The 142437-nt window shown below is 47.5% G+C and overlaps 2 protein-coding genes and 2 long non-coding RNA genes across 14 annotated transcripts in view; 1 reads left to right on the top strand and 3 right to left on the bottom strand.

The window, feature by feature from the left end:
* Window positions 1–7715: 7715 nt before the first annotated feature.
* LOC141569666 (uncharacterized) lies at window positions 7716–14951 on the bottom strand. Its single transcript, XR_012493401.2, has 2 exons — window positions 11230–14951; window positions 7716–7951 (listed from the first exon to the last, which is right to left on the bottom strand). It is a non-coding gene; the product is annotated as an uncharacterized LOC141569666 (long non-coding RNA).
* Window positions 14952–24911: 9960 nt separating this feature from the next.
* Window positions 24912–28738, bottom strand: LOC141569690 (uncharacterized). Its single transcript, XR_012493443.2, has 3 exons — window positions 28398–28738; window positions 26887–27012; window positions 24912–26776 (listed from the first exon to the last, which is right to left on the bottom strand). It is a non-coding gene; the product is annotated as an uncharacterized LOC141569690 (long non-coding RNA).
* Window positions 28739–29374: 636 nt separating this feature from the next.
* BCORL1 (BCL6 corepressor like 1) lies at window positions 29375–96344 on the top strand. 7 transcript variants are annotated; one of them, XM_088794970.1, is made up of 15 exons: window positions 29375–29516; window positions 30800–30911; window positions 48388–48517; window positions 53172–53262; window positions 53546–56815; window positions 61287–61452; window positions 62539–62619; window positions 65398–65787; window positions 76363–76586; window positions 80730–80951; window positions 83054–83220; window positions 84169–84314; window positions 91073–91150; window positions 92484–92637; window positions 95918–96344. In XM_088794970.1, exons 3-15 carry the CDS (start codon window positions 48432–48434, stop codon window positions 96195–96197), a joined length of 5355 nt encoding a protein of 1784 aa, XP_088651096.1. In that variant the 5' UTR covers window positions 29375–29516; window positions 30800–30911; window positions 48388–48431; the 3' UTR covers window positions 96198–96344. The 7 variants fall into 7 exon arrangements, with proteins under 7 accessions (XP_088651096.1, XP_088651093.1, XP_088651095.1 ...); XM_088794967.1 differs by having other exon boundaries at window positions 30800–30879; XM_088794969.1 differs by lacking the exon at window positions 29375–29516 and adding an exon at window positions 30088–30238.
* A 5522-nt stretch (window positions 96345–101866) lies between these two features.
* The window catches only part of ELF4 (E74 like ETS transcription factor 4), a 41329-nt gene continuing 758 nt past the window's right edge, over window positions 101867–142437 (bottom strand). For 2 of the 5 annotated variants that reach the window (XM_019716999.3, XM_074323926.2), the window contains 8 exons: window positions 116119–116388; window positions 111687–111858; window positions 111176–111268; window positions 109596–109787; window positions 108537–108620; window positions 108267–108459; window positions 107290–107667; window positions 101867–106412 (listed from right to left, as the gene is read on the bottom strand). In XM_019716999.3, coding sequence (XP_019572558.2) covers window positions 105608–106412; window positions 107290–107667; window positions 108267–108459; window positions 108537–108620; window positions 109596–109787; window positions 111176–111268; window positions 111687–111858; window positions 116119–116190 — 1989 coding nt within the window. In that variant the 5' untranslated portion in view covers window positions 116191–116388 and the 3' untranslated portion in view covers window positions 101867–105607. Of the gene's footprint in view, window positions 106413–107289; window positions 107668–108266; window positions 108460–108536; window positions 108621–109595; window positions 109788–111175; window positions 111269–111686; window positions 111859–116118; window positions 116389–123012; window positions 123168–142437 lie in introns of those variants that run through there. The other 3 variants (XM_088794972.1, XM_074323927.2, XM_074323928.2) reach the window with 3 other exon arrangements.

Raw genomic sequence — 142437 nt, forward strand, 5'->3', positions numbered from 1 at the left:
GCTGAGGCTGTGGGGGATGCAGGAGTTGAGGGAATTGAGGACACCTTCCCCATGGTCTCCTGAGGCCACATTATTCTCAAGGGGGAAACAAAGTCTCTTTCCTCACTCCCACCAGTACGGTACATTCTCTTCAGATCTCCACAATGACCTTGCAACCCGTACCCCTCTCTTCAGTAATGCTGCCTTCCTCAACAAACATTGCTCTTTGCAGCCTTTGTTCTTTCACATCACCCCCACCCCCCATGGATTCATGGGGTTCCTCTACCCTGGGATACCCTCCCTACCACACTCCATACCAAAGTTCTCCAAGTCAAGGTTCAAGACTCACCTCCCAGAAGCCTCATTTGATTCTGACCACCTCTCAATCTTTCCATCAGTTATGATTTTGTTTCTGTGTTTTACCTGCATCTTGATACTCTGCTCTCTTGCCTTGTTCTCTAGTTGCTTCTTGTACGCTGTTTCCTGGACAGCACTGTAAGCCCCTTGAGCTCAGTTCCAGCTACAGGAAAATGAAGTCTTTCAAGAAAGACATGTGGTCAGCTTCCTTTTTTCTTCCCATGTTCCTCTTGCTGCCTCCATGTTGTCACTTGGGTGTCTAGCTTTACTGCCACTGGCATTTTTTCTACAGAGATCATGAGGTAAAAAAGGAGATTCACATGTTTACCTTGACCTATCCCTTTTACTTTTTCATTCTTGTCTCTCATTTGCCCAAGTGGATAAGTGGGGTCTGAAAAACCTTAAAGAAAACTCACCCTGAAGTTATTCTCCCAGTCTTTGCAGGTCTTTTTGTCTAAGCATTTGTGGGAGGGGAAACAATCTATTGGGCACGTTAATGTCTGCAACACTACCTCCTACATCCCTCCCCTTTATCTACCTCACCCCTTCCCTTTTACTTCTCCCCAGCTCCGCAATAATAATAATAATAATAATAAGATAAAATAAAATAAACACCCCACACACACTCAATTACAGCTAGGAAGAGACAGCCCATTTTCCAGATTTCAAGTACAACAACCAGGGAAGTGTTGGACAACAGTGTTCCACAGACTCAGAGAGATGGGGCCACCTCATACCACCAAAGGAATTTTTTTCCAATTGCAAAATGCCCAGCCTTCCAGTCCTTGTCAGTAAAGGCACCAAAATTGATTGTTAACTCTGTCATGCAGGGTGACAGGTGGGGTCTCTGGTCCCACTCCCCACATTAGAATGCAGGATATGGTGAGGCCAAATAGAAACACCCACGGAGCCATAAGTAGGGGAGTCATACCACTATATTCTCGCTGGCGGCTGGGTTGGAGACACAGGAAGCAGGAGCCACACTATCTGCAACCTGCCATCCACTTCTCTGCCAACCAACCACACTTGCTAGCTGCAATCCGCCTCTCTGCAATTCGCAATCTACACTCCACCATGCCACAACTACACCACCTTGCTAGCTTAGCCGCGGCAGGTATATCAGTGGCTAATGGCTAACCGGTAACAGCCGATGGCCAACTAGTCACAGCCGATGGCCATGTACTACCAGAGCCAGCACCTTTCCATGTGAGGCCAAGAGCCTGGAAACTGCTCTCTGGGGCTGTCTCCACACTCTCTGTGTTCCATGTACCTCCTTCCCAGCTCACCCTGAAACTAGAGATGCTTCAAGAATATTGTACCTGATTCTGTCTTATGCATTCTCACATATTCTCCCCAAAGAGGTTGGACCAGGAAGGCTATTGCTGCCCCATTGTATAGATGGGAGTACTGAGGCACTGAGGGAGACATGACTGCCCAGCTATCTCTCAGGAAGAGAAATTCCTTTCCAGCTTTAGGGACCTCTGTATCTCTGGGGCAGTCCCACTCACTCCGCTGGGGTTCCCAGCACTGAGGAGTTCTGACAGAGCTTCTGGGAATGGAGGTGAAGAGGGGATGATCTGCTCCTTTCCGACTCTCCAGTTTCTTTTAACAGGCCTCGCGGGTGGCATCTTCTTCCCGCCCCCCCCCCCGCTCCCCCCCCCCCCCCGCGATCTTTTCTGGCGTTCCTCCAGCAGCTCGCAACACTCCCCGCCCCAGCGCTCCGCCCCTGTTTCCCAAAGACCTTTCAAGAACCGCCCACTGCCTGGCCACTCCCCCCACCCCCATCCCCAGCTAACTCGGGGATCGAGGTAAAGGCCTCTGGGCCTGGCCCTTCTGATCCAGCAGGTTGAGAGCCTCAAATAGCCACATGGACTAGTGAGAGAAATGTTCTGAAGAAAGCCAGGCTCTCTTCAATTTAGAACGCTGGTTCTGCGCATCCTCCTTTGTTGCTGTGGACTTGCCCTTGCCCTTCTACTTAAAAGGTGCCTCCCTGCCTGCCTTCCTGACTGCCTGTAAGAAAGTGCTGCCCTTGACCCTTGAGGGGAAGAGGTTGTGTGATTCACCCATACCCTACCCCTGTCCTTTCACCATACAGATTGGGAGGATGGAGGATGGGGGTGGAGGTGGAGAAAGGGCTCATTGTGCAACACAGATCAGAATTCAGACTCTGGCCAGAGGTTGAGGAGACTGGTCTGTGTGTGGAGTTGAGGGGTCCATTGCTGCCTGGATTAATAGAGTGGGGGTGGGGGGTCCAATCTGTGGCCAGGGTTAGAGCCAGGAGTAGAAGTCAGGGCAGTTGTCTCATCTTTGAGCCATCCTATTAAAGAATGTCTGGTCATGGTCCCTGTCAGGAACTGGGTTTAACTGGGATCCTTTGTTCTAAGAAGCAGTGAAAGGTCCCTAGAGTTGGCTTCAGGGGCCTTGAGCAGTCCTGGCCATGATACTCATTTTCTGTGTGTCTGGTGTTAAGCAAGTCACTTCCCTTCTCTGACTCTCAGTTTCTTCATCTAAACAGTGGGTAATCAGTCTTAATCTCTCAAGTTCCATCTAGCTCTGAGAATCTACTACTTTGGGTCTGTGGGAATACAAAAAAAAACCACCTCTTCTATTGATCTTCTAGGGTGAAAATATGTAAGGAGGAAGAATCTTTAAAAAGGGGCAAAGTACGAAAGAGAAATGAAATACTATTTTTCGTTCATTAAAAAAATACAAAAGTATCACATCTTAGCTATTATGAATAGTGCTGCAATAAACAGGGGTGCAATATTTTTTTGAATTAGTGTTTTGGATTTCTCTGGATATATAGCTAAGAGTGGAATTGCTGGGTCATTAGGTAGCTCCATTTCCAGTTTTTTGAGCCAAGACATGGAAACAACCGAGATGCCCATCGGTAGATGACTGGATTAAGAAACTGATACATTTATACAGTGGAGTATAACTCGGCCATAAAGAAGAATGAAATCTTACAATTTGCAATGATATGGATGGACCTAGAGAACATTATGCTAAGTGAAATAAGTCAGACAGAGAAAGACAAATACCATATGATCTCACTTATATGTGGAATCTAAAGAATAGCATAAATGAACAAACTAAACACAAATAGTCTCAGAGATATAGAGAAAAAAACTGAGGGTTGCTAGATGGGAGGGGGTGGGGATGAGAGAAGGTGAGGGGATTAGAAAGCACAAATTGGTAGCCACAATATTGCCACAGGGATACTAAAGACAGTTTGGGGAATATAATCAATAATGTTGTAAAAATTTTGTAGGGTGTCAGATGGGCACTGTCTTCTTAGGAAGATCACTTAATGGACAGTGTAGATGCCTGACCATTGCACTCTACACCTGAAGCTGAAGCTGAATAATATTGAATGTCAGCTATAATTTTATATATATATATATATATATATATATATATTCACAAGCTGTGGAGTGCAGCATAGGGAACAGAGTCAATGGAATTGAACAGCTATATATGATGTCAGAGGGGTAAGAGATTGGGGGAAGGGGGTTATCACTTTGTGAGGGGTGTAAATACCTAATTATTACATTGTTTTGTTCACCTGAAATTAAAAAAAAAACTCAAAAAAAGTATCACGTGCTTATTGTAGAAATTTTGAAAATACAGGAAACTATATACATCATAAAAATCATTTGTCATCCTACCACATAGTTTACTATTGTTAACATTCCAGTCTTTGATTTATATTTATTGTATATTCTAAATAAAAATGGAATCATGCTGTGTATAGCTGGTTTGTAACCATCATTTTCTCATAAAATATATATTGCATTTTTCAATGTCATTAAAAAGTCTTTGAAAACATGATTTTTGAAGACTCCATAGTATTCTATTCAATAAATGTGCCATAATTTATCCACCCAATCTTTTGTTGGGTATTTAGCTTGTTTACCCTTTTTTCGTTATTATAACTATAATTCCTTATGAACATCCTTTGTGCATATCTGATTTTAGGAACAACTGGATCGAGAGGTGTGTGTATTAAAATTTTATGATGGAAACTTTCAAATATATACTAAAGTAAAATAGTATAACAACCTCCCATGCACCTATATCCTAGTTTCAATAACTATCAACTGATGGTCAATCTTGTTTCCCCTACACCCTCACCTACTTCTTCCTGTCAATGGATTCTTTTTGAAGCAAATCCTGGACATCATGTAATTTTGGCAAGCATGTTTTTTTAATATTTTGACACACGGTACCAAACCAACGTAATTAAAAGATTTTACTGGTTTACGCTTCCACCAGAATGTTCACACCAGCTTTGTTCACAACATCCCACTTGGCACAAACTGGAAACAATCCAAATGACTATCACCAGCTGAATGAATTTAAAAATGGTACATTTATTACAGGGGAATACTACTCAGCAATACAAAAGAACAGACAACTGATACATGCAACAACATGGATGAATCTCAAAAACATGATGCTGAGTGAGAGAAACCAGACCAAAGTACTATATACTGTTTAATCCCATAGCATAAAATTCTAGAAAATACAAATGAAACTATAGTGACAGAAAGTAGATTGATTGGTTACCTCCTGGGGACAGAGGTGGAGGAAGAGATAGACTATAAGGGGGCATGAGCAAAGTCTTGGGGGTGACCGATATGTTCTGTATCTTGATTGTGGGAGTGGTTTCATGGGTGGATATATATGTCAAAATTCATTAAATTGTAAAATTTTAATGGCTGCCGGTAATCATAGCTAAATTATCCTTTAATAAAGCTGATTTTTAAAACATGCTTCCCCAAACTCTTATTGACAGAGTATTATATAAATAAATAAATAAATAATAAATAAATATTATTAAAATACGTAAAAATGTATACATATATTTGCCAATTTGATGGGTAAAAAGTTGTATGTTGATATGTCAATATTTGAATTTGTGCTTCTTTAGTAATACTGAAATTTTTTTTCTAGTTTACTGGTCATTAGTATTTCTTGTTTTGTGAATTGCCAATTCAGGTCCTTTGCCTAGTTTTCTAATGAAGTGTTTGTTTTTTATTGTGGATTTGTAAGATTTTTTTATATATCAGAGATACTAACACTTTGTCATATGTTACAAATACTCCTTGCCTGTAGGTCTTTTAATTTTGCTGTGGTGTTACCATTTTTAAAATACAGAAGTTACAAAGACAGACAAATACCATATTATCTCTCTTAAATGTGGAATTTTATTTATTTGTTTGTTTGTTTGTTTATTTATTTATTTATTTATTTATTTAAGGAGGGCGCAGTTCACAGTAGCCCATGCGGGGATCAAACCAGCAACCTTGGTGTTATTAGCACCACACTCTAACCAACTGAGCTAACCGGCCATCCTGGATTTTTTTTTTTTTTTTAAAGCTCATAGAGAACAGATTGGTGATTGCCAAAGGTTGGAGGATGAGAGAAATAGGTAAATGAGGTTAAAAATACAGAATTTTGACATTTTTATATGGCCGAATCTATATTTTCATGTCTTTTATTGTTTCTTCATTTACTTTTATGCCTAGAAAAACATTCCCTACTCTTAAGACAAGAGAAATACTCACCTGTTTTCTTCTAGGTTGCCTATGGCCTTACTGTTTGCCATTCTTGACCACTCTGAAGCGGAGTGGATAAGCTCAAGTTTCCAGTCTGGAGCCAGATGGAGCTGGGACCAAATCTCAGTTCCACCCCTTCCTTACCAACTGTGTGACCAAGGGCACCTTTTAGCTTCCTTCTCTGTAGGGTGGTGATAATAATAGTTTCCAACTTACAGGGTTGCTTGCAGGGTTAAATAAAATAATATATGTAAAGCAGTTGGCCTAGGACATAGTGAGTTCTCAAGAAACATCCACAACTGCAGTTGGACATTTTTGGTTTGGGTTGCTCAGTATCCAAATACCCTGATGATTTGAAGTGAATCCCGAGAGACTCAAAGGCAGATATTCTCTTTCCATATCAGCCTGCAGCTAGGTAGCAGAGATAGGCCCAGGGTTTGCCTGTCAACTACCTCTTTCTGGACTTTGGAACCTGAGCGTTACAGCACTGTAAGGAAGAGCAGCAATTATTCCTGGAGGTCTCGGCAGCCAGGTGTCCAGAAGGGCAGCTGCAAGTCTCTGAAGGGGGCCATGCAATCAAGGCATCCCAAGCAAGCCAGTCCTGTGGCCTGACCCTAACTGTGCCTTCTTCCCTTGGTTCCGACCCTTTTCCTGAAGCTACTTCTTGATGTTTCCAGTCACAGTGAGATCTCCACTAGCCTTCCAACAAACTCCTTTTCTGCTTCAGTTAATTAAAATCAGATTCTGTGGTTTGCAACCGAGAACCTGACTGATCAGGCTACAGTTTAATTCTGGAATTTACTTTGGTGGATGGCATGAGGTGCTAACTTGTTTTCCCCCCAAATAATCAGGTATCCCCAAACCATTTGTTAAACAATACATTATTTTCCCACTGATTTGAAATGAGTGACATTTTCCATTGAATGAGCTCTTGCCCTTGGGACTGTCCCATTGACTAGAATCCCATGCCTCTCCTAGAACCCCAGAGGGTTTTTTTATTCTCTTCTTCCCAAGGAAAGTCTCACGTTCTAGAACACCAGACTGCCTGCTTGATACCGAACCCTCCGGACATATAAGGATGTCCTTGTCTTGAAGCTGAAGGACTGTGTTCGAAAACATTCTGCTGACTTTAGGTTTCCCCATAGCAAACCATCTATTTGACAATTCCAGCCCCAATTTGGAGAATCTCAGGGGGATTAGAGGCATTTACCTAATGGAAAAAAAAAATGACCCAGGACACTCCCACTTCACCCCCCCTCACTGGCCCCTATTCTATAATTCTCATTCTCATCTATGGCAATACCCAGATGAGAAACAGACCTATTAACCTTCCTCCAGACACAAGAGCTTGATCTGGCCTTCCCAAGGCCTGCATATAGTGCTTACCTCCGGGTTTACTTTCTTGGTGACATCAAAACTGAGTTTGTAAAGCAATGGAGGTGCCATCTCTGGCTGGAAGGTTGGAAATGAGACTAGCATCCATAGAGTCCTAGAGGAACCCACAGCCCAGGCTTAGAGGGCAGACCAGGGAGTGGGTAGAGGCAAAAATGGCCAGGGAAAGTAAGAGAGGATCCTCCGAGGCAGGGGTTGTGTTGAGTTACAACATGGTACCGCAAGTTCTAAAACTACCTTGGCTGCCAATGAGTGTACAGAAGGGCAGACACTTGTGGAAATGGCTAATTGAAAGGACCAATGTCTTAGGAAATAACTGGATTTGAATGTGCGGGGTGGTACAAGTGGTTCCATAATTGTCTTCTGCAAAGACCTGGTATGGCTGGGGTGATCGTGGATAAAGGATAAAGGAAACAGTAGGCCTGGGAGCTTTTATTCTTTATTTATTTTCCAGCTTTATTGAGATATAATTGACATATAACCTGGGAGCTTTAAAAAGCAATGGGAGGGGCCACCCGGTGGCTCAGGCGGTTAGAGTTCCATGCTCCTAACTCCGAAGGCTGCCGGTTCGATTCCCACATGGGCCAGTGGGCTCTCAACCACAAGGTTGCCAGTTCAACTCCTCGAGTCCCGCAAGGGATGGTAGGCAGCGCCCCCTGCAACTAAAAATTGAACACGGCACCTTGAGCTGAGCTGCCGCTGAGCTCCCAGATGGCTCAGTTGGTTGGAGCGCGTCCTCTCAACCACAAGGTTGCTGGTTCGACTCCCGCAAGGGATGGTGGGCTGTGCCCCCTGCAACTAGCAACGGCAACTGGTCCTGGAGCTGAGCTGCTCCCTCCACAACTAAGACTGAAAGAACAACAACTTGAAGCTGAACAGCACCCTCCACAACTGAGATTGAAAGTACAACAACTTGACTTGGAAAAAAAAAAGGCCTGGCCTGGAAATACACAGTGTTCCCCAATAAAGTCCTGTTTCCCTTCCCCAATAAAATAAAATAAAATAAAATAAAATAAAATAAAATAAAATAAAATAAAATAAAATAAAATAAATAAAATAAAATAAAATAAAATAAAATAAAATAAAATAAAAAAGATTGCAAAAAAACAAACAAAAAAACACTCTTAAGTTCTTTAAAAAAAAAAGCAATGGGAATCTACACAATGGACTATTATGTGGCCATTAAAATGATGTTTACAAGGACATTTTTTTAATAACATAAGGAAATTCTTGTTGTAATTTTAAGTAAAAATTAAAAAGGCTAGCTATGGGGGCGTCCAGATGGCTCAGTTGGTTAGAGTGCGAGCTCTGAAGAACAGGGTTGCTGGTTCAATTCCCAGTGAGCTGCGCCCTCCACAATTAGATTGAAGACAATGAGCTGCCGCTGAGCTTCCGAAAAGGTGGCCAGATTCCCACATGGCATGGTGGGCTGCGCCCCCTGCACCTAAGATTGAAAACGGCAACTGGACTTGGAGCTGAGCTGCGCCCTCCACAACTAGACTGAAGGACAATGACTTGGAGTTGATGGGCCCTGGAAAAACACACTGTTCCCCAATATTCCCCAATTTTTAAAAATAAATTGTTAATGGTTAAAATGGCAAGTTTAAAAAGAAAAAGCCTAGCTATAAAATAGTATATTGAGTTGAATCACAAACTGTATGGAAAAAATATGCATTTTTTTAAAAGACTGGAAGGAAATGTACCAAAATGTTAACAGCAGGTGATTGGTTTGGATGGTAGTTATATAACAATACGAGGTACCTGAAAATAGGGCCTATTAGGTACCAGGTTCTGTGCTTGGCATTTTGCTTACATAAATTATCATATGTGTTTGCACAATGACCCTGTGAGGCAATTACTCCCACTTTACAGATGATAATACTGAGGCTCTCAGAGGCTAACTAAATAAAATCCACACAGCTCCGAAGTGGCTTGATTAAAAATTATATTTCTGCTTTTTTCTATTTTCCATATTTTTGGACAATGGACCTGGGCTTTCTGCCTTTACTCAACTCTCCCTTTCTTTGTCTAATTACTCCTTTTTCAATTAGGAACAAAGGAAAGCATTCTCTCCTGCTCCTTAGAATTTGTGATCACTTTCTCAGTAGAGCAGGAGCTTCTGGTGGGGAGAGACTCAGTCCCCAGTCCTGAACACAGAGGGGCAAACAGTAATGCTGAATAGATGTTTTTGGAATAAAGAACTGAACGAAGGAATACATGAGGAACAGTAACAAAAAATTAATTGTGATGATGTTGATGGCTTGTATCTACAAAGTGTTTGGGGAGGGGGACAGCCTTTTCACCAGGATGTTAAGAAGGGTGCCGTTAGGTCTATGACCTTCCTATGAGACTTGGGTCCCCTTGCCCTGAGTAACCCAGCCAGCCATATCTCAAGTGATATCCCTAGCCTTGGGGAATCTCTATACTGGGCCTGCCAACCAAAGCTTGTAGCTCCCATGTCCCGCCCTCCACTGAAATACCCCTGTGCTTGTCAGACCCCAACTCTTAGTGGCTGGAGGAGGGAGGGGTCTAAGATTAGGTTGATGCAGGAATCTCAGAGCACCTTGTAAGAACCTGTGGATAGCAGGGAGTTGACTATATTTTGTGAGCTAAAAAGGATAACAGATAAAGAAATTCACATGATTAAAAAAAAAACAATAAAAAGGGCCAGGATGGCCAAAGTACACCTGACCTGCTCACAGTGACCTAGAATCTGGATTTAGAATCCTTGCCCAGTGAAGCCCAGGGCGAGGCCATGCTTGTGATGAGAAGGGAGAGCAGGGCCAAGGCAAACTTCTTAGTACCCCTGGTCCATGCTCACTGAGTGGGTGGCCACCTCCTATCCCTGTGAGGCAGGGGGACAGGGGACAGAATATTGACTTCATTTCCTCTTGGCCCATGCTTCCCCAAAGGAAAAAGGGGGCTGAGGAAAATTTTCGTTGAACTGGTAGCACTTTGGACAAGTATAGCCAATTCCCAGTAATCAGCACCAACAAGGGGGCAGCAAGCAGTGCAGGTTCCTGCTAGAAGGAGCTGGCACGTGCTCCAGGCCTTGTGGTCAGAATAATCCCTCCACCTGCACTGAACCCCAGCCCTCAAGGCCCTGTTCAAATCCTTCTTCCTCCAAGAGGTCTTGTGGTTCCTCAGTCATTTCTCTTTCCTCCATGCTCCCTCTAGCACTTTCCTAGCACTGGGCAGAGACCCTTTCAAGGTCAGCTCCGTCTGTGCCTGTCTGTCTGTGACCTCTCCCTATAAAGTAGAAGATCCCAGAAGTGAGGTCACAGCCGGTGACCTGTGTTGTTCATCTCTGCAGCTGCATGAACCTAGCACAGTGCCTGGCACAGTGGACACTTCACCTGAGCCTCATTTGTTGTTGCCCAATGGAATGGACTCAAAGAGTCTGGACCCCAACTCCCAGCCAACTTGGGATGGGGACAGCTCTAAGATCTGGGAGATTCAGGATTCCCAGGACCCTAGGGAAGCCCCCTGTGGATAACAGGGAGTTGCCCTTACTTTGCAAGCTATAGAGGAGTATTTACCAGGCCCAATTACAGCTCACATTCTCGGTTCAGGACTGGGGAAGTGGCCAGCTTAGCTGCAGGGGCAAGTGAGCCAGCGAGGATAAGGGGCTGCTCCGGCTGGAGAATGGGGTCCCCAGGCCCCATTTGGTCACCGAGCCTCTCTAATGTGAGACCGGAGAGTTGAGGCTGGGGAGTATCTGGAAAGGGGGGGGCGCTGCCTTCCTCCCTCTCACCCCTCTTTTTCTTTCGCGGTCCCCGTCGCGGCCTCCCTGTTGTGCTCTTTGTTGGTCGTCTGTCTGTTGGCGTTCTGCTGGCTCTCCGGCTCTCTCTCTCTCTCTCTCTCTCTCTCTCTCTCTCTCTCTCTCTCTCCCCCCCCCCCTCGGCTCACGTGACCGCCTGCACTCAACGGCTCCGATCACCTCTTCCTGAGGCAGCACCTTCAGTTGGTAACAGGAGACATTCGGGTGTTGGGGGCAGGATGGGCTTCCTTCCTCCGCGTTTTCCTCCTCGCCTTCTCGGGCAGCTCTGGCAGCTCCTCGGGCTCGGCCTCGGCCCGCCACTCGTCTGGCCTCTCCCAGCCCCCACAGCGCTCGCTGCCCTCTCCTCCCTTTCCCTTCTTTCCCTCCCCTCCCCTCACCCCGCCCCGGTCTCCCTCCTCCCCTGCTGTCAGCCCTTTTTGGGGTGGGGGCTTCGGGGAGGGGGCAGACAAAAGGGCCTGGATGAACTCGGGGGCACCCTCTGAAGCGTCCCATCACGTGTCCCCTCCCTTCGCGGGAGGCGTGCAGCTGCCCCTCCCCAGCCTGAGGTCTGGGGAATTTGGGCCCCGAGGCCTCGACCTTTCCCGGCCTCGTTCGCGCCATTTGCTCAGCGGCGGGTGCTGAGCCTCCCGGTGCCTAGAACACCAAAGAATGCACCGGGAGCGGGTGGGGGAGATGCTCCAAGGACTGAGGCCGCTCTCTCGGTTCCCAGGCTGAACACCGGTCAGCCTAAGAGGGAGACTCGGGCCTCATGGTCAGAAAGCTCCCAGTACTGTGGGGTGACAAGGTCTCTAACCTCAAGGAGCCTGAGTCTGATGGGGGAGATTCAGTCACCTTCCCCTTTGCAGTACAAACTCAGTTAAAAAAAATAGATGAATCCAAAAGTGTGCTGAAAGTGCCCTGCCAAAGCAGGGTACATGTTTGTGAACTTCTGGCAGAACCAGATTGTTTCCCTGCCCATCTTGCCCAGCACTTAGCTTCTGCTCCCAAGCCTACCAACCCCAGACGCCAAATTTTGGAATTAGAAATGAACTCTCCTCTCATTCCATACCAGGGTAAATTTTTCAACAAAGGCCATTTAAGATAGAAGTTATCAAGTGAATCAGACAAAACATTTTCAAAGCTGCGGCACTGTAAATGCACACTTAGCGAGTGGCTATAGCCAGGGTACTAGCCTGGTCCTAGACACCATGGGTATGCATTTGAGAGCCTGTGGAGGGACAGCTTCCCTGAGTGCCCCCCCCCAGGTGAGCACTTAAAACCGTTTTTGGCAATAAAACTAAATTCCCTCGGGTGATATTGCCTGTGGCCAGAGCCACACTTGCTGTACCTTTGGCATACCCCAGGCCAATTCCGATTACAAATTACCCAAATGCTGGGAGGGGAGGGGTGCCAGAGGAATTTCATCTCTCCAGGATCTTAGGGAGGGACTTGGGCTGAGAAATGCTCCAGGCTTGACAGGTACCAGGCAGAACAAGACTTGTTTGCAACGAAACCTAAGAAGAATGGTTACTACAGCTATAATTTATTGAGCACTTACAAAGTGCCAAGGACATAGTACACATCATATTTAATCCCAATAAGTCTCATGTAGTAGGTACTATTATTATCCCCCTTTAACAGATAAGGAAACTAAGGCTCAGAGAAGGTAACTTGAAGAGATGGTGAAGCTAGTTAGTGGCAGAGCTGGGTTTGGAATCCAGGTCTGGCCACAGCCCAAGTCCAGGCCCTCAACTATTATGTTATCCCACCTCTTTCCCACAGGGAGTGATTCTAAAACTCTCCCAGAAGGAACAAGGATAATCATGGGTCAGGGCACAATCTTGCTGGAAATGAGCTATTTACCAAACTGTGGAGGGGTCAATAAGGTCCCATAGTCATCCTGCTGGCTTTGTGAATGCCACAGACTCCCAAATAAAAGGACAGACGCCTAGGTTCCTATCCTAGACTCCAAAGGACATGTCCTATCTGACCATCCCCACAGAAGTCATCCCACTTCCTGTTTCTGTTGTTTCTGGGTAGTGGCCAGATTTGCAGGATGCCAGGATATGAGTGAGTTTCTTGGAGCAATGTTATAGGGGGGTAGGGGTAGGCTTGATTACGGACCCCCACTACCCACCCCAGTCCTCCCTAGAGGGATGACAAATAGGCCTATTGATTCAAAAGTCTCCCAGAGGGCATTAGAGTAACGACTCTGGACTGTGTGATGCCTACACCACCTTTGACCTCCCGACTGACCCCTGCCCTGGGAGGTTCCAAAGGCCACAAATCTCTGTTGCTTGTAGGCCATGTGGTTTGTAGCTGGTTGTAGTTTTGGAAGGGAGGGGGAAACGATAGGGGTAGGGGACACTGCTTCTCCCTGTGTCAGGCTTCCCCAAGAGAACTAGGAAGAGACGGGCAGGGCTCCTTCCTAAGGCTGCCAAGACACACTACAACTACTGATATGGGCTCCATCATTTATTTTTGAAAGCAGCAGGGCTCTTGGCTCATTTGCATAAATGTTTGCACTGCTTGCTATATTATGGTTCCAGAGAAGGGCACCAGGGCACAGACCATACATAACAGATTTGTAACTGGGCAGCTCAAACCTGCCCCTGGATGGTGAGCTAACCAGCCAGCCAACGATGGCCCCTCACCCTCTATGTCTACTTTTGAAAGACCTTCTAAGTGCAGAGTCCAGTACCAGGATATGTGGCAATAGTAAGATCTTGCCCCTAAAGGGGTACTTCTAAGCCAGTTGTGTGGGTGAACGGGAAGATAAGGCAGCATTTTGACTTGAAAATGCCTGGGAGTCTAGACTTCTGATTTCTACTGTTCAATAAAGAAACATTTATTGACTGTCATCTATGTGTCAGGCATTTAACTAGGCTCTGAGATAACATAATAAATATCAAGACCCTGTCTCCATCATTGAGACACTCATAGTCTAGCATGGGTGACAGAAACATAATCAAATAACCCTAGTGCGGTGTGCCATCAGAGAGAGGGTAAGAGGATTGCTAAAGTAGCATTCACCTAGTTGGGGGCAGCACCTGGAGAGACTTGGTGGGCGATGCAGTTGCTCAATCTGAATCTTAAGCATTGCCTCCCCCGCCCCCCATCTCCAAGCTGCGTTTTAACCTCTAAAATAACTGACTCCCTGTGTGAGCTCAGCAAATGTTTAAGTTCTCTGAGATGCCTCAGTTTCTTCATCTTCAAAATGGGAGTAATAATCTGGGAAGTGCGCCCCTGTATGTCCTGTGTGCCCTACTTTCCATCTTGCCTGGTCCTATACGCAACACCGACCCCAGAGTAAAACTTCCAGTTTCTTCAAGATGCCATGCAAATCTGTGGCAGATGGGGAAAGTAGGGAATATTGAGAGGGACTGGGAATGGAAAGGAGATGCAGTTACGTGCAGGGGGTGGGGCCCCAAAGGAAGGTGCGGGTAGATGTGCAGGTTAACCTTCTACCGATATAACCATCTTTATGTACCTAAGTCGCAGCGTCAGTCGCTGGTTCTGCTGGGGAGAAGGCAGCACTTCAGCCACCCTCTCCTCCATGCAATCCATCTTGAGGACCGAGGAGGCACTGAGGGACGGGTTCTCCTTTCCGAATTCCACCCCTCAACGACTGCGATCCCCTTAGTTTCTCTCTGGAGTGGATCATTTGTCCGCACTTTTTAAAAATTCTAAATCTGGCCCACCTTTGGAGAGGGAGTCACCAGTTCCGTTACATTTTGCCCACGCTGAGTAAAGAAGGTCTTAGGGCTTCAGGGGGGCGCGAGAACTCAGGGCCCGGCCGGGGCCCAGCCGGCGGCGCTGCCCCACCAGGATTTCCTGCACTCGGCGCGCCGAGGTCTGCTCGAACTTCGGCCTTGCAAGAAGGCAACTGGGCTTCCTTTTAAACTGCATCAACTCCGGGCCCCCGCCCCCGCCCCTTGTTCCGCCTCCACCCCTCCCCCTCCGCCCCCGCCCCAGCGGAGGCTCCGCCCCAGCCCTCGGCGTGGGGGCCTCCCTGCCACCTGCCCGCTGCCCATCCGACATGCAAAGCGTGACCGCCTGGGAAGGCGGCCGCGCGCGCCCACATCGGTCCCGCGCCGCGGCGACCGCCAGCAGCTCGCCTACCTCGGCCGTCTGCGCTTACCCAGCATGCACTTGTAGGCCCAGAGCTATCTCGGAGCTGCAGCCCCGGGGTCAGAGCGGCCGAAAGAAACAGGAAGTTTGGGACGGTTCTAGTCGTGGGGCCGGGAGCACTAAACGGCAGGCCCTGCAATCGGCGCTGCCTCTCCCTCCCCCAACTCTGGCGGACTTCCCTGGGGGGCTGGCCTGAACTCCAAAAATCCAGATGTGCTTGAGGGTCATTCAAGGCACACTCCCAGGGTTCTCTTCGCCGTAGCATCTCCAGGCTTTCTGGATCGAGGGGTGGGAGTGGAGGAGTGCTCACGCCCTGGTGGGTTGGTAGGTGCCTGGGTAGTTTGTCTTCTACCCGCGGAGAGGGAGAAAGATGCTAGATGGGTGGAGGATGAGGGCTAGAGATTAGCCTCCCAGGGGCGCCTCTTGCGCAGGTAGGGTACGGGTTGGAACCGGGTGCTGAGTCCAGGGTTATTGTCTCCCCTCCTCTCTGCCAGTAAGCGGCTCTCATCTGCCCTCCACACTGATTAAGCCTGCCCCATTATCCTCGACAATCATCTCACTAACAGGCACTGCTGTTCACCAGGAGCACGGGGCAAGGGAGAGGGGATGACTAATGCTCACTTCTTGGGCAGAAAAAGGCAAAGGGCACACCCTGTTGAAGGTGTTCTCCATCCGCACATCCCTTTGGCTAGGCAGGAAGGACCGAAGTCTCAATTCCCTTGGCCTCCCTCTCAGTCTCCATCCCCACCCCAAGGTGAGCTAAACCAGTGCTGCGTGCAACTGCAACTATCCCCACTTGACCCTCTCCCTGGCCTGTAGCTAAGAGGGACATGGGTAACAGTGGATCCCAGTGGGCCATGTTGATCCTAGCATGCCGCTTGGCCAATCCTTTTCAGGTTGTGCAGACAGGCCCTTTGTGTGGAAATGATCATTCTCTTCATATTGTCTTACACTCCCAGCCAGGGACCTCTCACTTCCAGCTCACTAAGGGTTTCTAAGTTCTCCTGGTGTCCTTCACTCAGTGGGCAGCTTCCTAGATTTCCGAAGAGGAAGGGGTCGTGGTGGTGAGCAAAACAAGAATGAATATTTTGGAAGTAGGAAAGTGGAGGTAAAAACTCATTGGTTATAGAATGATTGTGAGACTCACAGATTTGGTTTCTGCCCCAGACATCCCCAGGCAGAATTAATTGGTCTTTCTTGTGTGCTCCCTTAGCATAGGATTTATACCTCTATTATCACATTATATTGTAATTGTTTGTTTACATCCTTCTCCCCCAATGCTAGACAGTGAGCTCCTGGAGGGCAGAAACTATGCCTTATTTATCTCTGCAGCTCCCTGCACAGATCCTGGATCACAAAAGGGCTGTATATGAAGTAGAAATAGAAGGGATTCAATTAGATAACCTACAGGATCTCATTCAGCTCCAATATTCTGTGATGCAATTTAAATATGTACCTATAGATGCACTCACATACATGTAAACACACAGAGCAAAAAGACAAACACCATCACGCCATAGTCCATAGTCCAAGTGTCAGTGTAAGACCACTCCTTGGAAAGTGAACAGATGTTACATGATGCCAAGTAACTGGCCTTTTGAAAGTTGAATCGCCAAACCTAAACATCTGAAGTGTTGACAGCCAACGTCACAACTGGTTTGGCTGATTTTTTCCCCTCTGCCCTGACTTTTAAAGCAGTCACAGCCATAGATGTAGAAACAGTGAACATTCGAGCTGAAAGGGCCCTTTGAGATGCTCTGGTGTCTTCATTTTACAAATGAGAAGGTCCAAAGTCAGACAGGAGCAGAGATGTCAGTCCTGCATTCTTGCCACTTGGAGCATGCACATGTATGACACATGTTTGTATGCAGACACCTGCCTGGATCTGCACACATGGCTGCTGACATGCTTAGCCATGGGTGCATCCCCAAAACATGTGCCACCATGGAACCTGGGCACACCCTCCCCCCAACAACCCCCTAGCAAATGAGGATGGCCCCACCCCCATGTGGCTGCTGATCAGGGAAGGGAAGGCAGGGGTCACCTGGGCCTGGGCAGCCCTTGCCAGAGTGTGAAGGGGACAGAGAAGCCTACAGGTTTGCAGCTGTCATTTAACATGCTCGGTTTGCCCAGCTCCCTTCAGCTTGCCTCTGTCTGTAGAAGGCGAGGAGAGGAGACATTCCGGGCTCATTCCAGCGAGCCTTGTGCACGCTGCAGGCATGGTATGCAAGTAAGCTGTGCGTTTCCAGCTGCTGCCTTACACTTCAAGGGCTGACAGGCAACCCCCTCCCCCCAAACAAAACTCCCTACCCACCGCTGGCCTCTCTTCACATGGGCATGATTAAGGCAACTAGGGCTGTTGCAAGCTCTTCTCAAAAGGAGAGAAATTATGGCTTTTTCTCCACTTCGCCTGCCGACTTTTCCTTGGGGATCTCCTCTCTCAGACCCACCTCTAACTGGAAGCTGAGGCCGATTTCACACCCCACCCCCCCCCACCCCCCCCACCCCCCCCACCCCCGGTCGCCCCATTACATCATGCTCCTTTAATGCTCCCGTGGCTAGTTTGCACACTAAACATTGGTGCCTAGTCATTCTTCCCCAGCAGGGTCCTCTCTCCCACCTCCACCCTGCTTAGCATGAGCATCCCATCCTTGCCTTTGCACAGTTCTATAGTTTTCAAAGCACTTTCCCACACGTGTCTCATTTCACCTTTACCACAACCTAGTGAGGCAAGTATCAGTAGCTTCATTTTACACACCAGGAGACTGAAGCTCAGAGAAGATAAGCCAGCTGCCCAAAGTCACACAGCTAATACATGGGGATGGGGCAGCCACACCTCCATCTTTTATTACAAAGTGCAGGCTTTGTCCACGCAGCCACCCTAATGTCCCGTTGATGTTCAGCTCCCCAAAGGGAGGGAGCTATCTTTCTGCTTCTTTGTACCTCCAGGGTACCTGATGTAGGACTGGCTCTGCACACAATGGGCATTCTGAAACCAGGGTAGACAGACAGACAGATGATACAACCAGCCAGCAAATCCTGAAAGCTCCAGGAAGGGAGAGGCACTTGCAGACTAACGCTGTGGTGTACCACCAGAGTCTTTCCAGCAGCCCCCACCCCTTATGTCTCTTCTCCGTCCTTACTGGCTCAGAGAAAGCGATTCCAAGGCCAGAGAGGAGAGCATTCCTACCGTGTAGACCCTGGCTCTCTCCTCTCCCTCTCCTTTGGGGCTTCGGAGTGTTCAGAGCTCATGAATAAAGCGAATATTGGAACTAGTCTTATACTAGTCAGAGAGGGGCTGTTGTCTGGATCCTTCTTTACAGGGACGGATTGTGCCAATAGAATGCCCCGAGGCTCCAGCCCTTTCGGGCTGCCTGGCTCGAACTGAGGGCGCCCCCCCCCCCTTTTATGAGTCTCAGCTGATTTCCCTTGAGGGCGGCCCCACTCAGCAGCTCCCCCCCACCTCCCCACACACCAATCGGACTCCCTCACGGTACCTGGGCCCCGCCCCGACTTTCCTCAGGGGCGGGGCCAGCCTTAGGGCAAGCTGGGGCAGGAAGTGGTTGCAATTACACACTCCCGCCCCGCACTGGCTGCCACTGCCAGAGCGACAATGCTAACTCGGCCGGCCCCAAACGCCAGGTTAGAGGCTAGAAGCTGACTCGGCCGCGTGCTCCTGGGCTGGAAGAAAGCTCCTTTTTCTGAAGGAAGGGAGTTTCCCAAGGCTGGGAGAGGCTGGAAGCCTCAGTTGACTGCTAGTTACATTCCCTGATGAAGAGAGGGGGTCGTGGGTCTCAGTCCTCACCCCAGCATGGCAGGCACTTAGCACCATCATCTCTTTTTAGCCTGGCCACTAGCTAAAAGCAGAGTTTCCTTGCTTTTTGGGCCCCCTGCTTTCAACTTCCAGGAGAGTGGGCCCTGACCCCTTCTACCTGGAGAGGACAGGCTTTAATCCTTTGCTACTCTAAACTACCAGGGCACAGTGGCTTTAAAACCCGCATTGCTCCCTAGTTTCTTGGGCATTCCCATGGAGGCTGACTCTGGGCCAGGTTGAGGGTGTGACTGGTGTGGCTACAGCCATGGGCTAAGTACCCTGTACAGAGAGGGATGGGGGAGTTTGAGAATGTTTGGCTGGAGTGGCTTCAGGACTCTGGAGTGGGCTTTCACTGAAAGCACCTTTAGCTCGGAACATTGGGGCTACTCTGGAAGAATGGAGGTAGAAGGGGGCTCAATGAAGAGAGTGGAGGAATGAAGACGATATGGGAGTACGGGAGGGAATGGGATAAGTGAAGTAGGAAGGTTAACAAAAAAGGCCTAGAACCCAGTGGGTACAATAGAGTTCCTCTTTGCCCTTCACCAGCATCTTCTCCTGCAAGCCCCAGGTTCCTTGGGGTGTCTTCACCCTACAAAGCCTGCACTCAGCAGTTGCCTCCCCAGCTTCAGAGTCCCATTTCATATCCTACCATAGAAGCTTCACATCACCCTACTTTCCTTCTCCTATTGACACTGCCTCCCTTCTCCTAAGCCAGGCCTGCCCAAACTGCTGAAGTGGGTTGGAGTTCACTTTAGGGCTTGCCCAAAGAGGAGGGTCTCCCCTCCCACCCACCCATCTAGACAGGAGCCAAAGGCTTTGTGACCCAGTTGGGGGGGTTACTAATCAGCAGCCCTTCTCCCTGGGGTTCCAGGCTCCTGGGAGACTGGGAAGCTGAGTCATGGCAACTTGGAGCTCCACAGACAGCATAGCAAGAGAAAGAGGGAAGAAAAACGAAAAAGGTGCAAAATGACAAACCCACCATGATGTCTGTTACCAGGGGGCTGGAGGGACTCTTAACCCTGCCTTAGTCTTGCTTCACTAAATGATGGAGATCACAATCAGAAGATTGTCTTTGAATATGAAAGATGATGACAGGACATAGGATTAAATAAAAGAATAGGCATGGAAGTGTTTTGCAAACTATTAAGTTCTGTACAGATGTGAGGGATTACTATTATTAATGTGCCTTACAAATTTTCATTTTGCTTCCATGGATCTGGTTTATTCAATACTCTCCTTAATAGAGGAGCATGACATAGCCAGGTTAGAGCTGGAATTTTAGAGGCCCTGAGTGAAGCATCCTGGGGGTGTGTGTGTGTGTGTGTGTGTGTGTGTGTGTGTGTGTGTGTGTGAGAGCGAGAGCGAGAGCGAGAGCGAGAGAGAGCGAGAGAGAGCGAGAGAGAGAGAGAGAGAGAGAGAGAGAGAGAGAGAGAGAGAGAGAAGGGAGGGATTGATTTGGTGGATCCCCTTCCCTCAACATTTGTCCCCTGGCAAAATGGGGTTATAATGAACAAGGAGAGACTTGAAAGGGAGAAGACCTAACAAATCACACGGTCAGTGAGGTCTAGGAGGCAAGTCTCATTCTCTCTGTACCCTCAATACACAGAACAAGCTGGGTTGGGTGGAGAGGAGCTGGAGCTCCTGATGTCTGTCTGCCCAATGAATGACTGATGGCACAAAATGAGGGAGGGCTGTTCCAACCCTACTGTCTCCACTGCTGCCACTACCGTGCTGATTATGTACAGATGAGTCTCAGCTCCTTGCAGCTGCAGGAGTCACGTCCTACCAGCCCAGTCCCCCAGGTGCTGGTGTGTCCCTGCAAGTCTGTGTTAGCAAGTCACTGTACCCCTGATGTCTCTACCACAACGAGAGGTCTGGTGTTCAGAGGCCCAGCACACAGACAAGGCCACTTGCACCACACATGTCACTGCTATTTGATTCTTCACAAGTCCCTCCAGGTTCTTGCAAAGCCTCTGGACAGCTCTGAACATCAATCTACAAACAAATGGGGTCACAGATGGGGAAGCACTTGGTGACCTGCAAAGCCCCACACAAACGCAAGGGATTATTGCATTGTATTACAAAAAGATTCAGATGCTTTGAGGGTTGTGGTTATTGGGATTTTGGCAAGCAGGAATTTACTGTGTTATAAAATCAGTATGTGTGGAAAGTATCTGCACACGTATGTGTTCAGTGATAAGACCCATAGATACTAGAAACCTACCCGGCCAAATGGCACAGACAAAGACTCATTTAGACCATGCAAAGCCAATATTGGTAAATGAACAAGAAGTCACTGGCCCTCTTTTTCAATGTTTTATATAGGTGCTCTCATCAGTCTCCCCACAACACTGTGTCACTGTTAAGCCACTCTGACGTGAGTTCAATGGAATAAAGCACACAGCCAGCTTGGAGTAATCTACTTTTGAGACTTGCAGGCTCTGAAAACTTTGTCTGGGAGAAATTTTCAGGCCAGAAAAACATGGTCCGTGTAGTTCCTGGCAGGGTGCTCCAGACTCATGCCAACTTCCCTCCATTCTCTGTCCCTACAGAGCAGCTCTACAATGCCTCCATAATGACCTCCAGAACAAGAAGGCTCCCTTTCAGTCAGTCATGCAATCAACAAACATATTTTGAGTGTTTTCCTATCAGTGGCAGACCTGCTAGGTGCCGGGGCTACAAAAATGAAGAAGCCTTCCTCACTCACCATTCACTTCTCACCTCTCAAGCAACATGTTTTGTGGCATCTCTTCCCCTTCAAGGCTATCCTTGATGTTCATTTCAGTCTGTGGTGAAGCCAGTGTGAATGATTTTGAATCCAGCCTGGTTGATCTCTGACAGGGCAACAAGAGACCCCTTTGGAGAGGGCAGTGCTCAGAACATCAAACGGGGCTCTCAAATATGGGGAGCAAGTATCACAAACCTCCAAGCAAGGAGGGATGCAAGCAAGCCTGTTTTTGTTTTGTTTTGTTTTTGTTTTTTGTTGTTGTTTTTGTCATCACCCTTGAAAAGTCAGGAGAAAAATCGTGTGATCAGCGTTGTGTTGGAACAATGTTCATACCTCAGGTTCTGTCAGAGCAGACATTTTGGGTCTGGAAGGCCTCTCTGGAAAGTCCAGCTTAGCCTGTCACCTTTGAGGGGACAGTTAAAGGGCTGTCATATTGGTTCCCAGTACATCACCATGTGCATCCTTGGGTGGGGGGAAACTCTAGTTTGTTAATTAGAACATTTCACAGAATGACTTCCTGGATTTTGGAATTTTCTAATTTATTGAAGGTTCACCTCCAACTCCTTTCTTGTTTAGCTGCTTGGTGTGGAAAATCTTTCTAACATGCGTGGACCCATTTTCTAGATTGTCAGTAGAGTCTGCTGAGCAACTTGATGGAACCTGTCTTTGTTGACTGGGTGTCTTGCAAGGATTTGCAATCAATGTATCCCAAACTGGGGTGCCTGAGCCCATAAAAGCCTGGGAGAGAGTCTATGAATTACGCCTGTATTTCATAAAGTCTAGTGAAATGTACCCTCATGAGGCTGCAGAGGTTAACTACAACATCAAATGTTTTTGGTTTTGGCTGGAATTAAATGACTTCTGTGTGGCTTTCTTGGGCTGATCTGAAGTTCTGGTGCAGTTTTATATGTATCTGACACATTTTTAAATGGCAAATTATTACTTGAAAATATATCCTGTTTAGGTAGATAAGTATTTTGAACACAGAAGGTTAAGAGCACATACTCTAGAACCAGACTGCCTGGATTCAGATACCGACTTGAAAATTTACTAGCTGGGAAGGGATAAGCAAATTGTGGTACATCCATATGATGGAATATTATTCAGCCATAAAAATGTATGAAGTACTGTTACATACTACAATGTGGATGATCCTTGAAAACATGCTAAGAAAAGAAGCCAGAAACAAAAAGACACATATTACATGATTTCACTTAAATGAAATGTTTGGAATAGGTAAATTCATAGAAACAGAAAGCAGATAAGTGGTTGCCAGAGTCTGGGGGTGGGGGGAAATTGGAGCAATTATTTAATGGGTATGGAGTTTCATTTTTGGGTGATGAAAATGTTTTGGAGCTAGGTAGAGGTAGTGGCTGTACAATGTTGTAAATGTACTACATGCCACTGAATTGTTCACTTTAATTTTACTCATAGACACGGACAATAGTTTAGTGGTTGCCAGAGGGTAAGGGGGGTGGGGGGGGGAGGTGAGGGTAAGGGGGATTGAATATATGGTGATGGAAGAACTGACTCTGGGTGATGAACACACAATGGGATTTATAGATGATGTAATACAGAATTGTACACCTGAAAAAAAAAATGGTTAATTTTATGCTACGGGAATTTTACTTCAATTGAAAAAACTTAGTAGCCGGGCGACTTTGAGCAAGTCACTGAAACACTCTATACCTCAATGTCTTAATCTGTAAAAGGGGAAAGTAATAGCACTTACCTTATAGGGTTGCTATGAGTATTAAATGAGTTACTATTTGTAAAATCCTTGGGACAGTGTCTGGCATATACTAAGCGACATATAACTGTGTATTAAATGGAGTCCATGAAGGAAAGAAATAATAAAACCCATGGTAATGAAAAGTTTTGGGACCTCTGGTGAATATTAAAATGGGAAAAGTACTAATGTCTTTCAAGGTGTAGTCCAAGAGTCCTCTGGTTCTGAATTCCTGGTAGAGATTGCTAGAAATTCAGAGGATGAGGTATCACACCCCAGAATTTATTCAATAAGACCCTAGGTGGGAGGGTGCCTTTGGCATCTGACTTTTAACAAGCTCCCCCTTCCCCACCCCTCAATGATTCTTATGTATATTAAGGTTTGAAAAAATTTAGTGTGAGAGTTTAGACTGAATGTATACTAAAGGCAGAATACTGGCTCCCTGAATTTTTTAAAAATCTAAACCTCAGGTTTTAACTTGCTTTTTAAATCATTTCGTGACTTTCTTCCCAAAATGGACAATTCTTCCTCTGGAGCCCCTTGCAGTTTAACGAACAAGAACAGACACTCAAGAACACATATAAACACACACGCCTGAAATAAGAATGGTATCTTCACCCAGTTATCTATAGCAGCAAAACTATGTGCTTCCTCTATTCTGTTCATGTTGGAAGCACTATGTTGGGCTGCATGGAGGACACAGTAAAAATGGCCCTCACCTCCAGATACTTACAGATTCTGAGACAAGATGGCTACTGAAAAGGCTGGTTAATTTGAGAAGTGTGGTATATGGGGGGACAGCAGGGTGGGCAGGACATGAGGAGTACCAGACCACTCACTGAATGCCTACTGTCAATCAATCCCAAAGTATTCATGGAGCTCTGTCTGCAGGAACTGCTGCCAGGCACTGTGGGGGATGCTGCCTTCTATGACAAGGTGCCTGTCCTCAGACGGGGAAGGAGAATTAAGGCACAGAACACAGAAAAGTATTAAGTGCTAAGTCGTGCAGTACTTATTCATAGGGCCAAAAGTTCAGAGGCAAAAGCATTCAGAGGAAGCTTCGCGGAGGTGGGGCTTGAAGGACTTGGCCAGGTGGAGGAGAGCTCAAGTATAGGCACACAGATAGGAGCGAGAATTGTATGCATGGGTTCAGGAGGGCACTTCAGTCCCGTGCCAACATCCCTAAGCCTACACAGAACCACCACCACAGCCAGAGGAATGTGGCCGCTCCAGGAATTGGAATTGAGTGAGCGCCCACTGAACTGGGTGTTATTCTCAATATTCTTTAGACTTTTTTGGGGGGTAAGAAGTAATAATTTTAATGAAAGATCTTGCTAAATATTATCCCATTCCCCTTGCCCAAAACACACCTTTCTGTTTCTTTATGTTCAGATGGTGGCTTTTATTCCCGGGCTTGAATTAAGCAGGTGCTTCCAAGTTCTGAACGCTTTAAAAACTCCTCAAGTTCTGTTTGTTTGTTTTTTAACGACTATGGGGCTTCTATTAGGTGTCAGTGCTTAACATACAAGAACTTATTTGATTCTCGTAACATTTACAGGGGGTGTTTATTAGTCACCATTCTATAAATGAAGAAACTGAGGCTCAGAGAGAAGTGTCTAAGGTGATATCTCTGGGAGTGGTGGAACCAGGATTCAAACCACCACGTCTGTCTAACTTCAGAGACTGTGTGTGTAACCACTAACTGGGAAGAAAAAGACAAAAAGAGACCAAGACTTAAAACAGTCTAACTGGCAAGAAGAGAAGCCAAGTGTGGGCCTCAGATTCCCCATTATAAAATAAGGGGGTTGATTAGATCATCCATTCATTCACTGATTTAACAAACACACGTGGGGGTGGGGGTGGGGGAGACATTGGAGGGAGAGGAAAGAGGCTGTGAGACACAAATGAGAAACACTGGGTCCCTTCAATACAAGGAAGTGAAAATCTAGTTAGAGAGACAGGCAGGGCGTAGAAGTGCTAAATAACGGGCCAAGCTCTGCATTGTGGGGTACCCTGAGGGGCAGTTCACTTCCTTGGGGAGGGAGCAGGGGTCAGGGAATGTGCCATGAAAGAGCTGGCTGGAGTAATGGTTGAGTAGGATTTAAACAAGCCCAGAAGGACATAGGAAAGGCTGAGAGAGCAGTCAAGAAAGCACTTGTCCAAGAAATGGCCAGAGGGCTGGTTGGGTGAGAACAGAGGCCTTGTAAGGGACACGAAAGGAAAGAAGATTGGAACCAGATCAGGGAGGGCCCTGAAAGCTAGGTGAAGGCTCGTGGACTTGATTTTGTCAGTGGGCAGCTACAGCAAGTTTTACAGGAGGGCAGATGATCTCTTCTAGTCCCTTCTACCTCTAACACTGTCTGTTTGATTAAGAACCTTGTTAAGTGCCTAGGAGTTTTAGGGAAGATGGACTTGACCTCTAGAGTAATTTTAGCCCCCTTTCTCATTTTCCCTCCTTTGCCTATAAAATCTAGAAAGGTTGTTGGTTGTTTACAGAGTTAAGTTTAACCAGACATACTGTCTCCCCATCTAGACCCAGGGCTCTGAGAATGCAGAGACCAGACCTTCCACGGCATGCAGTAGGCTGCTGGAATGCTTCTCCAGCAGCAACCTGCTGCAGTAGGGTCTGTGCATTTGAGATTTAGGAATAGCAAGTAGAGGCAATGAATTCTTCCCTTGGGCCTCTCCCAGGACATAAAGTGATACACTAGAGAGCATGTAGTGTCTATAACTCATGGTCAGCTTTGCTGACCTAGTTTCTTCCCAGAGTTTGCAAGGTTCTTTCTCTACCTCTCTCTCACTCTGGTCCCCTTTCAACTGGGGTGACATAGAATGAACTCTTTGGCAGTCCTGAGAACCTGAGTTCCAAAACTGACTTCATCTTCAACTGAGTGGGGTGCAGGCGATGAAGGGACAACCAGAAGCTTCAAATTTACTTCATTCTGACACTCTACAGATCTAAACCACAGGGATGTTGTTGTTGTTGTTGTGGTTGTTGTTGTTGTTTCTGTAGGGCTGGGCTGTTTTATCAGACAGACAAGGCCTCTGATTGCAGAACAAAGCAGAGAATTGAAGGAATTATCCTATGAATTTAGTCAGAGGTTGGTTTGAGGCCTAAATTACCCTTGGACCCCCAAGTGCCATTTTGTCTCTTAAGCTTCAGGAGGGCAGGGCCCAGGCAGGTGTCACTCATGGGTCTCTGTGCCGCACCAAGGGAGGCTGGTGATGCTGATGCTGATCATAATAACTTCTGCATGAGTCCAGTAGTTTACAGTGTACAAAATTCTTTCCCATCCATTATCTCATTTGATACCCAAGGGTGTTCCTGTGAGGGAGGTAGGACAGGTACATTGACTTCCATATTTTAGAGTTGGGGGAAGACCCAAAACACAGTACTTGGCATCAGGCTGGTGCTACTCAAATGTTAGGACTTACTTAACGGATGTCCTTCCGCTAGCTATCGATAAGACAGGACTGTGATCTGGTTCTTAGAACTCTCCAGACAGTCCACTTTCCATTACACCAAGCTGCCTCTCTGAGAGTCCAGGTCCAGGCCAGTAACTGTTATTGATGGGAGAAACAATTAGAAAAAAATCTGCCTGAAAAGGAATATTTTGGCATCAAATGGAGGTGTACCATATTGGAGTCAGGACTACTGTGTTTGAGTCCTAGCTCTGGAACTCACTAGCCACATGACCTTGACCAAGCCACTCATAGATGTTCATAGACTCAGTTTTTTTTATTACAAACTTGAGAGTTGTAATCAGAAAAAAAATGAAATAACACAAGTGAAAGGGCTTTGTAAACACTCTGATGGTATACAAAGGTAACTCATTATTATGATTCTGTTGTGCTTCTAGCCTCAAATAAAATAATTATTAATATCTACATTCTTTACAAGGTTTCCCACAGCTCTCCCAACCATGCTCCTTGGTTTTCCATCCTCTCCTGTAGGGCAGGAAGTGTGGCCCCCAACAGGAAAGGGCTCAGAGAAGCTGGAGCCTCAGCCAGGAAACAACCATCTTGCCCCAACTTTCATTTCACCAGGCAAATGATGCAGCCAAATGGTGAGACACAGATGAGTGGGAATGAAGGGGTCCAGAACCCATTTCAGCCTCAAACCAAGGAGCAAAGTAGCCCTAAGGCCCTAAGGGCCTTAAGAGAAATGGAGATTTAGTGATTACCAGATTAATTAAAATCAGTGACGACAGCCAACCCAAATCAAAGCAGAATTGGTGGGGCCTGCATTTCAGGCTCAATAGAGGCAACCCTCCCCTTAATAATGCAGTTTTGAGTTCATATGTTGATTAGTTTAAACAAATCCTTTCCAAATCTTCACTTTTCCTTGGTGCAACTTAGGCCAAAAACTTTTTAAGGTGTGTGTGTGTTGGGGGTGCATGGCAGTGTGAGAGTGGTCAAGTAAAACAGAGGTTCCCAAAACAAAGTAAAATGACAAGGGTTATATTCACACTTCTGGCAATATATCCAAGTTTGGTGAGGACAGCAAGAGGGCTCACAGAACATCAGATCTCAGACAACAGCAAAGCCACTGCAGCCTTAGTGGCTTGCCATACTCCGCAATACTCACACACATCTTTCAAACCAGGTGAGAAAGACATACCAGGCAAGTCTCAACTGCCATCTCTAAAGTCTTTCTAAAGGAGAGAAGACACCTCATAACTTAGAGGTGGAACCTCTTGGCCTAGGACAGAGGAGGGGGGCAGGGATGAGGAGGAAGACATTAATCCAGCAGGGCTTCCTTCTAGTCCAAATGACCTTCTGGCTTCCTTAGTATAGATAAGTATATAATAAATAATATGGATAATTCTGCACATAAATACTTTTTTCAAATTCCTGCTATTCATTTCACATTCCGTTTACAAAGCCCTGAACCTTCCAGGAACTGCTAGGCACCTCCCCTCATGCCCTCTAGGCTAAGGCAATACCTTTGAAGTCCCCACCACGGGCTCAGGGTTGGAGCTGCTAAGAACCACCCTAAGACTGAAAGCAAGTCTGCCAGCAGCTTCAGCTCCTTTCGTAAGCTGCTCTCCTTCGGGGCTAATGTAGAGTCATCTGAGTTTCAATGTGGACCACAGGCTTCTCAGCCCTTCAATCCAGGGGATGGCCTGGGATGTAAACATATACGAAGATTTATTCCTTTGGCTAGGCGGGGAGTCGTTAGGGTAAAGGGTAAGGGTCAAGGGGCTCGGTTTGATGACTGAGGAGCCCGGGAAACGCGGGTAGAAGCCCAGTCCTCTTCTGGTCAGGTTTTTGGCCCCGAGTCCTGCAGGCGTCCCCCTTTACAGACCTTTCGCCCCCCTCCTCCTCCTTCCTACCTCAGGCCTCTTGCTCCCGCCCCCTCCCCCAGATGCCTCTACGGCCCAGGCTGGGGGCTGCCCTTTGAGGGCCCAGGGATTTTGCAACCCTGGAGGTTGCCACGAAGGGTGGGCCGCCCGGCAGACGCGAGGCGAGGCAGCGAGCCCCGGCATTTTCCCTTCTCCAGCACCTGTCCCACTTCAGCGCTGGGGCTGGGGCTTCGCCCGCGGGCTGCCTCGGTGCCCGAGCGCCAGAGCCTTGCATCGTGGTCGCCGGGGTTAGGGAAGTGGGGACCCGGAGCGGGGCGGGGCCTCTGGCGGGGGCGCCCCCCGCACGCAAGACCCTACACCCCCGCATACATTAAGTCCAAACGGAGAGAGAGAATCACACATAAAGCATGAGCGAAAACGCTCGCTCTCCGACCCCGAGTGGCGTTGCTCGCACCCCCTTCCTGGAGCCGGGGGCTGTCCAGGGAAGGTGGGTCCGTTCTTCCCCTGTTGCCAGTGCGGGGTCTGAGGCTGCCTGGCGAGGTTCCGGCTTCCCTGGGGCTAGCAGGGGGAGCCCCGAGAACTGCAGGCCCGCCCCCCCTTCCTCCTCCTCCTCCTTCCCCTCCTCCCCCACGTGTCCTCCGGGAGCCCAGCGGCCTGATCCCAGCACCCCCGCCACCTCCCTCCTCCTCCCGCTTCGCCCGCTTCCCCGGCGGCGTGGAGAGGAGCAAAGTTGCGACACTGGCCGGGGGATCTGCCCAGGTGAAGGGGGCTCTGGGGAGGGTGGGGGGACGGTGCGGCCCTGCGGCGGGGGCGGGGGGAAGATAAAGAAACTTGCTTTTCGCGGCCCCCACCCCGCGCGGGTTCGGATCTTGCGTGGATCGAGCCCTCGTGGCGAGACGCGGCAACGCTGCCGGGACCGAGGCCGGCACCGGGACCCGGACCTGGACCGCGCTCCTGGGCCGGATCGGCGGGCGCAGGCAGCGGGCCAGGCCAGCACCCAGGCAAGGGCGGGGTGGGTGGCTGTACACCGGACCGAACCCGGGACTCCGGTGGCCTGGGCGCGGACCGAACCCGGACCGAGCTGAGTTGGGTGGCGAAGTAGGACGTGGATTCGGGGGCGGGGCGCGGCAGGAGGGGGAAACCAGGCCGGGCCCGACTGGCCTGGGCGTGGGGGCGGGGGGCGAGTTCGGGGCACTTGCTGGGCTCCGGACCGAGCTGTAGGGCGGGGCGGCGCTAGGGGTTGGGCTGGACCCGCGGAGAGAGGGTGAGGGGAGGGGGAGCCGGGGGTGGAGTAGGGGCGTGGAGTTACGAGCGGGGTCTGGCCTCGGCCGGGGGCGAAGGTAGATCGGCGGGGCCGCCAGCGGAGGGAGGGAGGCCCGCGGCAGCGCGGCGGAGGGAAAGGCCAGCTTCCGCGGAGTTTGTGCCCTGGCTTCCCGGGCTTCGGCCGCCTCCTGCGCACAAATGGGGTAGGGGATCGACTGGTAAGTAACTATGAGTGTTAGACGGTGTTCGGCAGCGATTCCTGGAAAAGCGAGGAAAGACACCATCTGCAATTATGCTGAACCCCCCACCCACTTCTTAGCATCTGGATTCTGCTCTCAGGGGGCCGCTGAACCTCCACGCCACAACCCTTTGACTCTCTAGCACTCTCACAGCCTACCCTTCCCTCGGCCATCTGACCCTTCTAGGGGTATGTGTTTGGGGTGGATGAAGGCAGGGGGGTATACTTTCCCTCCCGCCTCAGCAGCCTAGTTCGTATCTTATTCCTACATGTAGCGTCGCTTCGAGTCGTCTGGATATTGAGGTTTAGATAATCTACTACCCACTACTCACCCACCCAAAAAAAAAGCGATTTGATAGATTTTAAGGACAGGGACGAACCCCTGGATTTCCATACCTGGGATGAGGTTTGAGGATTGGGATTCACCCCCAGCTCACTTCCACTACCAACCCCTTTCCTTGTAAGCCATTTATTTCCACGGGAATCCGAACTTGGGTGGGGGGAAACGGGAGTATTAATGTGCTTCTCTATCTCTACACAGGGTCGGCGTGGCCAAGAACGGCTAGTCTCGGAAGGAAAGTAGCCACGGGTTCAACTCGGGTCGCCCCCTCTACTACCTCGGTGAGGGGGGCAACGCTAAGAAAGGGATACTGGTGGGTAGGAGCCCAGCATAAGGGAGATGGCTGGGTAGTCACCCCCGGAGGGATTCCGTTTCTTGGTGGGGAGGAAGACGTGAGCTTTGGCTTCAGGGAAGGGGTTCCAGGGAGGGGAATAGGGGATGGGGACGACGTGGGGGCTGGCAGGAAGAAAAGGGGAGTCACGCCCTGCCAACAAGGGGAGCCTCCCTCAGGCCCCTGAGAGAGGGGACTCAACGTGTCTGCTCTATGATGCCCAGCAGGGGAGATCTGGGGTCTCTGGATTTGCACACTGGATCAGGCACCAGTGGCCTGAGAAAGTCAGGTCGGGGCAAAAGGCGGAGAGCGTTGGAAAAAAGAGAGAACCCCCAGGCCTTGGCGCACTGATCTTTTCCCTTTCTCAACCTCCTCCTTGGAGGGGCGTCGAGGGGGGTTGCTGGGGATCTTGCAGCCCCTCAGATGGAGCGCCCCCGCCTCTCTTGGGAGTCTAGCTTTTTGCCCGGCTTGCTGCAGCCACCGCTGCCTCGCTCTCTGGAATCCGCTGGGTCCTCACAGCGATCCCCTCCTCCTCGGCTCCCCTCCCAGTGTCACCGGGGCTGCTTGGCTCTGCCCCCTTCGCTGCCGCTTGCTCCTTGCTTTCGTCCCTCCCTCTCTCACTCGCTCCCTCCCTTCGCCTCCTCCTCCCCATTCTCCCCCCGGACAGGCGGCATTCTGGGAGTTGTAGTCCCGTGGAACGGGGGCTGGCGCCGCCCGCGGACCCTGCCGGACTCCACTTCCCGTCGAGCCCTGCGACCGGCACCCACTCCACCAGGCTTCGCTCGCACACACAGACACACACACACACACACCGCTCTCCCCCTCACTCTTTCGCTCGCCGCGGCTGCTGCCAGTGTGTGGCTCTGTCTCTCCTCCGCTTTGCTGAGCCCTCCCTTCTTCCTCTCAGTTCCTAGAGTCCGACCGCCGCCGCCGCCGCCGCCGAGAGGAGAAGGAGGTCGGTGGCGATTAGGGGCGAAGGGGGGCATCAGATCCGGGCAGTATGAAGCGGGTGGCGGTACTGAGGGGGTAAGAGAGAGCCCGGGTGGCGGCCTGAGCCTCCCCGCGGAGCCGACCCGGGAACAGGTGCGTCTTTTTTTTCTCTCCCCCAACCCCTCCACCCCTTTTGACTCCCCGGCTTTCTCGTATCCTCCTACACCCCGCTCCTTTCTATGTTAAGCCTTTCCTCAACCCTGTCCCAGCTTCGCCCCGCGGCTGCTTTGCTTGCCCCCCGGGGCGCCGTCCTCTTCGTGTCGCCGGACGTAGCGCTCCCTGGAGCTCCCTCTGTTCTCGCCCCTCCCTTCGGGACAGCTCCCCTCCACTTCCCACCTTCGTACCCCATCCCTGCCCTACCTTACCCTCTCCTCACCCCCTTCTCCCTCAGCCAGGTGAGACTTGTTCGCCACAATTCGAGATAGTCTTCTTCCCGGCTGGGCGGGGGTCTCCATGGAAACGGGGGGTCTCGTTGATCCTGGGGGGGAAACCATTGGAATTACCCCACTCCTCGGGAAAGGAGGTGGAGGCTACAGTCTTGTTAACTACCTGGCCCCAATACCCCCATCCAGGAATCTGACGATCGGAAGGGATGCTGGCCAGCAGGGCAGGGCGAGAAAGGGCTTGTTTTTTTGGGGGGTGGGGTGAGGGGTTGCTGTCCGTGATGAAGTCTTGAAGAGACCGGGAGAAAATACCCTCCAACCTCAGAGGGGAGGTGCGACGGGTGCTTTTCAGGGCTGCGTTCTTCCCGGTGTTGGGGTGCAGGAACCTTAGGGTAAGGGGTACCCCTAGGTGGCGGTGGGGCCTGGGTTTGGGAGTGGGAGTGCTGTGATGGGGGCAGGGGCAATTATCCTAGTCCTTGGAAAAAAGGCGGGGGATGACTTCGGAGCGCCCTGGCTCCGCTGCCCTTGCTATGGGGCGGGGGCCGCCGGGCCGGGCACCGCGGGGAGGGGGCTTAAATTGAAGAAGGATGAGATCGGGGGCAATTCCTACTAGCCCTGGCAAGCCAGGGGGGAGATCGGGCGTGCAAGCTCTCCACACCAGGCCTGGAGGCAAGGGGTCTGAGAGCGAAGCCGAGGGCTGGAAGGAGCGAGGCTCCGGTTACGGGGCCGGGTTTCGGGATCAGGGGCAATCCCCCAGTCTCTGGAGAAGGAGGGCGAAGGACGGCCGCGAACCCCAGGGTTCCCCCACCTGGGTTCTAAGGGGCGTGAGGAACAGACAGCAGGCCCAGCGGAGCTGGATTCGAGCGGATCGCGGCTGGGGCGTGGGTGGGGGGGCTTAGTGGTGGGCTTCGGGGGGAGCAGTCCGGCGGCTGGGCGGGCGGGCGGGGCGTGGGGCTCCGGCGGGCGGCGGGGCGGGGCTGGGGCGGCGCTGCTGCCGCCGCCGCCGCCGCCGCCGCCGCTGCCGCCGCCGCTGCTCCTGCTGGGGCCGCCGCAGCCGTTGCCGCTGCCGCTGCCGCCGCCGCCGCCGTTTCTGGGCGGGGAACGGAGGCCAAAGGGAGTCCCGTGCCGGGGCAGAGGGCGCAGGCGGCGCGCGGTGGGGAGGGGGCCGTCCTGGGGGCGGGGGCAGGCCGGGGGTGGAGCCCCGACGGGGGCGGTACGAGCCCGGACAACGACGACGAAGAGCCCCGGGGGCCGGTGCATGGAGGACAAGGTGCTGGGAGAAGGAAGGGGGGGTGGGTCCCGCGACGGGCCTCGTGGGCTTGGCTTTTCGAGCTTCTGCTTCGGGACAGAGCCCTGCAGGGGCGCCCAGAAACCCGGGAAGGGACAGGTTGGTGAACTGGACGGTGGAGCGGGCCCTCCTTGCTAGGGTCCCGCCGAGAGGAAGGCTGGGCCAGAGGGACGTCCGGGGCAAGGCTGGGAGGAGCCGACCGCACCTCGGCTGGGGATTTCGCGTTATGGAGGTGCGGGAGATTGTTGTAGGGAAAGATGTGGTTGAGAAAGGCGGGAGGGAAGCACACTGCAAATCCTGGAGGCCAACAGCATAAGCCGGTGGGGGTGCCCTTCTATTCCGCCCGCACCTCCCCCTCCCCCAGTGGAAGCACTATGTTTTTGTTTTATTGTTTTGAAATTTTCAACGTTGGCTGTACGAAGCTGTCGATGTGATACTTGTTCATTCTTGGTGTCTACTAGAGTAGGCAAGTAAGGAAAGGCGGCCTTTGGAGAGGACGCATCTAGCACAGGGTTTAGGACCTCTTTAGGCGAGTATGGGAAGGGGGCCCAGTAACTTCGTGCGACAGCTGAATATTCTCAAGGCAATTTGGAGGTCGTCTCCGTGGCAGAGAGGTGGAGTACCTTTGCAAAAATCTTTGGTGACACTTCTGGGGGTGCAGTTGTAGGTTAGCATTGCCCTGGTAGCCCCATGGTTGTTTTAACTTACAAGACTATTGCTCAAAGTCACACTGCTGAAACGTGTTTTTTTGTTTTGTTTTGTTTTATTGTTTTTTGGGGTTTTTTTGGGAAATGAAGGGAGATGCGTTTGGGGCTGGGAGTGGATTAGGTTGATAATAAACCTCCAAGGTTGAAGGAACTTTAAAGGTCATCTAGTTCTCTGTTTGCCTGTCTTATTCTTGAATGTTGGGATAGAGGGAGGTTAATTTGGAGGGACATGGTAGGCAGGACAATGAAGGAGATTTTAGTTTAGTACCAGAGTACTTAAATTGGATGGTGCTATCACCATGTGGTACCAAAGAGGATAGTATGTAGGAAAGAAGTTTGGGGAATTCCACTGGAGAGTAAGTGGGATAACCCAATCCCAAGAATCACCCAGGGGCTCCAAATAGAAGTAAACATTTGGAGGAGGAGCCTGTAAAATTTTGATGAAGAAGCAAAGTTAGTAGGAAAGACTGGGGGAGCTAGGAGGAGCAGGGGGCTTGGTAACTCAAATTCAGAGAATTTGAAGGTTGATGGAGTATAGGAGGGACATGGCCATCTTGACTTAAGCCATGTGGATATTGATGGGCAGACTCATTTTTTGATAGGGCAACTGAGGCAACTGCCCTCGGGGGAGATATAGGGGACAAGAGGCACAGGTCGTCAGGCACAGAGCCTTACTTAAATTGACTTTTAAGAGGGCTGACCCTGTTACCAGCCTGCTTCAGCAAGGGTATGTAGGTTTCTTTCCATGCTGGCTCTGAGAAGTCATTGATAGAAGAAGGGGAGGGAGACTATGATGTCTGGGTTAAAGAAGACTAGTTCTTTAGAACAGGCCAAGAAGGAAAAGGGTGAATTGTTGGGATTAGGGCAGAGGAAAGCCAGGTACCTGGCAGGCTCTGCTGTTGGAGTCTGGATTGGGCAGAGTTGAGGTGAGTTCCAGGAGAAATGGTGGCTGCACCAAGAACACTTGTAGATCTGACTCTTTTGATTTACCAGGAGAGGGGAGGGAGGGAGGATCCCTTTCTTTCTTAGTGGTGTAGACTTTCTTGGGAAGCAAAGGGTGTCCCTCCAGGAGTCTCTTTGCTTTAATCATGGTGCAGTTCACTACATAGGAAAAAAGTGTTTTGTACAGGTGGCAGATGATCTCAGGACATGACGATTCTGGATGATGGGTTTGAGAGAGGTGCTCCTTTTGGGGGAACAGAATTATGGGAGAAAAGGACTTGAATACTGGAAAGAAGGAAAGTAAAAAGAGAAGTCAGGAGGGGGTTGGTTGGGCAGTAGAGGGGGAAGAAAGGTTATCATCACTGGTCCCGTGTTAGGACCAACTAACATGGGAAAAAGTAGAACCTTGAAATCTCCAGGATATTGTTTTCCATAGTAAAGTTTGAAGAACCTTTAAGGCTCTTTACACTTTCATGATAGAATCACTAAGGTTGGGGCAAGACAAAAGGATGATCTTGTGGAAAAATAGGGTTGGAGAAAAACTGGCATGTAGGAAGAAATATAAAAATATTTACCCATAAGGAAATAGAGAATCTAGAGATAGTGTACAGGCAGCATGTGAGAGAAAGAGTGTGGAATAACTAGCCAAAGGAGAAAGATGTGTAGTCAGGTGTCATCTGGAGCTGCTGTTGGAGAAGGTAAAAACTTGCCTCTCCCTGGGGAGATCCCAAGAAGCAGAGGTTAACTGAGATCCACGGCTTACAAGTCTAAGTAAGCATTAATTAGAAAGTCTATACGAAGTAAGGATAGTGAATGGGAGAAGGTATTCATGGTCCTAAATAGAATGGTCTTGAAAGAAGAAGAAAGTAAGAATACACCAATTTTTCCAGTGTGCAAGTGGGAAGAATTCTAGATATAGGGAGGTGAATGATGAAAATTCTAGAGTGAAACAGGATAAAGAACAGTGGCCTGAGAGCCTTGGACCAGAATTGGAGGGTGGGGTGGGAGCATAGAGGAGAGGTGCTATCCAAGGGTTGGGTATCTGGAGTGGTTCATTGATTCTAAGCTGAGCTAAGTTTGAGATGGAATAGAACAGCCACAGTGGGTAGGGAGCTGTTTTCCAGAGCCAACCAGCATCTGGGATTGTGAGAGGAGGCGTTCATGGTTGAGTTGGGTGGGAAAGTGAACACTAAAATGGAAGAGAGAGAAAGCTAGGGAAAGTGGAAATTGTTGATGGGATAAAATAGACCGGAAAGTGGAGAAGCCACTAATGATTATGTAGAAGGAAGGAAGACTCTAGACCTTTGAGTTTTTAAAAAGAAAGGAAATTTCTTAATGCTTGAGTTCCAGTTAGGTGTGAGTATGCTTGCCAGGTTTAACTTCAGTGCTGCCAAAGAGGAAGGTAATAAGAGGTAATCTATCTTTTGGCCACTAGGATTCTAGTACAGTATTGTATATAATCTCACATGCAAACTAGGCTTTATTCATGTCAGTTTTTTAATGGTCATCCCTAAAATAATGTAGACACTATTCTCTTTCTAAATCTATACTTTCCCATTATTTATAACTTAAAGGCAGTCTTTTATGATGAAAACTTTTTTTGGTGAACTGAAGTTGAATTCTGATAAAGAGTAAAATTTAACTCTGTTTCTATCCCCATAATTCAAACATGTTGTTCTGTTTCCCTCTTTTTTTTTTTTTAAGCAAAAGCCACCCTTTCCCCATAAAACATTTAAAAAGTGGCTGCTGGCTGCATGTCAAGGTCATATTTTCCCTGGTCAATGAATTGTGATGAATTTGAAGAGAGATGATTTATTATTTATTTGTGAAATGTGGTAATTTTCAGATTTATTTGTGAGAGTATGTGAGCCAGGATACGTCTTTATTTGGATTTTAAGAAAACCTTAAGCTAAGCATTGAGAGTACTGAGGAGCAGGCAAAGCTTTGTGTTTCGGGTTTCTTTACCGACTGTCTGCTAAGAAACAAAATTTGGTTACCTCATTGCTAAGGTATGCCTAGAAATCTTAGTGTTAGTGCCATTTAAGGGTACAGCTAACTTTTGTTATAATGCTGGTATCCAGGGACAAGGAGAACAAGCAGATTTTCATTTTTCCAAGTTCTATAGAGAAGTGTGCCATACGTGACTCTGATCCCCAGGAGGAGTCAGTGCGCTCTATACTTGGATCTATGAGGTGCTTAGGTATCTTATGAAGACAAGGCTTTACTCAGTTTAACTTGGTCACAGCACACTCAGGTTAGTATCTTGCGGTGGTTCTCAAACTTTAGCATGCATCAGAATTACCTCAGGCTTTGGCGACATACAGCCTCAGGTTAGAGTCCTTCCTCTTCTGCTTCCTAGCTGGGTGGTAGGAAGCAAGTCACTTAACTTTCTTCAGCCTCAGTTTGTTCAACTATAAAACGGAGATGATAATCCCAATCTCTCAGGACTGTGAGGCTTACGTGAGGTGATATATATGTAGCACGATGTTCATAGCCGGTGCCCAATAAATAGCATCTATTATTATATTATAATCTAGTTTTTTCTTATTCAGTTGTGTCCTATGACAGTACCTTTTATATTATACTGTGGTAAACTAGGTGGCAGAATGAAAACTGTTAATAGCTCCTGAGAACTCTCCTTGTATCTTGACTTCTGTGCTCTTTCTCCATATTCCTGTTGTATTAGTACGTATTTAGCATTTACAACGTGGTAGGAAGAAATAGCTTGGCTCATCACTGCATTATTGCTTCTACCTTTGAGGTCGAAGTGGCAGCTTCTTTAACAGCTGTGCTGTAATACTGCTCAATATTTCGGGGCAGGAACTGAAGAGTGTATATTTAGTTGAAACTTCAGGGGACATTTTGGCCCCATGCTTAAAAAATGACCCAAGCCTAGTTTCCTATGGTGACATTTAAAAAAAAAAACAACAATGACATTGCTTTCTGAAAAGGGGTGCTGTGTTTAATTATGACTGTTTGGACTTTCCAGCTGTCTCTAACATCTGGAAGTTCTACAAAAGCTGATATATAGAGCCCAGACTTAGTATGGCTCTATGACAAGGATGCTCATCAGCGATTGGATGGGAGAGAATAACACCTCAAACAGCTCAGGTATCATCAAACCAAACTTCTGAGAAGAGAAAAAAGATGGGCTGTAAGATAGAGACCCTCTCTGCAGCCAGAATGGACTTTGATGCCAACAGTCAGTTATGCCAGCATAGGGAGAGAGTGATAGCAGGCCAATTTAAAACAGTAGATCAGTTAAGAATTACAGTTGACCCTGGAACAACATGGAGGTTAAGGGCACTGACCCTCCACAGTTTAAAATTTGTGTATAACTTTTGACTCCCCAAAAACTGAACTGTAGTTATCCCTGGTTGTCCTCGGGGGGATTGATTCCAGGACCCTCACAGATACCAAAATCTGTGGATGATCAAGCCCCTTATATAAAATGGCTTAGAACAATGCATACAGTCGACCCTCTGCATCCGCAGATTCCCAACCTTGGATTGAAAATACTGTTTTCAATATACACTTGGTTGAATCCACAGATATGAAATCCAGGGATATGGCAGGCCAATGGTATATTTATTGGAAATAAAATCTGTGTGTAAGTGGACCTGTGCAGTTCAAACCTGAGTTGTTCAAGGGTCAACTATAATAATTTCTGTTTGACTTTGGAAATGTGTTATTATTCTCTACCTGCCCCCATCCCCATCCCCTATTTATATTCTGCTTAGGCAAATATTAAAATGACTTGTTCCTTGAGCACAAATCTACTGTGAGTGGTGGAAGGCAGTCCATAAGTAAGCTAGGTTTAAAAATTAGCTGTGGCTAAATCAAGCTCAGATAATTGGAAGTTGATTTTATTGTTTTGCCCCATCTAATTTTATTTTATTTCTATAATTGTCTTTATTGTGGAAGTAAGGAAAAGAAAGAAGAGAAAGTTTCTGAGAGAGCAAGGGAAGTAAAAGGAATCCATAGACCTAATGCTTTAGCTTGAAAGAAACCACAGGATCCTTGGTTTCTGTGTGATGTTGAGAGGATTTCAGTTTTTTTCCAGTAGTCTAGCAAGTATTTATTGAGTGTGTATTGTGTTCCTTGTGTCATGCTAGACACTATTGGGAGAGTGATTAAAAGAAGTATAAAATATTCTTTCTAGCCCTGATACACCTATATACTGGTAGCAGGTTGAGCTAATACTGAGAGTCTCAAATTCTGTGAACTACTTGTGTGTGTGTGTGTGTTTACCTTTGAATGAATGATGTGTGTGTGTGTGTGTGTGTGTGTGTGTGTGTGTGTGTGTGTATAATGAGCCTATAGTCTGGGGTGAGAAAATAGAAAAGATAGCCTGATAATGACCTTTTCAAATATTTGTGTAAGAGGTCCGGGAGACTTAAAAAAACGAAAGGCCAAAGTTTGGTGAGGAGGATTCCTCTTTAGATTAAAAAAAATCCATATCACAAATGCAGTATATGGAAATGGAGATAGCCGAGGGCCACTGTCACAATTCATGGCAGAGAGGACACAGAAGCATTGCAAAGGGGATTCAAGTTTCAGATTACAATGACACAACTTTGGAGTGTGAAAGACACGCCAAATATTCACATGGTCCTAGTGAAGACCGAGACTGAGGAAAGCCAAGTCTTATTTTTGATCTAGTAGAAATAAGAAGTGCTCAGAAGATGACTAGTTACTTAGGGTGACATTTTGAGGTGGCTTTGCATTTTGAAAAGGACTGATTTTGTGGTGATCACTTAGGTTTTCTTGATATCTATGACATCTAGAAGTTGTACAAAATCTTACAGGTAGATCCTAGGTCTAGTATAAAGATTTGATGAGGTGTTTTTCTTAAAGTGAGTAAAATAATTTCTTTACAGCAGGACATGAAAGTGAGTACTATTTGACTAATAGGAGAAAAGTATCATGGTCGTGGGTAGAAGAGCTAAACTGATCTGGTGGTGTGAAAGTGTAAATGAGAGATTAAAACTTTTGCTTTTGCCCATCTCATTATTGGAATTGATTACCTTTGGTCCTTTCAAGTGCTTTCATGTTATTCTTAGTTTTGAGTAGGGACTAGTTTTTTCCCATTTTGCAGATGACATAGTAAATGGACATAGTGAGGTATCTGAGATGGTTGAGAAGTAGGGGCTGAAGATACTCTCCAAGTTTTTCCCCCACAGTTTAGGCTGTGGGTAGTAGAGTGTATCACACTTCAAGGGTGTTGCTGCTGTGTGATTAGATGATCCCAAATGGATTTTGGCAGTTTTTAAACATCAAATTGAATGGATGGGGATCCCACACTAGTGAGGAGATTGAAAAGGGTGTGTTTTGGGTTGACAAGGGTTTGCTCTTGGTAATGCTCACCGAAGAAGTGCTCCAGGGAGGTCACAAGCCCCGGCCACACCGTTGAGGTGAATGTCTAGCCTCCCAAGGTGACTACTTTGGAGGTAACTGCATTCATTTGAATGAATATGCTGTCATGTGTTTAACAGATAGTCAAGATTCCTTTGTATCCAGTCTCATAAATGTTTATAAGCAAGATTAATAAACATTGCAGTACCCAAGGAGTCCATGAAGGTGTCCATGCTAGAGTTGTGTGCAGGCAATGATTTAGCCTTCTCAGTAAATTACTGGAATTAATGTATCTGGGAACAGGACGCAGTGCCCCTCATGAGACTGATTCCTTGGGGTAGAACCGGTAGGAATATTTAGATAGGAAAACAAAACAAAACAAAAGGGGAACTAGAAAGTGCTAGAATAGATTGTCAGGAAGAAGGTTGGGATGAACAGTGGAAAGGGTCCCTTTTGCCTTTCAATTACTCAGCAGATTGTTTATAGTTGATTTTGTATGTGTGTATGTTTGTGTGTGGTGGTAGGGGAACCTGTTTTGCATGAAAGGAAGCAAAGTAAAGTGATTGGGGCATGTATGGTAGGGAAAGATGAGGGGATATAGATACTGGGGTGGGGGGAGGATATTGAGGAAATTGTTAGAATAACCTTATATGGGAAATTAGTACATTAGAATAATTACTTTGGGAGATCTTCCTCAGTAGGAGATGAGGTTTGGCATATATAATTAAGTAGGGAAAACAGGAATGTTAGTCTGTTGAATACACATGGAAGAAGGCAGAGCGATAAGGAGGGTAAGATCTATGGTAGGGGTTCTATATCTAAAGCCAGGTAAAGTTATCCTTGTTGGGTATGTGTAGACTTTCCTATTGAAAGCAATGTTTTTGAGATGTTTAGACCTTTCTTTAAAGGCACTGTGGTGGCTGGGTGAAAGTCATGGCCTTTTCACTTTAGCCCTAGGATCTCAATGTCAATGGTGTCTTGGATCTTCTTGGGGGTGTCTTAGATGCTGCTTTTCCCAAAGTGGGGTAATGGGGTGGCCTCTTCTTTGCTTCTGTGAAGTTTTAATGTGAATGCCTCTGTCTTATTGGAGCTTTACCCAGAGCTCTGGATTTCTATTGGAGCAATAGGTCCCAAAGTTGGTTTTCTTTGCTCATTAGTCATCACTGACCCAACCCTCCTTCTTAAACTGTCTACTGGCCACACCTATCCTCTTGAGGACAGATTCAGGGTCAGGCTTCAAGATGAATATTTTCCAGCTCTTTCATTTTTTAAAGTCATAATTGCTTCCAGGTCACCAGGCAATGTGAACCAAAGAAGCTTGGGAGAGTACTACCAGATTTAGTTTAACTGAGACCTTCTTGATCTTGCGTTTCTAATTTACTGTCTCACTGGTAGAGTCCAATAGATGGTCAGGTTTCATGCTATGTTGTTCATGATTCTGGGGAACTTGTCCACTGGACAAGCACCCTCTCCGGTAATTTTCAAGGTTAACTTTTTAAACAATGCCTACCTTGATAAAAAGCATTTGTCAGATAGATGCTCTATTACCTCCTTTCCTGTGTTTCTCTTCCTCATATGCATGATGAGAATACTTTTGCTTGTAGTTGTTGTGAAATCTGCTTGTTTGGGCATCTTCATTTCAAAACAAAACCAAAAAATTCTACCGAGTTTGTAAAATCTTTGAGTTTTAGTGCTGCCTGTCCCCTATTATCAACTCCCCTCAACCCTGACTTGGGCTATAATTTGATGTTCTTCCCCTTTTGATAGCATATTCTCTCTAAACTTTTCTAAAATGCCTGTCTTCAGTGCTTCCCCATAGTGTTTCAGTTTGGCCCATGATGGTGAAATATTTCAGGTTCCCCTATTTCATTTTTTCCCCTTTTGGTTGCTATATCCTATGGGCTCCTGTTTTATGCCTTTCATGGCTGCCCTTGACTTCTAGGGGTTGTTTTTTTGAGTTTTTTTTTTTTTTGGGGGGGAGGGTTGAGGAAGATCTCTGCTTCATTATGGTTTCTCTTCTACTATCTGTTCTCCCTCAGCTTAGCTGCTATTTTCTCCATTTTAAAGTTATTGCTCTCCTATTAGTCCAATTTTGTTTGGGTTTCCCCTGTTTTGTAGTGTGGTGATTATGTCGAGCTACCTACACTGCTGCCGGCTTTTTGGATTCATTCCCTTGAATCTTTCTCAGTCCTTCTACTAATGTGTACGGGTGCCTCCTAAATCCAAAAGTTTTGTTTGTTTTTTCAGCCACATTTATCACTTTGCATTGGTGAGCATGTGCTCTCCTTTGTTCTCACCATGAATTGGATGTATCTTGAGTTTTCCTCCCCAAAGTGGGGATAGCTCACAGTGGTCCCATTACCTTCTAGGCAGTGACCAGCATTTGATTCTGGGGCTGTGCAGCTGTTCATTTCTTAACAATTACATGGCTGTGACATCTGGGAAAATCCTTTGAGGTATTTCATATCCTTGTGCCTATGTTTCCTGGGTCATATGGGATTACCAGGTTTCTTCCAAGTTACTTTTAGGAACTTTGCCTTTGATGTGATGGTTCCCATCAGAGAGGGAGCGAGAGTAAGAGATTGAGAACGCCCACCACACGTAAGTGTGGGTACTGCGAGTGAAAGCAAGTGGTATACAATTGTGTACACCAGCAGAACCTACCAAGTGTGGTGTGTCTGTAAAGTTTTTCTTTTTTGCTCACTTCTCCTGATAAGTAATGTACAGTTGAGTGGTTAATAATTTGATTGGACATGATAATAAAACCCTAGAGCTACTGGATCAGAATCTCCAGGGTTGGGACATATGACTCTGTATTTTAAACAAGCTCCTCAGTTATCCTGGCATGGGAAACATTGGTGTCTATTGGCCATCTTGAGTCCTCCTGTCCTATATGGGCATTGACACCATCAGTGCCTCCTTAGAAGTTCCTTTTGCTTACTCTGGCTCAGGAGGACACATCTTGCCTTTTTGTGTAGACCACTTATCTCGATGCTTTCCTGCCTGTGCTTTCTACCCCTCCCCTCCCCTCCGCAGCAAAGGCTGTTGTTAATTAGCAGCAGTGGGCTTCACACAGGAAGGGATGCTGCTCTGATAAAATCATAACTGAAGAGTAGGAAGCCCAGATTTAAGCAGATGATCCATCTTTGGGATCTTGTGAAAACGGAGTGCCCAGTATCAGTTTTTCTTTCTAGGTAGTCATCAAATGTGTATCGTGTGGTAATTATTTTGGTTTTCACTTGGTTTTATTTTTGTGGTTGTTATTATTTTGGGTTTTGGGGGGAGTGTAAAAACTCCTTTGTCTGGGTGATGATAATTTTATATGTTGTTCTGTTTCCAAATGCCAGGATCCCCCTCCTTTGATGTCTGTCCCAGGCCCTACAAACTACTAACCCCTCTAAACAGAACAAAAATAACCTAAGAGTGAAAAAGCCCATGGTGACTGACTTATATCTGCTGCCTACAAATATTCAGGTAGCCACTATAATTTGTACTAGATATTGAAATTCATCTTATGGCAAGAACGGCCCCTTCCATGGCCTAAGTCTTTTAATGCTTTATAGAGAGAAAAGTTGAAAAAATTACCTGGAGTATCAGCCAACAGGCAGATCCATTGTTTCTTAAGCTGAGATATTCCAAGATATTCTAAGAAATAGTCAAAACTTGGTTAATCAGGATGTTCAGGGAATGGGATCCTGCTGAAATGATGTGAAGCAGACAGTCAATCCATTTATCCATTTGTCATACCCCATGTTGAAATCTTTCTAAAATTATGTTAACCCACATAACTGTCTTAGTAATATTAAGGATAATTTTCAGAAAAAGGTAAAATCATGAGTTGTATGGACATAAAAATGAACATGTGCTAAAGATTTTATTTTACTCATGAATCAACAAGGGAACCAGACAGATGTTATAGCCGGTTGAAAGAAAAAGTCCAAAAGCACAAATTTATATGGAGCAAAGGAATTGAGTTGCAAATGGAGGCAAAACTGGTTTTTCTACAATGGGGAGGAAAGTCAGTCCAAACTCTATGGGACAAGACAGAGTTGGCATACCCATCAGTTACCTGTAGTTTATAGAGGTGCAAAATAGCTTAAAGACAATGTACCAGGCTAGGATCAGGCAACTCCAAAGGGTGTACTATAGACAATGTATACTTTTTTCAGTGAAGTACAACATTTCTTTTCCTGTAGTAAGTGTGCATGGTGGACACATTTGTTTTGGTTGATTTTACTTCTTGACAATTTCTCAGGGTCATCACCTCAATTCTCATCCAGGTTTCAGTTCCATACAACATGCAATTACTGAGTGCTTACTCTATGTAAGACATTGCAGAGGAACTAGAGACAAAAAAGACGGTGTTTCTTATCTTAAGTAGCTGATTGTCTGGTGGGAGAGACAGACATGTCACATCCCCAGGTAACCACACTGGAGGAGAATAAGAATCAGGGCTGTGATAGAGACAGGAATGAAATGTTTCAGAACCAGAGAGGGAGGAGGTAACTGACTATGGGCTGGGGCTGGGGAGAAAACATGATGACATTTAAGCTAGTCCTTGACGGTGACAGAGAGAGGAAGAGGGGGAACAGGAGAGAACATTTCAGGGAGAGGAAACATCAAAGTCATGAAACTGGATGGTCTGTTCAGGGAAGGGTCGGGATGGCAAGGGCAGCAGGGGAATGAAAGGATGTGGCAGAAAAAGAGACTAGAGAGGAGGTTTGAGGCCAGGTCATGGAGGGCCCCAAATGCTGTGCTAAGAAGCACAGGTTTGATTCTGAAGATGGAGAAAAACTATTGAAAGCTTTGAGGAGGGAGGGGATGATGGGATCAAACTGGTGCTTTAGAAGATGAATTGATTGTAGAATCAAGAGATTGGAGGCAGAGGAATCAGTTAAGAGGCTATTGTAATATTCTGGGTGAGAGATGATGAGGGCCTGTGTCAGGATGGAGGTAGAAGGAGAGGACGGAGATGGCATTATTAAGGATTGACTCCTGATTGGATACAGGCAGTGGGGTAGAGAAGGAGTTGGAGACAACGACAATGCTGAAATTTCCAGACTAGGGGATAGTGGTGCTATTAACTGAGATAGGTAACACACTGGGTGTGGGGGGTTTATGGAAAAAGATAAGGAGTTTAGTTTGAGACACATTGAGTTTAAGGGGCTCAGTGGACATCCAATTAAGAGTAAGTTGCTGGCAGTTGGAAATTCTGGTCTGGGTCTAAGGAGAGAGATCAGGGCTATACATACAAATTTGGGCATCATCAGTGCACAAAAGGGGTGTGTTGAAACTGGGATCTCATAAGCTGAAAGAGAAGGAGGGGCAGGGTTGACATACACAGAGAAGTGGGTAGTGGAGAACCAGCGAGAGCCACACTGACTAGTGAGACCGAAAGAGACAGAGAAGGAAGGCAAGAGACACAGAGGGAACCAGAAAGACAAAAGAGGGTGACAAGGCTGAGATGTGAGGAAGGAGAGTGGTGGGGGGAGGAGGAGGAGAGTGGAGCCTGAGGGGAAAAGGAGAAAGTGAGATAAAGGAGGGAAAGGATAACGGCAAGAGAGGTGAGAAAGGGGAGAAAGTTGGAGGCAAGGGAACTGTGCCAGAGAGAGATAGGAGATAAAGAGAAGAGAAGCAGGGGAGAGGGGAAGAGGGAGACAGCTGGGAGAATAATAGGGAGAAAAAGAGTAAGAAAAGGGGAAGAGATTGGAGAGGGTGTCAGAGACAAGGAGAGACTGAGTATGATGAGGGCCAGCTTTCTGGGGCAGGTGGAGGGAGAGAAGGACCCTAGAGAAGCCAGCAGGCACTGGATCAGGAGAGGGGCAAGTAATAAGGAAAGGGCGGGGCCAGAATCACCTATGCTGCAGAGATAGGGAGTAGGGTGAGAACTGAGGAGAGAATGGGGTTATGTGGCTCTGCTCACCCCTCACTGCCTCTCCCCCTTTGTTCACTCTCTCTGTGCCATGCTGACCTCCTGCCTCTTCCTTGATGTTAGCAGGCAGCCTCCTGCCTTAGGACCTTTGTATCGTAGATTGTTGCCTCTGCCTGGAATGCTCTTCACCCAAATATCTGCATAGCTTACCCCTTTGCTTCCTTACAAGATGTTGAAATGTGTCCTCAGCATGACCTACCCTGATCACCCCCTTTCAAACTGTAGCCCATTCTGCCCCCCTACCCATGACCATCACCGTGACCCTTAGCCTCTGTTTTATACCACCTTCTAACATACTGTAAACAGAATCATTTAATGTGTTTATTGTCTGTCTCATCCCACTAGAATATAAGCTCCATGAAGGTAGGGAGTTTTTCTTAATTGTTGAATCCCCAGTACCTAGAACAATGTTGGCACATAGTAGGAGCTCAATAAATATCGGTTGAATGAATAGTGATATTATGTTGCATATGGACAATCTCTGAAAATTGTTCAAAGAATAAAACAAATCCCTGACGTAACGATTTTATTGTGATTTGCTTCTTTGAAAACTGGAGAACAGCATTAGATTCTGATCAATGGAGGCTTCTGTTCAGTTGAGCCTTGATGATTGAGGCTTTTAGGTGATAAATGAACTCAAGAGTTAAAGGGTCTCAAGACAAGCTCATTGGAGAAATCTTTTTTTCTTGATGCCTCATTTTATCTAGAACGTGAATTGGCTGTGCAGTGGTTGTCAACAGCAAGAGCTGGACATTGGCTGGTGAAGGGGGTGGTAGGTCAGGGGGATGACAGGCAGATAGGAAGGGACAAGGACAGAAATATGTGGTTCTTGACGGAACATTGTTTTCTGCTTCTTTATGGTCAGAGTACAAAGAGTATTGCATGATTTGGAGGAAGCTTTAAAACAGGTTAGTTATAAGCATCATACCTATTTAACTCCCAACTTGAAACCAGAATAGAGTTATTTTTGAAGGGCTTATAAAGAAAGTGTGTGCTTCCTCTGGAGAGCTTAAATTGGCTACGTCACTTAAATACCTCAGTACCTGGGCAGCCGGATGGCTCAGTTGGTTAGAGTGTGAGCTCTGAACAACAGGGTTGCGGGTTTGATTCCCACATGGGCCAGTGAGCTGCGCCCTCCACAACTAGAAAGAAGTCAATGAGCTGCTGCTGGGCTCCTGGAGGGGCAGCCAGATGGCTCAGTTGGTTAGAGCTCAAGCTCTCAGCAACAAGGTTGCCGGTTCAATTCCCGCGTGGGATGGTGGGCTGCGCCCCCTGCAACTAAAGATTGAAAATGGTGACTGGTCTTGGAGCTGAGCTGCGCCCTCCACAATTAGATTGAAGGACAGCGACTTGGAGCTGATGGGCTCTGGAGAAACACACTGTTCCCCGATATTCCCCAATAAAAATAAAAATAAAATAACTTCAGTACCCGTGGACTAGAGTTGATGAGAAAAAGATCCCCAGTAGTCTTTCAATGCACTGTTCATGTAGGAGAACTACCCTATAATTATAGTTGGTTAGGCTAAATGTCTGTAGAAAAATATACTGTCATCTCATTTGTCTGAAATAGATTGAATTTCCTCGAACACTCAAGCATATCTGTCTTTACGATAATTTAAAAATCACTCTAGGTGATTAACAGCATCTTCATTTCCATCCTGAAACCTATGGATTCCTGGAAAGCTGGTGCTCCCTCATCCCAATTTGGCCCTTCATTTCCCATAGCAGTCTGGCTTGTGAGAGAGACTGCTTTAACATTTTGGTGCTATAACTACCTTTATTTAAGTGTTTCCTTGTTAAAGGTAGTTAAAGCAGCTGTCCCTGTTATGAGTTTTGATTTTTTTGGGTTCTATTTCCTCAGGGGGAGTGGCCACAGCAGGTCCTATCTGGTGGTGAGTGGCTGTCATGATCTCTACAGCACCGCTCTACAGCGGCGTGCACAACTGGACCAGTTCTGACCGGATTCGCATGTGTGGAATCAACGAGGAGAGGTGAGGAGGCTTCCAGTGAGTGGTACCTACTCACCAGAGAGATAGCCACAGCAGGGTCTGGGGAAGGGGTTGTTGGTCATTTCTAATTTTCTTGAGATGCGATGGGGCTAGGAATGTGTGAGTGGCCTGCTCTGCTTTGCCATCCGTGTTCAGATGAAGGTGAGGAGGCCAACAGATGACCTTTCACCAACCAGTATTTGTCTACTCATTAAAAACTGTCAGATGGTAGAGTAAGGGGAAGCTCAGGCAATTGCAGTTTTTATTTGCTACAACCATGTTTGGTGCCCACAGATATGCATACGATATTTTTGGCCTTGATCTTAGCCTGGAAGAAAGGTAATTCTATCATTCAGCTTTGTACTGGGTACTGTTAGTGGGTGTTCTGGTGATCAGTGCTTTCCTGCCTCATGAGGCTAATGGCGATTTGCAGTGAGACCCTTATGAAGTATCAAAGGTAGATCAAACTGCTTAATGTAGATTTCATACGAAATTGAGAGTTGGTGATGCCTGTTTGATCTCTGTGTGTTTTCAGTTCTCTGTTCTCCAAAATATTTGGTTGACCAAGCTATGCCATTTCCTGATCATGCCTCATATGAAAGGTACTCAAAATGGCCTTCAGATTTAATCTTTGATTTTCATAACCGTTGGCCAAAGAACTGTGTGTGATGGTTGCAATGCCTCTCCCATTTTTAGAGATGGCATGGCTCCCCCATGCTTTCTGGTATTTAGCTATTGTTTCAGTCCATCCATTGTTTGAGTTCAAATACATCTGATCAGTCACGTAGAACACAGAATGATATAGCTTTTCTTAGGATTCAAGAAATGTCATTTCCTTGGGTAAATCTTAGAAGTATGTGCATAGGTATGTGTGCATGTGGGGGAATGTTGGCAATTTTGAAGGGAAAAGGAGTGGACGTCTTTGTGTCTATCTACTTTCTTTTTCCCTTGTTAACTGGAGAAGTGCGTACTTGACTGAGGTTCAGGTTAGGAGAATAGACCTTTTTATTTTTTTAAAGCCATTTTTCACCTGATTGCTTAATGTTGTTTATACTGAGGGACAAGTTAGAGTGGACTTAAAAGGAATTTAATTTTAGAATATAAAAGTCAAGACCAAGGAAAATAAGACAAAATTCTTTCAGATCTTAATAAGAAAGGTATTTTCCTTTGCATGTGAGGTATGTCCTTAGATAATTACTAAGGGATGATCTGGGGGAAGGCAGGGTATTGGTATTGATTTGTGTAAGTATTCATTGGCAACTAGTTATAAGTGGTTGAGACTTTGATACAGAGATCTTGGACTAGAGACTTCAAAAAAATCAGTGCTCAAGTTACCTTGGTTCACTGTCCGTTCTAAATGCCTGCTCAGAAAGGAGCAGGGAGTGGGCCCAAAACTCGATTTTCCCTCTTTATGGACCTTTCTGCAGATGTTAAATTACCAAATATGCCTAGTGGTTAAGATGACCTTTTAAGTGTTGTCACTTCTGATCTTACCTACCCTTTATTGTCGCCTTCCTGCTACAGTCTAGGCCATGCTACAGCTGATTTCCAAAATGTGATCTTACCTTATTTAAAAACCATCTTTCTCAGTGTTTTACAACTTGTAGAACTTTGACATTTTGGGTATAAAGCTGTACCTGTGGCTTAACTCTTAAAGGTATGTTTGGGAAGCCTGCCCAGCTTCATCAGATGCAGTTGACTGCAGGGACCAGGGGCAGGGGCTTTCTGCTGGCCCCAGGTGGCTGACTCTAGTTAAACCTCCCGCAAAATCTCTACTTGCTTGCTTGCTTCCTTTCTTGTACCCATTCATTCCTTCGTTCAACAAACATTTATTAAACCCATTGAGAGCAAACCAATCGTCACTGGACATTGGTGGTTAGTGCTGTAGAGTGGCATGTACAGATCCTGTGGGAGTCTAGCTGCAAGAATGACAAACTTCCTGGGGGGAATAAGGGAAAGCTTCCCAGAGGCAGTGACACCGGAGTCAGGGCTTGGATGAGTAGGAGTTTGAGGTGAGGGTTGGCATTGCCCACATGGTGTGTTTGGAATGAAGGTGGTCTTGGTGTGTGGTGAGAAGGGGAAGTCTGCAAGGGCTGGGACATAAGGAACCTGGCATGTGACCTGTAAACAGGTCTCAACAGAAACTATAAAAGGTCTGGTCTGACAGTGGTGCTAGCCCTTAATAATTAGGAAAATGGCCTAGAAAGGTTATGGTCAGTTCTGGTTTAAGTTCAACAAAGCGTTGAGCATAGCAGCACAGGGTCACCTCTGTTGGGAAAAAATGGCAGGATTGATTTTCAGTCCTGATTGAAGCCTGGTTTGACCCCTGCTCCCTCCTTCCAGCCACCTGAACCCTCCTAACGTTGCCTGGTTGACCCAGCTCTCTGGGTGTACCCTCCCCTGCAAGTTGTTCCTGTCCCAGGTTTTTCCCTCAATGGAACAATTTAATGTTTTCTTAGTTGTGCACACCCCAATTCTCAGAGGACTTGAAATGTGGCCTCACGACATTTTCCCAAAGCCTCGGGGGCTGGCACTCAGGTGTGGGATGGCTGGAGTAGCCAGGACTACTGCTCCTGCTGCCACTGCTGCTGCCACCTCCAGAGTCTCTGGGTTGGTGGCTGGCTTTGCACTCTCTGGTGGCTTCCTTTTGGAGGGCAGGGTTTCTGCTTTCAAGATGATTTTATGCTAGGTGGAAGCAGAGCAAGGCGGGTGGTTGAGTATGCAGCCAGCTCCCCTTTGCATGGTCAGGAGGGGAGATAATGTAAATAAATAGCATCCTCCCTCTGCATTCTCTCATGTGGGGTTGGTGAAGAGGGGAGGCACTGCCGCTTGTTTCCCCTCACCACCATCCTTCCCCCCCCCCTCAAAAAAAGAGAAAACACCCAAAAAACATCCGTGACAAGTCTAGTTGGAACACTCTTCTCTCTGGCCCAAGACTGGGGATATGTCTTGCTTTTCTGGTCTCTCAGGAGTTGACGTCAAGGTATGTTTTCCCTTTAACCTCAGGTCCTGCTTTGTCCCCATCTTTGAGACCCATGACTGAATCTCCAGCTCTTGTCTCTCCTTACTATCATTTCTGTTTGTCACCAACAGTGAGTGCTAGCAGTAGAACCCTCCCACTTCTGTAAGCTTAGCTTCCTTTGAAAGAGAAGGAGCCTCCCCTCCCCCCTACTCCCCCTACTTAGGCCTGAAAAGATGGGGAGAGGCCCCTGGTGATCACCCTTGCCTTTTTCTCTTCTCTTGCCCCAGGTACCATTTTGGAGTCCATCAATGGGGCCTTGTTCCAGTGGGAGGGAGGGAGTTATCAGTGCTCTCCCCAGTCTTGTGGGGCTTGGCTTCGGGCACCTGGACTTCCCTCTGGCTAGGGTGGCTGGTGAGGTGGATGCTGTCTTCTTCAGGGGCTCAGGGCGAGGCTCCAAAGAAGGGAGGCAAAACTCAAGGCAGTCCACCTCCTGAGCGGCGCACAGAGCATTCCTGTGCTTTGCCCCCTTAGGAACTGCCATGTGGCACTTCTGCTGGAGCTTCATCCTGGCACCCAAACCTCCCAGTTGGCCAGTCACACCACTGTTGCTGCCCCACTGTGTCTTCCCCAGTGGTACACTCTTCCTTTATTCAAACTACCAAACTTCCAGGGGGTGTTATCCTCTCTTCAACTTCACCCTCCCAGTCTGACTTTCTTTTTTGTCCGGATGTACCATTTTCTAAGATTCTTGTCTGAAATTTAGAGAAGACTTTTTGAGTATGTGGGGGTACAGTTAAGTTTTCCTCCTTTGTAACTTAGCTCTCTGGTCTTGAGCCCTTCCCTCTGCGATACACCAACTTGAATTTAGGATCTGTGGCCTTTAAGGCCTCACTTTGGGATGGGAAAGAATGTGGTGGGACTAGGAGGCCAAGGGAAGAGTGGGGAGCTGGCAGGGGTTGGACACAGGCAGGGTATAAAGATTGGAGGGAAGGCGCTGGCTGGAGCTCGCTGGTATTCCAGAAAGAGGGAAGAGGTACGTACTCTGGAGGGAAAGAAGTCGTGCCCTTCAAATGCCCCTCAGCACCCAGTGACCTGGTGGCCTTGAATCAGTATCAACATGTGTGCTAATAAATGTATATGTGCTCTAGGCAAGCCCATCAGGTGAATAGGTGATGATTCACATTTAGAACATGGAACACAGTGGAGGTGGTTATTTGTTTTAGGAAGATTACTCTTATGGTACCTACAGCCCGCTTCCCTTATAGACTTAAGATGGCATTTAAGAGAAAAGCAGTTTGCATGCCTTTTGAGATCTTCTGTGATTCACCTCTCCCCTTTTGGCAATGCCCAGTACCCTGTAGATGGTCACTTTGACGGGTAAGCTCAGGGGACAAGGCAAAAGTGTTGGGGTGTCCTTCACACTCCTGGCAAGAGCACTAGAAAAAAGGATACACAGCCCAAAGAGGGTAGTCTAGTCAGACTGGGCTCTTTTGTGGGAACTTGCAAAGCTAGGCATGGAGGCTCTGGTTTGCAACTTGGACCCTCTAATTCCTTGTGGTTTCCCCCAAGCCACCAAGAGAAGCAAGACAGGAAAGTTTATGGGAACCCAGGCAGGCAGGGGGAATTCTGGGGAAGGTGGTGGTGGTCCCAAAACTAGGCCTCATGTCCCTTCTCTGGTTGTGTCTCCCATGCTAGAAGAGCACCTCTTTCTGATGAGGAGTCCACGACAGGTGACTGCCAGCGCTTTGGATCTCAGGAGTTTTGTGTCAGCAGCAGTTTTTCCAAGGTAAGGGGCTATGTGGAGCCACGTGCCACCTGCCAAAGGGTGGAGCTAAACTGCCTGGGTGACGTGCCCAGCCTGCTGTCCTCAGCAGGGGGACAGGAAGGGACAGGGTATTTCCCAGGAGTTGCTGTATTTGAGACAGAAATTGGCCAGCTGCTCTTTGCTTCTACTGAGACCTGGTTGGTTGAGATGCAAAGAGGACCAGCGGTCACCTCACCTGGGCCTTGGGACACTTGCACCATCCACAGAGAGCTACTAAGATGGGCACACTGCTCTGTTGTTGCAGGTGGAGCTCACAGCAGTTGGAAGTGGCAGCAATGCCCGGGGGACAGACCCAGATGGCAGTGCAACAGAAAAACTTGGGTACAAGTCAGAAGACAAGCCTGACAACCCCCAGCCGAAAATGGACTATGCTGGGAATATGGCAGAGGCCGAGGGTCTCTTGGTACCCCTGAGCAGCCCGGGAGAAGGGCTAAAGCTTCCGCTTCCTGAAAGCACCGAAGCAGGAAACAGCAGGCCGGACTGCTCCTGGACTCCCCTCAGCACCCAAATGAGCAAACAGGTGGACTGCTCACCTGCTGGGGTAAAGGCTTTGGACTCTGGGCATGGTGTTGGGGAGAAGAATACTTTCATTTTGGCAACTCTGGGAACTGGAGTTCCCGTGGAGGGAACCCTGCCTCTGGTTACCACTAACTTCAGTCCACTGCCAGCTCCCATCTGCCCCCCTGCTCCCAGTTCAGCCTCCGTCCCCCCGTCTGTTCCGGATCCATTCCAGGTTCCCCTCTCTGTCCCCGCCCCAGTGCCCCATTCGGGGCTAGTTCCTGTCCAGGTTGCCACTTCGGCTCCAGCTCCTTCCCCTCCCTTAGCACCAGTCCCGGCTCTGGCTCCTGCACCACCATCAGTGCCCACGCTCATCTCTGATTCGAACCCCCTCTCGGTTTCAGCCTCGGTCTTGGTGCCCATGCCAGCTTCTGCTCCGCCCTCGGGACCCGTTCCCCTGTCAGCTCCAGCCCCTACCCCCCTCTCAGTCCCAGTTTCAGCTCCTCCCTTGGCCTTGATCCAGGCTCCTGTGCCCCCTTCGGCTCCAACCCTTGTTTTGGCACCTGTCCCCACTCCAGTCCTGGCTCCCATGCCGGCATCCACGCCTCCAGCAGCTCCCGGCCCTCCGTCAGTGCCGATGGCCACTCCAACCCCATCCTCTGGCCCACCTTCCACTCCCACCCTCATCCCTGCCTTTGCTCCTACGCCGGTGCCTGCACCCACCCCAGCCCCAATCTTTACTCCAGCCCCCACGCCCATGCCGGCTGCCACTCCAACTGCCATTCCTACATCTGCACCCATCCCCGCCTCCTTTAGTTTGAGTCGAGTGTGTTTTCCTGCAGCTCAGGCACCAGCTATGCAAAAAGTCCCTCTGTCCTTTCAGCCAGGGACGGTACTGACCCCGAGCCAGCCACTGGTATATATCCCACCTCCGAGCTGTGGGCAGCCACTCAGTGTGGCCACACTGCCAACCACCCTGGGAGTTTCCTCCACTCTTACACTCCCTGTCCTGCCATCCTACTTGCAGGACAGGTGTCTCCCCGGTGTGCTGGCCTCCCCAGAGCTACGGTCTTACCCATATGCATTTTCTGTGGCCCGGCCTCTGACTTCAGATTCCAAGCTGGTCTCTCTGGAGGTGAACAGGCTCCCATGTGCTTCCCCATCTGGCAGCACCAGCACCCAGCCTGCGCCCGATGGGGTCCCTGGGTCTTTGGCAGATACTTCCCTCTCCACTGCTTCTGCCAAGGTGCTTCCAGCACCACAACCTTTGCTGCCAGCCCCCAGCGTAAGCTCAGCCCCACTCCATGCCACCAAGATGCCAGGTGGTGCCGAACAGCAAACAGAAGGGACTTCCGTCACCTTCTCTCCCCTCAAGTCACCTCCACAGCTGGAGCGAGAGATGGCCTCTCCACCGGAGTGCAGCGAGATGCCCCTTGACCTCTCCTCTAAGTCCAACCGCCAGAAGCTTCCATTGCCGAATCAACGCAAGACACCCCCCATGCCTGTGTTGACCCCTGTGCACACCAGCAGCAAGGCCCTCCTCTCCACGGTCCTGTCTAGGTCTCAGCGCACAACCCAGGCTGCCGGCAGCAATGTCACCTCATGCCTGGGCTCCACTGCCTCGCCCTTCGTCATCTTTCCTGAGATTGTGAGGAATGGGGACCCGAGCACCTGGGTGAAGAACTCAACTGCGCTGATCAGCACCATTCCTGGCACCTACGTGGGAGTGGCCAACCCAGTGCCTGCCTCCCTGCTGCTGAACAAAGAGCCCAGCCTGGGCCTCAACAGAGACCCCTGCCATCTCCCCAAGCAGGAACCCATCTCTATCATCGATCAAGGAGAGCCTAAGAGCACTGGTGCCCCTTGTGGCAAGAAGGGCAGCCAGGCTGGGACTGAGGGACAGCCAAGCACAGTCAAACGTTACACCCCAGCCCGCATCGCCCCGGGGCTGCCGGGCTGCCAAAGCAAGGAGCTCTCTCTATGGAAGCCCACGGGGCCAGCAAATATTTACCCACGGTGTTCAGTCAATGGGAAACCCACCAGCACCCAGGTCCTGCCTGTTGGCTGGTCACCATACCACCAAGCGTCTCTGCTTTCCATTGGCATTTCTAGTGCCGGGCAACTGACCCCCAGTCAGGGAGTGCCCATTAGGCCCACCAGCGTTGTTTCTGAGTTTTCTGGCGTGCCGTCTCTCGGCCCCACTGAAGCTGTGCATGGACTTCCCGAGGGGCAGCCACGGCCTGGGGGCCCCTTTCCTCCAGAGCAGGACACTGGCACAAAGAACAAAACTTGCCGCATTGCTGCCAAGCCTTATGAAGAACAAGTCAACCCTGTCCTCCTGACTCTCAGCCCTCAGACAGGGACCATAGCGCTGTCTGTTCAGCCTAGCAGTGGGGACCTAAGAGTGAGTCAGGGGCCTGAGGAATCAGAGAGCCACCTCTGCCCTGACAGCACTCCTAAGACAGAAGGCCCTAAGGGGACTTGTGGCGTGAAGCTGGCAGGAGACACAAAGCCTAAGAACCAAGTGCTGGCCACCTACATGTCCCACGAGCTGGTCCTGGCCACCCCCCAGAGCCTGCGCAAGATGCCCGAGCTGCCATTGCTACCTCATGACAGCCGCCCCAAGGAACTTACTTTGGACGTGGTCCCAAGCAGCAAGAGGGGCTCCAATACACAGCTTTCGCAGCTTGGAAGCCAGGTGGACCTGGGGCGGGTGAAAATGGAGAAGGTGGATGGTGATGTGGTCTTCAATTTAGCCACCTGCTTCCGGGCCGATGGCCTCCCAGCAGCTCCCCAGAGGGGCCAAGCTGAAGTTCGGAATAAGGCTGGGCAGGCCCGAGTGAAACAGGAAAGCGTGGGGGTCTTTGCTTGCAAGAACAAGTGGCAGCCAGATGGGGTGACCGATGGGGTGACTGAATCTCTGCCACTCAAGAAAATGAAGTGTGGCAAAGAGAAGGATGGTGAGGAGCAGCAGTCACAAGCCAAGGTCATAGGCCGGAGTTCCCATGGACCCAAGGTTAGTACTGGACTGAGGTTGAGGGCAGGGCCCAGACACCAGTGGTCTGCTTTGTCCTGCACATGTCAACCTTGTTTAACTGTGGCAGTGTTCTTGAGTAGCTCTGTGAACCGAACTGATTGGAAGGCATGTATAAAGTGAATAATGACCTGCTCTCCCCTTTCTAAGTCACATTCTCCATATGTGGTATTTCAGCATGTAGAGGGGCTGGTGTGCATTTTGTAGGATGTAGGAAATGGTTTGGTCCCTGAAGCAAGGGAAACCATTGTCCCAGATGAGGTTGGAAAGCGGAAGACGGTATTGGTGAGGGAAATCAATAACAGGCCCTTCCTTGCATAACCATTCTTCCTTTTCCTTTTCTAAGACAACCGCTGGCCTTGAGAACTTGGGGCCCAGGGAGGGAAGGGGCCTTTGACAGGGTTGTTCTTTGTACCACTGGGGGAGCCTGCTCAGGATTTGCTTGGAGTTTTGTGGGGCTAGAGCCAATTTGGCTTCTGGGCTTATCCACCAGTTTCCTACCCCGGTAATGCTTAAGGTGGCAGCTTTGGGGTTTCTGCCCATTGGGAATTTGGTATGCAAGGCAGGTAAGCATCTAGGTCTGGGTTCTTAATGGGCTAAGGATGGTGGCAGTGTTCTAAGCAGAAAGGTCGGTCACAAGGACTTGACTTGAATCCAGTGGTCCTCCAGAGGGGATCCGAAAAGACACTGGTGATCCAAGGAGATTCTTGAAGCAGTTGAGGATAGGGCTTATTCAAAATATGGAGGAATTTGAAGTTCTGTTAACAAGCCTTCAAATTGGATGTTGATATACACTGATGAATAGATTTCTAGCCAGAGTACCATGAATTTATTTGAGGCAGAAACTCTTAGTCTTTTTTGCGCTATAGAGTGCTTTGAGAAGTGATAAGAGCTACGGACCTCAGAATTTTGCCAATAATTTCAAGGGGTTCATGGACCCATCCCCTCCCCAAAGCCCACCCAGGGACTCCAGATTAAGAACCCCGGGGATAGAATTCAGATGGGGTTTACTCAATGACCTCACAACCACCTCTGTATGGCAGATATGTGCGAAGTAGGAACATAGGTCACAACATAGTAGAATATATATATATACTACAGCATTTGCTCAGGTAACTGCAATCTGCCCTTGATGGTAATAATAATAATAATAATTCATGTCATTATAGTTGTTCCCATTTGTTGAAGTACTATATACCAAGTGCTTCCTATATACATCTTCTAACTTAGTCCTCACAACAACCCTATGAGGTAAACACTACACCCAATTTGCAGATAAGAAAATAAAGGAAACAGACTGAGTGGGTAAGTTACCCAAAGTTACACAGCTACTAAATGGCAGAGCTGGAACTCATTGGCTCCAAAGTTCATGTTCATCTTCAGTTATACCATACTATCTTCCATTCTTCTCATTATGCATAGCTATTTTACTGACCACTTAGCAAGTGTTTGTTGAGAAGCTCGTACATGCCAGTCCTTCCCAGGCAGTGGGACTACATTGTTAGGAGGGTGGAATAGTGTTTTGGTGAGGAGTGTGCTCTCTGCAACCAGGCCCAGTGTCTGAGTTTGAATCTTGTTCCTACTTCTTACCTGAGTGATATCACTCAAATTACTTAATTTCTCTGGCCTTCAGTTTTCTCATCTGTACAATGAGACAATAATAGTACCTACTCATAGGGCTATGTAAAGACTAAATGTGATGATGATGTGAAATGTCCAGAATAGGCAAATCAATCGAGCTAGAACATAGATCAGTGGCTGCCTAAGGCTGGTGGGGATGGGGACTGGGGAGTGATGGCTTCATGGGGACGGGGTTTCTACATGGGGTGATGAAGAAGCTCTGGAACTAGATAGTGATGACGATTACACAACTTTGTGACTGTATTAAAAACAACTGAATTGTATACTTAAATGAATGAATTATATGGTGTATCTCAATAAATTATACATCAACAAAGCTATTGTTAAAAAAAGATTAAATGAGGTGATATACATAAATGCTGACAACAGTACCTGACACATAGTAAGTGCTCAGTAAGTGGTAGCAGCCGCTGTTATTATTGTTAGTATTGCCAGTTAGGCTGGTGCAAAAGTAATTGCGATTTAAAAGGTTAAAAATAATTGCAAAAACTGCAATTACTTTTGCACCAACCTAATAGATGTGGTCCTTGCTCTCACAGAGCTTACCAGTATGTCTTGCAGATGACTGGATGACAGGCAGGCACTGCCTCTTCCTATATTGGATGGACAGTTCACTGGGCCCACTGACACATGCAGAGGGCAGAGAATAACGTTACAGGATCAGGGGCCTTGAACCAGCAGCCCTTAGTGATGGCCTGTAATGATTTAATAAATGTCCTGTTTTTCAGGAGAGCAAATAACTTAGGTCTTTCTTTTCTTATGTTCCATTTTCCTGAGAAAGAAACCATTGATAAGCAAACTATGGTCAGGGGTTAATTCAACACAGCCCCTTTCAGGGCATGGCCAAGAATCAGAAGAGTCACCTGTCTCCAACCCTACCTGCCCCAAGGCCTCGCAGAATCCTGAAGGACCTTCTGAATCATCAGAGAAGAAAGAATTCTACTTCGTCTGGCACTGGGTGTATATTATTGTCTTTTCATCCTTTGGAAAACCTTTCATACTCTGTTCACTGCAACATTCATCTTACACGGTCTCCCCATCCTCCCAACTTTTTGCCTAAGTTGGAATATTTTTACTATCAGAGCTGCCTTTGCAGAAGATACAGACAGAAATCCCTTCTAGATATTGTACTTGTTTTTATCTGTCTTAGGAAGTAAAAGTTAATGATCTGTACTTGAAAGAGCCAGCTAAAATGATATTCAGAAATAAATAGGACATGTTCATGGAACTGAAGTCCCTCAGACTTAAAATAGTTTTTCTCTGGCCATACCTGAAGGTCTGATTTTAAGCAGCAGTTTCCCATCTTCCTATTTCCTCCCCAGTTCTTTCTTTCTCCTGACACTTTGGCTTATAGGAACTGGCAGCAAACAAAGGGGGGAATTGAACTTGAATTTTCAGCTCAAGCCTCTGCTGAATAAGGAGCATGAGGAATTCATGGGATAGTAGGAATCCCTGGAATTTGATGGGGAATGGTGACTTCCCTGGAGAATTCACACACACACACACACACACACACACACACACACACGCCCCCGGAAAATGTTCCATCAATATGATATCTACCATCCCCTTAGCTGGAGCTAGACAGTGATAACGTTCTAGAAGGTGGCATGTGAGTCTGCTTAGGAGGAAAACAACTCTTTCTTCCTAGAGCCTCCTTTTATCGGTGAGTCGTTTTGCCTATTCTGCAGTCCCTGGATACTAGAATACTGCAAATCCCTACCATTCCCTATTTCTTGTTTGGTGGCGTGGAGAGACCTCAAAGCTTATGAGAATATGTGACTGTTAGGTTGAGTGTCCTTGTGGTGTATAAACACAACCATTGTGCTTATCTGACGCACCAGGCAGTAGGCTTGAGTAGGGCTGAGCCAAACAGTCAAGGACACAAGTAGGGACATAGAGGAGTGAGAGATGATACGAAGATGCCCAGGCTACGAACAAGGAGCCCTGGTTCTTAGTCCCTGCTCTGCCAATTTGTCACCACAACAACCAATGAGCTGACTTGTAGGTTTGTCTAGGAAGCAGCAGCCTCTGAGTGAACAGATGCCACGGGTTGCACGTTGCCCTGGACAAATCATTTAACTTCTTGTCTTGGAGCTTTGGGTTCCTTGTCTGTTCAATGGGGATGATTTCAGCTTCTCCTCTCAGGATTTTTGGGAAGATCAAATCAAATAATAGAGTACATTGAAAAGTTTAAAGTACTGCAGAGTATAAAGTGGCATTATTAATAATGCCTGGGCCTTTTCTGTGTCTTTCATAAGTGTGGGGAGATTTGAATTGCTCCTGTGTCTTGCCTTTCTTCTTGCCTTAGTTGAATCTATTTTCTGGTATTAATTTACACTTGAAAATAGACAATTTTTCTTGAGTTGGCCAGTGCCCCACATTATTTTCAGTTGTTGGTGTCAATACCATTCACAGTGAAGTTATTTGAACAATGTAGTCACCCAACTTGCAGAAGAGGCATTTTTGTTTTCTGCCCATCTCTATTGCTCTTTGGGTATAGAGAGCATGGGTCCTGACTTTGCACCTTTTAAAATGGCTTTGGGTGTTTATTCAGCTTGTGAATGCAGACTCTGTAGACATGTTTAAAATGATGGGGTGTGGAGGTCTATGGGGATTAGCTAGCACATAGGATTTAGTCCAGAAAAGCCTCTGTAGCCTACTGTGGAAAGTAGCAAGTGGCCCTTTCCCCCGGCCCCCACCTGGGGAGCTTGTGTCCATGTATGAGAATCAGGACACAGGGCTCAGCATTAGGAGAGCTTTCTTAAGAAGAGAAACTGACCTCAGACCTACCCTCTCTACCTCTTCACAGTGCCGGAAGCCACCTAGTGACCCCCAGGAACCCACCAAGAAAAGCCCCAGGGGGGCTTCAGATTCAGGAAAAGAGCACAATGGAACCAGGGTAAAGCACAAGCACCGGAAGCCAACCAAACCAGAGTCTCAGTCTCCAGGAAAACGAGCTGATGGCCACGAGGAAGGTAGGCCCCCAGGTCCTGGCCCTCTGGGGTGGGCTGCAGAAGGATCCCTAGGGCAGGCTGGAGAGGAGGGGCTCTGAGACGGACAAAAAAGTGAGACTTCCTCACTCTGGAAGGAGGATATAATTGACACCTCTGAAATCAAAGGCAAGCGAAAAGAGAGACGTGGCTTATTGGGCTTGCCCTATTCGCTAGAATAAGGCACACTCTGAAGGTGGAAAGATGTGGTTTTCAGACAGACAGAAGTCCGTCCTACAGCGAGTAGCCAACCCATTATCCTGCAATGGGTCTAGGTTCAGAGAAGAAACAGGTTTAATGAGGACTGAGACTAAAACAGCAGAATGGGGGTTAGTTACATTCTTTTCTCTACCTTTGGTGTATTTGAAAACTTGCTTTATAAAAAGCTAAAAATTAATAGCTAGCTAGCTAGTTAGAGGGGTTTAGAGAAATCCTAAATGCTTATTATTTAGGGACACACAAGATGTTTGAGGTGGGAGGTGTGTACTTAACCTGTATGCTCTGCCGCTAATAGTTCCTTGGCGCCCTAATCAGAAAGAGAGAAGCCCAAGTATTTCTGCCCGCAGTAGCCTATGTTTATGGCCTTGTCCATCTGACATGACCTGCCTCTTTCTAGTCTGTTCTTATATAGCAGTTTCCCTCTGTTCACTGATTCCTGCTCCCGTCTTCCTGCCTCACTCAATCCTCTAAGATTCATTGAGGTTGCCCTTCTCTGGGACCTGCCCCAGCTCTGTTAGAACTTTCTGGAGATGCGGCAGCCACACAGTCATACAGGCAGCCTGGCCTTCTACTTTCTGGCATGCTGGTGAATTGATTCAGTGCACTGCCTTTTTTGGTGTCAGCAAAAATGACCCAACTCCCAGTTTTCAAAAACCACCAGGAAATGCTCCTTCTCTAAAAGAGATATGTAGGTGATAGCAGCGTAAGCGGAGCTGATAAATGAAACCCAGGGAAAACACAAAGCCTCCTTTGATTTTTCCACCTGAGCCTCTTGGGGTGTGGGGGGCTTTCCAGTCCTTAGACTCTGATTGTGACATTTCTGCCTTCTTCCCCCAAACCACTCATCACCAGGTTCATTGGAGAAGAAAGCAAAGAGCAGTTTCCGAGACTTTATCCCTGTGGTTCTGAGCACCCGGACGCGCAGTCAGTCTGGTGAGTGAGTCTGAGGCTGTGGCCTATCTTGGCACTTCTCTGCCAAGAGAGGTAGCAATCTGGTCAAGTGATTTTGCCATTGGCCCAGGTGCAGAGTTGGAAATTTGATTCACTGTGCCAAGATTCCCAGCTCCTGGTGGAGAGGACAGAACCTAGGGTGAGGATGGTGGGAGGGGGGGACATTGCCCACGATTTTAGGACTATTTGCTTAGCTTTTCAGAATAGGGATTTGGGTGCCGGCCCGGTGGCTCAGGCAGTTGGACCTCCGTGCTCCTAATGCCAAAGGCTGCCGGTTCGATTCCCACATGGGCCAGTGCCAGATGGCTCACTTGGTTGTAGTGCCAGCTTTCAACTACAAGGTTGCCGGTTTGACTCCTCGACTCCCGCAAGGGATGGTGGGCTGTGCCCCCTGCAACTAAGATTGAACAGGCACCTTGAGCTGAGCTGCCGCTGAGCTCCGGGATGGCTCAGTTGGTTGGAGCACGTCCTCTCAACCACAAGGTTGCTGGTTCAACTCCCACAAGGAATGGTGGGCTGTGCCCCCTGCAGCTAACAACAGCAACTGGACCTGGAGCTGAACTGCACCTTCCACAACTAAGATTGAAAGGACAACAACTTGACTTGGAAAAAGTCCTGGAAGTACACACTGTTCCCCAATAAAAAACGTCCTGTTCCCCTTCCCCCCCGCAAAAAAAAGAATAGGGATTCGGCATCTCTTGTTGAAGCCAGTGGTGGAAAGAAGAAAGGCCTGTGCCACTCAGGAAAACTGGCTCTATTCCAAGTATTGGCATCTCATGATTATTGGGGCCAATCTCAGGCATAGACATTTAGCCTTTGGCCCTCTGCCTTATTGGCCTATGTGACAGGTGTCATAAAAATTGGGAATGGTCTTTGAGTGGTCAGGGCCAGCAGAGTCATATTTGATCCCCTGAATTTGTATTGGTCAACCCCCAGTATTTGAAAAAGGATAGCCCTTTTCAGCCACCACTATCGTCTGCTAGCTGCCATGTTGGTACGTAGTACTAGAAGTGGTTACCCCATTTCACCCAGATTTTCATTCAAAATGGGTAGAACGGGGAAGCAGGGCACAGTGTAAACTCAGTTATCTGACATTCTATTAACTGGCATCTCAGCACATAGAAAGCTCAGTGGTTGTTGGGTCTCATAATGACAGTCTGGAGGCCTCACAAAATCCTGAAGTATCTTCTGAATCATTGAAGAGTGATTACATTATAGCCAGTCCCATTTTAGTGTTAAACACATTGTACCGCATTTGATTCTTTGGAAATTGGTGATTCCTGTGTGATCTCTATGGTGATTCTGTATTAACCAGAATATTAGATTAACCAGAACACTTTGTTCCTTGCCTGGTCCGTGTAATGGGAAGTTTACTGGATATTTGCTGTCTTTAAGTGGTCTGACTGACTTGAAGCTTTGGGTCAAGGGCCTCAAACCATTTCTTTCTTCTGTTGACCTCACTTTGCTTTGGAGTTTGTTGAGTTAATAGCCAGGCCTTGGGAGAAAGAGGGTGGTGTTTTTAGAGCAGTTTCTGAGGAAGATGTCAGATCTCCTGTAGTGCTAAATTGGGCCAATTTAGAATTGTACTTTGGTTGTTAGCAGAGTTGAAGGAAGGAGTAGGGAGAAAAATGGCCTCTTGGCAAGGTGGCAGAGGAGGGCAGGAAAGGTACCATCATTCTGGGGTGGTGGGGAAAGGAGGGGGAAATGCTTCCCCAGCAGTGAGGAGCAGTTGTAGCTGGGATGGGGGAATGTGCCACGGAGAAAGCTCCACCCCTGGATTCTTGGCCAATCAATTGGAGGTGGGGTCAATGTAAGGGAAGACAGCCTGGCTGAGGAGCATTTGGGCGGGACTAACCCAGTCCATGTCACAGGAAAGGAACTCATTCTTGCTTTGCTTTTCCCGAGATTCTTCTTTTGTGACAGTTCTGCTTCTCTAGGGTGGCTCTGTCAGCGAGATTAGTGGTTACATAGTGAGCAGGGGTGGGGTCACCATGCCAGTCTGCCCTCCTTCACTCTCTGTTAAACCCTGATTTCCCAAAAGGCAGGGACCTATCACCCTCTCCTGCCCCTCACACAATGCTTGGTGGCTTGTAAGCACTCCGTAAGAGTTTGTGGAATTAATTAAAGTGGCAAAGTGGATGAGGAAGGGTATGTGGTTTGGATACTAGATAGCTATGTGATACCGTGTTTCCCTGAAAATAAGACCTAGCCGGACAATCAGCTCTAATGCATCTTTTGGAGCAAAAATTAATATAAGACCCAGTTTTATACTAATATTATATTATATTACATTATACCTGGTCTTATATAAGACCCGCTATTATATTATATTATATTATATTATATTATATTATATTATATTATATTATATTACATAATACCGGGTTTTATAATATAGTAAAATAAGACCGGAGCTTATATTAATTTTTGATCCAAAAGACACATTAGAGCTGATTGTCCAGCTAGGTCTTATTTTTGGGGAAACATGGTATATTGTAGTCTGTAAAGTGCTTAAGGGCAGATGTCTCATTTGAGTCTCAAAACAGTCCTGTGAGGTCAGTAAGGCTGAAAACAGTATCCCCATTTTATAGATAAGGAAACAGAAGTGAAGGAACTTTTTCAGAGCATACAGCTAATAACTGGTGGAGCCTGAACTTGAACCCAGACCTTCAAACTCCTATTCCAGGGCACTTGCTTCAACACCATACTCTTTGTCCTTTGAAGAGGTACCTGACCATCTTCTGTACATCCCGTCCACAGGAAGCATCTGTAGCTCCTTTGCTGGAATGGCAGATAGTGACATGGGAAGTCAGGAAGTCTTCCCCACAGAGGAGGAAGAGGAGGTAACCCCTACCCCGGCTAAGCGTCGGAAGGTAAGAAAGACCCAACAGGATACCCAGTATCGCAGTCATCATGCCCAGGACAAGACTTTGCTGAGCCAGGGCCGCAGGCACCTGTGGCGAGCCCGAGAAATGCCCTGGAGGACAGAGGCTGCCCGGCAAATGTGGGACACCAATGAGGAGGAGGAAGAAGATGAGGAGGAGGGCCTGGTGAAGAGGAAGAAACGGAGACGGCAGAAGAGCCGAAAATATCAGACTGGGGAGTACCTGACCGAGCAAGAAGAAGAGCAGCGGCGGAAAGGGAGAGCAGGTAAGGCCGGCCAGCGGGTGCTATCCCAGTGAGCTGCTGTCATCCGTCCCCAAACCACAGTGACTTTGGCTTCTGAGCGCCCTTGGGCATCTTGGGTGTTCCCACCTTTGCCGCCTCTACGCCTGTCAAAGGCCTCTGTACGCATAGAAATCTGGTGTTATGAGCTCCAGCTGCCAGAGGGGGTCACTCAACGCCAGTCTGAGGTTTTGGCTTGGGGTTGAGATTGAATGAGTTTAGACTGACCTACAGGTGAACTGAGGACACATAGGCCTGAGCCCTCCAATTTCTTATAAAAGTCTGAACCTGTGGGCAAGGCCACAGTGACATCCTTGGCATGGGACAACTCGATACCAGGGAGTGCTCTGGTTGGCTTGAGGGAGTTGGGTCTTTTAGGAGGTTGAACTCTCTCTCCTTGAATCCTGGATTCAAGAAGAAAGAGGGCATTCACTGGTTTTTCTGGGATGCCTCCAGCCCCTAAACTAAAAAGAAGTACAATGGTTTTCTCAGCCTAACAGAAGAACTTCAAGTAGAAGTGGGCACAACTTTGCTTTCTTGGTTAAAGCCACAAAGGTTATTAAGAGACTTGGTGCAACTTTGAGGTGATCTGAGGTAGCATTATTTTTGTTGGACCTGAATTGGAAAAGCAGGCAGCCCAAGGAGAAAAGCAGGCTTTCTTTGGCCACGTCAGATGGAATGGCAGACAGTGACATGGGAAGTCAGGAAGTCTTCCCCACATATTATATTATAATATGTAATCATGGAGGCACAGCCTGTCACTGAGCTAATATCAGTATGTTCCACTAAGTACTGTTCAGGAACATTCCTATAATGGATTTCTAGATGAGCAAAAAGCACGTCTCTGAGTTCCATAAGAACACCTCTGTCTCTCATTCTCCTTCTCTGATCCCTGCTCGAAGCAACAATTGATTGTCCCCTGTAATGTATTCATCTTGAGCTGCTAGTAAATATCTACAGTCTCTTGAGTAACAAAAACTGAATAACTGCATATTGAGTGGGTAGTAGATTCTAGACTTGCTATAATGCAAAGAAGGCTAAACCTCATTTCTGGCTGTTTAAGTAGAGACACATACTGTGTTTACCCGAAAATAAGACCTAACCGGAAAATAAACCCTAGCATGATTTTTCAGGATGACATCCCCTGAACCTAAGCCCTAATGGGTCTTTTGGAGCAAAAATTAATATAAGACCTGGTCTTATTTTCGGGGAAACACGGTATGATACCGATCCCTATACTTGAGAGTAATTGAGCTAGTTTTCGTCAACTATTAGGTTGGTGCAAAAGTTATTGTGGTTTTTGCAATTGTTTTTAACCTTTTAAACCACAATTACTTTTGCACCAAACTAATATGTGAGAGAGCAGGGATAAATTTCCCTTTTTTCTGCCAGAGTCTTAATTGATTGGTCAGGAATGAGTTGTCAAGCCATTGGCCTCAGCCACTTGTGTTAGGATGAAGAGGAGCTTTTGTATCACCAATCTTCTCTAATGAGATCCAGTTCCTAGAAGCTTGGAAGCTTCTCATTGAACTTATGGGCTTTTGGAAGCAGAAGAACCTTTGAGGTTGCCTGGTCCAGTTTTCCTCCCAATACAGAGATCTCTACTCTTGGCAGGCAGCCTTTACTTAAATACCTCTAGGACCATAGAAAACACCGCTTAGTAAGGCCTCCTATTTGACTTGAGGGCAGCTTCTGTTGCTGGTAAGTAGGTCATTCTCCCTGCACGTGTATGTCTAAGGGTTTTCAGTTGAGGCTGTTGTCTTTGACATGTGGTCTGGTTACCTTCCTGCAGATCTGATGGTGACATCTTCATAAAGGAATTGCCTGGAAAATAATGTCTCTTCTCAAAACGCTTTGATCCCTCCTATTGTTACTACTCATCTTTCAGGTGGACACCAGAGAGTCAGGCAGAGGCCAAATTAGATGGGTCACCTTACTCCCAACTGAGCCTCATGATCTTTCCTTTGGTCCTTGGCTTGTGTATGTCCTTTCTTGACCTGCAGAGGGAATAGGAAGAGCCACTCCCACTCACACACCTAGTACTACCTCCACTCTCTGTTCCTTTGTGTGCTACTAGGAAGCCCTTGGTCTGCCACAATTCAATAAACTCCAGAGCTTTCCCTGCCCTGGGTAACAGGGTAGGGGCTGTTGCTTTTCCTGTGGCGTTGAATGCTGTGTTATGGCTTCCTTGTGTTTCCTGAGGTCTTCACAAGGCATGGTTCTATTCCTTCCTCTTTTGCCCTAGCCCAAACTTGTTGCATCAAAAGCCCTGGTTTAGGGTGTCCAGTTAGCTCAGTTGGTTAGAGCATGCTGCTAATAACACCAAGGTTGCCAGTTCAATCTCTGCATGGGCCACTATGAGCTATGCCATCCTTGAAAAAAAAAACACACAAAAAAACACCCTGTTTTAGAATGTTCTGGCTGGAAGTACCATTGCAAGCCATCTAGCACACCAGTTCTTGGACAAGTGTGAGGACCCGCTAGTGGGTTGAGGCTAGTTGGGACAAAAGGCAGTATGACAGCTGGCCTTCTGAGAGCTTTGCATAACCCACAGCCAATTCCTCATACTGTAATTATGGTTTCCATATCTGGATCTGTCCTTGGCAATGTCACACATGAGAGCACATGCCAAGGTCCGAAGAGGCAAGTTGAGAACTCTTGGATCTTGCTCAACACCCCCTCATTTTACAAATTGGAGAAACCGAGGCCAAAGTTATTCATTTCAGACATACTGATCCTCTGCTATGTGCTAGGCATGGTGGTCAGTCCTGTGAGGGAGATAAAGAACACATGGGAATAGAGACAGTGGAAATGTAATGGCTCTGTGCGATGTCAGAGGGATAGCGGATGGGGGGAGGGGGGTTCACACAGTGTAAGGGATATAAATGATAAACGTCTAAGTATTGCTTTGTCTTGTGCACCTGAAACTAATAAAATTTAAAAAAAAGAATTAGCTGGACTTCCGGAAAAATGGCGGCGTGAGGTGAGCCTCTGTAAAGCTTCCCTGGAATTTACAAAGAATCGAACAACAAAAACTCCACAAAGGACTCCCTGCACAGCAGACAGGCAAGACGAAGAGGCCCACTACCGACTGAAATCACTTACAGGTGGGAGATCCGCGCGCCAGCGGAGGGAGGAGGAAAGGGAGAAGTGCGCGGAGACGGAGCCCCGCGGGCGCAGGACGCAGACCTAGCTCAGTGCTCCGAGCTCGCTGCTTCCCGGAACTACCGCAGCTGCGGGAGAGGGAAGAACTCGGACTGCTGGGGCTCTGCTTAGGGCTCACAGGGCTGAGGGGACAGCATATAACACGGCTGAACCCAACGCTCACGGCAGAGACCTCGGAGAAAAGACTGAGGGAAAAAGGCTGAAAACGGTGGTTTAAACCCGCACTGCCGAGCAGAGAACGGAGCCTTAGGCACTGAGACTAGCTGCCCCCTCCCTCCCCTCCCAGAGCTCGCCCCGCCCCCACCTGCCCAGTGCTAGAAGCGAAACAGTAGCAGAGTCAGATCAAAACAACAGAAAATTTGCTGTTTTGAAAACTGTGGACCGCAAACACAAATTCACAGCCCAACTAGTTCCGGCAAAGGGGAGAGAGCTGTAGAAGCAGGACCCGCTGTGGTGGTGGTCGCCGCCATTGCTCTGGGCCACCTCTCACAGCTCACCCCGCCCCTGGCCCCACCTATCTGGGCGGATCCCTGCAGGAGTAAACAGAACTGCTGAAACATATGGGCTCTGAATCAGGAGCTGAAAGAGCTTTGGAACATCAAAAGCTCTCCGCATACCCACCGGGACACTGCGCCCTGTGACCTAGACGAACTATTAACAGAGGAGAAGCCCGTCTCCCAGGGAATCCCCCCATTGTGTGAGAAGTTGGAATAGTGCAGAGAAAACATAGCACTACCGTGTGGGAGAAGAAAAATAAGTTGCAGTTGGAGAAATAATAAAACATTCTACCAACAAGTACTGGCAAACAAAAGAAAGACCGCTTTCTATCACCTGTTGCAGAAGTCACTCCTGTAGATGTCTAGGAAGAGAAATAGTAAACCAGGAATCGCCATGAATAACCAAGGCAACAAGATAGCTCAGAAAGAAAGTGAAAAATCTCCAGAGAAGGCACTTAAAGATACAGAAATATGTGACTTAAATGACAGAGAATTCAAGATTGCAGTTCTGAAAAAACTCAACGAGATACAAGAAAACACAGATAGGCAGTTAAAGGAACTCAGAAACTCAATCAAAGAACAGCATGCGCATTTTACGAAAGAGATTGAAATCTTAAAACAGAACCAAATAGAATTTCTGGAGATTAAGAACTCAATAGAAGAAATTAAGAATGAAATAAGAAGCTTAGGTAGTAGAGTTGACCAGATGGAGGAAAGAATCAGTGACATCGAAGATAGAAACCTGGAAATGACACAGATAGAAGAAGAAAGAGACTTGAGACTTAAAAGAAATGAAAGAACTCTACAAGAACTTTCTGACTCCATCAGAAAGAGCAATATAAGAATAATGGGCATACCAGAAGGAGAAGAAAGAGAGAAGGGAACAGAGAATATATTCAAACAAATTGTCGATGAGAACTTCCCAAATTTGTGGACAGAACTGGACCCTCGAATCTAAGAAGCAAATAGAACACCTAGTTACCTCAATCCCAACAGGCCTTCTCCAAGGCACATTGTATTGAAGCTGTCTAAAATCAACGACAAAGAAAGAATCCTCAAGGCAGCCAGGGAAAAGAAGACGGTAACTTACAAAGGAAAGCCCATTAGATTATCATCAGATTTTTCAGCAGAAACTCTACAAGCCAGGAGGGAGTGGAACCAAATATTCAAACTATTGAAAGAGAGAAACCATGAGCCAAGAATAATATATCCAGCAAAGATATCCTTTAGATATGAAGGAGGAATAAAGACCTTTCCAGACATACAGAAGCTGAGGGAATTTTCTAATACACGACCTGCACTACAAGAAATACTAAAGGAGGCTATTCGACCACCATCAACAGAGACAATTTGTGGCAACCAAAACTCAAAAAGGGGGAGAGTAAAGGCCTGAACCGGAATACGGGAATGGAGAAAGTAAGCGTGCTGAAGAAAATGGAATACTCTAAATATAAAACTTTCTTTTACATAAACTTAAGGGTAACCACTCAAAATAAATCCAGAATTGAAATATATACTGAAATAAAAGAAGAAACAGAGGGAAACATCACAGAATAACACCACACAGAAATAATAGACAACAACATAAAGGCAAAGAAACAATGGAGACACAGCCTTACCAGAAAACTAAAGATAGAATGACAGGAAATCCTCACATATCAATAATCACCCTAAATGTAAATGGACTGAACTTACCAATAAAAAGGCACAGAGTAGCAGATTGGATCAAAAAACTAAACCCAACTATATGCTGTCTCCAAGAGACACATCTCAGCTACAAGGACAAGCATAGACTCAAAGTGAAAGGGTGGAAATTGACACTCCAAGCAAATGGTGCCCAGAGAAAATCAGGTGTAGCCATAATGATATCAGATGAAACAGACTTCAAGGTGAAAAAGATAACAAGAGACAAAGATGGACATTTCAGAATGGTGAAGGGGACTGTACAACAAGAAGACATAACAGTCATCAATATTTATGCCCCCAATCAGGGAGCACCGAAATACACCAAGCAACTACTAACAGAACTAAAGGGAGAAATTGACCAAAATACAATTATACTAGGGGACTTAAATACATCGTTGACAGCTATGGATAGATCATCCAAACAGAAAATAAATAACGAAATAGTAGCCCTAAATGACACATGAGATGAAATGGACATAATTGACATTTATAGAACACTTCATCCTAAAACATCAGACTATACATTCTTTTCTAGTGTACATGGAACATTCTCAAGGATAGACCATATATTGGGACATAAAATCAGTCTCAACAAATTTAAGAAGATTGAAATCATACCATGCATATTCTCTGATCACAAGGCTTTGAAATTGGATATCAACTGTAAAAAGAAAGCGGGAAAAAACACAAATACATGGAGATTAAATAACATACTTTTAAAGAAGGACTGGGTCAAAGAAGAAATTAGAGGAGAGATCAAAAGATACATAGAAACAAATGACAATGAAAATACATCCTACCAAAATTTTTGGGATGCAGCGAAAGCAGTTTTAAGAGGGAAATTTATCTCATTACAGGCCTATCTCAAGAAACAAGAAAACTCCCAAATAAATAACCTCATGTTACACCTTAAAGAACTAGAAAAAGAAGAACAAGTAAACCCCAAGGTCAGCAGAAGAAAGGAAATAACAAAAATTAGAGCAGAACTAAATGAAATAGAGAACAAAAAGACAATAGAAAAAATTAATATGACAAAGAGCTGGTTCTTTGAAAAGATTAACAAAATCGACAAACCCTTGGCTAGACTTACTAAGATAAAAAGAGAGAAGACACTGATTAACAAAATCAGAAACGTAAAAGGGGAAGTTATCACGGACACCACAGAAATACAAAGGATCATCCAAGAATACTATGAAGGACTATATACCACCAAATTCAACAACCTAGAAGAAATGGACAAGTTCTTAGAAACATATAGCCTTCCAAGGCTGAACCATGAAGAACTGGAAAATCTAAACAGACCGATCACCAGTAACGAAATTGACTCAGTCATCCAAAACCTTCCCAAAAGCAAAAGTCCGGGACCAGATGGCTTCACTAGTGAATTCTACCAAACCTTCAAAGAGGATCTAATACCAATTCTGCACAAACTCTTCCAAAAATTTGAAGAAGAGACAGTACTCCCTAACTCATTTTATGAGGCCAACATTACCCTGATACCAAAACCTGGTAAGGACAGCACAAAAAAAGAAAACTACAGACCAATATCTCTGATGAATAGCGATGCAAAAACCCTAAATAAAATTCTAGCAAATCGAATACAACAATGCATTAAAAAGATTATTCATCACGACCAAGTGGGGATCATCCCGGGGCACAAGGATGGTTGAACATACGCAAATCCATCAATGTGATACATCACATAAACAAAATAAAGGACAAAAATCATATGATTATATCAATTGATGCAGAAAAAGCATTTGACAAGATACAACATCCATTTATGATTAAAACACTTAATAAAATGGGTATAGAAGGAAAATACCTTAACATAATAAAGGCCATACATGACAAGCCCTCTGCTAATCTCATAATCAATGGAGAAAAACTGAAGCCCTTTGCTCTACGTTCAGGAACACGACAGGGATGTCCCCTATCACCTCTGCTTTTCAACATAGTGTTGGAAGTCCTTGCCAGAGCAATCAGGCAAGAGAAAGAAATAAAAGGCATCCAAATTGGGAATGAAGAAGTTAAATTATCACTCTTTGCAGATGACATGATGCTATATATAGAAAACCCTAAAGACTCCACCAAAAAGCTATTAGAAACAATCAACGAATATAGTAAAGTTACCGGCTACAAAATCAACGCACAAAAGTCCATTGCCTTCCTATATACTAACAGTGAAATCTCAGAAAAAGAAATACAAAAAACAATTCCTTTTGCAATTGCAGCAAAAAGAATAAAATACCTAGGAATAAACTTAACCAAGGATGTGAAAGACCTATATGCTGAAAAGTATAAGACATTTTTGAAAGAAATTGAAGAAGACACAAAGAAATGGAAAGACATTCCGTGCTCATGGATTGGAAGAATCAACATAGTTAAAATGGCCATATTACCCAAAGCAATATACAGATTCAATGCAATCCCCATCAAAATCCCAATGTCATATTTTAAAGAAATAGAACAAAAAAATCATCAGATTTGTTTGGAACCACAAAAGACCCCGAATAGCCAAAGCAATCTTAAGGAAAAAGAACAATAATGGAGGTATCACACTTCCTGACTTTGGCTTGTACTACAGGGCTACAATAATCAAAACAGCATGGTATTGGCAGAAAAACAGACACATAGACCAATGGAATAGAATTGAGAACCCAGAAATAAAACCACATAATTATGGACAGATAATTTTTGACAAAGAAGCTAAAAACATACAATGGAGCAAAGACAGCCTCTTCAATAAATGGTGCTGGGAGAATTGGATAGCCACGTGCAAAAGAATGAAACTGGACTGCTATTTGTCACCATGTACCAAAGTTAATTCACAATGGATCAAAGACTTAAGCATAAGACCTGACACAATAAACTGCATAGAAGAAAACATAGGTACTAAACTTATGGACCTTGGGTTCAAAGAGCATTTTATGAACTTGACTCCAAAAGCAATGGAAGTAAAAGCTAAAATAAACGAATGGGACTATGTGAAACTTAAAAGCTTCTGCACAGCAAAAGAAACCATTGACAAAATAAAGAGGCCACCAACTGAATGGGAGAAGATTTTTGCAAACAGTGCCTCCGATAAGGGGCTAGTATCGAAAATATACAAGGAACTCATGCAACTCAACAACAAAAAAACCAACAACCCAATTGAAAAATGGGCAGAGGACTTGAAGAGACATTTCTCCAAAGAGGACATACAAATGGCAAATAGACATATGAAGAAATGCTCAACATCACTAATCATCAGAGAAATGCAAATCAAAACCACAATGAGATATCACCTCACCCCAGTCAGAATGGCTATCATCAACAAGACAAATAGTAACAAATGTTGGAGAGGCTGTGGAGAAAAAGGAACCCTCATACAATGTTGGTGGGAATGCAGACTGGTGCAGCCGTTATGGAAAGCAGTGTGGAGGTTCCTCAAAAAATTACGAATAGAATTGCCATATGATCCAGCAATCCCTCTCCTGGGTATCTACCCAAAAAATCTGAAAACATTTAGAGATAAAGACACGTGTGCTCCAATGTTCATTGCAGCTTTATTTACGGTGGCCAAGACATGGAAACAACGAAAATGTCCTTTGATAGATGAATGGATGAAGAAGTTGTGGTATATATACACAATGGAATACTATTCGGCAGTAAGAAAAGATGATATAGGAACATTTGTGACAACATGGATGGATCTTGAGAGTATAATGCTGAGCGAAATAAGTCAGACAGAAAAAGCAGAGAACCGTGTGATTTCACTGATATGTGGTATATAAACCAAAAACAACAAAAGAACAAGACAAACACATGAGAAACAGAAACTCATAGACACAGACAATAGTTTAGTGGTTGCCAGAGGGTAAGGGGGGTGGGGGGTGGGGGGTGGGAGATGAGGGTAAGGGAGATCGAATATATGGTGATGGAAGGAGAACTGACTCTGGGTGATGAACACACAATGGGATTTATAGATGATGTAATACAGAATTGTACACCTGAAGTCTATGTAATTTTACTAACAATTGTCACCTCAATAAATTTAATAAAAAAAAAAGAATTAACTCAACATTAGATAATTCTGTGGGGTTAGTTTTACTGAAATAAATAGCTGGTTAATTTCTACAATTTTTTTAAAAAAAAAGAACACATGGGCATGACCCTACCTAAAGCGCTTACACTTAAGTAACATGATAATGATGCCTTACTCTTTATAACACTTTATAAAGGGGTTTTGCTCATTTAATTCTCATATTAGTCCTGTGATTTGGATTATATCCTCCCCATTTTACAGGCATAGAAACTGAGGCTCAAGGAGATTATGACTTGTCTCCAGTCAGTCACACATCTAGTGGCCAAGCCATGTAACACTAATATTAGCTAAGAGATAAGAGCAAACTCAGTCTATCCCCTTTACACATGGGGTTTAGAACTGACGTGGGGGATGAGGTTCTTGGTAATGGGTTTCCCAGTGCTACTCAGGGATCCCTACTCTGGAGCTGGAAAGAGCCGTAGGAATCACAACCACACTTTCCAAAATAAGAAAATGCTTTGTTCAGTGAGCTAGAATTAGAGATGTTGCCCAGTGTGTTCCAGTAATTTGATTTCCAGCCAGGATTTCCAACCAGGGAAGGCAGCAGGTTTCTGTGATTGCCCACCTGCTAATTCCCCATGGCACCTTCTGGTTTCAGGGAGTTTCTGTGGCTTCGATCTTTGTGTCCTCAGAGTGACCACCAAGCCAGGTAGATAGAACTTGAGGCTATAAAGGAAGCCTCCTACTATTTACTCTTTACCCAGTATACTTCATACTTCAGTTCAGCAGAGCTTCTGAATTTGTTTTCATATCAGAGCGGAGAAAGAGACTAAGGGGATAAAGGGAAAGCTAAAAAGAAAGTTCTCATTTGCTCTGCACTATGAGGAAATCTTTTAAAAATTATCCTCATTTTTGGGACAACCACATGGGCTGCCCCTCCTGGCAAGGCTGGAAAAAGTTGCCTTCGTGTAGAGGAGGGACTTTGATGTTGAAATACAGTGTCCATTTGAGAAGTATTTAGTGGAATTGTCGGCACCACACTAGATACAGGTGGCTGATAGTTACACAGTTTTGTACTGAGATTCTAATCCCTAAATTTCTCTGATTCATTTTAGAGGAAGGCATTCATAGCTTTTCTGTGTTCCATTTCCCTGACATCCACTCTTTCCTGTTTCTTGTCTTCAGATTTAAAGGCCCGTAAGCAGAAGACTTCCTCCCAAAGTTCAGAGCACCACCTCAGGAACAGGAACCTTCTCTTGCCCAACAAAACCCAGGGGATCTCGGATTCGCCGAATGGTTTACTCTCAAATAACCTGGAGGAGCCAGCCTGCCTTGAAAATTCAGAAAAGCCATCAGGAAAACGAAAGTGCAAGACCAAGCACATGGTGAACCTCTCAGAAGAGGCAAAGGTATGTTGCTACTGAGGGGACTTGGCGGGTAGAGGAGTGGGTTAGGGCTGCAGGTTTTCCACAGGCTTCTCAGTCAACAGTTCTCTGAGTGAGTGAGTGAGTGAGTGAGTGAGTGAGTGAGTGAGTGAGTAGATGGGGAGGATCAAATTAACCCATATTTATTAAAATATTTTAAACTAGTTCTAGAAGGTTTCAAGGATGATTTGAAGAGTGGGAACTAAAGTTAGAGCTAACAATAAATATTTGAAAACTAGAGCGTTTGGTCCATGATGGCTTTTCCTCTACAATCCTTGGATCTCCTTTGAGTTAAGGAAGAGTTAAAGAGTATGGAAGGATGTTAGCCTGAATAGCTTATTAACATCCAATCAGGAAGCTTTTGTCCTGGCTTAACTCACTGGAAACCAATCAGGGAGCTTTCTGAGTCAATCAAGGTAGAAAACCACTTGTAGGAGCAAGGATGTTGATGTCCAGACAAAGGTTGCTGGAGGGTGGGACTGAAGGAATTCCATGTGGGCCCCATTATAGCCACCCTTCCCCACAGCCACTCCCTAGTCCCTTTGCTTCTCATGGAAGCAAAGGAACAGGTAACTGGGCACTCACCAATCAGTAGCCAGGCAAATGTTCTAGAAACCCTGTTCAAAATTGACATCTTTTTTGGGTCTGATGTTCATGGCATTGATGTTGGGTTCCACATTGTACAATCCGAAAAAAATCACAAAGTTCTCATCCTGGGTAAGCTGTATATTTGAGAGAAGTGAAGGTTTGGGTTCAAAAATGCATACTTGTAATATGTATTTGCCATTGATAACAAACAACAAAAAAGAGAGGTTATATTGGGCTTGTGTTGGTGGTTGTGCTTCTTCCAATTCTTTCCAGCTCCAGAGCAGGGATCCCTAAGTGGCACTGACGAAAGGTGGGACACCCAGCTGCTCATCCCCCGCCCCCGTCCCCCCCCCCCCGCTCTTTTCCTCCTCCCCTCCCCCTTCCCCGTTCTGAAATCTGGTTCCAGCTCAGACAAAGTACTCAAGCCTATTTCTTCATCTTTAATAATGGAGATGATACTCCATGTCCTTTCCATCTCACAAGGGTGCTTAGGGTAACAAAGGAGGCAATGATGTTAAAGGCTTTGATAACTGTAAAGTGCTCTCCGAGGTTGGTATACATCCTGAAGCTTGAGCTTCAGCCAAGACAAGAATGAGGGGACAGAGGCATGAGGCACGGAGTGGCAAGGTAGCAGTGACCATTTCCTCGGACCCCCAGAGGAGACAGAGGAGCAAGGAAGTCTGTGCTGAGTGCTCCATTTACACGATTGCTCTTAATTCCCACAGTGACTCTTGGAATTAGGCGTTGTTGTCGTCTTTTCATAGTGAGGAAACTGAGGCTTAGGGAGGTTAAGGGACTTGTGCAAGCTTGCTCAGTGGTCATGAGTAACAGTTGGGTCATGAAGTGGGCCTGGCTACCCCCTGGAACCCCATGCGCCCACCCTACTCTTTCCATATGTCTCCACCCTATGAATGGGTGGCTTCTGCCTGTATCCCGGAGATACTGGGGGAGGGGGCAGCTAGGCAGGGAAACACTGCAACCCTGAGTTCTGGCAAAAGATGGGCATCCCCCCATCCCTTACCCCTGCTCCTCCTGACACTCAGATGGCCCCATGCCACACAAAGATGACCAGCCACCTGATAGTCAGGAGCACACGCCGATGCTTCTGTCTGGTTATTCTGTCTGACAGTATATCCACTGAAATGTTCCTCTCGGAGAGGTTTTCTCCCTTCACAGGGCCTCCCTTTCTCCCTCCTGCCTGCCTTTCTTTCTCTCCCAGTCACCTCCACCTGCTCCAGTTGCCCCCATTGTGCAGTGCTCTATAGTGGAAAGCAAGGTGGGGGTAGGATGGGGAGAACTTGCCTGCAACACTAAAGCTGGAGCATTGGCCAAAGGATTCTTCCCACAGGGGCTCCGAACCAGGAGGGAAGTGAGGAGAGGGAGGTGGCCCCCACTTGCTCTTGTTACTCCCCTTCTCGGTCTCCTTGGTCTCTGGCAGCTCTGGCCCCTAGAAGGAGAGTCACTCTTTGTCTCTTGGCTAGGCTTACCAAAAACCTGGGCACTTTACCCAGCATCCTTCAGAACTGCTATTATACACCTCTGTCTTCCTGGCGGTAGAGCAGCATTCTATGCTGAGAGCTGGTATCTTCCTGCTAGTGATTGTACCTCTATGCCCCTTTGGGATGGGGACAGATAGTGGCTCTTGCCTTGCGATTTACCAGGGGAAGCAAATACCATGGGCCCTCCTTTCCTAGCTTCATGTCTTTCTAGGCAGTTTTTCTGGCTGCCTAGTACGCTGCACATGGCTGGTTTGAATCAAGTCAACAAATATTTGTTGTGATGATGTTCCCAGCCCTGAGTTAAGTGCTGTAAGGAACAAAAGAGAAAATGACAATGTGAACCCTGCTCCCAAGGAGCTTAAAACCTAGCAGGGGAGGCCAGACTTGCCCATGAAACAATGAAAGGAAATTAAGGCAGACACCAGACACTGGATTATGTGATTCAGACTAGGTGTTCTAGGTATGCAGAGATAGAGGGCAGTGGGGACCAGAGTGTTGTAGAATGTTGTAGAAGACATAGGATTTAAGTGAGACCTTGATTCCCTGAAGGATTTGGATAAACTAAGGGATGTATTAGCTATATATTATATAACAGATTACCCTAAAACTTAGCAGCTTCACATAATGATAAACATGTATTATCTCACAGTTTCTAGGGATCAGGAATTCAGGAGCGGCTTAGCTGGATCTGGCTTGAGGTCTCCCATGAGGTTGCAGTCAAGGTGTCAGCCAGGGCTACATTCATCTGAATGCTTGACTGGGGCTGGGGCTTTCAGGGTGGTGCCCTCACATGGCTGGCAACTTGATGCTGGTTGTTGGCAGGAGGTGTCTTGTCCTTGCCTGGGGTTCTCTCCAAAGGGCTGCTTGAGTGTCTTCATGACATGGCAGCTGGCTTCCCCCAGAATGAGTGATCTAACAGAGAGCAAGGCAGAAGCCGCATTATCTTTTAAGACCTTGCCTTGGCAGTCACACACCGTCATCCCTGCAACCTCCTATCGGCTACACAAGGTCAGCCCTACCCAGTGCGAGAGGGGGCTATGCAAGAGTATGAACATCAGGAGGTGGGGATCATCAGGGTCCATCTTAGAATGTGATGAAGGCACAGTCTGCCTTCTCTGCCCCCAGTGATTTATGTCCCTCCCACACGCAAGTCATACATGCACCTCTCCCAAGGCCCCCGCCAAAGTCTCAACCAGTTATGACATCATCTTCAAGTTTAGAATCTCATCATCTAACTTAGATCCAGGTTCAGATGAGGCTCCTTGGGTCTGGTTCCTTGAGTACAGCTCCTTGAGCACAGTTCCTCCTGATACAAAGACCTCTGAACTAAGGAGACGAGTTACTTGTCCCCCTAGATACAATATATCATGGTGGTACAGGCATGAGAACTTGCTCTAGACATTCCAGTTTAGATGGGAGGAAAAAAGAGACACACGGGAGTCATTCATGAAGAAAGGACTCTAATGTTTTGTGAGTACCCACCCTGTGTATTGTTCTGGAGGTTTCCTAGTTTGTTATCTCAAAGACCCTGCAAGGGAGAAAGTGAAGCTCAAAGAGGTTGGGCCTTGCCGCTGGTGGATGGCAGAGGCAGGATTCAAACCCGGGTCTGAGTCCTGGGCCTCAGCGCTGTCTACTGCCCCATGTGGGCATGAGTGTGACCCAGAGATGCAATGTGGTGGAAGATGGGGGAGGTCTGGTGAGGGTTAGATTTAGATGTGGGGGGAGGTTTTTGCAACAAGAGTGAAGGCTTCTGCAGCTGTGCCTCTTTAGTCAAAGATAGCTCTCTCTGCTGGTCTTTACTCTCAGAGTTTGCTTCTGCTTATTTATAGAGATGACTTATAAAACCTCAATAAGTGGGGGTTGAGTCAGGTAAATAACGTATGCAGAGTGCTTAAGAGAAGCTGGGATGTCCCCTCTAATTTCCATTCCTTTCATCATTCCTTGGTTTGTGTGGCTGAGGCTTTGAGCCCCTTAGCATCTGCTCACTGGGTAGAAGTGGATGGGAATCTGTGCCGATCCAGGACTACATCTCTGCTTCCAGGGCAAAGGGCGTTGGAGCCAGCAGAAGGCACGACCTCCCAAATCTCCCACCCCAGTGAAACCCACGGAACCATGCACACCCTCTAAGTCCCGAAGTACCAGCCTAGAGGAGGTCTCAGAGTCACCTACAGCCCGGCAGATCCCCCCAGAGGCACGGCGCCTCATAGTGAACAAAAATGCGGGTGAGACCCTCCTGCAGCGGGCGGCCCGTCTTGGCTATAAGGTAAGGAGCATCCTGGCTGCACGATGCCATTGCTCAAGCATCTGTGGAGAAACTTCTCCCATTGGCTCTTCTGTAGCCTGGGCGGGGCTTTGTTTGGGGCCTGAGCCCAGACTGGCCTTCTACCGCCCAGATGGCCTCTGGGGCTTCTGTGTCTCTGGCATGTGTGGGTGAATGCAAGCTCATTTTAATGGCAATTTGGGACGAACATAATTGAAATAGAAACACAACATCATCCAATACAATTCTAGACCAGAAACAGGACTTGGGCCTTTTATGTTGTCTTGAATGTCTTAGTGCAGTGGCTCCCCCACTCGGAGAGAACAGGGGTGATCATTGCTCACTCTTCATATCCTAATCCAGTATCCCCTCATTTCGGCTTCCAGTAGTGGAGGGGTCAGGAGTATGTTGGTGTGCAGGGCCGGACTCACCCCACTGGATCAGAAAGAAAGCAGGAAAGGAATCTGGCATTTATTGAACACTTCTTTTGTCATGTTAAGAGCTCTGATTACTTCATATCATTTCATCTTCACCATGAGTCTGTGGGGGTAGGTTTTATTATCCCCATTTTACAGGTGAGAATATCAACTCTTAGCGGTGTTAAGTGTTATGTCTAAGATCACCCAACTATTGAATTCATATCAAGGTCATTTTGATTCCCAAGTGCCAGGGTAGGAATGGAAACCTGACTCATTCACCATCATGAAATAACATTGTTGGACATTTTGGTTGTTTCCCACTTTTTGTTGATATGAACTCCCTTGACTGTGTACCTCTGCCTACCCCACCGAGTATCTCCTCAGGATTTGTTCCTAAGGGTGAAGCTGATGGGTTATAGCACCTCTTTTTTTTTCTTAAGGCTTCTGATGCCTATAACCAACTCATTTAAAGGTAGCCACACTCCCAGCCAGGCTGGTCTGCACAGGAGAGCTGTCTTGACAGTGTCTCAACTGCAAGCCACTATCTTTCTTGAGCACCTAGTGTGGGGGTCTCGAGGACTGCCAAGGGAGATCTGAAGGCAAAAAAATGTGCAACCCCTGCCCTCAAGGTTAATTTTCTTTAACCTGGGGCCAAACCAGCAAACAGGAAACCACAGGAGAACCAACTAGGACAGGGCTGGAGGGTAAGCCAGCCTGTGTCACAGGAGGGAAGGAAGGGTAGTCTGTGGCCTAGGGGAGAGGTGAACATCTGCATTGGTGAGGAGGGTAGAGGGTCTCATGCTCCCCCACACTCAAGTGGTGTGACAGCTCCTGTATCCAGGAGGCAGCACCCCCAATGTAGTCACACATGTTCACTTGCTTGCACCCTTGCTCACTCGCTCTACCAGCCAGCCTGTGACGTAGCTGTCAGTCAGGACAGCTGAGCTGCCCATTTCACCAGGGCCTGAGAACGCTAATGATAGGCCCCCCAGTAGCTGCTATGGCCTCTTCCTTCAGAAGTGCTGCCTTTCCCCTCCCCCTCAGCTTATTCACTAGCTTCATCCCAGACTAGCTGGGGTGCTTCTAGGCCCATAGTTCTGCCTCTGGTCCTATTATTTCAGCCCAGGGAAGCTAATTATTAGTACGTGGATGAATGACTGCACTGTATTATACTCGGAACAGTCCTGATTTGAGGGGAGGGCTGGGAAAAGCATCTGGGGGTAGGACTCAAAACAGTGAAAATCAGTACCCATGGCTAGTACTTGAACCAATTCTTTCTTCCTTGTTCTCAAGTTACCCGAGGCTGTGCTTGCCACCACAAGTCTCATTGCTGTTTTATAAATCCCCAGACTAGGGAACTCATGTGCTCAGAGAGGCCTTAGGGTTTGGGCTCTGGATGGGTAGATGAGCCTCACTGAGGACCTCACCCCAGCAACCCACACCCAGATGAGTGTTCTTGGTCATAAGGAATGTCCCCACTGCCAAGAAAACGTCCCAGAGCTGAGGCCCTGGCGATGGTAGCTCAAGACTGACTTGTTGACAAAAGATTTTGAGACTTGCCTGTCAGTCCTCAGAATGAAGGACAGGCTCTGAGACTCTCTGGACATTTGGAGAGCTTTGAATCTAACTGGGGTGTTTCAAGAATTAGGCCTCTCTTTGTTCATGGAGCTATCTCTGTCCGCACAGGATGTTGTTCTCTACTGCCTTCAGAAAGACAGCGAGGACGTGAATCACCGCGACAATGCTGGCTATACGGCCCTGCATGAGGCCTGCTCCCGGGGCTGGACCGATATCCTGAACATCCTGCTGGAGCATGGGGCCAATGTGAACTGTAGTGCACAAGACGGCACGAGGCAAGAAGACCATTCCTCCCACCACTCCCACCCTCTCCCAGCTCACCCCCAGTCTGGACCTTTGCATCATGCCAGGCTGCAAGTTGCAGAGAGGCCTTATCAGGAGGTGTTTCAGGAAGACATCTGCAGACTGCAGAGGGAACCGGGTTAGGGCAGGGGTGGGTGTGTTCCTGGCTGGCCAGTCCACATCAATTACCAAGGGGAGGCTGGGTGTTTAGGGATCTCCCAATCAGATAACAGCTTCACCAGGAAGACTGCTTAGGTTTCCCAGAAATTGTCCTTCCTTTCTGGGGGTGCACCTGTCTCAGGCAGAATCTTGGGCTTTGGGAACTAGGAGGCTGACCTTAGGGTAACATCCAGATTTGATTCTTGATGTGATCTCTGTATACTTTTTAAAAGATACCTGCTGTGTCTTAAAGAAATCGCACCCATTCTCCTCTGCTCTACCAGAAATTCTACTTCTTGTGCAAAATTGAGACATGAGCTACAAAGCATGTGAGAGACTTGGATCAAAGGACATAGGCCCTGCTTGGCTGCCACCTGGTTTGTGGAGCCACTCTGTTCATTCCTGCTCATGGGACGTCATGCGCGTCCTCCTGTTCATACCCCAAGCATCTGCTTTAAGTTTATCCTCAGTCAGGGGACCGTTCTCTCCTAAATTCCAGAGCTGCCAGTGGAGCTCCATTGTGCCCTAGGGACTGTCTCAAGATGTGAGAGGAACATAAGAAAGAGATAGGAGGGAGGAGAAAGAGGCAGAGAGAGAGGACAAGGAGAGGAGGTGAGGAGCTGTAGTGGAGGGGTGCAGGCCAGAAGTGGTTCCCCCGCCCTATCTTCCCCACATTACACTGGGGTCATCTCATTTTACTTTCTCCTGGTGACATAGCCTGAGTCTAGACACCCAGGTTACCACTTGGGCCATATTGTCCTCACCCTGTATCACCTCTGCAGGCCAGTTCATGACGCAGTGGTCAACGACAACCTGGAGACCATCTGGCTCTTGCTGTCTTATGGGGCCGACCCCACACTGGCCACCTACTCTGGACAGACGGCCATGAAGCTGGCCAGTAGCGACACCATGAAGCGCTTTCTCAGTGGTAAGCCCAGACCAGACTTGAAGCCATCATTGTGGGGACTGGCCTCTGATTCCTGAACTCCTGAGGAGATACTCATCTCCCTCCATGTACAACAGCTTCCGTGAGGGGTGTCAGCCCTCTTCCCAGGATTACCTTCAAGGGTCTCAGAAATCTCTATGACCTTTGAAAAGCCCAAAGGTCCACTTCCTCTTGTCCCTGTGCTGTGAGTGTCCGTGTTGCATGCATCCTCTTCAGGGCCCTGGTAGCCCGTGGGGTCACATTTCCCAGTGAGGCATGTGGGACAGGCCTCCTTGTGGAACAGCAGCCCCATTAATAGATTTAGCTGGGGGCAAAATGTGCTTTGAATGGGATGTCAGTTACAAAGAAGTGACACTTAGTGTTTTACTGTTGTTTTTGCACTTTCTCCTGTTGGTGATCACAGTGGAAACCGTGGGATCCCTTCTGATGCTTTATTCTTCATAGCCCTTGCCTGTGGTAACTGTGAATGTTCCCTCTGTGCCCCCCCCGGCCCCACCCGTTCCTTTGTCTTCCTGTCTCACCTACCCGTTCTGGAAAAGTGTCTGGTGTTCAGGCCCATGGCAAGGGCCACAAGCCAATAAGCATTTATTTTCTCATTAGTGGATGTCAGCTGTTTGTCTGCAGTTAGATAGCTCTACTGAGTTGGGCAGCAGGAGGAAGATAAGGAGGGAAGTCTAGCTTGGGCATGCTCATTGGGAATCTCCTCAGACCTGACCTCCAAAGGAAGGAACCCAGCCTCCTCAGTGACATCACAGCTGGGCCCTTGCTCTGACAGTTACTTCTTCAGATTGCTTAAGCGAAAGACAGATGGAGCAGATGGGAGTTGTATCACTGACACTCCTTGGAGGCATTGATGTTTGTGGTAGAACCCCTCTTCTCTTGGACTGGGAGCACACAGGACCAAGGACCAAGGCCACTGCCTGGTTAGTCCCCACCCTACAGAGAGACAGTTCTGGGCTCCTAATCAGGAGTTCATTTGTTTATCAATCAAAGGTTAACTAGGTAGCTGATGATGGAGGAAGAAACAAAGGAAACTGAACTGAAGATCCCCATGAAAGGGGGATTAGGTGAGAAGTGCAAGCAAATACTAATAAAAGCTGGAGGGGGAGCGATGGGAGGCTGCTGAGGGAGGCCCTTGGCTTCCAGTCCCCAGTCCCCAGTCAAGCAGACTAAACCCTGCAGTTGCTGGTCACTGTGTATGGGCCTCAGGCCTCACAGCTGGACCCAACCTCTCCCTGGCTCACAGAAGGAGGACTTCCTTTTACTTCCCCCAAGCTGTGGGGTCCCAGGCCCCTGAGGGGCAGAGCAACTTTGTGGTGCTCATTTAGCCATTTGTCCTGGGCCAGTGATAACTCCTATTCCTTTTAGCTGAAGCAGGGCTCAGGGCAAGCACTCTTTGTAGCCTCCTCCCACATACTATGCTCCACGTGTACTCTCATATATACACGTGTGTGGTTGTCTGCAGTCCACTAGATTCCCAGAAAAAGCTGACACAGATGACCATCCAGGGCATTTCAACTTGATAAAAGCATCACATGAAGCTCTGTCTCTGATCAACAGCTCTAATCTAGGGCCTCTGTGGACTAGAGACTGCCCCCATGAGGGTCTTGGGGCCTTCTGCATTCACATAAAGCTATCTCTGACCACTCGAGTAAGCAGATGAACTCTTTACGTCCCAGACCCCTTCTCCAAAATCCCAAAGGAATTTGAATGTTCAGATTATTTTAGATTAAGAAATAAAAAATAAACACGTTTTTCTCTCTTCTTATTATTTCTATTAACTCATCTCAACTACTAGTCAGCCTTTTGACACCTCCTTAAACTAACTCGAATGCCAGTCCCTGTTACAGAATCAAAAGAAGACTTAATTCCAGCACTTCCTAGCCTATCCAGGGCAAACACCTTCATTCAAATCTTGATATTGTTTCTCAGGTTTGTGGGATGGAGCTATAGCTTCATGATGGCGGCCAGAAGCTGAAGGGAGTGTTAAAACTGGGCCACCTCTTTTCTGTGCAAATATCAACTGGTGTTAAAGGTAGAGCTCTTTCTGGGTGTTATGGAGAGTGCTAGCAAGCCTGGGTAGGACCTTGGCCTGACATCCCAGTGAGGCAGGCATTGGCAGCAGTCAGCAGGCTTCCAGGAGGTGAGACTTGGGCCCAAAGACTGTTTTTGGGGGGACGAGAGGACAATACTCAGGGCCTTTTTAAAAAATTGAGGTGAAATTCACCTAACAGCTATTTGGAAGTGAACAATTCAGTGATACTTAGTATATTCACAATGTTGTGCAACCATCATCAGGGGCTTTTTTTGGTTCCTTGAACTGAGTATTTCTCCCTCTCTCCCTCTCTCCTCTAATCCTGGTACCCCTCCTCCCAGATCTCAAGGAGCCACTGGGTAGAGTGGCATTAGTGGCTGCAGGAAGCACCATGAGGTTGGAGTGGCAGTTCCCTCCACTGTCCCACATCCCCAACCCCTACACCTGGCTGCATTTTTTTTTTTACCTTGCCTTTCTGACTGAGGTATTTAAAAAGCTTTTTTGCTGTTCATCCCCAAGCATTTGCCTGACCAGAATCTCCATAGATTAATTGTCTTCTTCCTCCCCTAGTGGAGATCCCACTGGGCAGAAAATGAAGGCGAATCCCCATAGGGTGCCAAGGGCTCCATTTTCTGCAGGCAGAAAAAGTGAGTGAGAACATCAGGGTTGTGCCTCATGTAGAGCTTCCCTCACTTTGTACAAGGCCCCTGTTCTTGAAGAGTGTGAGAATCAAATCCTCTTTTAAATACACAAAGGGATGTCACTATTTACAGGTATCCTGTAGTGAATCCTTTTGTGAAGCAGAAGATGTTGGTATTCACATCTAGGTTGTAAATGTGGGTTTTCCTATATTGGGTTGGCCTACAGTGAAGCCCATTTCTCCTGAGATTATGAAGGATGTAGCAGCACTCCTTCATCCATTCATTCATCCATGCATTTATGGAGCCCCTGTTGGGTTTCAGGTATAATGCTGGATACTGAAGGCCAGGCAGTGAGCCCTTTCTCTTTCCTTCTGGGGCTTGGAGCACCAAGCCATCCAAACCATCCCAAAGGCCTTGGGAAGAAATACCTTATCCTTCGGCCGAATGACAGGCAGGCATGTGACTGATTTGCCTTTGACCCTTTGAAGATCCAAGCTAGCCAAGGGAAAACAGATTTGTTTTTCCTCCTCTGTCGGAAAGAATGTGGGGGCTGGGGGCCATTGTTGCCATTTGGTTTGGGGCATGGGAGGAAGTATCAGGACTGCTTTTCCTTCCACTGATGAAAGGGTTAGCAATTTACCACTTGAGGTCACTGAATCACAGGTTTTTGTTTTTCCTGTCAGAGACCTCTGCCATATGATCCATGTCAAAGACCACTTGCTTTTTGTTTTTCTCTCCTTTCATGGCTGGCAACTTGATTGGAGGAGATGGGGACGGGTATGATGGGACCCTGGAAAATAGAGAAACTCTAATTGCCAGGGTGATCGCTCACACTGAGTACTTATTTATTTATTTTTTTATCAAGGCGAAATTCACATAAAATTAACCATTTAAAAGTAAACAATTCACTGGCATTTGTGTGTTGACAATGTTGCACAACCACCACCTCTATCTAGTTCCCAGATATTTTCATCACCACAAAATGAAACCCCATACCCATTAACCAGTTGCTTTCCATTTCCCTGTCCCCCCAGCCCCTGGCAACCACCCATCTACTTTCTGTCTCTGGATTTGCCCATTCTGGACATTTCATATAAACAGAATCACACAATGTGAGGCCTTTTGTGTCTGACTTCTTTCACGTTGCGGCATGTTTTCAAGGTCCATCCATGTGGTAGTATGTTTAAGTACTTCCTTCCTGTTAAGGTTGAATAATATCCCATTGTGTGGATGTCCATTTTCTTTTTTCATTCATCAGTTGACGGGCATTTGGGTTGTGTCCACCTTTTGGTGATTGTGACTAGCACCACTATGAATGTGCGTGTACAAGTATTTGAGTACCAGTTTTCAGTTCTTTTCGGTATATACCTAGGAGCAGGATTGCTGGGCTGAGGGTACTTTTGAAGGAAAGGATAAGAGTAAAAGACTGAAAATTGTGGGAAGTGGCAAGGGAGAGTTAAGGAAAAGAAAAGTCACTCTTCCTCCTGATTGTATGTGAACACCTGAGAGGAAACGTGACTCGCAGTTTTGCCATCAAGCAAACCTTGCAGTTTCTTCTTGTGTACCACTCACAGGCTTGTTCTAACTTTTGCATCTTTGCTCACGCCAGTTAACTTTTGGCTGTCTCAAAAAGGTAAATTCACCTGCAGATGACAAAGATTTGCTGTTAGTGAGGAGAAATAGAGGAATGAGCCAGGGGCTCTGAAGGCAGTTCCTAGAGAGGAGCCCTAGAAATGTGTTGAGCTAGGGTGCTTGAGGGAATTCTCCAGCAACCTCTCAGGGGGGACAGCAGTCATTGGAATGCCTAGGTTTCAGCATGCTGGTTAAGCAAGCACATTACTTTATAGTCTTGCCTTGTAGTAATCCCTCCCTCCCTTCCTTTCTTCCCCATATATTATGCTCTTACTGTGTGCCAGGCACCTGGGCTTAGGTGCCAAGGAGACAATGATGAACAAGACAGATGTGGTCCCTGCCTTTTGGGAACTTAGGATCTTATTCCTTTATCTCCTAGGGCACCTAGCATAGGGCTAGGCACAGAATAGACACCTACCTACCGAGTTTCCCGAAAATAAGACTGGGTCTTATATTAATTTTTGCTCCAAAAGATGCATTAGGACATATTCAGGGGATGTCATCCTGAAAAATCATGGTAGGGCTTATTTTCCAGTTAGGTCTTATTTTCGGGGAAACCTGGTAACTGACAAATTATTTAAGAAGAAGAAACTACTGCTAACTTTCAAGTGGCACAGGGTACAGAAGAGCACATAAGCTGGCAGCAATCACCTCAGAGTTTTTTTCATGAAGTGCACAAAAGATCTAATGTACGTGACTGAAGGTTTTTCATTCTAGCTGCTCAAACATTACTTTGAAAGCTTCTCTCTGGCTGCCTTTTCCTACTGGAAGAAAGCCTTCATCTCCTAGAAGGTTGCTAAAAAAGGACTTCTTTCAGCAGGTCAGAACAGCTAATAGGCATTTTTTGCTGATAGGAAGGTATGTTGGAGTTCAGTGGTACCTTCCATTGGGGGAAACTAGCTCCACTCCTTTAAAAGTGGCTGCCTACTTCCTCCTGGGATTTTGTTTTTAGGGGACACCCTCACCTCACCTGTGCCCTTTGGACTCTCTCTTGTTCTGTTGCCCAGGTATCACTTAAGGGCTGGTGGCACCCATATACAGCTAAATCAGCTTGCCAACTGTACTAGTTGGCATATTGACAACTGCTGGGCCACGTACCCAAAAATGACACAATTGAATTTTTCATGAAAATCTGCTTTTTGTCCATGTGAGTTTGAGAGGTGAAACAGTTCCACTAGATGATGCTTAGCTAGGAAACAAGGAGGCTAAAGGGTGACCTAATATCTGTCCTCAGATCAACTAATCAATTTTTTTTATTGTAGGAGAATGCTTATAACATAAAATTTACTATTTTAATCATTTTAAAGTGTACAATTGAGTGATATTAAGTACATTCAGAATGTTGTGCAACTATCACCACTATTGAGTTCCAGAATTTTTCTATCACCCCAAAAGGAAACCCTGTACCCATTAGGCAGCCATTTCCTGTTCCCTCCCAACCGCTGATCTGCTTTCTATCTCTATAGATGTTCCTGTTTTGGATATTTCATATACATGGAATCATACAATATGTAGCCTTTTGTGTCTGGCTTCTTTCACTTAGTGTAATGTTTTCACGTTTTATCCATATTGTAGCATATATCGGCACTTCATTCCTTCTTATGACTGAATAATATTCCATTGTTTGGATATCAGCTGAATGACATTTGGGTTCTGTCTACTTTGAAGCTATTGTGAATAGAGTTGCTATGAACATTTGGGTATAAGGTTCTGTTTGAACACCCATTTTCAATTCTTTTGAGTCTGTACCTAGGAGTGGAAGCAAAAGGTTTTTGTCAGGGTAAACTTGGCCATCTCCCCCATGTTTTTCAAACATGAAACAGAGGAATTGTGCTTCCTTATCTTACTTTGAATTTGGGGAGATCATTATTGGATAAATGAACATTGTGACCAGCAGGGAATTAAAATCTTATGGTAGGTCTAGGATTCTGCTTAGAGAGTAATTCCCTACACCGTTTAAAGCAGGGATCCCAGACCTAAATGCCTTCATGTAAGAGAGCAGAGCAGGCTGGTTGAATTGTAGAGCAGCACATGTTGCCTCTCCCTCTAGCCAACTGTTGACATGCAGGAATGTGGCTATAGTGTTGCCAGATCTGATATTTTTTTTCAAGAAAAGTTGGAAATCTGGATTTTTTAAGTGAAATTTTTCAATTTTAAAATGATGGATGCTAATCTATTATTGTTGTTGTTGTTGTTGTTTGTTTAAAACACTGGGCCAAACCCCAGGTGGTCAGTGGGCTGCCTTTGGCTCCTAGCTGCTGGTTTGCAACCTCTGATTGATAGCTGGAAGCATGTCACTCTCTTGTCACTCCCGGCCCCTGTTGTGGTCCTTCCCTTCTCCCATTCTCCTAGCCCCACATGGACGTACTTTGCTTCCAGATTCTTTCTCCAGCCTACCCTCCTTGTCTCACTGCCTTCTCTTCTTTCATCAGATCACCTTTCGGATCTTCAGGGCCGGGCAGAGGGTGATCCTGGTGTATCCTGGGATTTTTACAGCAGTTCTGTATTGGGTAAGCTTTCAGTGGGATTCCTCCTTCCTCTCCCATGGCTCAGAGATGCAGGATTTCCTTTGGGTTTCACTGATTCTTTTCAAAGGCAGGAGTGACCCTGTGGAGATAGCCCTTCTTCCCCTGTTAGTATCTTACAGACCCTTTCAGCCCAAACCCTAGTGTATTCCTCCCCCAGACTCAGAAGTCATTGACCTAAATCAGGAGATGCCATTGATTTGGACAAAGCTGTCGCTCATTAGCCCTCTACTGCTCTCCATCCTGGGTATTTATTTTTAATTCTCTCTCTTCCAAGATCCCTTTCTCCTCCCTTGTTTTTTCCTAATCCTGCCAGAAGCCCCACCCCTATGCACGTTGTCACCTCATGTGGCATTTCTCACACTCAAGAGGGACCTAACTCCTCATCTGGCAGCTGCCATTTCCTCCCGCCCCTGCCCCTACAATGCACACAGTTTCTGAGATAGCTGCTGTCTCTCGAGCCCTTAGCTTTCTTCTTTTGGAAGAGCAGCCAGTCTTTATCTGTGTCAGTCATCTGGCATTCACCATCAGGCCAAGGGCTGCAGATTGAGGGAGGCACCCACCCCTGAGCTTGAAGGAAGCTAGAGCAGGAGGTTGGGATGGAGTGAAACAAGGCATACCCAAACACGTGGCTGACACGTGGCTGGGGGAAGGGAACGGTCTGAGCCCCATCCAAGCTTTTAGGGATCCCAGCAAGCAATCAGGATGATTTGGGAAAGCTGTGAGAAGTGAAGGACAGGTCTTTCTTTCTTTCTTTTATTTTATTTTATTTTATTTTATTTTATTTTATTTTATTTTATTTTATTGGGGAGCAGTGTGTAAAAACAGGACCCATCAGCTCCATGTCAAGTCATGTTTTCAGTCTAGTTGTGGAGGGCACAGTTTCACTGGTCCATGTGGGAATCGAACTGGCGACCTTGGTTTTATGAGCGCTGCGCTCTAACCACTGAGCAAACTGGCGCCCTGAAGGACAGATGTTTTTACCTTGCCTTTGACTGTGGTAGTATCTTTAGGCTTCCATCTCCAACAGCTGAGCTGCTCATCCTTCACATCACCTTGCTTTTTTCCGATTGAAATGTGGAGGAGTATAATGAATCTCTGGCCACAAAATACTGTCTTCCAAGACTAGAACGTTCATGTGCTCTCCCAAGGATGGAAACTATGGGATTAGTACACCTTGGCCCACGCCAGGGGGCTGATGACTTGTTTATCAGGAGCTAATCACCCACCTTCATAACCCTTTGTCTCGTTGGAGCATTTCTGTTCTTCGGTTTGTGCATGTAGCTAATTCCTAATTCCCTGTGTGCTCTCCTTATAGAGGAAAAAGACGGGTTTGCCTGTGACCTCCTACATAATCCCCCTGGGAACTCTGATCAAGAAGGAGATGATGGGGAAGAGGATGATTTTATGTTTGAGTTCTCAGACAAGCCTCTTCTCCCTTGCTACAACCTCCAAGTGTCAGTGTCCCACGGGTAAGTGTCTAAGAGATCTATGGGGACTGAGGACCAGGATCCTGGCAACCCCTGGCCTGCTTCCCTGCGAAGGGTAGAGTTCTCCAGAAGGAAGCTGAAACCTGGAGAACAAATGCTGGAGCATGGGAAAGATAATATTTGACCACCGCCAGCCTGACTTTCTAGCCCAGATTGGTTATGTTCACAATAGAAGCTGTAAGCTCTGGATACATTGACTATATTTATTTCCCAAACCCCAGATCTAGATTCACTCTCTAAAGGATTTTTGCGTTGTTCCTGAGTGTAAGAGATAATCTGGGAGATATTTGGGCTGATGAACTATTAAAATCTCTGGAACATTTTTGTGGTTTCTGGGGACAGCGAGACGGAATTCTGAAATTGAGAGTCTTGGAAAAGCCGGGACATATGGTTGCCATAACTATGGAGCCAATGGTCCTTAAGTAATCCACAGGCTGGTTTCTCATAGCCTTAATGCTGGCAAGATGATGGCAACGGCGCTGTCATCTCAGATTACTATGTATTTATAACAGGGTTCACCCATTTTTGGAGACTAGAATATACCTGACACTTAACATTAGACTGAACCCAATTTAATCTTTATTTGATGATTCAGAAGGGAGCTGGACAGACTGCAGGGCTGTGGTTTTTGTTGGGTTCACTGTACGGCAACAAGTGGCAGTGCTGGTTAGGACTATGCAGGATGAATTGTCCTTTTGTTCTTAGCCTCCATCATTAAGTATTTTCTTCTTCTTGGTGTAGTCACATATTTTAAATACCTTTGCAAACACTTTTAAGGATACTTTTTTGATATCTATTCTTAAAAAATCAGATCCTACTTTTTGTTAAGTGAAAGAGCATGAAGTGCACATGATAGAGAAAGGTGTGGACAATGGATTATGAGCCATTCAACTGAGCCCCTCTGTTGACGACTCTAACCACTTGACCACAGTTTCTTTGCATACCTTCCCTCATGAACTGATAAGCATTAAACTAGCCTATATGATGACACTAGTAGAGATCAAGTTTCAGGGGCTTTTGGTCCTTATTCTTCTGCACATAAGCTGATCCTAAGGGCGGGGTTAGACCTCTGAGATATAGTATTGCACGGTTAATTCCTCCAAAGTATTCAGCACCTCCCTCTCTGAAACAGGATCTGGGGCCCCAGGCACTAAAAGGACCAGGGTAGTGTGCTTTAGGTGTGGACAGAACACAGGCAACCAGGGCTGTGCACCACTTAGCAAGCGGGTGGCAGGCAGGCTTTCGGTTGAGAGTTTGGTGTTGCCAAAGCTGCTTTTCCTGATGTTACATCCTCCAGCGCCTCTTCTGAATCTGTCCGTCCCCACAGCTGCAGCACGATGTGAAAATTTTGTTTTGCAAGAAGTAGTAGGGGGTGTAGAACAATGACTCTAAGGCCCTGTAGCATTCAGAAGTGACTTCTGTATCGTCAAAGCAAAACTGAATTCTGATCTTTAGTGTTAATGTTTTGGGGTTTTTTTGCATTCTTTGAAGGTAAGGTTCCAAGTATATGGTATCTGTAGTCCCTTTCTCTTACCCCAGAACACTCCATTCCCTGATTGTGAGATGACAGAGTTTGTGCTCATTTGGAAGAAATGTTGCATTTTAGGAATAAGGATTGTGGGTCTCAGTAGAAGTTTTAGGTGCTGTACAGAACCTTCAATTACATAAACATGTCTTAAGCAGTTGCACCAGGTCAGACACTGAGGACCAGAATACAGTTCTGGCCTTCAGAGAGTCTCCAGTCTAGTGGAGGAGACAGACAAGTATAAAATTAACCCTAATAGAAGGCCAAATGTCCTAAGCAAATTTATTATTGTTAACAACACAAACAGTTCAGAAGAGTGTCAAGTAAAAAATAACAGTTCTAGTCCACCCTGAGCCCCCATTCCTATGCCACAGAGAGAACCAAAGTTTATGTTTCTTTTGTATCCTTTCCAAAATGGGCTCCATTAAAAGTAGTATAATAGGGGTGTGAACCAAGTGCCAGAGACTGTGGAAGATGGGACGAGCAACCAGTTACATCGGGGGAAGTCTTCATGGGTGATATGGCATCTGATCTGGGCTGGAGAGGAGAGGATGAGGGAGGGCGTGGCATGAGCAAAAGGCACTGAGACATACACGTTCATAAAGCAAGGCTCGTCCTTCCTCAAATGGCTGGCACTTGGTAGAGTGGGGAATACAGTGTGTGTGTGTGTGTGTGTGTGTGTGTGTGTGTGTGTGTGTGTATGTTACTGAGTGGAGATTGGGCTGAAAAGGTTGAATGGGGTCATGTTTGGAAGGTCTTGCATAATATCATGTGAAAGAATTTGGATTTTTTTTTTTTTTTTTTTGCTGGAGGTACTGGGGATCCATTGAAAGCTGTTTAGGGAGTGAATGAACAGGTCAGATTTTCTTCTTAGAAAACTTAATAGTAACAGAGGTTCCAGTGTGGGTGTGGAGGAGGGCAGAAGAGTGACTCTTGGCAGTTAGGAGGCTGAGTCCAGGCCAAAACTGGTGAGGACCAGACCTGGGACAGTAAATGGCAAGAAGAGAAAGCCCAGGAAACAGAGACCACTGACATGAGGATGCAGCATTTCTTCCTGGTTTAGTCAACGCAAGCGTTTGGCCTATGACTGGCCTCTCCAGCACCCCTCCCAGCTGTCCCTAGCCTGCCACTCAGTCGGGTGTGCTCAGCAAAGGCAGACTTGCTGTAATGTGAGCTCCAGCCCTGCAGAAATGATGGTGTTGCTGCTGGAGGAAAAAAAAAAATCTTGTCTAATGCATTCCAGAGCCAAAAAGAAATGCCTTTTGGATTACCCGCAGTGTCGGCCTTTCTCCATGGCCCCCCCTCTGCTGGGGAAGATTTTGGAGAACAAGGAGGCAAGGGAAGCAGGAGTGAGAACAGGAAAGGGAAACCAGCCCGGGCTGGCAAGGGTTGGTGGGGGAGGAACTGGTCCTAGCAGATGATAAATTCCAGGTCATCGTTGTAGGTAAGGCCTCAGGAAGCCTGCTAAGAGTTTTAGCTTCTGGGAGACCCCTTTCCCTCCTGCTCCCACTTTTTGGAAGAGGTCAGTTATGGGTTGAGTGCTTGTCATTTAGCTGAAAGCTGGGCCAGCCAACAGAGGGGGCAGAAGCAAATTTTTGCCTTAGCTACACCCAAGAAGCCTCTGGTTTAGTGCAGGTAGCCAGACTTACAGCCTTCCTGGGTCTTCCAGAGTGGTCCCAGTACCTCCGCCACTTCCCCTCAGCCTCCTTCCCTAATTCTCATCCTTGCCTTTTCCAGGCCCAGCAACTGGTTTCTCTTTACCGATGTCCTGAAGAGGCTGAAGCTTTCCTCAAGGATCTTTCAGGCTCGGTTCCCGCACTTTGAAATTACCACCTTGCCCAAGGCTGAGTTCTACAGGCAGGTGGCCTCCAGTCAGCTGCTGACCCCTGCTGAGAGGCCTGGAGGCATGGACGAATGCCCCCCAGGCTCCTCTGAGACTGTGGAGCTGGTGCGGTATGAGCCTGAGCTACTTCGGCTCCTAGGGTCTGAGGTGGAGTTCCAGCCTTGGAACAGTTGACCAGGAAAACAGCCCCTCCCTTTTCTTCTTTCTCCTCCCAAGTTCACCCTTCCCCACCTCCTGTCCCCCCCCCGCCCCCCCGCCGAGCACCAGACTGCAGAATGAGGCAATAATACGGACCAACAAGAAGCCGCCTTATCAATGCCAGCATTAGTGACTGGATTTTTTGGGGGGAGGGCAGGTTACAATTAGTTCTCATCTCCCTGTCATCGTTATTGTTGTGTGGTTGGTGATGAGGGTGGAAAGTTGAACTCCACGTCTGAGGACAAGAGGTCTCTTGGGTGGTAGGCGGTGGCACCAGGTTCCCTTAGACTGGCCTCCTTGTGTATGACCAAGACAAAATCTTGGCCCTGGGTGGCTGTGGCCTGCCTGGAGGAGAAATGAGAAAAGTTAAATCTCTGAGTGCCCCCTCTATTCCCCTTTGTTCTTCTGTCTTCCATAGTATTTATTTTATTAGTATTTAATTTGTATTGTTTCATTGGTTTCTGATAAGTCTATATCACTGTGATGATTTGAGACAACTTGTTGTATTGAGGGACTTTCTTTACCTCCTTTCTTTGTTTTTCTTGATTAAGCTCTGGAGCTGCTCCCTCCCTCCCTCCCTCTGAGAGTTTCTGCCAGCTCCCCTCCATCACTGGGGAGGGGACAGAAAGGGGTAGGTGGCCATTGACTTGTGACTGATGAAGATGGCTGGTGCTGGCCAAGGGCTGGAGGTTGGGGGTAAATCCTGAGGCTTTGGTGCTCCCCCACCCCCAGTTTTTCTCATTTCACCAACCCCTGCCCTTTGCAGCAGCCCTGATATCTTGAGATTAGTATTTACTGGGGATGGGAGAGGATTGTGGGAGTGAGGGGTTAATGAGTTACTTTAATAAAGGAGAATTGAGAATGGGCCTGAAGGATGAGGTTGCCCCCTCCTCATGCTTCCTTCTGCTCCCTCAGAGTGCACAATATGGGTTTGTTCCTGCAGCTATTCCCCTTGCACCCCCAGCCACCTCACACAGGTCTGCCCTGACCCTCTCTGGATACTGAGCCTCTCAACTCCCAGCTCATGCCCCCCATTTCTTCTTACCAGACTCAAAGCACCCCTTGCCTCTCTCCTCCCCCCTTCTCCCTCTGCCCTCCATTCTTCCTTGGAATCTGTAGAGGGCTCTTTGGTTGATTGCCAGATGTGAAATCCAGGCCTCAGCTGTTTCCTAGGTGAGGGCAGGAGACTTGTCTCAGGCAGGGAACCAGGCTGAGAGCTTGGCCTTGGGCCTCCAGCATTGGGATAGTTCAGGGAGAGAGAGGGAGGAGCTTAGGCTGCTTCCCTGTCCCCGCCCCCCTCTGTGGCATTGTCTTTCCCATTCTTGTTCTTATTTTTCTACCAATTGCTATTTTTCCGAACAATCCTTGTAGAGTACGTGCCATCAAAAGGCGGGAGGGCCTCACTGTGGCCGGCTCTGGTTGGAGATGGTACAGTTTTATTGTACAGGTGCTAAAACAACAACAAAAGAAGAAAATGGAAAAAAAAAGACAAAAATATGCCAGTTTGGGGATAGGACAATCTGTTCTCTGGAGACTCCTGACCCATGTGGGAGCATTGGTGGTTCTTTTCTATGTATTGTTTGTTCTTGGTTCCCAGGGGGAGGTTCTCAGCCCCCTTCCGTAGGACTGCTCCCCACCCCCACCATACTGCCCCGTTGGTTTTGAACAGTTGTTCTCTCTTTTAAAACATACTATATATATATATATATATATATATATATATATATATATATATATAGTCAAGGGGTTTTGGGTTTTAATTTTTTGGTTTTGTTGGGGTTCATGGTATTTTGTGGTTTATTTTATGTTTGCCTTTACTTTTTTGCATTTGGGTGTGTATTCTGGCTGCCCTTTATGTTTCATTTTAAGCAACTGGCTGTGGAGTCAAAAACACTTGCATACTGAAAAACCTGTGTCAGGGCTTCTGTCTCCTGTCTCTCTTTACTATTCTCCCATATTGGCTTTTCCTTGGTTAAAGAAGATGGGCATCCTGATGAGGTCAGAGGGGGAAACCCTGATACTGCTTTGCAGTTTTCAGTTTTTAAGGGTGCAACAAAGGAGGACAAGGTGGAGTGGCTAGTAAACATTTGGGTCACTGGGGCAAGATCTGGGAAGAAAAGGAAAGGCAGGGGCAAATCTGGGTGTCTTGGCTGGGGGGGAGAATTGCGTACCTGCACTGGTTTAGGAGTGTGTGTGTGTGTGTGTGTGTGTGTGCGCGCATGTGCATGTGTGTGTGCCTGCGTGCACGTGTGTGAGTGTGCGTGCACATCCCTTGTTTGCCACAGAAGTAGCAGGCTAGGAGGGAGGAGGCCTCTTTCAGTGGTGGTAAGGAATGATCCTCTAACTCAAGGACATCACCTGCCTGCTGTCTGTCTTTCCTGCCCTGGACCACCCATATAGGCATCTCACTACATGGTCTTATCACTGCCTTCACTGTGTGCCAGTGTCCCCCTTGCCCACCCACACAGTGCAGACCTTCTGAGGTCCTGGTTTCCTAAGTCCCGGGTATTATGGAGTCAAGATGCCCAACTTTCCTGGATGCCTTGGATTTTACCACCTTTGTTCCCACTTCTGAAAAACAGTGGGAGAAAGCTATGATTCCTTCTGACCACTGGCTCCAGAATGTGCCTGTTACTGTTTGAGGGGAAGGGGATATTTGACAGACCTGGAATGAGTCCCTTTTAAGCAGTATTCTTAGGGTCTCTCACTGTGGCTTAAGTCTCTAGAGAGCCTTGTCAGTGTATAGGCCAGGGGATCTCTGTGTCTGGCCAACTGGAGTCCAGTCATCCCCAGAAAAGAACTGTTAGCTACTCTTTTTGCTCAAGCCCCAGGAGCAGCCTTGACCCGAGTCTTTCTGCCCAGATGTAGGAGCATCATCCCTTTTGAGCCCCAATATGAATAGTCCTCATTGGCTTTTTCACTTCCCTACTTTCTGATCCAGAGGCCCTCTGGAATAGGTGCTTCCTCAGGTTCCCAAATAACCCTGTAACAGTACTGATTTTAGGTCAGCCCTCTGCTTGGCACTTGCAGTTAAGAACTCAGACATGTCAATAGGTCATGAAAGCCATATGATGAATGCAAGGACTCAGGTAGGCAAGATGGTCTGGGAGCTTGAAGGGATGGGCAAGGGTACTGGGGTGTTTGGAAAGACTTCCTGGGAGAAGTGATGCCTGTACACTTATGTAGAGAAGTAGGAATTAGGGGTGGCAGGGAAGAATCTTTGAACTGAGGAGATAATCTGTGCAAAGGCTTGGGGACAAAGAGGGTAGTATATGCAGGAAACTACAGTCCACTTCCGTATTGCCTCAGTTGAAAGGGACAGATGGGGAGGGTGCCCTACTGTCCATGCCAAGGCACAAGGCTTAGACTTTTGCCTTAGGTGATAGGGAACCAGAGAAAACTTGAAACTGGGTAGTGACAAGGTTTTTTTTTGTTGTTGTTGTTTTAATCGGTAAAAATTGTTGGAGGTGGGACAGGCAGAGGGAAGGAAAGAAAGGAAATTGCTTGACATTCCAAAAAAAAGGATGAAGGAAGAGTGGGAGCGGGGATTTCCTTTTAAGGAAGGAAGGAGATGCTGTGGGCAAAATGAGAATGACCCCAAAGGAATAGGCGATGGGCCTTTGGGGAACCGTGGACAGCCATGGGCAGTTGGGTTAGGGTGTGTGGGCGTGCACACCCCTTTATTCCCCTGGAGAAAGCAGGAGAGTTAAGTGGAACCAAACAGCTGTTTATTCTTTACTTGCTGTTGGGTTCCTTTCCTTACACCTTTTCTGGAGTCCTCTCACTTCCCTTTAGACAAGGTGGTAAGATCAAGGCAGGAGGTAGGGACCATAATATGAAATGTGCATCCCTGGTCGGGATTGGGGCAAGGATGGTGGCGTCTTATTAAATGATCTCCTAATCCTAGGGGAAAGCACCTGCTGCACCACTTACCACCCAGGCTGACCTTGGGTGAGAGCCTAATCGTTCCGAGCCTTCCTTGCTCCATCTGCCAAATGGAGCTCAATTTACCGACCACAGAAAAGAATCATACTAAGTAAACACGGCTGTTGAGCTGAAGTTAGTTCCTCCTACGTGCCGAGGTCGTGAGCCTACAGTTAATGATGGGCTTACCAGAATGTTCCTCTTTAGGGCGCAGGGTTGAAAGGGAGGCCCTGTTCAAGTGTCCGCGTTCCTGGAGAAAGGACTGTCTGCTATCTGTGCGTCCCTATTTCGGTGGGTGGGTGAGGGGCAAATTGGACACTAAACACCTGCCCCTTCTATATTCTTCTAACCTATAGCGGGGAAGCTTGTTGTGTGTTATCGTGTCCCGCCCCTGTCAAGACGTGAGAAAGAGAGGGGTCCACCCCAAGGGCAGCCTGCTTAGCTGCCAGGGGGAGGCGCCCGGTGCTTGGGGCTTTTGGACCCCGCCGCGGGGAGGGCCGGGACTCCACGTGTTCCCCTAGACCGCGGGTTTCCACCACGAGGGGGGCTGGCAAGCCAGCAGCGTCGGGCCGCTGGGTGCAGACGCCTCCCAGGTCCTGCGCGGGTCCTCCGGTAGCTGGGGCTTATGCAGCGAGAGCGGTGCGGGCCCTCCGCTGGCGAACGTATGTCGTGGGCGCTTCCATCGCTCTCTGATTTCAAGGTAGAAAGCTGCGCCGCGTTAATGTGTAAAGGCAGGCCATGGAGGGAAGCTGGGCCAGGCTGGGCGCCCTGAGGACGGGGCTGGGATGGCGGCCCCGGGATCACTCCCGCCGCCCAGGAGAGAACTGGAGGCAGCCGGGCTGCGGGGTCCGCCGCGTGTTCACCTGCTGGTTCTGGAAGCTGGGGGAGGGGGCCGCTGGGGCGGGGCCGGGACGCGACGGGCCAATGGGGAGAGGGCGTTCAACTGACTGCTACATTTCCCCTGGAAGGTGGAGGGGGTTGGGGCCAGGGTATAGTTCGGTTTCAGAGCAATGGAAGGCCTTGGTCGGGGCCGACGCCGCCCAGGGACAGTTTGGGGCACAGGGTCAGGACAGGGACGTAAAGATGCCGGCCGCGGCCGACTCCACCGGGAGCGACAGGCCCCGCCCCAGCCGCCGTTCCCTTCCCGGGCTCCGCCCGCCAGCGACCCGCTGTCGTCAGTTCGACAGCGCCCCCTTCTGGACATAGGCCCCCTTGTGTGGCGTGCCAGGGCCGCGGCTCCCGGGGGCTGAGACCGCGTGGGCCTCCCAGCCTTGGGAGCGGCCTGGCGGGTAATGAACTAACTTACCTCGGATCCAGAAACTTTGGAGCGGGAGGCAACGCCTCTTTAAAAATACGTGATGGGGTCAGAACGACCTACGTTCCTGACAATAACTTCTTGTCCTGCCCCTCCCACCGGGCCTGACCTTTATATCACTGCCACCCAAGAATGAGGAAACAATGAAGAGGCTGTCCCAGGAAGGTGCAGCAGCAAAAGGCAGGAGTTCAGGAGTCACCAGCAACACCTGGTGACAGCAAGGCGCAGCTAGAAACAGTTTTCGGCTCCTTGTGGCCACAGACACGGGCAAAGGAAACAGCTGCCTGCAGTATTATATGAGGTGAAAAAGCTCTGGTAGCCCCCAAGTATGGGTCGTCCTTCTCCCTCTCTTCTTGCCTGCCATAGTATAGGGCTGAAATCCGTTACTAGATACAGGACTCCTTCATTCTTTCAATAAACATTTATTGAGCACCTACTGTGTGCCAGGCACTGTGCTAGGCGCTGGGGATATGTCAGTGACTAACACACAGTCCCTGTCCTTGAGGAGCTCACAGTCTATTGGAGGGGAAACATATATAAACACATAACTCAGGTGCTACCATGTGCTAAGTGCTACGTAAGAGGTATATATACAAAGTGCTGTGGGAGCCCAGAGGAGGAAGTAATAAGTCAGCTGCTGGGGGCAAGAAGCGAGTCCCTTGACTATTAAACCATCACACCGGCAGGGATGTTATTGCCACAAGACCCTGGTTAAAACAAACCTGTCTCCAGAGGTTCTCCTCTAGCCCTCTCCCGTAACTATATCAGCATAGGTTAATCAGATTCGTTCATTTAACACTTTGAGTTAGGAAAGAAACTGGACAGGGAAGTTTCTTTAGGGGTAGAGGGGTGTTTAAAGTAGTAACAACTCTTGGGTGTGGAGGGTGGGGGGAACCACAAGGGCACTGAACCTGGGAGCACAGGCCCTAGGCAGTGGAGCACCTGAGGTGACTGCCTGTGCAGAGGGGAGGTTGGCGTCACCTACCTCAAAGTTTGGTCCCCATCTCTCACCAGCTCAATCAGTTTGCTGATGCTCACTAGATGCTTTGTATGTAGTGTGCCCTGCTCTGTGGGTGATACAGTCCCCCACCCCTCAGAAGGTAACATGCTAATTGGGGACACTAAGTAAGTCCAGATCACTGAATATTTAGTAACAGTTTGTGATTATAATAGAGGAGATGTCACAGGTTGTTTATGGTCAGTGGCCAAAAGAGTGGCAATTACTACGAGTTTCAAATCAAGAACTCTGGGGAGGCAGTTTTCATGAATTGAGTCTTGAAGGATGGATAGGATTCAGTTGGTACTAGTGGGGTGGGAGGAACATTCTGGTTGAGCCAGAACTGAGTAAAGCAGGAACACACAGGTGGGAAACTTGAACAGAAGCTTGTTCAAAGCCCACCAAGTCCATCGATTTGGCTGGAGCAATACATTGGGGGTGGGGGAAGCAATATGGGAGACGAATGGGGAAGTCAGATAGGACCTGATGATGAAGGACCTTGCCAGAAGGTCAAGGACTTGGAAACTTGTTTGATGACAAGACTGATGCTGAGCTCAAAATACTTTTGGAACTCCTGCTCTGAACCCTCAAATGCCCCCTTCGCTCCTCCTCCAGGACCCCTGGACTGCCTCATGATTCAGCAAATGAAGTTAATGCCCAGCTGCCTAAAATGGATTAGAGGTTAAGTATTTTGAGTATCAACCCTACCCATAGGCAATGAGGAGCCCTCAAAGGTTTTTAGCAGATCAGAATTGTCACCCTGGCAGATTGGAGGGGACAAGGTCACAGTAGGGCTGTGGATGTGTCTGGAGAGGGGGATAAGCTCTGGGTAGTTTGAGGCTCTGGGAATTTAGAAGGCCAGATTGAGAGACATGGCAAATGGCACTGGACTTCAAGAGATGGGGCGGGGGGAAGGGTCAAATGAATGCAGCCATCAGATGGCTCTGAAATGTCAGGAGAATGGTGGCACCATTAACAGAAATAGGCAAGTCATGACAGCTTTTTTTTTTTCTTGGAAAGGTGTGTGTGTGTGTGTGTGTGTGTGTGTGTGTGTGTGTGTGTGTAAAGACTTTCGAAATTGACTTTTGGGAGACAGGCTGTCTTTGAAGGCCTGGCAGGCATCTAGGTAGAAATGTCCAGCAGGCCCCTGGACATGTTAGCCAGGAGCTGAGAAAAATGGGGGCTACAGCTCTAGATTTTGGACTCATCCCAGAATTGCTGAGTCAGAGCCAAGAGGATGGATGAGACATCTGGGGGACACTCACACTGAAATTGTAGATGCAGAGCCAGCACATGTGGGCTCAGAGTAGGAGACAGAGGGCGCAGTTAAACCTGGCTAGTGCTAGAGAGGATGGGAAATCACGTGCTATGAGGGCTCACAGGGGCCAAGAACTTTGAAGACATTTGATGTCACCTTGAAGACATCAGTGACCTTCAAATGATAAGTTCTGTGGAGTTGAAGTGAGGGGGCCAGGGCCACCCCTAACCCATGCAGCACCTTTATGCAACTTTTTTAAAGGTGACTCTCAAGATGCTTTACTTTCCACCATCATGAAATTGTCATAATAAACTGATTTTATTAGAAAAAGGCACTTTAATGCCATGTGCTGGAGACATGTAATAAATATACCTGCACAACTGTATATGGTTCCCTCCTGGGGGGGGGCCTGGGAAACAAGAAGAGAGTGGGAGAGAATGACAGTAAGCTTGACAGTGATGAGGAGAGAGAAGAGCAGCCTGGGGAGGTAGTTAGATCAAGTGGATGGTTTTGCACTGAGGACAAAGCAAAGGTGCTGAGGCACTGATTCACATTAACCAAATTCACCAGACAGTGTAATTGTGTCTGAAGCTGACTTGTCTTAGCTGGTAGCCTTGCCCCCAAACTTGGCAGGAGAGAAGTAAGCTCATTCAAAGAAGGGACAGGGGAGGGGATCCAGGCCCTAAGGTAAGGAGTTGTCTTTCAGAGGGAATCAGCTGGCCCTTCCTCAGAGAGGAAAGAGGGAAGCAAGGAGCCAAGTAGAGACAGAAGTACCATGGGAGCTTACATCTGTTGGCTCCTGTCTTCTTGGTGAAGGAATCAGGGTCAGGTGTGAAAGTTGGAGAAGAGGGGCAGTGGTCTACTTGCATGTCTGCTGTAGTCATGGTGGGGGCAGGTGGGTTGGCAAACTTACAAAGTGAGTAGAAGGCGGGCTCTGTGGCAGGCATACATGAATGGGAGTGGAAGCAGACCCAATGTACACTGCTACACAACTATCCTCAGCAATGCCTGACAGCAGGAAAACATCAGGAGCAAAATTAATCAAGAGGGAACCCAGGATTCAGGATGAATGCCAGACGCAGAGACTGATCTTACAGCCCTAGCCCTCAGCGCAAACATTCAATTAATTCAGCCCCACTTAAGGACTTGGTGGCTGAGTCTAACCGTGGAGGAGCACTCGACTCCTGTCTAACCCTTCAGCACAGCCCTCTGGGGTGGCCAAGGTTCCATGCTCCAACACACATGCCAATCAAAGCTCCTCTACCCTGGACCTGCTCCAGATTTGGGTGATCCAACCTGTACCCCATAGTCTCAGAGCAATTGAATCTTGGTTTGTACAAAGGGAACTAGAGAATGTTTTTCATTAAGACAAATCCTCATCTCTGCGACTGACCCACAGAGAGACACACATTCTTTAAGACCTCATAGTTGTACCCTCATCCTCTCCAAAGAAATGATACAGACCCATGAGTACACACAAATACATACCGAGATATTCACATGCGGGATAGTAAGTTCCCTGCAGAGGGAACATAGATGGTGAAAATGCAGCCAGGCAAAAAAGGGCTTTTCCTGTGAAGCCCCTGCTCCTGCCCTGGCCACCAACTTTTTAGGAGGTTATGCTTTCATCACCACATCAGCTCACTACTCCTGACAAAAGCATATCCCCTAGTGCTCTGGAAGGCCATGGTCTGACACCAGAGATGCTCAAACTGGGCATGGCTTGGCTATGGTGACATCAGGCAGGGGTGGGCGTTGTGGGGTCTGGTGTATTGACATCGCACCGAAATGTAAGGGCAGGTGAGCTACTTCGTCAGTCTCTGCTAGAGGCAGTCCACATACAAATGATGCTCAGCTTTGCCTGGTGGGTCACACTTGCCCAACCCCTCCATTTATATGTCATGGGGCTCCATCTTAATGAGGGAAGTGGGATTGAATGGGGAGAAGGGGGCTGGAGTTGGGGATCTAGTCAGCAGGCTCCCAGATGTGGTTACACTAGACTCAGCCATAAACAGGGACCCTGAGCCTGAGGATAGCTCAAGTTCAGCCACTGGGGTCAGCCCAACAGTGGGGCGGCTGGGAGCAGAGAAAGTCTGGTTTCCCAGAAGGCTCGGATTGTGGGAACCCCTTGAAACCATGTGGGTCGGAAGTGGCTGAAGGTGAGCCTGATCCCTCAGGAGCTCCCTCAGGGTCTCTTCACGAACCAGCAGCCCCTCCATGGGGGCCCCAGTCACCATGCCCTGCACATATGAGGAGGGCCTCAGTGGCCCCTCCTTGACCCCAGGGGCTGCTGTGGCACCGGAAGTCCTGATGAAGGCAGCAATGACAGTCCCAGGGGGCTGAGAGCTGGGCCCCGCTGCTCCAGCCCCTGAGACCAAGGGTGCTGCTGGATTAGTTGGACAGTTGGCCCCAGCCAGAAGTTGGGGGAGGCCACTGAGAATCACTGGAGTCCCTGGTGCTGCCACCTGGTTTTCTTGGAAACTGGTGCTCAGGGGGAAGGAGGCCTGCAAAGTGAAGGTGTCCTTCAAGGTCGAAGCAGGTGGAACACTCTGGAGAACGAGCTGGGTTGAAGCAGTAGTACTGGCAGGTGGCCCGTTGGTCAGCACTGTGGTCAGAGGGATTGTCTGCAGGGTTAAGGCTGAGCCTGACCCCACAGGGGTCACTCCTAGGTGGATGTTGCTGGGCACTGGAGAAGCACTGAGAAAAACAGACAACAGATTTTATTAAGGCAGGAGGCATCTCCCAACTGGCTAGAAAGGAGGGCACAGGAGAAAAGGAGCCAAAGGTGTTTTGTTTCTTAGTTACTGTTTCAGCTAACATTTATTGAATACTCAGTTCAGGGACACTCAAAATGATTGACACGTGGTAGTTCCCTCAATCTTCAAAACAGCCCATGAGTTGTATTAGATTAATAATCTGATTTTACAATTTGAGGAAACTGAGACACAGAGAGGTTATGTCACTTGCCCTAGACCACACAGCTAGTAGCAGGGACTCACATGTAGGCTTTCTGACTCCAGAGCTCATGTTCCTCACCACTTCACCCTGCTGCCTTCCGTCCTTAGAAGAGCATCTCAGCAACCCATGCCAGTGTAGTGAGAGCTACTATATACACACAACCCAGACAAAGCCCAACCTCTTCAGGGAAAATTAGAAGCACTTAGTGTAGACAAGAAGTACCAAGAGTTTTCTGGGTGGGCGTAGAGGGCCTGAGGAAAGCAGAGTGGGCCTCTCTGTAACATTCTCTGTTGCTTCTTTTCTGGAGTGGGGGAGGCTTGGGGGAGGGGCCCAGATGTGGAGGCCCCTGATGGCTGCTTGTGGAGCATTCTGGGGTAACAGCCCCAGCTGGCAGCAGAAGTCCCCCAGGTCAAGTGCTGGCTTTACCATTACTTTGGTGTATGACATCAGGCAAGCTGCTTTACCTCTATTAACTAACTAATGCCCCGCTGGCTTCCCAGGGATTCTGTGAGGATCCCATAAGACTGGACACACATAAGAGCTTCGCACGAAGTTGAAAACTGCCCTCCAACCTGAGGTACTATGGGAAGACTCGTAACGGCTTGGGTGCCCTTACCTCACAGCTTTGGTGAGTTTGGCCTGGCCCTCTGGTGGAGAGACAAGCACGGTGGAGGTAGTGGGGATCTCCTCATCTAGAGACAGTCCTAATTCCAGACTCGCAGATGGCTGTAGACCAATGTGCTGAACCCTTGGCTTTTCCCAGGGAGGGCTGCCCTTGCCTTGGGGGGTGGGCCTGGATGAGACCCTAGAGCTGGCTCGCCGGGCAGTGCTGGTAGAGGAGGTGGACGCAGTGGAGGCCTGAGGAGATGACTCTGTGACTTCATTTCTCTCATCCTCATCTTCAATCACCACTAGGTCCTTGGGCATCTCCTTAAACTGGTACACCAGCCTCTGTCCTTCCACTTTGGCAAGAATGCCCCTTTGGTAGTAATATCTGGGGTACAAGGGGTGGGAAGTTAGTCAGGGACACACTGCCCTCCAGGGCAGAGCAAGCATGAGGTGGAGGCTGGCCAGGAGCCAGACGGAAGCCCAAGGGCAGGGGCAAGGGCAAGAGCAAGAGTTTCTTGGACTTGAAAGGCTTTTATGAAATTTCTGATATCTACCCTTGAGGATGCAAAGGGTCCATGAAAAGGAGTTTCAAATGCCAGTCCCCACCCTACTTTGAGGCAGAGGATGGGGTGAGTGAAGGATGGGGAGGGATGGATGAATGATGGGGCATTCAGCAGTCCTTCAGGCTGAGAGACCAACTGTGGATAACTCTGGCCCACCTCTCTAGGCCTCTGGCTTGAAGAATGTGAAGAAAGCCCTTCTTGGGGATGGAAGGCCCTAAAATACTCTTTTCCTATCAAAGGGGGGAAAAGCCAAGACAGAGCTGCAGGAGGGAAGGGATTGTTCCTCCCAGAGGGGGCCTGGGGAATGGGCTTAGGGGCAAGCAAATGAGAATGTTAGGAGACCCTAAAGTGGGAAGGCCTGGCACATGTAAGGAAGACCTTAGTGATTCCCCCAGGGCAAGGACCCCCCACCAGCTCCTACCTTAGTGCTCGCCCCATTGTCTCATAGTTCATGTCAGGCTTGTTTTTCTGTTTTCCCCATAGCTTGGACACAGCTTTGGAATCCACCAGCTTGAAGATGCCTTTCTCTCGCTGGGTCCACTTGATGTACTTGGGGCAGGTGTTCCTGTCTTGCAGAAGCGCCAGGAGGAATTCCCACAGATAGATGGTGCTGCCTGCAGAGGGGCAGGTGGTGATGGGGCAGTTCAAGCACCCTGGCTTCCTTCCCACCTCACCTGACTCCCAGCCATACCTTTGCCATCCTTAGATTTCTTCCGTATGGGGATGCTGGGGTCAGTGACAGGTGAGGTACTGCGGTTACCCTTTGTCTTCCTGACTGTGAGGAGAAGGTGAGAGCAGGATGAGGCTGAGACCATGGCAAGCATTCCAGGGCAGGCTCCCGAGAGGGAGTGCCTGGAGCTTATAAAGTTGACTGACAACGAAGACAATGAAGAGCCAGGTCACCATGGCTGGAGGCCCAGGATCACTCTCCATGGTCACCTCCCTCAGGTATGTGCACGTGCCCAATGGCTCACCCTCATTTTCAGGCCCCAAAGGTGGACCAGAATACCGCTACAATGTGGGGCAATGTAGTGCTTGCACATGAGTCACCCTTAGAAGAACAGAACCCACCTAGCCTAATTTTTTAAATGAAAAGGCAGCATAAAAGTGTGACTGAAGTGTGCCACTGGGTTTTGGTTGCCATGCTGACAAGGCAGTATCAACCAGCTATCACCCAAGTAAATCAATAACAGTGGGGCTTGGGAAAGCCCAAAGTCCTCTTCCGTATATGGCCTCAGCTCCATGAGCTCCCAGAAGAATGATAAGTGCACAAAGCACACAGCAAAGGCTCCCAGGGGGCCAGTGACTGGCCAGGGGGCCAAGCCTGGTGTCTAAACACCCAGCTTTGGATTCAACCCATTGGGGTCACTGGCACTTCTGGAAGAGTTTACATTTATGCTGGGCAGACAGGAGTGGCCTGGGAAATGTCAGGCTTTGGGCAGGCCAACTGATGAGGTCAGGTTTAACCAAAGAGGCCTTTTCATCCATTCCTGCCATACCAGAGAGCTGTCCTCTTAATGTATCTGTGAGCCTCCACCCACTTACCCCTATGGCCTCCCTGACCACCCCTCTCCTACCACCCACCCCCTTGAAGACATATACACACGTACATACACTCTCTCTCCCTCCCTCCCTCTCTTTCTCCCTCCCTCCCTCCCTCCCTCCCTCCCTCCCTCCCTTCTTCACTCTCTCCTTTCCTCCCTCCCTCGCTCCCTCCCTCCCTCCTTCTCTCTCCCTTCCTCCCTCTTACTTCTCTTCTTTGATTTTCCAGTGTTCTTGGCACTTTCTTCTCTGGGGACCTTCTCCTCCAGAGAATGCCCCTCCTGGTCACCAGTGTCACCAGCCCGGTTCAGGGCATTGGGCTCAGAGACAGTAAACAGGTAGTTGGGCAGAGTGATGGCTGGAGCAGGGTCTGAGTCTGGAAGCATTTCAGAGGTGCTAACTGCAAGAAGAAAGGCCTGAGGTGGCTGGGGCCCAGTGCAGGGTGGGAGTGGTCTCCAGAGCTTGAGAGAATGGGGGGCTCCTGAGGAGGATGGGGGTGCCATTCCCCTCAGCCTTAGAAACAGGATACATCTGAAAATGTCTCAAGTGTCTCACACCATGAGAAGAAACATCTGCAGAGCTGTGGTGGGCATGAGCTGGCCCCAATCACAGCTGTCACATTTCGAGCCCACTGCTGGTGGTGGGGAAGTTCCAGGCGACACCCAGGGTAAAGGACCACCTTGATTTAGTCATTCACTCATTTTTACAACTGGAAGGGGTCTTAGACATCATTTCGCCCAATTCTTCTGCTTTCCTGATGAGGAAACTGAGACCTAAAGATGGCAGGGCCTATGCCCAAAGTGACGCAGCAAGTTGGTGCCTGGTAAATGTAGGCACTCAGTAAATATCTGTTGAATCCTAAATGAGTATTAGTGACAGAGTCGGGATTAGAAATGCTAAGACTCTTAACTTGCAGCTTCAGGACTTTCTTTCCCGCACTGTATCCCAGCTACCCCTTGGAAAGGGGCAGTTAGGGCCAGGGATCCTCCTGTGGAGTCAGGGCAAATGTTTGAGGGAGTCCCGGGGGAGGAGCCTGCCTTGGGGGCCTTCTGGGGAGGGAGGGCCAACCTCCAAGTACAGAGAAGGGATGAGGAGGTTCCAAGCATGGTACATTTTAAAATAAGCCACAGCCTGCATAGCCCTCCTGGGAGTCCAGTAAGGGAGCAGAGCGGCCTGAAGGCACCCTGGCCAATAGTATTCAACCTTAGAAAGGAAGGAAACTCTGACATGTGCTAACAACATGGATAGACATGGAGGACATTATGCTCAGTCAAGTAAGCCAGTCTCCAGAAGACAAATACTGTATGATTCCACTTATACGAGGAACCTAGAGTAGTCATAGTCATGGAGACAGAAAGTAGAAGGGTGAATGCCAGGGGCTGAGGGGAGGGCAAAATGGGGAGTCGTTTAATGAGTAAAAAAGTTTCAGTGTTGCAAGATGAAAAGAGTTCTGGAGATGGATGGTGATAATGGCTGCACAGCAATATACATGAACTTAATACTGCTGAGCTGTACACTGAAAAATGGTTAAGGTGGTCAATTTTATGTGTATTTTCCCACCATTTAAAAATTGGGGAAAAAATCACCCTGCCACCTTTTCCTCCTCTGTGGTGCCCTCTTGCCCTCTCCCATGCCAGTCACAGCTCAAGCGCATGTTTACGTGTATGTCAGTGGGTGTGGGCACATATGTCTACATGCACATGTGCCTGAGAATCCAATACACGGATTCAATCTTTTTAAATGGCATTTTGTACTGCCTTGAGTTAAGGCACCAGAATTCAAACTTACAGATTTGCTTCTCATCCAGGATGTTGTTGGGAGACTCTACATTGAGCAAGACTTCAGTGGTGGACATAGTTTGTGAGGTTGCTTCATTTTCATCTGGTTCCAGGTTCCATGGTAGGGGGGAGAAGAAAAGTTCTCTTAGGGCACAGGGCAGGGGGTACAGCCATAACTAGGGCCAGCCCAGAGAATGACGCTAAGGAGCCAATGGACCGCTGGGAAGGGAGCAGTACACCACCTCCCACCCTAATCGTCCACCTTTACTCTACATTCACTCCAGCTATCTCCACTCCTCATTGTCCCCCTCCATCTGGAAAGATCATTAATCCATTTAGATGGCTTCCTGCTCTATGAAATGGTACTACCTTTTGCTTGCCCTAACCACCCCATCTAATTTCCAACTGTTGGGGGCCTTGCACTTGCTGCCTGTGTCACTAGAAGCCATTGTATGTTACTGTTCCCTGAAGACAGAACCCCTTTGTCCTCTACACCTTCCTTGCCCAAGAAGGGGACAGACCTGCCAGCAAAAAGCTACCCTCAAGGATCTGATCCTGCGTCATGCACAAGGTCCGGTCCGTTATGATGCCATTGTGAACGTCGTCCAGCTCCAGTCCTGAGTACAGATGCAGTAATTCGGGGTAGGGTACCTGCTCCACAATCACAGCTGGGAACACTGAGGGGTCTTCCAGCTGTGGAGAAGAGAGGGATCTGGTTTAAGACCCACCTGCCTCTTCCAGGAAGCCCTCACTACCAGAATCTGGCCCTTATTGCCCTTCCTAATTCTTAGAGCCCTCAGAGGCTGTCCTTTGTATGGGATGACATTATTCTGGGTCCAACCTCACTAGGTGATGTTTTCAGTGAATTCCTTTCTTTTTTTATGTTTCATGTGTACAAACACTGTACTAGTTAGACATTTATCATCTATACCCCTCACAAAGTGATAACCCCCCTCCCCCAATCTACTACCCCTCTGACATCCCACACAGCCCTTACATTTCCACTGTCTCTATTCCTAATGCTGTACTCCGCTTCTTGTGACATTATATATATATACATATATATGTGTGTGTGTGTGTATATATATATATATATATATATATATATATATATATATACACATACATATACACACACACACACATATGTAAAATTATAGTTGACATTCATTATTTTTCAGCTTCAGGTGTACAGTGCAGTGATCAGGCATCTACATCATCCCTGAGGTGATCTCCCAAATAAGACAAGTGTCCATTGGATACCCTACAAAATCTTTACAACATTATTGATTATATTCCCCAAATTGACTTTCATATCCACGTGGCAATCTTGTGGTTACCGACTGTGCTTTCTAATCCCCTCACCTTCTCCCTTATCCCCAAATTCTTAATTAATAGAGATGGGTTAGCTCTGCACCACCTACATTCAATGAAAGACAGGCAGTTTTAATTGGTTGTAGTTATGGGTTAATCCATGGCCAGGGTGGTACTCAGTCTATGAGAAGGGTTAGGCTCATTTTGAGGCCAGTGGGAAAGGATTGGTCAATGGCAAGGTCAAGGGGCTCAATCTATAGCTGGGTGAGGGACTCAGTCAGGGTCAGAGACCCAGGGTTAGGGGATCAGATTGTGGACATCTTAGGGTTCAGTCTGTGGCAATGAAGATGGAAAAACAGAGACATTATAGAAGTAGAAAGCTAAGGGCCCAGCTCCTGCCTGGTAGGGGGAGATGTTCCAATTTACAGCTTGATTCAATGGGTGTGTGGGTTACCCCATGCTAAGGGGTAACCCAGGAGGAGGAGAAACAGGTTTTTAGAGAAAGGTAAGGGAGGTAGTGTCTGGATATGGTGAGTTTGAGGTACCTTAGAGATATGTAAAATGGAAATACCTCTCAGGGAGTCAAAATATGTGTCCAAAGCGCTAAATCCATTGGAGTGGATAAAATTATCAGGATGAGAATTCGACCCCTGAAGGACATACTGTTCTACAATCAAACAAAGCTAAATAAAGGAGTGTGACTGCAACTGTTTTTTTTAAATTATGTATCAAAGGAAATACACCAGAATGTTCATAATAATTATATTTTGCTTGTGGGAGTTTGGTTGTTTTTTTCCCCCCTTTCTTTCTACTTTTCTGTATTTTCCAAATTTTCTTTCATGAGACTTAATAATTTCTTCATGGAAAAAGAATGAGAATGCTCAATTCTGCCTAATGTTCCTGAAGGATCCAGAAGAATAAAAATTGATAAAACGCCTTTGGGTTTGGCCACTGGGCAGTCACCCTGGCTAGAGCAGTTTCAGGGGAGTGCTGGGGTCCCAAGGCACATTACAATGGATTGTAGAGAGGACAGATGGAGGCAGGCAGTTGGGTGTAGTGATTAAGGCCATAAAGTTAAGAGCTGTCTCTCCAATATGGTAGCCACTAACCATAAGTAACTACTTAACATAAATGCCAAGTTTTTCAAGATTAAAAATTAGTTCTTCAGTTGTACTAGCCATAGTTCAAGTGCTCCATAGCCACATGAGACTAGTGGCCCCATACTTGATAGCACAAATATGGAATACTTGTAGCATCTCAGAATATTCTATCGGATTGTGCTGGTCTAGAGCCAGATTACCTGGTTTGAAACCAAGCTCTGCAACTTACTGGCAGTGTGATCTTAGGCAAGTTACCTGACCTTTCTGTGGATTGGTTTCCTCATTTATAAAATTGGGGTAATCATATTATGGTCCCCATAGTTTGTTCAAACGGATCAATACATATAAAGCATTTAGAACAAGGCCTGGCATAGAGTAGGTTTTCATTGTTTTAGGTATCAGGAGCTTTTAGGAGACTACTAACATTTTATTTCTTAACCTGGGTGGTGAGTTCATGGGTGTTCATTTTATAGTTATTCTTTAAATATATACACCAGGGGTGCCAAAAAATGTATACAAGTGGACACTTTGGTCAACGTTGCCGCTCAAGCAGTAGTTCGCCGTAATCAGAAGTATCTGGACGCTGATGCCTCTCTTGTAATTGCAGAAGTCAAATGTGACTTGTAGTCATCTTGTTATTGGTATATATTGAGTATTACAATTTTAATACAGTTTTCCATTCTTAAAATGTGTATATATTTTTGGCACCCTCTGTGTGTGTGTGTGTGTGTGTGTGTGTGTGTGTGTGTGTGCGTGCATGTATGCACATATATGTGATTTATGCATTCTTTTGTATTCATGATACATTTTGCAACAAAAATTGTTTTCTAAAAAGAGTGATAGAAGGGAAGTGCGAAAGTAAACACAGAGGGTGGAGACTACGCTGGGGAGAAGAAAGGTGCTAAGAAGGTGGTATTTTGAAGGAGCTGGGTGGAAGAGAGGGAAGGTTTTCTTTTAGGGTTGGGGAGACCCGAAGATGTTCTTGGTTGAGAAAAAACATCTGGGATGTCTGAAAGATATAAGAGAGAGGAGGTGATCGATGGCTTGAGGTCTTGAAGGAGGCAGGAAAGAAGAAACGAGGTATGGGGGCAGGAGTTACCCTTGGAAGGAGGAGGGACACTTCTTTCTCCCAAGCCAGTGGAAAGGAAATAAGAACAGTGATGTTATCAATAAAAGGGAGGAGGGAGGGAAACTGAGGGCATCCTTCATTTTGAGCTTCTCTGTGGGTTAGAGGAGAGGCTGTCTGCTAAGGGTGGAGGAGCACGTGTGTGGTTGGGAGGTATGGGGTTGGAAGCTTCTGTGAACAGCCTTTATGAAGAACAGCAACAGTTTCTGAGTGAACTAGAAACAAGTAAAAAATGACTAGTAGCAGTGAGAACCCATGTAAGGTTAGATTTTTTTTCCCTTTCCTCTCCCATAATGCTTTCCACGAAGTGAGGCACTTCAGAGGTGTTCAATTAAACTGAGCAAGCAACTTTAGGTAAGACCCAGAGGGACAGAAAGTACAATGTACTCAAAGCCCAGTAGGGGGCAGCCTTTCATAGGCCACTAGAGATTGGACAAAGTTTTCTGCCCTCCAGAGGATTTAGGATAGAGAGTGTTAGAATTAGGCTGAAGTGCCCTTACACATAATCCAGCTGGATTTCCTCTTGCTGAAGATGGGGAGATGGCATCCAGATAGGGTAGGGGACAGGGCTTGACTAGGTAAAACTGTGGCCAAACTGGGATCAGAACCCAGGACTCGACTCCTAATCTTTCGTTCCTGCTATCGTACCTGGCCCCTCTTTTCCACTTTGTGGAAAGAGGGGAGTGGAGGGTGGTGATGAGTGTGCCAGGACACCGTCTGATAGGTACAGATAAGTGCACAAAAAGCGTGCTCTCTTAGCCCCAGTGTAGGGCAAGGTATGAAGCGGCGGGGACCTGAGTGCTGAAAATCTGTCCTATTTTCCAACTTTCTCCCACCAGAAGACCCCACTTCCAGTTTATCCTGAATCTCAGATCGAGGCTAAAAAGACGGTTATGGAAAGGTTTATCATCCAGGCTAGAGACATGAATCTGAAGGTGTCAGGGGGTTGGACTCTACCCTGCAATTCCAGCTGTCAGTGTTCACTCTTGGTATGTGGTTGTCCCAGCAGTTTCTCACTGTGACACTCGGGGTGAAAGGAAATAGCCAAAAATGCACAGGAAGGTTAGGACACACCTGTGCATTCAGCCACGTTGCTGACTGGCTGAAAGCTCAGCTGGTATACTTAGCAGCTGCTTGGCTAACTTGGTGACTGTATGTGCCCTATAATTGCATGTGGGCAACTGGCTCACTAAATGACTGCCTGATGATTACTGACTGGCCGCTTGAGTGACTAGCTGGCACACAGTCTGGCTGGCAAGCAGGCCCAGTGGCCCTGAACCTAGGAGGTGTTTGATCAGTATTTGCTGACCAGCTAGCCGGCCAGCCGCCTGGCTCACTGGCTCTCTGCCTGCCTGTCTGTGTCTATCTGATCATCTGTGCTGGCTGACTGGGCTCTGTTTTCTGGGGCCATACCTGGTGTATGTCATCCATCCCGTTGCTTGCAAACTCAAAGATCAGGTCACTGGGCTGCAGGGTAATAGCCATGCTGTCTTCTCAGAGCTGACAGCAGGACTCGCAGGGCCCTCTGGAGCTGCAGGGTTTTCCTGATGAAAAGATGTTGCTCAGGTATCTTCAAGCTTAGAGCCCACACCCTGAGCCACAGTAGAATAGGGAGCTGGAGTAGGTGGTGGCCTAAGCCAGGTTCAAGGCTGCATGCTGGGCTGGGCTAACCACAGGAGCAACCTAGAGAGAAGGGAAAGATGGGGGCAGTGAGTAAGCCACCTCCCTTGACCTCTGTTCCCAAGAAAACTGGCGAACCAGAGGGACCCTGCCATGCCAGGGTACACTGCCAGAAAAGGGATGGCTGAAAGGAGAGGGCAATGGGAGGAGAAGGTGGAAGGAGAAGAAAGAAGACAAGTAAAAGAAAGAAGGAAAAAGAGGAAGTTATCTGAGTCACCTTCAGTGGGAAGTGGCCAAGCCTCCGTGCCAGTCTGTCACCAGCATTTGTACCTGAGCTGGCCGTGAACATACACAGCCTCCCTCTCTTCCCTCCCCCACTCCTCTGGAGAAAGCGACAGATAGAGGGACTTCGGTCTCTCTCTACCCTGAACATTAGTCCCCAGGGTGTGGCCACAAGGGAAGTCAGGGCCTCATGAATGGGGCAATAGCATGAAAAAGCCCTAAAATTCCCCTGGCTAGGGAAAGAATCTTGTCCTGGGGGTGTGGGAGGGACACACGGGTGTACAGGGTGCTTCTCCAATACTCGGCTTGTCTCAGTTTACCTTGAGAGTGGGGGCCACTGAGCTCTGAAGGGCAGGGTCTACAGAGGAAAAAATGTCTTGTGAGGCTTGCGTTGTCAGCCTGAGCCGGCTTGTGGGGATGGGGCTCTCAGATGTGGCCACGCCTCCAGAGAGCCTGGAGACACAGAGACAGGTGGGCCACATGCTCTGCACACTCATCACCCCGCCACCACCTCTGCCAGCCAGAGACTGGCCTCTGTGCTCCTTGTGGGTTTGTGTTCTTGGTTCAGCTTTGCTTTCAGTTTCAAGACTGAACTGTCACCCTGGGAACTTGTGAGAAGAGCCCTGGCTGAGAAAGGGGCCCAATGAACCTTCCCCATGCTCCAGGGCCCGATCAGCGCCCCCTCCCCCCTTTTCCAGGAAATCTGTCTGCTATAGCCCACATGTCTCTCCTCTCCCTGAATGCCTCTCATGCTCACAGTCTGCACCTCAGGCATTCACAGGGCTCCTGGGCCTCCAATTGTTTCCTGTACTTGCTACTCTTGTACGTGCTGTGGCTGTGGCCGCACCCATGCTTGCCTCCTAGAGCCTAGCTCCTGCTCCCACATCCCTCCTGCCAGCCTGCTCGCTCCTCCAGCCCTGAACAATTGGGCTTCTTCATTTCCAGCTGCCAGATCTTTGGTGCTTATGGTACTGTTTTTCACTGGTATTGCGTGTGTGTGTACGTGTAGTGGGTCTACATGCAGCCTGGTTCAACCATGAGCGCCTGAAGAACTGGGCCCACACACCATAGTGGGAGCAACACACTTGACCCCTACCTCCTTGACACTCCTTTGGCAGTGCCAGAGTGGCAAAACCTTCTCCTGGCCCGGAAAGAAATGAGGAACTTCAGAGAGGGGCAAAGGGGAGGGAAGGGAGGAGGACCACGGGTGACCTCCCTGATGACCGCTCTCCCCCACAGGAGACACCCAGGCCTCTCCCACTTCCTTTCCGTTAGCCCACAGGGCTAGCTCCGCCCTCTCCCCACCCCAATCATCACCCCCACACCTTTCCATCCACCCCCAACAAAAAACTTTGAGAAGTCACTCGACTCAACCTGTCAGGTCTGAGTTTCCCTTTGGTTGAATGAGACTGGTGGCTGCTAAGACACAGAGGAGGCACCAGCGAAACCCCGGTCCTCTGTCCTTGGTTCTCGCCTGAGTTCCACTCCTTCCACCCCACCTCACCCCACCTGACACGGCATGTGACCCCATCTCCATCTCCGGTGGCCTGAGAAGCCTCCCAGGGCCATTTATGCTTGGAAGGTCTGTCTCCCTCAGCCAAAGTGCCCAAAGCCCGCATTCCTGCAGCTCCAGGCCCTCCCACAGACTGCTCCCAGGGAGCATTCTCAACTAATCAAATGAACTGCTATCACTTTCACCTAATCCTACTTTGTCTAAACATGAAATTTCTGAAACTCCTGTCTGCTCCTTCCCCCCGCCCCACGGTCATTCCACCATGGGCCTTTCCTCCAAATTTGCTCATCTCTTTGGTTTCCCCTTCAAAGATCAGTATTTCATGTTTGTGAGTTCACTGCCTGTGAACTCACCCTGTGGAACTTCTGTAGCTTCTTTACCTTTCCCATTAGACAGTGGTATCCTGTGCTTGGCATGTAGCAGACGCTCAGTTCATGTGTGCAGAATGAACGAACACATAATGAATGAATGAATGATACTGGTTAGTCAGTACCTGAGGCGTGTTTTCTGGGCAATAAATATGTAGTAGACCAGGTGTGGGCTGGCTTATATGAGAGTGAGAGGAATGAGTGCACTCTGTGTTGCATCTGTATATTTTTGCATTGTAATTTACAACAGGAGTACACTGTGGGTGTGCAAACATACCATACATATACATATGTGCAGGGTGTGTGGGGACCTGTGCATGAGAGCCTCTGTGTGTCAAAGGGCTGCCATGCTCAGGCCATCAGGATAGCAAGCTCAGTTGTCGGTTCCTCCCCACACCCCCAGCTCATGCCAGGTAGAAGAGGCTGCAGTGAAGATGGGGGTGGGCTGCCACCACCGCTCCCCCACCCTGAAAATTCAAAGTTCTATGCTGCCCAGGGAGGGAATGTCTGCAGAAGAATCTGTATGTGGCCCATGAGTCCCTGAGGTGAGCCCCCTAAGGTCCACTCTGCTAGGGAGGTGGTAGTAGTGGGGAGGCAATACTGTACGATATCACATGGAACCCTTGGCCATCAACACGAGGAGAGGTTTGAAATAAAAGAGACTAATCCAATTGCATTTTTTAAGTGTCCACATGTCTAAGTCTCTAAATTAAAGACGTGGTTGGTGCATGTCCCACTGGCCCAGGACTGTGAGTACTGGGAGGCTGTGCCCAGCGCCCACTGGTGCTGGTCCTGGTGTCTTGTTCTGCCAGAGCTGAAGCTTGAAGCTAAGGTAAAAGGGTGTAGGGGGAGGAAGCAGCTGTCCCACTTGTCCTACTCTCTTGGCCAAGGCTAAGAAAACTCTCCCTGCCCCTCCCCCAAGGAACCTTTCAGTCCAGAAAATTTCATCCCTCCCCCTTCAGATGTTTAAGGATTTGAAAGTGAGAGGTGGGGAGAGGCTCATTTGCATGTTCACTCACTCTCCCTGGCAGAGGAGTGAACCACCTCCCCAAGTCCCTCAAAATAACCTCCCTCTCCCAGGAACCTGAAACCAAAGAAGCCATCACCACAGAAGGCCCACCCTGCTGTAGGCCAGAGAGGCCCACACCAAGGGCTCCCCTCCCGTGTCCTTATAGACACATCGGGGCACAGATTCAGTGGCCCAGAGCCACTTGGCTCAAGGAATTGAGGTGCCTGGAAACCCTTAGTAACGGGTGGTGAATTTCACCCCACCCCACCTCATCACTGTACAGCTCTAGTCAAAGTCCGCTCATAGGGTGGCAAGAGCTCCGCCCCCTTGACTCCCTTCGAGGCTACTGTAGGTTCCCTGGCTGCCAGGGCCTGTGCTACTTGGGCTGAAAGCAAAGCCTCTGTGAGAGCATATGGCCCCTGGATTCTGTGTGCAAGTGTGTGTGTGCCACCGGAGGGAGCAAGCAAGCGAGGGCGCCTACATGCCCCCTGCCTGCAAATGCACACCTCTGGCTCTCTGTGGTTCTGACTTCATTTCAAAACAAAACTAGCAAAACACAAGTGGTTTGGGCTGCTCCTGCGTCACCACAGCTGGGCCCCCTTCTGACGTAAAGACCCTTTCTGGGGTTGTCACTGGAACACGTCAAGCAGTGGCCAGCACCCACCTACCTGAGCCTCCTCTATAGGAAGCCACTCCTATGTGAAAGCCATGTCCACAATCTCCGTGAGTGAGTTTAAATGTACACCAGTTCACCTGAGCCAGTGGCTCTCACTGCATTGGTAGTAACACGCAAGGCATTTTCACACACGCCAGGAAACATGGGGGCCAGATGGTCAGCTGGGCTACAAAGCTGAGTTTTCCTCCTCCAGTTCTTTGTCCCCTCTGAGCCAGCTCACTCCTAAAATACCCAGTCCCCCATGAAACCTTTCTGGAATTCTCTGGAAAGGAAGTGACAATTTCCTTCATGCCATTTCCCACTCCCTCAACACTCCTCCCCCACAACCACAAACAAAATGGAAACTACCCCAGGAATAGCTGTACCCTCCACTGAAAAACAGCCCCTCCTCAAGCTAATAGTCATCCAGCAGCAAATTTGCGTGCTGTACAAAGTGACAAGTGGCATGTGTTTTTAAGAGACAGAGGGCCAGAGTCAGGGATCCAATCTCTAGCCATGGACGGAGCAGAGGTAACCCATCCGTGGGTTTCCCACACAACCTTGATTCAGATCACGAGCTGAACTCTCCTTGAGCAAATGCCCAGTGAAGGGGCCTCAGCCACAGCTATTTTGTCTCCTCTATTTCTTTCTTTCCACCACCTCCTCCATTTGACATGAAATCAGGAAGAGGGTGGGGGAAAATAAAGGTTTTGCAAGCTGTGTTGTTTGGGGTTTCTCTGTACTTATTTACAAGAAACCCAGTTTCCCTCAGTCACTGCCTGATTCCTGCATAGGGCTTGTCACATCTCTGGTGGTGAGGCGGGCCCAGAGCTTTTCTCTAGCTGCCCCTGCCCTTTTTCAGCTCCAATCTTGTCCCTACATTCCCAGGCCCTGAGGTGTCCCAGTGGAGGGGCAATTAGGGCTGCAGAAGATAGCAGACCACAAGTAAAGAGATGTCCCCTCCTCTTTCTCCAGGAGAACCATCAGCCCACCCACGGTGTGTGGTATACACTGTCCAGTTTGAGGGAAGAGGAGGTAAGCCCTCTCCTGGCTGAATCCCAACAAGATGTGTGACCCTGGAAAAGTCAGCCATCTTTCTGGTCTGTGGTTTCTGTCATTTTTAAAGCCGGTGAGGGCTGAGGGTAATCTAGGCTTAGCAGATGCTCACCAGGAAGTCTTTGAAAATTAAAAAGCACTCATCAAAATGGTGAGTTTCAGGTGACCTCCCAGAGAGCAAGGGAGGCTGGAGACCCCATGAAGCCCCCCCCAAAGTACCCCCAATTGGCTCCAGAATATAGGATGGGGCTGGAGGCTTCCAGTTGTTGGCTTGAAAGGGGCTGGCTCCTTGCCTAGGTTGGGGGCCCCGCAGGGAGGGGCAGGCTGCTGTGGTTGGAGGAGTGCTCCCAGTCCTCTGTCCTCACCACCTTCACCCCATCCTAGCCCTTTAGGTTGTGGTTATGTGTCAAGAAGAGCACAACAGAAGCCCAATAGGGGAGGAGGGGTGGAGGAAGATGACTGAAAAAGGGAACCTATTTCCCGAGCTTCCCTGACTCCTAGGGGCCTTGCCTGAAAGAGCCAAAAGCACATTCCCTGGAGGTGCCTGTGGCCACCACATCCTTGTCTCTATCGCTCCAGGAACAGGGAGGAGCCAGAGGTGCACTGAGTAAGATCTTCTGGAAAGTAAAGGGCAAGCTAATGAGTGGGAGAACACACTGCAGGGAAGCAGGGCAAAAACAAATCTGGGGCAGCTACTGAACTCCAGTATGGAGGGCTGCCAGCTAGAGCCTAGGGGGACCCCAGAAGTCCCAGCAGACCATAAGGGCATAGGCCTTCCAACCCTAAGATCCAGCTTTGCCTTATGGTTCAGGACAGTCCCCTTCCTCCTCTGTGAAATGGGGATACCCACGCTTGCTCAAAGAGTGGTTGTGACAGGCCAGTGAGTTAATGTAGGTGAAAACTTTCTGTTATGTCCCAAACATGTTTTTCCATTTCCCGGTCTGATTTGTGTCTTTTTAGCTATGATCACTCATTAAGTAGTCAGCATATCTTTACCTAGATGGACAGGAAGAAAGGGAAATGAAGACGGTGCAATGAAATGAAAATGGAGGGGGGACATAACCAACAACCATAAAACTTACGGCAGAGAGAGGAAACCAGCTTGACTATGGGGAGAGGGGACTAGCTGGGGAGTCAGGGAGATCAGCTGGATAAGTGCATGTGCCCGACATATACCAGGCAGCGGAATGTGAAGATATGGAAAGCAACTGGGAGTTATTGCGGATTCCTGATTAAGAGAGGGGCACAAAGCAAGCAGTTATTTAGGAAGATTGGTTTAGTCTGATGTATGTGTGGAAGAGATGAAAGGAGACCAGGTGGGGCAGCTGGAACCCAGGAAGTGAATCCCTGAGCCACCCTGAAGGAGAAAAATGACAGAGTATGGAGTAATATCGTTGTTGTAGCGACCCCAAGGTATACAGCCTGCTCTGGCTGTAAGAATGTTAAGAGATATGAAGTGATTAGGGCAGGTAATATGGCAAGAAGATGAGTTCAGCTTGGGCATTTTGAAGGTAGGATTATCTCAAAAAACCCAGGATTAATGGAGGAAAAAAAGAGGACCCAGGAATTAATTTTCTAAACACAAACACACACAGACACCTTGACAGGCCTTCAGTGGCCAAAGGAGCAGGCCTGGCCTGGTGAGGCTGGCAATCTGGACAAATACTGTGGCAGAAATTCGCATGTGCTGAATGAAAAATGGCTTCAAATGGCACACACCCCACCCCACCATGCCCCCAGGAAGGACTGCTTGCTTCCATGGGATTGTGGGGAGTTGAAAGAGGGAGGGAACAAAAACACTGACCAAGCAGATGGGTGGCTCAGTTGGTTAGAGCATGAGCTCTGAACAACAGGGTTGCCGGTTTGATTTCCACATGGGCCAGTGAGCTGCACCCTCTGCAACTAGAATGAAGACAACGAGCTGCCACTGAGCTCCTGGATGGCCGGATGGCTCAGTTGGTTGGAGCATGCGCTCTTAACCACACGGTTGCCTGTTCGACTCCCGCAAGGGATGGTGGGCTGCGCCCCCTGCAACGAAGATTGAACAAAGGCAACTGGAGTTGGAGCTGAGCTGCGCCCTCCACAACTAACATTGAAAGGACAACAACTTGACTTGGAGCTGATAGGTCCTGGGAAAGACACACTGTTCCCCAATAAAGTCCTGGAAATACACACTGTTCCCCAATACAGTCCTGTTCCCCTTCCCCAATAAAATCTTTTAAAAAACGAAAACAAACACTGACCAGAGACTGATTAAATCCATTAGTGGGTCTTTTTAGAAGCTGGGGTAATCTGTGATTCGGCACTGACAGTATATTAAGACATAATTTTTACTGAAGGGACAGTGTCTTTTGTCAAAGCCCCTGCCAGCACGTGTCCTAGAAACTAAGGCCAAAAAAAAGGAAATAAGGCAAAGCCTTCTTGCTCAGATCTAGGACTCCCCCAGGTAGGGGGGGGCACACTGGGTTGGCTGTTTGCTTGCTTCTGGGTGCCCTGCCAAGTGCACTCTCTCCCCTGGCCACTTCCCAGGTCAGCAAAAGCAAAGGGAAATCCAGTGTTCCCTGTGTGGAGGGGAAGGTGCAAGGAAAGATGAGGTGGAAAGACGGCCTGTTGTGGGGTGTAGGGGGGATGTGGACACACAGGGAGGGCAGCCTCAGCTCTGATGTCACCATGAGCTCCCAGGGGTCTCCTTCCCTCTCACTCACAGTGCTGAAAGCCTCTCCTTGATTCAGTCCCACAATATTGAAGTTAGAAGGGACCTGAACGATCATCATATCCCTCTTATCATCCAGCGGCAGTCACTGACTTCCCGAGGGAGAAGTGACTTGCTCAAGATCACACAGCTAGTTGCTGTGACTCCCAGGGGATCTTTCTTCCTCCTCTCTTCATTGTCTCTCAGCATCGTCAACAAAGCCAACCCTTTTCCTCTGGTGAGCATCAACAGCAGCCAAAGACCCAGGGCTGGCAAATAACAATGAGGCCACGCATGTGCAGAACACACTGAACTTTTGCAGCAACTTCCCCACCTCAATGCTTTTATTCACACTGTCTCCTAGGCCTGATATATCCTTCCCCAATTTCTGCGACTCCAGTTCCCACACAGCATCAAGATCTGAAGCAAATGCCTTACCTGCTTTCTCCCCACCTGGTACATTCTCTCCTCTTCCTCCTCCTAACACTTTAGCTTGACTTCTTAGACTAATGCAGGGATCATAAACTATGACCCAGGAGTCAAATCCAGCCTGCCATCTGTTTTTGTATGGCCTATGAGCTAATAATAGTTTTTACATTGTTAAAGATTGGGGGAGAAAATCAAAAGAAGAATGTTTGTTTCACATGAGAACTATACAAAGTTCAAATTTCAGTGGCCACAAAGTTTTATTGGAACACAGCTACTCTCATTTATTTACGTACTATCTGTGGCTGCTTTTGCATTATAAGTTAGGTTGTTGTGACAGAGTTCGTATGGGCCACAAAGCCTAAAATATTTACTATCTGGTCCTTTGCATGAAAAGTTTACTGACTCCTGGACTAACGGTTTTACTCCCTTCAGTGTGAATGCATTCATCAAGTTCATTTCTGAGAAGACTATCACAGAGACTCAAAGGTGTCTGGAGGGAGGTGTGGAAGACCAAATACAAACTTGGCAACTTTTCATCACAAAGAAAGTCCTGGCCCTTTCTTTGCCCATGGTATGACCTTGAGCAAGTCACTTCTGTTTTGTGGGCCTCAGTTTCCTCAGCTGCACAATGAGGAGGTTGGGCTCGATGGTCTAAGGTCCTTTCTAGCCCTATGACTGAGAAAGTCAGCAATCTGTTGCATCTCCAACTCACACAGTTTTGAGTAGGCACAATCCTGATAATTTTCTCTCAGAACACGAGCTTACAGAAGATTCTCCTGCCCAGCTGTGGTTTTCCGCTGCCAGTGTGGGCCTCCCTGACTCCATACTCACCCGGCCCGCCCCACCCTTCCCTTCTGCTGACCTGTCTGCCCTTCTCTCAGAATTTCTCTCCCTGCAAAATGAAGATGGCCTTCTCCGAGAGAGCTTCCCATCTGATCTGGTGGGCCAGAAGCCTCCATTTTTTGTATGGGGGTAGAGGCAGGGAAAGAAGGGCTCTCAGCTCTCACCAGCCTCCTAGGGCCCACAGCCAAAAGGCAGGAGGTAGGGCCAGCTTTCACCGCACCCCTACTCTGCCAGAGGAAACAGCCCCTCTCTGCCACTTCCTGTCCCAGGGGTTTCAGCAGTTTCCCCTTCAGGGCCTGCTGGCCCTCCCAGCCCCGCCCCCGCCCCACACAGGTCAGAGAGTACAGAGAAGGGAGGGGCCCTTTGGGTGAGTGGGGAGGATCCCTCACAGGAAGGCTGAGGAAATAGTTGTCTATACAAGGGGACACCCCAGCAGCTCCTCTGCCACCTTGCTTGGGCTAGAGGAGCAGGGACCTGGGAGGGAGTTGGGGCTGTCTCCACAAACCCTCTCCTGTTAGCAGACGGGAAGAGGTGAGTTCATCACCTTACCTAGCATTTTACCTTGGGGACACAGTGAGCCTGGCCTTAGAGAATTGGCTAAGAGATTGAACTATAAATGCTGAGGTCAACGTCCACCTGGGCTGAGGACCAGCCCTGGTGGCTTCAGATGGAGGGGGTGGGTTGAAGCAAGAGCCTGAGAAAAGCGGCCAGTAATGGGGGTTAATTCGGAGGGGCAGGTGACACTAAAATCAATGTTACTTCACAATTTTGCATGATATTGTCCGTAGCACCAATGGACTGAGGCAACAACGGAGAGCAAAGTATTATATGTGGGTCAAGGGTACTGGTATTTTTCTGGGTGATAGAATAGGAAGCTATCACATTCCATAGCCAAGCCTGATTTGGTGTGGTGACTTCCACTTGTAAATGCCTCCCAGATGCCCTTGCAAGGTGGGGCTCCTAGCAGTGGGGCTCTGTGCCCGTGAGGAATCCTGTGGACAGGTGACCAGCTCTGCCAAGCCTTCCCAAGGCTATGGGTCAGAGGAGCAGTAGCACCTTAAGGCCCTGGACCTCTGCCCAGTTGCCAGTCCTATTGAGGGCAAAAGTCCATGATGATGGTTCTACAAGCCTTGATGCCTGGGATAGGGGCCTAGTAGTGGATAGACACAATCAGCTTGGTTCGCCTGAGGTAATATTTTTCCACGAGGTTCAAGTAGTAGTGAGAGAAGCTAAGCTGCCCCCAGAAATGATGGTTCTGGGCATGCCAACAAAAAATGGATGGGAAGATGATCTTCATACCTCTCTTGGCGCTGAGAGATCATCCATCCTTTTGTGCCTTTGGCCAAGAGCCCTGCCCAGCCAGGCCTCTTGTCAAAAGAGCAGAATCCCGCTTTCCCTCTTCCCACTCCCTCCACAGCCCCCCAGGGCAAATAGGACCCAGCGACCCAGTAATAGGGCCTTATGGCCTGGGAGTGCCTGCTTCCACACAAGCCTGTTTCTTCACCCCTGCAGCTTGCAGTAAATATTGCTTCACAGCTGGTATACAGGATGCCAAGGAAGCCTCAGAGACAACATCTGGATGTGCACCTGGGTTCCTGCCAGCCCCTCCCAACATCTGCAGTGCAAACGCAGGGCCAAGGTTTGGTTACAAGCCCAACTCAAAGCTGGTGGCACGTGTTTGGAAAGCACATCTAGACTGGGCGGAGGGGGTGGAAGCACTTGAGATCAGTGCCAGCTCAGGGCAAGTGCTTGTGGTGTTGGCACTGATCTGAGCTAGTGCTGGACCCAGGATGGCGGTTGTGGTGACTGTAACCTCGGCCATGGGCCTGTTGGGGGAGGGACAGAGGGGAGTGGTTACCTGTTTAAATGTAGGCAAGATTTTCTTTTGCACCCTCTGATAGCATTTCAAGTTGTTCCCTCTGCTTTTGGGGAAGGGGGCCAAACAGTAAAAGTTACAGGGTAACAGTGTGGAGCACAGGGATGGTGGCAGGGACCTACATTGACTGGGTACAAGCTGTGGGGTGGTGTTGTGCCAGGCTCTTTACTACGTGGGCTCTGTCCTTTACTTCTTACAACAGCCCTACAAAGTAGTTAGTCAGCTGGGGTTTGAGCCCAGGTTCATTTCCAACTATTTTGCCCTTTGAACTTTGTTTTCAGTGAAATTTATTTTGGTAATAATCCTGCTGTGTTAATAGTTCCATTTAAAAAACAGCAGAAGTAGAACAAACCATCAACAAAACAAAGTGGCAACCAACAGAATGGGAGAAGATATTTGCAAACATCTCCAATAAGGGGCTGATATCCAAAATATATAAAGAACTACAACTCAACAAAAAAACAAACAATCCAATTAAAAAGTGAGCAGAGGACATGAACAGACACTTCTCCCAAGAAGACATACAAATGGCCAACAGATATATGAAAAGATGCTCAACTTCACTAGCTATTAGGGAAATGCAAATAAAAACCACAATGAGATATCACCTCACCCCAGTCAGAATGGCTGTCATCAACAAGACAAATGTAACAAGTGTTGGAGAGGCTGTGGAGAAAAAGGAACCCTCATACACTGTTGGTGGGAATGCAGACTGGTGCAGCCACTATGGAAAACAGTATGGAGGTTCCTCAAAAAATTAAGAATAGAATTACCATATGACCCAGGAATTCCTCTTCTGGGTACCTACTCAAAAAATGTGGAAACATTTACCCATAAAGATATATGTACTCCTATATTCATTGCAACATTATTCATGGTGGCCAAGACATGGAAACAACTGAAGTGTTTTTCGATAGGCGATTGGATAAAGAAGATGTGGTACATATACACAATGGAACACTACTCAGCCGTAAGAAAACATGAAATACTGGCATTTGTGACAACGTGGATGGATCTTGAGATTATCATACTAAGTGAAATAAGTCAGACGGAGAAAGTCGAAAAGCATATGATTTCACTCATATGTGGCATATAAAACTGAAAGCAACATTGGAACAAGACAAACAAATGAGATACAAAATCTCACAGACACAGACAACAGTTAAGTGGTTACCAGAAAGTAAGGGGGTGGAGGAGGGGTAGAAAAGGGTGAATGTGGTCAAATATATGATGATGGAAGGAGATTTGACTTTGGGTGGTGACTTGAAACCTATATAATTTTATTAAACAATGTCACCCTAATAAATTTAATAAAAAATAAAAACACCATATTTCCCATAAGTATATATACATACACAAAATTTAACAATTTCTAAGGAGAAAAAATAAAAATAAATAAAAATTAAAAACAGCAGAAGTGAGGCTCAGAAAAGATTAGGTAACATGACCAAGGTACCACTGCCTGCCAAGATTGGAGGCAGAACTCAAACCCAAGACTGTGTAACCTCGATCCTGCAAAGTCCATGCTTTCCCAACTGCCCCGTGCTGGTCAGCATGTGCTCAGATCCCTAGCTCAGGCCTTGCTCACCCAACTTTGAAGGTTCAGAGGCTCTATGATGCCCTTTCAACAAAAGCTTCCCAAGCCTGTGTCCCATCCCCCTTGAGGCCTCAATTTCAACTAAAGCTACATGTTATAAGTGAATCCTAACTTCCTGGGCCAAGTCTGTACCAAAATGGTGACAAATTGAGCCCCTGTGGCCAGCTGTGGACAAAGGGTATTGTGGAGCAGGAGGCTTCCAGCTCTGTTATGAAGGAGGCTGATGCTATTCCTGCACTTCAGGGGCCTACAGTTTCCAGAGAGCTCCTGGCTCCAAATCTGGAGTGGCCACGGTACGGTCCCTGCCCCAAAAATATACACTGGCTCTTGGCTTACACATAATGTAAATGTGAGTTCTTATCTTGGGGTGTTGGTTCACATGTTTATTCAAATATTTATGGAAAGTCAGCCCTGAGCACCTCACAGGTGTCAGGCCCATGGCCAGGGGTTTACCACTGGGTCCACCCTATTCTTCTCTGTGGTAGAACTTCATATCTAAGTTCTCAGTAAGCTGGGTTAGCCAATCTGCCTGAACAATATTGCTGGATTTTTTTCCCCCCGAAACAATATTATAATAAATCTCTCTACAAAACTGAGCTCCAGAGGTTGGGGGAAAATTGGGAGTGACTGTTAATGGGTATAGAGTTTCTATATAGGGTGATGAAAATATTCTAAGATGGATTATAGTGATGGATGTACAACTCCCAGTATACTAAAAGCCACTGAATCATACACTTTAATTGGGTGAATTATATGGTATTGAACTATATCTGATAAAGCTATTACTTTAAAAAACAAACAAACAAACAAACAAACAAACAAACAAAAATGAGGCCCAGAGAGGGGTAGCAGCTTACTCAAGGCTACTCACGAATTGATGGAGCAGCTCAGGCCAGACTCCAGGTTTTCTGATTTATGACTCTGGGGCTCTTTCCCCCTATCAGCCTCCCTATAATCCTAAGCAAGGATAACGGCCAAGGTTCAGTGAGTGTGCAAATCAGGGCCAGCCCTATGTGTGAGGGCTGGCAACTGGACCTAAAGCAACAGGATAGGCAATGGAAAATGCTCTAGAACAGGAGCTTTAATTTAGGTCTGCCATGAGTGTGGCCATGCCCCTATCTGGACGCCAACGTCCCCATCTGTAAAGTGAAGCAGATGAGTTTGGTGACCCCTTGCAAAGGTTTCGCCAGCTCCGAGGTTCTAATTATAAAGCACTGCAAGATGGAATAGAATGGCATGTCAGCTATATGGTTCTTCTCAGAGTGCTGCAAGAGGCCTTGGACACAATTAGGTGTTCCAATCAATGCTCCTCACTGCTAGTGATGACCAGGACTTTGCCATGAGAGATAAATTCTCTCACACAATTCTACTGGGCCTTTCTCCATGGTGAGGGGAGGGGGTAGCTTGGTCCTGGTTTCCTTGCCAGCAGTGCTAGGTGGGAGAATAACCTACAATAGAAACCAATTGATCATGCCCTTTGGAAACGGCAGGAACCAGGTTCTTGGCCTAGCAGGCAGCCCCACCTTGTGCTGAGCTTGCCTCCACGGTGAAGGGAGTGATCACTGATGGACGCTGGTCTAACTCCTGCTGGACAGGATGTTTCCACATCAAGTCCCACTTCCTGCAGCAAGGCCTGGCCTCCGGTTCGCCCCTTCTCCTGCCATCTGGTCGCCTGCCCTCTGCCCCCTCCCCTTGCTCGGTGTTTACAGGCTGCCCTATCAGCCTGGGGAATCTGGGCCTCACCCAGCTGGCTGCCCCGCCCCACCAGCCTGCCCAGGGCCCTACCTGCTGTGGTTTCGTCACTACAGGCAGTCTGGAGAGCCCCCACTCCCCACCCCCACAGGAAGGGGGTGTGGATGAAGGCTCTACTGAAACCTGAATATTCATAGTGCTTTATCCACCTTGCCCAAGCTGGGGGAAGAGCATGCTTTGTTTCTTCTATATTGTCATGTCTGTCTTCAGGCTGCAGGGGCAGGATTGAGGTACTTGGGCTGCTGAGGGGACTCTGGCTTGGAGTGCCCCTCAGCTCTTTTGTTCTCAGCCACTAAGAGATGAGTGGGGACAACACTGAAAAGGCTCTGAGAGGACAGGCAGAGTTTTTTTGTTTTTTTTGTTTTGCTTTGTTTTGTTTTAACAGCAGAGTACTGTAACCACTCCAAGCTAACGGTGGGGAGGAATGAGGAGCTGCAAGGTAAGTGTGGTGGAGGAGGAAAGGCCGGAGAATCCATGGGCATGGCCTCAAGCAATCCATGCCCAAACTTCAGAACCTCATGTGTCCCACGCTGCCTCCATCCCACCCTGGGATCTGCTCACTCACCCAAAGTCCAACAACTTTCCCCCAGAACATAGGGCTTAGATTTAAACCAAGGAAGGGGACAGGATGGGGACAGTAAGCAAATGAACATGTTGCAGGTAATAGATTTATTTCCCTTCCAGCATTTGGAGTAAGCTGCTGAAAGTCCAAGTTCTGACCAGTCTGTTGGCAGGTCCCACAGGGACAGGGCCTGCTTGCCAAAGCTGACCAAGCTCCACAGCAGGAATCAAAGCCATAATCCAAACCTTGCTCATCTTCCAGGGGTTTCCATTTCATTCATTGATAAATCAATTAAATAGACAGTAGATTGCAACATTCACACTTAAGATAAAATGCCATACTTCAAAGAAATTTTTATGAGACTGTGTACTTCTAGGTGTATAGCAAACAATTCAATAATTTGGGGCACTTGAGTGGGAAAGTTTGGAAAAACTCTGCTCAGGCAATTTTGCCATTAATGGGCTATGTAACAGGCATGTCTTGTCATGTGGCTCTTGCAGCCTAGGGCCTCCCTCCCCCCTTTCATGCTACCCAGAGCTTCTCTCAAGCTTACTGACCTTAGTAGCAGCCAGGGCTCCACAGGCCGCCATCCCATCTCCCCAGGAATGATTTTCCCACCATTCAGACATATAAGCCATTTAATGTTCATGTGTTAATGAGTTAATATGTCACCTCTCTCTTGAACATATTTTCATTTTAAAACACCATCTGGAGCTACCTTGCATTAACCTAAGGAGTGGCTCCAGAGCAATAGGGTAGGTGAGCCAGGGGTGTTTCTTGGTGGCTCTGCCTCCCGTCATACCATTAGCCACGGAGGGACAAGGCCTTCACCATCTATTCCCAAAGCCTATGGTCTCTGTTAGGAATTTATACAGAGTAGATGTGAAAGCCTTTGAAAAAACTAACTAGGCATGGTGCAGCAGAAAGCCCACTTGACTGGGTGGAGATTAAGTTCCAGTTGTGGCCCTGCCTCTGCCTACCTCCTCCCTCAGCTTTTGAGCTGGTACCAACTCCTACTCCAGGGCACATGTTTAGATCTATGGCTATGGCCACACCAGCCATACTGGGCAGAGCTCTACAGTCCAAACTCATCTGCTTGGTTTCCAAAGGTCCTTTACAGTCTGACCCCACCCTACCTACTCAGCCTTGTTTCCCATGATTTCCCAACTCAAGCCTGGGCTTCAAGCCCAGTGGTCTCCTCATGGTCCCCTGAGGAAACATTCCAGGCTCATTGACAGAGTTTCTCAGGCTTACCATGCCCTTGCTGCTCTGTTTCGGTTTATCAAATAGTACCCATCCAGCAAGGTCCCAACCAAGTTCCCCAAACCCATGAAGCTAGTTATACCCTGATAACTAGAGTTCACACCCATGGCGTCCCCTTCTCTAAACTCCCGTAGCCCTTAAATTCCACAAGATCTCTTAATCCCATGTCTTGAATTGTTCTTTAATTATTTCATGTGTCTGTCTTGTTTCCTCAACAAGCAGTAAAATCCATGGGATTAAGGCCTATCTCATCTTCTCCTGACTCTAATGCAGACATGGGCATTCATGAATTAAGACCATGTAAATTCTCAGCCTGAGTAAGATCTCTAGAAAAGAGACCCCAGGTCCTGATAGGTATAGTCTAGGGGTGGGGTTAAGAATAGTTAGAGGGCAAAGGTCTCCAGGTTCAAACAGTACTTGTTCACTTTTGCTGCAAGCCTCTGTTAGGGGAAACACATAACAGCTAGAGCCATTTATTCCGAGCAGCATCTAGAAGGCAGCTGATGATCAATCAGGTCATCATCAAAGCACTGTCTCTTTGTACAAAATCAGTGCTTCTACCCCAGGGATACTGGGTACTGATTTCATTACTGGACCCTTGGAAAAGACTTCATGATGCTGGATTAGTTTTAAAAGCTAAAATGATTCAAAAGAATGGGATAGATGGATAACTATATGAGAACAAGCTTTTTTTTCTTTTTTTTTTTTTTTTTGTAAAGAGGCCTTTTGTTGTCTAGACAGACAAGACTGAAAAAGGATATGATTGACATCTGTAAAATGATGTATGGAGCAGATAATCATGGACCCATTTACCAAAAATGGACTATTCTCATACACTGTTGGTGGGATTGTAAATTGGTGCAGCCACTATGGAAAACAGTATGGAGATTTCTCGAAAAACTAAACAGAGCTGCCATATAATCCAGCAATTCCACTTCAGGGTATTTATCTGAAGAAAACAAAAACACTCTTTCAAAAAGATATATGCCCCCCTATGTTCATGGCAGCATTACTAGTAATAGCCAAGATATGTAAGCCATCTAGATATCCATCAGTAGATGAATGGATAAAGAAAATGTATTGCACACACACACACACACACACACACACAAACACACAAATATTATTCAGCAATAAAAAAGAATGAAATCTTGCCATTTGTGACAACATGGATGGACCTAGAAGGTGTTATGCTAAGGGAAATAAGTCAGAGAAAGACAAATACTGTATGATATGACTTCCATGTGGAATCTAAAGAAAAACAAAATAAATGAATAAACAAAAAACAGAAACAGACCCATCGATATAGCGAACAAGCTGATGGTTGCCAAAAGGGAGTGGGGGGATGGGAATAAAACATAAAAGGTAAAAAAATAATAAAAAGTAAAAAGTAAAAGAATGTTAGGAACAACATATATAATTATAATTTAGAACAGGCCCAATCAGTTCTTTACAGATATAATACTCAGATATTTACAAAAGGCCATAAATATTAGTTTGGTGCATTACAAAAAATGGGTTATAAATGCAAAGCAAATAAATAGTCCCATTTTGCAAATCCATAGTAAAGTTAAGGAATTTTTTAGACTACCAATGAGAAGATTAAGCAACTTCTAAAATGACAGTAACATCAGGGTCATCCATGGTTATAAAATAAGACCACAAAAACACAGCCAAACATATCTATTAAAGCAATTAATAAATTCAGATATAAAAAAGATATCAACAATCTGATTCTAAAATTCATATGGAATTGCAAATGACTTAAAATGGGGGAAAAAGAAAACAACTTTGAAAACGAACAAAGTTGGAGGGCTACCACTACCTGATTTCAAGAATGATTATAAAGCTACAGTAATCAAAACAATTGGCAATGGTATAAAGATAAACAAATAGTTCAATCAATAAAACAGCATATATAGAGGTCAGAAATAAGCCCACATATATAAGGACAATTGCAGTAGACTAATGATAGCTTTTTCAATAAATGGGGATGGAATAATTAGATATTCATATGTAAAAAGAAAAAAAAATGAATTTGGATCCATACTTTTCACCATACAGGAAAATTAACTTGAAATGGATCATAGACCAAAATGTAAAGCATGAAACTCTAAAACTTCTCAAAGAAAATAGTAGAGAAAATATTCTTGACTACATGAAGAGTTCTTAGATACATCCATAAAAATAAAAATTGATTAGTTGGACATTATTGAAATTAAAAACTTCTGCTCTTCAAAAACACTGTGAAGAGACTGAAAAGACCAGCCACAGGCTTGGAGAAAATCTTTGCAAAGCATGTCTCTGATAAAGATCTTGTATCCAGAATATATAAAGAACTCTCAAAACTCAACTACAAGAAAAATAAAATACAAGACAATTTCAAAATGGGCAAAAGATTTGAACAGACATCTCACTAAAGAAGATATATGGGGGCCGGCCCGGTGGCTCAGGTGGTTAGAGCTCCGTGCTCCTAACTCTGAAGGCTGCCGGTTCGATTCCCACATGGGCCAGTGGGCTCTCAACCACAAGGTTGCCAGTTCAATTCCTCGAGTCCCGCAAGGGATGGTGGGCTCTGCCCCCTGCAACTAAGATTGAACACGGCACCTTGAGCTGAGCTGCCTCCCGGATGGCTCAGTTGTTGGTTGGAGCGTGGGCTCTCAACCACAAGGTTGCCAGTTCAATTCCTCGACTCGCGCAAGGGATGGTGGGCAGCGCCCCCTGCAACTAAGATTGAACACAGCTGCCGCTGAGCTCCCGGATGGCTCAGTTGGTTGGAGTGCGTTCTCTCAACCACAAGGTTGCCGGTTCGACTCCCGCAAGGAATGGTGGGCTGTGCCCCCTGCAACTAGCAACGGCAACTGGACCTGGACCTGGAGCTGAGCTGCGCCCTCCACAACTAAGACTGAAAGAACAACAACTTGAAGCCGAACAGAACCCTCCACAACTAAGATTGAAAGGACAACAATTTGACCATTGTTCCCCAATAAAGTCCTGTTCCCCTTCCCCAATAAAATCTTTAAAAAAAAAAAAAAAAAAAAAAGAAGATATATGGGTGACAAATAAGTACATGAAAAGATGTTCAACATCATCATTCTTTAGGGAAATACAAATTAAAATCACAATGAGATACCAGCGCACACCTGTTACAATGGCTAAAATTAAAAAGACTGCCCACACCAAGTTTTGGCGAGGATGTGGAGTAACTGGAACTCTCATATACTGTTGGTAGGAATGTAAAATGGTGCAGCCACTTTGTAAAACGGCTTGACAGTTTCTTCAAAAGTTGAACCTACAATTTCTGTATGATTCAACCAATGCATTCTTACGTATGTAACCAAGAGAAAAAGACATATATAGCCATAGAAAGATTTGTACAGAAATGTTTATAGGTAGCAGCTTTGTTTGTAATAGTCAAAAACTGGGAGGGGAACCCACCAAATGTCCATCAACTGATAAATAAATAATGTATGGTATATCCGTACAATAAAATGGAATGAAATACTGATGTATATAACATGGATGGATCTTAAAATAAATAAATATGCTGAATGAAAGAAGCCATACAGAAAGAATACATGTTATAATGATTCCATTTTATATAAAACTCTAGACAATGCAAACTATTACAATGAGTAGTAAATAAGCTGTAGAGCTCTAGTGCACAGTATAGTGAATACAGGAAAATAATGTATTATAATAATTAAACTTGCTAAGACACCAGATCATTATCACCATCACTTAAAAAAGATAATTGTGTAAAGTAATAGGAAGATTAATTATCACAATGGCAGTCATATTACAATATATAAATGCATCAAATTAACATGTTGCACACCTTAAACTTACACAGTTATATATCAAATATATTTATAATTAAAAGAGAAAATGCATACTAATCAATAGTGACAGAAAGCAGATAAACAGTTGCTCATGATGAGCATGAGGGACGGCAAAAGTGCACAAGGAAAGTTTCAGGGTAATTGTTTCACAAGTATATACATATGTCAAATATTATCAAATTGCACCTTTTAAATATGTGCAGTTTCTTGTATGTCAATATTACCTCAATAAAGCCCTTAAATAAAGAGAAAGTAAAAGGTCCCCATCCTGGATAAAATAACAGCAGCAAACACTTACTGTGTAATTTTACTAAGTCACATTACAATGTAATTTAACTATGGAGAATTTTATTTTGTAACAGCAGTAAAGACAAAAGAAGCAAACACCATGTTCTCCTAGAAAACACATTCCTTGGTGCCACCAGTAGAGGCAAATTCTGAACCTTGGGACTCACTGAGTGTGCTGATTCTAGTGGGTTTATGTTGTGCTATCTTTTGCTCACTCTCATGCCAATGTTATTGTCCACATTACTTGGAATGCCCCTATAGCACAGCCCACGCTTTTTCTTTCCTCTTTTGAAAAGTCATCTGCCCTCTCACTTCCAAGAAGCCTTCCCCAGTGAAGCTGAGAAGAAGAATGATCTTCCTCTAAATAAGCCATAGGCCCCATCATCACCCAATCTATAAACCTGAGGTGCCATAGGCTGGTTGGCACTTCAGCTATGCCTGCTGTGGGGCTAAGTGCGTATGTATTACTACAGCCCTAGAATTGGGTTTAAATCCTTCACAGCAGAGGACTGGGCGATTCTGTGTGTGCGCGTGTGTGTGCATGTGTGTGTGTGTCTGCATGTGTTTAAGATTAGCGTGGCGCCAAAAGTGGTCACCTAATGAGACAGGTGTTTTCTGTGCATGGATTCTCAGAGAATCAGCAGAGCTGAACTAGTCTCTTATCCTCTGAAGGCATTATGGGAAAAAAGATATTATCTCTTAAATGTATGTCTAAGTACCTCCTTGTTATCAGGTCATCAGGAATTTGGGGAGGTTAAGACTAATTGCCCACTCTCCCATCCCCCGAGGCCTAGCAGCTCTATCCTGAGGGATGGGAACCAAGGGACTAAGTGAAGTGGCTCAGGGGTGGTCCAAGGGTGATCCAGTTTATCCTGGGCCTCCTGGCCCTGCGGGTGGCCACAGGCTCTTCAAGTGAACAGTGCATTTGATAGCAGATGGAACCTCTAAGTTCCTTTCTGGGAATGGGAATGTCTAGGAACTCTTCTGGCCAAAGGCAGTACCCCAACCACAACCCCAGGGCTCTGGGCATTGGGCCAGACTGGAGCCATTATCTATTCTAGCAAAAGGAGAGAGAAAGTGAGCAGTGTTGGCCAGTTGGCTCCCAGAGGTTAACATTCAGTAGTGTAAGAACAACAAACTGATGATTGCTAAATATTCGCCAGTGGTAGAATTTGAGTCCTGCCCTCAGAGGAATTAACTTACTCTGATTCCTGGACCAAATGATGCTCAAGATGAAAGTGGTGAAGAGATAAAGATGGTAATGTTAATCAAAATATTAAAGACTTGACTTTCACTCTTCACCACAGCACTGTCTGCCACTAGGAAAGACTATATCACACACACACACACACACACACACACACACACACACACACACACCTTCTTCTTCCACATCCCCTCCTTATCCTCTGTGATGGGAGCATTAGCAAAAAGTTAGCAGAAAGATCTGGAAAATCTCCGTTTTGGTTTTAGAAATGGGTATGACGTGCCCTCCAGCACTGCCAAAGAAGCAATTGATCCCTGGAGCCTGATGAAGTCAAGGGTGTATGAAGGGGAAATGATAACAAAAAGAACAATAATAATAGCCACAAGAATAATAAGTTAGCATTTATTGAGTGGTTACTATGTGCCAGGCACCATGCTGAGTGCTTTACATGCATTTTTCCCTTTAATCCTCACTCCAACCCTATGAGGTGAGCACTGAGACCCAGAGTGGTTAAGTGATGAGCCGACGGTCACACAGCCAGTAAGTGGTAGGTTTGGGATATGAAAGCAGAGAGTCTGTGCTATTCCCCTCCTCTGGAAAATATGCTTCTCATATTGGGTTAGACTAGAAGAGGAAAGGAAGCTTCAGGAAGGGCAGGTGGACTGAAAAGCAGCAAGTGCCAGAACCGGAACAAGAAAATGATCCATCAAGAAAGTGGGATCCTAAGACAAAGCATACTCAACCAGAGCAAGGTTGCTTCTTGCTGGTCTGTCTGAAAAATGTTCTGGCACTTTCCCTTGCAGACCCTCCTGCATGAAACACCCTTCCTTGCTGCGCAATCCTCCTTCTTACCCTGGAAGCAGGCTGGGGTCTCTTTGCAAAGAAACTCACTTAGGACACAATTTCCCAGCCAAGAAGTCAGGGCACTCTGGTGTATTCCTGCGGTGTTGCAGTGTCCTAGGGAGGGGGCAGGACAAAGGGGCAGTGAGAGAGGAAAAGTGATGTGTGGAGGCTGTATGTGTATGTAGGTGTTTATATCCAATTAAACCCAACATGGGCCAAGTCATCCATCTCCACCCAGCCACGGGAGACACAAAAGCAGCAGAACAAATATATGGCTAAGTTTATGCCCTTTCCAGGTGGTCTGGGTAGCAACACGTGGGACTCTCTAGACCCTTTGGTTCCCAGATGGATGAGAAAATAAAAGTCACTGTCCTACACCCAAACCTCTGGGCTTCCAGAGAACTCCCAGAAGCCTGGGGAAGTTGGGACCCAACCAGCCTGTGCCTGCCATGAACACCAGTAGCATGTCAGTCTTCTTTTCCCTTTGGTGCCCATCTTTCTTTTCCCTCTCTTCTTACCAGGGCCTGTGTGTGTGTGTGTGTGTGTGTGTGTGTGTGTGTGTGTGTGTGTGTTGGGGGGGTTCAAAATGAAATCCCCTCAGCTTGGGTGGCAGGGAAAACCTGGCTGTCCTTTGTGTCTTATCAATACAGGCTGGTCTCCTAGTCTGGGCCAGCTACTTTATATCTCCTGGAATAGAGATTGGGGTCTGCACGGAGCTGCCTGCTAGCTGACCTGGTCTTTTATGTGACATGCATTTGCCAAACCAATTATCCAGGCTTCCAAGGTCAGTCTATGGCCAGGGAAGGGAGAGAAAGGTGTGTTTTCTCCCCTTTCTACCTACCCAAATTTCCCCCATGTTGCCCCACCCCACTTCAAGGTCTAGCTTGAAGTGCAGCTCTCACAAAGCCTTCCCTCCCTCCTCTACCTGCTGCTGACCTCAGAGCCCTGGCTGCCTCTGGCCCCTGCTCCAAGGAGCACAATTACCACCTGACCAACCATTGGCCTAGCTGCTTGTCTCGCCTCTGATTGTTTCAGTGTCTTTGTCATCTCCCTCCACCTCCTTCGCACCTCCCACATAGCACCTAGCACAGGTTGGGCACACAGTAGGTGTTAATAAATGTCTGTTGAATCGAAACTCAGCAACCCTTATGAGATCAGAACCCTCATATGCTCCTCAACCAGCAGTTCCTTGGCAATCAGTGCTGGGGCCCAGGCTACAGGGCATTAGTGGCAGGGCCACGATTACAGGCCACACGAGGCTCGGCAGCCGGAGATTTGCAGGCAGGTTGGTGTTGATGAGAAAAGCCCCTGACCCCTAGGAAAGCGCCCATGGGATTCTGGGTACCTCGGGTGAGTTTCTTTTCTCCCCTGCAGAACTAGTTTTCAGTCTGCGAACCACAAAGAAAATAAATTGGCAGTGAAGCCAGAAACCTCTTTATAGTTTAGAAATCCCACAGAGATAAGCAAGCCCAAGTTGGGGTCAGACCCAAGACTGAGGAGAGGAGGCTGCCCAAAGCCCTTCTCAGCTCAGCAGGGATCTTTGGGAGATGCAGGGGACATGACAGGCATGGGTCCTGCCATTCCCGGGACTAGACGGGTGTTTGGGGTTCACCCTAAATAATGCCAGCCTGCCCTGGAACCCAAAAAATGATGCTACTGAATGCTCGTCACCTGTAACCCATGCAGAAACCAGGTCTCCCAAACCCAAGGACAGGTCCCTGTCCAGGGGAGCATCCAGACCTGAACCCAGCCAAGGGTCCCCAGGCAAGGCGAGGCCTCCATGTCTGGGGTACCTAGCTCCCCACACTGGCTTAAGGATTCCAGCCTGGCTTTGACTTATGGTTATTTATATAGATGACCTAGCCACTCTCCCGGGCCCCTCTCACATCTCCCACCCCAACTGTAGCCCACAGCAACCATATATACAATCTGAGAATGTGGGCAGTGTCCTCTTCACTGACATATTTTCCTCACTGCCACTGGTGCCTGGTCTTGGGACTAGCTCTTAGTAAATGCTTGCTGAGTTGAATCTGAGCGTTACGCACTGCATTAGGCAATATCACCACGCTAGCCCGCACTTACTGTGTGCCATACATGTTTCTGATAAGCAACTTATGTGTATCGATGTATTCAACCTTCAACACAACCTTATGAGGTAGGTCCCATTAGACAGATGAGGAAACTGAGGCATGCAGTTGACTGGGATCACAAGGCTAGTAAATAAGGAAGCTGAATTTAGATACAGACAGTCTGGCTCTAGGGATTGGAGGGAAAAATGAGAAAGTTGGGGGCGGGTGGTGAGGACCAAGGCCAAGCTTAGGAGCAGGGATTTCTCTGGGAAAGCACTCTCCTCAGCCTTTGTCTGGCAGGGCCTCTTGGGGACAAAAGCCCTGATTTTTGCAGGCTAGGGGCATTTTTGCACATCCTACCAATCAGGCCCATGAAAGACAGACCACAGCACCCTTCTTTTTAACTCCCAACATAGGATAGAGGCGACAGAAGCCACTGTGCTACCACTTAGCCCTAAGTAGGGGGAGGGTGGGTTACAGGCCCCCAGCTTGTCCAGGGGTGGGCGCCAGTTCCTGAGCAACGAGGGAGCAAACAGTGCAGCAGTGGGAGGAATGCCAGACATAGTTGCAAACAAGCCACTCCTTCGGCTCACAGTGGAGGCTGGGTGAGGGTGGCAACGTGGAGCCTACTCAATGCCCCCCTCCCCCCACAATACATCCCAGCCTTTGAACCCAGGCTCAGTGACAACCATACGCAAGGAAGCCTCTTCCCTACACCAGCCGGCATAGGAAGTCATCCAGGATAGCTCAGTCCTTCACTTAATTCAAGATAACTCCCTGGTAGGCTGTTTCTTCTCTGGGTCCACTGATTTAATGTGAGAAAGCGCCTTACAACTGGTTAAACTCTGTGTAACTAACTGCAGGGCATTCTTGCCAGGCATATGTGTTCCCTGGGCATTTTCAATGCCAAAGGGGAGAGCTAGATCTGTTCCCTTCACCCCCCTCCCACCTGGCACTCAGGCCAGGGGTCATCTCACGGGGTGAATCCCCGATGGGCGTGCCCACCAGCTGTTCAGAGCCCAGCAGTGGCGACTCAGGCCCTGGGGTGGTGACCTCACTTCCGCTCCTACCTCCCCACCTCCCCAGCACTCCTCCCATTTGAGGCCCCACCAGGCAAAAATCGAGAAGTCCAAGGTTAACTGTTCCTCCCCACTTTAAGAGCTAATTAAAATGATTAGCCACAATGAACTGTCAAACATTAACCAGAAGAAGCTGCAGGACCAGACAGGCCTTAATCTCCGTCAGAGGGATGAGGGGCAGGAATCAAACGGCTATCAAATCCCCTGGCTGGGGCGCAGCCAGGGAGAACCTGGCTTAGCCAGGTGCCAAGGGGTCAGGAGGTAACTCTGGTCGGAAAGGCCATGGCCCCGCACACAGTAGTGAGGAAAGGGCGGCAGAGTTAAGTGCAGTGGAGGGACCAGGAATTCATAAGGGTACTACCGCCTCAGCAGTCTCCAAAAGCACGGCGCTGTCGGCAGGGGATCCCGAGCTGTGTGGATGCGGACTTCCCCAGCCGGCAGCTGAAGAGGGAACAGAGAAGCGGGAGAACTCGGGAGAGCAGCGGGAACGCAGGAGCGGGAAGGCAGGCGGCTGGCTCACACGCAAACTCCAGTCCCCGCCAAGAGGTCTCTATTTTGGCGATTCAATTATTCGTGTGTGTGTGTGTGTGTGTGTGTGTGTGTGTGTGTGTGTGTGTGTGTGTCTTTTACCCTAAGACGCCTGGCCCCAGTTTTTGTGTGTGTAAATTACCCTACGGCGCCTGGCCCCAGAAACCCTATGGGCCACCGGATAAATCTTAACAGCCCCGCTACAGTCCCGTCCGACCTCCTGCCCTCGAGCACCCAGCTTCTGGAGGCCTGCTGTCACGACCGAACCCGTCAAGGAACCCGGGCTGCCCAGGGCACGGGAAAACTAGCCCCCCCACCCCGACTCGGAAAGTTGATTCTGCTTCTAACCCGGGATCAGG

The sequence above is a fragment of the Rhinolophus sinicus genome, chromosome 18, assembly GCF_057876585.1.
Source record: "Rhinolophus sinicus isolate RSI-liver-muscle chromosome 18, RSI-T2T, whole genome shotgun sequence".
NCBI lineage: Eukaryota > Metazoa > Chordata > Mammalia > Chiroptera > Rhinolophidae > Rhinolophus > Rhinolophus sinicus.

Bases quoted from the DNA above. Each gene is read 5' to 3' on its own strand.
- BCORL1 (XM_088794970.1), top strand. From the start codon at position 48,432: ATGATCTCTACAGCACCGCTCTACAGCGGCGTGCACAACTGGACCAGT. The intron at 53,263-53,545 runs GTAAGGGGCTAT...CTGTTGTTGCAG, and splicing joins TCAGCAGCAGTTTTTCCAAG to GTGGAGCTCACAGCAGTTGG. The intron at 76,587-80,729 runs GTATGTTGCTAC...CTCTGCTTCCAG, and splicing joins ACCTCTCAGAAGAGGCAAAG to GGCAAAGGGCGTTGGAGCCA.